Raw genomic sequence first — 138,466 nt, forward strand, 5'->3', positions numbered from 1 at the left:
GTCCAGGTAGGTCTGCCTTCCACACTTGTAGCCTCCAAACTTGCTGAGTAACAAAAGTGGCTGTGCTGATCATTTCCAGCACTGGACGACTGGACAGTGATGCAGAAGGGTGGTGTTTATCTGCAAGGCTCAGCCTCCCTGGATGACTTCCCTTTCCCTCTTATTTTGGGATGCTCACCTGGAAAACGTTGACAGAGGAAACCAACAGCTTTGCCTGGATCAGGGGAGCTTTGCAAATGACTTTTCCAGGGCTGTTGCTACAGCACAGTGAGCTCGCTACAGCCAAGATAGACAGTATTGCTTATCAAAGTTGGCCTTTTCTGAGCTTCTGCCCCGCAGAGGGGTAGGACTCCCTTTCCCACAATGGTGGGAGATGTTGAGGATGGTAGTCTTACACACCTAGAGGAGGCAAGCTTGGAGGTGTTTTTAGTCCCTCCCCTGGCCAAGGTGCTTTGGTTTAGATCCATCCCACACCCAGCGGGCCTGTGGACCTGGGAAAAGCCTGCGTTTGCTGCAGGCAAGTTTGGTGAGTTGGTGAAAAAGCTGGATTTTGATTGCACAACCAGACCTTCGACTGCTTGGACTCGGGGGGGGGGGAGCAGATGCCCCATCCCTTCCATCCACTCTATCTTGGGAATGGCTCCCCTTTTTTCCCAGAGATTCTGCCTTTCTTTGGGGCGGGGGAGGTTGTTCCACCTCGTTTGTCCTTTCGGCTTCCCAGAGCTTGGCGGCTCAGCTCTCACGCTGTCTCCCTAGGCATGCTAACAAAGCCCCTTTTCTCTTGGGGGCCGAGAAACGACTCCACGGCTGCCACTTGTGTGGCACTTATGCCGTGGGAACGCCGGGGTGGGGGGTGCTGGGGGGGACAAGCTGGAGCCAGCAGTATCCAGGTCAGGTTGCATAATCGCGCCTCTCCAGGCCCCCTGCACCCTCATCAAGGAAAGAAGCGTTGCCTCCCCACTCCTTCCTTGTCTTGCTAAACCCTCCAGCAGAGCAGACCTGGATGCTTCTCTCGGCATCAGGAGAAGAAAGCTGAAACGTCTCGGGCCGTTTTTCATTGGTCCCCAAATCTGTGGGTTAAGAACATCTGCACTTTGCACAGCATCTGGCTGATTTGAAGGAAGCAGAAGTACTGTAGTTTTTTGGGCCAGACGACATGGGCCCCCTCACGTCCCTATTTGCCTATTCAGAGATTGCCAAATAGGACGGAAACGTTTGGAGTCTGCTGACTTTTGCAAAGGGCCGATGGCTAAGCCCTGGAGAAGGACTTGTTGCTTTGAGCCTGGCTGAGCTTCCTGTTCTGAGTTCTTCCTCTGCTCTTCCTCTTTTTTTTTTTTTTTGCATTTTCAGACTGAGATTTTCAGGAGCCTTAAGGCAGGGTGGAAATTCCTGAGGAACAGTCATCTGTGATGAGTGTCATCTACCCCGAAATCCCCACTGGCTTTTCAACCTTTTAAATCAGTCCTTCCTCCTCTTCCATTAATGCGCCCATCGCCGCCGTACAAGAGTCGTACTTATTGGGCTGTTAAATATTAAATTGCCTGCCCTGTAGGTTAACGTGGTTTTCTACTTGGACTGCACGTTGCTAACCCATCCCATGCCTCATTTGCTTTGGATTGGCCAACTATAACGAGGCTTTCTGAACCTTGGATTGTGGCGACCCAAGGCCCCATGGCTTGTTCTACAAACCACAACCAAGGAAAGCAGCAGCTTAGCATAACACGTGAATGAGAAAGAGCCTCTTTCTGATCCGTCTAGCTTTCTGGGGAAGCTAACCAGCATCGAAAACCTTGCCAGTTTCACCAGGACTCCCCTCTAGCCTGAATTGCAACATGGTGCTGTTTCAGAACAAGCAACTAGTGTTTGGGAAGATGCGTGTGTGTTTGTGGGTCGAACGGAGAATTGGGTAAAATTAGCCAGACCTTCGTTGCTTGGCACACGAATAAGTTAGGCATTAAAGCAAGGTATGTGTTACATCGGTTACACAGAGCTGCAGAGGTTAGGAACGATCAAAACAACTACAGAGCTTGCAAGGGGGGGAAAGACATTTGCCAAGGTGCGCAGGACAAATGTTGGATGCATTTTGCACTCAGCGTGCGCAGCAAGGTTCCCGCCGGCCCCTCTCAGCCTTTCCTGTTCAAGCCTCTATTAAAATTATCTTCCCCTTTCAGTTGCTTTGCAACGGTTATTACAAGAAGTAAAACCCCAGCGTGTTCTTCCTTCCTGTGGTCGCAGCCCAAGTTGTAGGCAGAAGTCTCTGCTCCGCGCAGTTTTACAAGCCGCAATCAGCAAGCGGCTGAGGACAGGCTTCCCAAAATCTTTGGTCTAGTTGACAGAGGTTTCTCTTTCCCTCCTAAGAACGATTGCCGGTAATATATACATTTCAGGGCATTTCGGGACTCTAAAATGGTAGGTTGGGAACATTTGGGTCCCCCACCCCAACCCCCAGGGTTTCTTCTTTTTTTTTTTCCAGCCTGCCTGGGGACAATCTCCTGCTCTGTTTTGTGGGCACTGGCATTTGCATTTTAGAATTTTAATTCTGTGCCATTTAGAGAAGTCAAGAGGAGGATATAAAGACAGGCCCTAAAATCATGAGCTTCTAAGAGGAGTCCGCACGAAGATTTCCTTTTGAATTCGTACTTCCTGGGCCAAAATCCAAGTTGGTCCGTGGGGATCATTGGACAAACCTGGCCAATTCACCCTCACGTTCTTGTTCCTGAAATTCAGTGGTAAGAAGGGGAAACGAACGATGCAGAATAGGTATTGCTCATAACTTAATCTTCTCCGGGGTGGGAGGGGTAGAAAGTCACAGGATGTCCTTACCTGAAAGGATTTGACTAAAAGCAGGCTTGGCATTCTTATAACAGCTTTGTTTAGAATCCAGTCCCCTGTAAATACACATTGTGGGTAAAAAGATATTCTTTGGGGAAGTGAATGACTCCTATAAGCTTTGTGGTCCGGCGCACCATGTAGGAGGGGGTTGAAGCTTTTTCTCTGGCTCAAATGGCTGAGCATTGGCTTTGTGTTAAGGGAAATTAGGTATTCCTAAATTAATTAAGGCATTGTTTCTCAACCTTGGCAACTTGAAGATGGGTGGACTTCAACTCCCAGAATTCCCCAGCCAGCAAAGCTTTGCTGGCTGGGGAATTCTGGGAGTTGAAGTCCACCCATCTTCAAGTTGCCAAGGTTGAGAAACACTGAATTGAGGTGTCTGGACCAGCAAAGAGTCACATCCTTCTTGTAGTTTGCGCATCCATCTACTCTGCCTATCTGGTGAAGGTGCTAACCTTGATAGGCTGAGCTGCTCTGACCTCACAGAGAAGCTTGCCTGAGATTGGCTGAGGGAGCTGGATGTTTCTGTGGGCGGAGTTGCTCAGATCAAAGAAGCAAAGTGTGGTGGGCAGGTCTGGTGGGACCTGAAAGCACCATCAGACTGAAAAACTAGGGTAGAAATAAGGCCCAGGCTGAATTATTGTCATGGGTAGTGCACAAAAACCATACGGAGCTTCATGGCTATCATCTGGACACCCCTGTGGACACCCCTGATTGCTAGGACATTGCTATCTCCCCAGAGCAGCTGTCCTTTACACATATTGGACTTCATCTCCCGTATGCTCAGCCAGCACACCCAGTGGACCTGCTGGTTGAGAATTATGGGCACTGGAGTTCCAAGCCAAGGAGTTCTTTGTTCTTGTTGTTGTCAACTCCAGTTATTTGGCTCCAGCTGTTTCTAGGCTCTATCCTTCTGCTTTCTTCCAGCCCTGCAGTGCAGGCCCATCCGCCCCTGAACATTTGGATAACCCTTTGGGGGATGGGTTAACTTTCTGGCAACAGCTGATGCCCCTGGAAGAGTTGGAAAAAACGCTTTGTCTGTAAAAATGGGAATAATGTCAGAATTATGATCAAAGGGGGCTGGGTGGGGCGAATTACCCTGAACAGTTTGCACTGGGTGAGTCCCTCCGTCCTTATCCGCCACCCCATCTGCTTCCTGTGGTTGAAGATCTCTCATTTCAATCTCTCTTCTCTTCTCTATCTATCTAATCTGTTCTATAGGTGAGCAATTCTGAAGACCCTTCCCTTCCGTTTCCTCCCCTGTCTCAGAGGGGGGGAAGATGGTCTCCTCCCTCCTCCCAGAAGTGAGTTCTGACAGTTAATCCAGAGCGTAAAAATTTGGCGAGCCAGAGGGAACAACGGGGGGTGGGGGTGGGCAGAAGAGTGGCGGGAGGCTCACCTGCCAAATTCCTGATGCGGTGAAAACCTTGCCCTAACAGGACCGCACAAGAAAATGTTCCTCCTTTTGGCATTTGGAGCAGAAAGTGAGGAAATCCTTCCCTCGCGGTACCAGGAAGGCAGGTGGCCTGTGTTTTCGCAGCAAAGGCTTGGCTTTTCATGAAATGACCTGGTGTAGTCGGTTGCTGCCAAACTCCCCATTATGATGTTTTGGCTTCATCACCCTCATCAGGTTTTAAAAGATTCAAAAACATTTCTTTTGGACGGGCTTCTTCTACGAGTATCCAAGGGAAATGGGCACCGTGTTTTCTTTTTCCTTTAAAAAAAGCAAAAAAAGATCTACCTCACTTACATCCTTGGCAAGTCAGCTTTGCTCTCTGACGCGCCTCCTAACTGACCAGCCATCTTGATTTCCCATTGGTGCACATCAACAGCTATGCTGCCTCTCAGGGGAACAAGGACTAGCAGCCATTGAATCGGGCAGCCCTGGACAGCCCCATCCTGATCTTTAATCTACCCCATTTTCTTCCAAGCTGCTTTTTAAAAACCATCTGTTCAGTCCTGTCCGACAAGTCCTTGCAGTTTTCTTGGCAAGGTTTTTCAGAAGTGGTTGGCCATTGCCTCCTTCCAGGGGCTGAGAGAAAGTGGCTGGCTCAAGGTCACCCATCTGGCTTCATGCCTAAGGCAAGACTAGAACTCGCGGTCTCTGAGCTTAATCCTGACTTATGGAATAGCTCTCGTAGCAGAGTACATGCGTCATGCCAAGCTGAAGACAGAGTTCATACCACCCATTCCCTAAAAGCAAACCGCTTTATCACTCCTGGTGGTAATGGAGCTCATGATGAGTTATTCCATCCACCCAGGTCCGGCTACTCCAACTGACCACAGCAATCCTCCAATGTTAGACTTGGAATGTGTGAAACTCTTTCTGGGCGTAGGTCTTCTGCTCCCGAAGCTGCAGCCCCTCTTTGCAGGCTGGAACAGGCTTCAGAAGCATGAGGACTAGAAGCTTGAGCTCTGCGTGGCTAGACTGCAGTGAATGTTTTCTCAGTGCCGGAGCCTGTGCTGGCTCACACATAGGATGGGGTTGCAAGCACACACAAACACACACATAATCGTGTTCACGTGGCTCCATCGTAAGAGATCAGTCCCGTGTTCTTACTTCCAGGGCTTCGGAGTCCCTTCCTTGCTCCACCTTCAGTGCCCTCCCACATTCCAGGGCTGCTGCAGCTTCCAAATTTCTCCCCACCTTGGCTGGAATCCTTGCCCCGGAGCAGAAATGCTGGCTGGGTGCGTGCTGCAGTCCGTCCACGCCCCCATAAAACCCCGGTGGCGTCTGTGTATAGTACAAACACGGCTTGGCTTACTGTTTATACTCCAAACACGGGTGGGGGGGGCACTGTGCTCAGCCCGCGGCGCTGGGGACCCGCTTCGGTTGGCAGCGTGTCGGATCTGGTTCTGGCCACTTTGGTGTGGCTCCGGCTGCGGGGGGGAGCCGGAGTCCTCACCTCGTGTTCTGCCTTTGCAAAGGGTTTGCAGGAGCCCCCCCTCCCGGCTCCTGGTCAGCTCTGGGGCTTGCCAAGATGCATGACGGCCAGTTTCTGAGCAGCAGTCGAATTGGGGAGGTGCCGTGAGCCGGCCTCCTCTCCCGAGCCCTCAGGGATGAATTCCCACCTGCTCTTTCCACAGCCCCAGCGTGGACCGTTTGGCGAAGGGGTTGGGGGGGCTAGCCTCACATTGGGGAAACCCCGATTAGGCCCCCAACCCCTTGCAGCGGCATGATGGTGAGCAGCTGGGCTTTTCATCCCGTCCTTTTTCCTTAGGGGGGGGGAGTGGGATCCGAGCCTAACATTGGTGTTTCATTTCCTCTGCTTTCCCAAATCTGCGCGTGGGCTTCGTTTTGTGCAGCGCGGCCCCAGGAAGGGGGTTTTCTGGAGGGGGGGGAATTGCTTCAGGTGGAACACAGCTTGACCGCTCCTTCCTGTTCCAACAGTCACGCTGGCCTGATCCTGCACCCAATTGCACACCCAGCATTGGCAGTGCCTCTGCATTTGGGGGTAGAGCGAAGCGAGGCTGCGGGCTTTCCAAGTAGGGCCACCTTGACGCTGGCTTGACCCGCTATTCGCCCTCCCTTCCTGGCCCCTTTGAAATTTCTGGCAGGGTGTCCATCCTGCACAGCACATGGGCCATGTAGTCTTTCCATTCAAGCCACGTGGAACAAGTCCTGGAAAGTCACATGTATGTGGAGCATGACATGGTCAGGCTGTAGAAGCCCCAAACAGGCACAAGACTGGTGACCGACCTGGATTTCCATGCTTTTTCAAGCCTTGCAGGGGCCAAAATGTAATTTATCGCCCTCCCCTTGGGCGTCTGCGTCAGGCTTGTGTTGTACACAAGGGTTGGGTTCAAATTCAGTGTTTTAGTAAACAACCTCTCTTTGGAACAGCCCAGAAGAGGCTGGTTCTGTTTTGCTCTTCTTTGGCGGAAACACCTCTCCCACATCTGGCAGGAGAGGCAGCTGAAGGAGCCCAGAGGATCCTGCCCAGCCCATCTCCACCTGCCCAGGGGCAGCAAGGAGGCAGGGATTCCAAAGGGCAGGTGTTTCTTATCTGCTGAAGAAGATCTCTTTGGAGCTGTTTGTGATCTAAGCTTCTCGGCGGCCAGTTTTGAGCGTTTGCCTTGGAAGGGGGAAGATGCACCAGCAGAGCAGAGCATTCCTGCCGGCGTGCAGACATCAGAATTGTGTCTGTTTCTCTTTGGTCAAATCAGGAGGAGTCTGGTAGCATCTTCTCAGATTTTGTTCAAAAGCCCAAGCTTTTGTCAGCTGCAGCACTTCTGGGATGGGCCTTCCTGTTCTTCTAGGCTCAAAGTGTTTTGGGGGTTTGAGAGCAAGCATGCAAAAACAGGCACGTTTATGGCACATGCAGAGAGATCCTTGCCTGCCTTTGCTGTCTATTTACTTATTTGGCAGTGTGCCCTTAAAACAGGCTTGTTTGAAGCCAGATTTGATTTTGCTTGGCCAGCAACTTCAGTACCTCTGATACAAATTGTGAAAGTGGTCCTGTGGGTGCCAAAGCAGGTGCCCCAGCAATGGAAGTGATTAGCTTTTCAAATCACAGGCTGACTTAGTTGGGCACACCTCCCTTACAGGGGTGTTGGGATTATGAAAAAGAGATCGTCCTGCCTTCACATTTGCTGGCTGACGCTCCTTGGAAGAGAGAGAGACATGGAAGAAATTTAACGGCCACCTCTTGGTCTCACAGGCCAAATTGGCTATCCAAAGATGATTCTGGATTTTTTTTTTCTCACTCTTTTCGTTTTCTGGAAGGAATGCAAAGGACACAGAGGTGGTTAAGCCATAAGAGATGCGATACCATATTTCTCTCCTGTAGATAAATGTGAAACGGACCAACAGATATTTCTCCCTATTGTCTGTTTCTGCTGCATTTCTCCATTCTTCCAAAGAGCAAGTGAGAACAGTGGATTATTTCTTTTCTATAAACCCAGCAGCCCTGCAAGAATGATGAGGGTGACTAATTTAGCTGAGCAATTTAGTTGACTAATTTAGTGGAGGTTCAAAGCCAGGCCGTCTTGGGGTGAATAATCGAGACTAAAAAAAGCAACCCAAGTTAGCAAGCGGGAGAAAACAGGAACTTGCCAAACGTGGGGTCTGTGACACCAGTTTTCCACGGAGCCCAGCACTGTGCCATGCGAGTTCTAGGGAAGAAGTCCGGAGGGTTATGCCTTGCCAGCATTTATAGCAGTTCCTTAAAATAAGATTGCTGTTAGTGCAAAGGTCAGCAGGAGGAGATTTATTTTTTATTTATTTGTTTTGTTTGATGTGAGGGCGAACTCCCCTTCTTCGCCTTCGGTGCCACCTCCCTGAGATATTTCCGCAAAGACTCTGCCCAATGGGAGCTCCGAGGGCATCAGCGGGAAGGGTTAGGAGGCCTCTCTGCGTCCCCAGCTGCAGCCTGCCAGGACCCGACCCGTTATTCCTTGGTAGGGTGACCTAACCAGAAACTTGGAGAAAGCTTCTTTTTTTCATTTACCGCTTGTAGCTTGGCCCCTTTCTTTTGGCAGGAAGGGGAAATGACTCATGAGAGTACGAGAAATTGGGGCAGAGGGAGAAGAGCTCCTTTTAACTGACAAACGGGCACCAGCAGGGCCATGCCAGCTGAAGAACCTGCTCCTGGTCTGCTTTGGGGTCTCCCTGCACCCCCGCTCCTAAAACACCAACCTGGGGAGAGCCGCCTTGCCCTGCCTGGCCGTTTTCTGATGGGACTCTGCTATTGTTCTCCAGGACTCCATGCATCCTGTGTTTCTTTCAACTGTAGCCTTCAGAAACAATGAAGTTTCCTGTGTATCCCCCAGGCTGGGATCCTTGGACAATGCGGGCTCCAGAGCTGTCCTTTCCCCTCCCTTAGCTTTAAAAGCTCGCTTGGCAGAGACAAGGAAGCCTGGTGGCAATGTCCTTGTCTGGACGTAACTCTGTCTGGAGCGGGGCAAAGCTCAGTGGGAGACCACATGGCCCGCACGGGGAAGGTCTCCCTGCTTTAAAGGTGATGAGGAACAGCCTCTGCTTGGTGGGGCCTTGCTGGTCTTCCAAGCCTCTGGACCATCTTCAGAAGCTGGACGGTCTGTTGACCCAGGATTGACTCTGGCAGAGTATCTTTGCGCACATGCAGAGAACTTGGTGCTTTATTGCTGCCACCACCTTGCGTGTCCTCAAAAGAACTTTCTAGGAAGTTCCCTGATTTGAGCTACTTTATATTTTAGGGTAACATTCAGAGGTTTTCAGAATGCTTGATCTGAGTGGCCTAAGACTGCTGCATGACTTCGTCTCAGAGTAAGACCTGGAGCAGTGTTTCTCAACGTCGGCAACTTGAAGAGGGGTGGACTTCAGCTCCCAGAATTCCCCAGCCAGCAAGGCTGGCTGGGGAATTCTGGGAGCTGAAGTCCACCCCTCTTCAAGTTGCCGACGTTGAGAAACACTGCTTTAAGCCATAACGCAGTTTGTTTTTAGGGGTGCATGTGAGAATGCAGCCGCCGTGGCTTATCCACTGGGGTTACTATGTTGTGTGAGCCCTCCTTAAAGATCCACCTTTTGCAATGAAGCTAGCAGTCTGAGGCCAGTTTGTCTGTGGATGGTCTCATTCAGCAATTTTTATTTGCACAAGGAGAAACCTCCCGAAGAAAACTCCCGATCATACAGAGATCCCTGTCGGGAGCCGAGCCAAGCCTCTTACTGCCCACCTCTTCTGGATGTTTTGCAAAGTAAAGGATAAAAGAAAGACGGCCCAATGCTTAGCTGCTGGAAATAGTTGCACGCCTCTTAACTTCGCATGCGTACGACTGGGAAGGCTTAGCAGGATGTGGCAGTATCTGGATGGGACACCCCCCAGCAATTCCCCAGGGCCGTCAGCTAAACCGGGGTGGTGCAGAAACATTTTCCAAGGGCAGCATCTGCAGCGAAACTCCACTCCAAGATGCTCTTTTGCAAAATTTGTTGGGGACAGCTGTAAACCTGAAAGTGGCAGGGGGGGAGAGTTCAGCTGTCTTCTTCCCCTTTTATTTGCATGGTCTCCCCCGTGTGTGCATGCAGGAGCAGGGTATTGTAATTAAATTTCCAGGATGGGCTTTTGCAGAGCTCCAGGAAGACAGGGATGTAATGGAGGGGGGTGGAGGCAGGCAGGGGCAGCTGCATCTTGGAGCTGACCACAAGGGTTGTGAGCAGGCCAGGCCTTTCCTGCAGCAGGGAGGCGGGCGGGGAGGCCCGGCTTTCTGGATGCCTCTCGCGAAGCCAGGGTGCCTTCCAGTGGGAAGGGCTCAGCTGGGCTTCCGAGGAGAGGCGTTGGCTTGATCCTGGCATCTTCCGGATAAGCAGCCTGGGTATTAATAAAATGAAAATAACGGTCTCCCGTTGGGCTATTTTTAGCAGGCTGTGGATGAGCAAAGGGCTATTTTTGGGTGCATAGCTGCTAGCGACGGCAGGCCTGATCTAATCAAGTAAATATGGTGGGATTTCCCCCCCCCCTTTTCTTCTTTTTATGAAATCCCCGTTAACGGGTTTCCAGCAGAATCTGGCCTTTCTCTTTCTGCAGGCCTGCCGTGATTTCTGCAAAGTCCTACCCCTCCATTTATTTTCCTTTAGCCCCGTTGCTCAGAGAAACACTGAGGCTGATGGATGCTTGGCCAGAAAAAATTCAGAAGATGCTTTGACGGTTGAATACAGGTAGTCCTCACTTAATGACCGTTCATTTAGTTATGGTTCAGGAGTTACGGCGGTGCCGGAAAAAACGACTTACGACCAATCCTCACACTTACAGCCATTGCAGCGCCCCCATGGTCACGTGATCACAGATTGGGCGCTTGGCAACCGGTTTGCATTTATGACCGTGGCAGCAGGCTGTGGTCACGGGATCACCCAATTTTGACCTTCCCAGCTGGCTTCTGGCAAACAAAATCAATGGCGAGCCATGCGATTTACTTAAAGACCACGTGGTTCACTTAGCGCATGCAGTGATTTGCTTAACGACTGCTGCAAAAAAGGTAATAAAATCAGGTCGGATTTGCTTAATGGCCGCTTCACTTAGCAACTGAAATTGCGGTCCCAATTGTGGTCATTAAGCAAGGACTACCTGTAGGTCTACTGGATTAGCTGCAAAACTCCAGATGGCCACAAGGGGGCCCAAAGAGTTGTGTTGCCATCTGGAGTTTTATAGCCCAGGGCAAGTAGCCATCCTAACCATTCATGGCTTACCTGCCCAGCAAAAAGCAAAGACAGAACACAGCCCATGACGGGCTTCTGACTCCTCTGTCCCTCCCCAGCCTGGTCAGTTTGTGCAAGGTGTGCTGACTTGGCTCCGTGCTTCTTAAAATGTGCATAATACAATTTAATGGTTTATTTAAAGATGACGCTGTGTGATATTGCTGTATTCAGGATAATAAACTTTTGCGTGTTGGTTTTTTTTGCACATAATTATTTTTTAAACCTCCTCCTCCTCCTCCACATTAAAAATAATCGGGGAGGGGTCTTGGCGGGGGTTGACCTTTGAATGTGCAGGACCGAAGTCTGGCAGGGCATGGAGGGGCTCCTACGAAAGGCTGGGGCCTGGGATGGTGTGGGGAGGAGGAGGGAATCTGCCCCTTTGTCTTCCTAGTCCTGAGTCTCCCTGTTTCTTCTCTTCGTCCTTGTGATTGAACCAAGTTTTGGCTGTAGGCATCTCTTCCAAAACATCTCTACCCTCCCTCTGGTTAACCAATCCAGCTGTATGCTAATTGTGAGCACGTTTCAGCCCTCCCTCCTTGCATTAAGTTGGCTGCAAGACTTTTGTTCAGAAGCCCTTTGCTTCCTCGGAGGACACATTTTTTTAATGGAGTGGGGGTGGGGGGTGGGGGGTGGGGAGGAGAGAACAACATGGTCCAAGTTGGAGAGGGTGATAGCTTGCATTTCTTTCTTTCCTTCCTTCCTTCCTTCCTCCTCTTTCTCCTTCCTTCCTTCCTTCCTTCCTTCCTTTCCTTCCTTCCTCCTTTCTCCTTCCTTCCTTCCTTCCTTCCTTCCTTCCTTCCTTCCTCCTCTTTCTCCTTCCTTCCTTTCTCTTCTCCTTCTTCCTTCTTCTCCTCCTCCTTCCTTCCTTCCTTCCTTCTTCTCCTTCTCCTTCCTTCCTTCCTTCCTTCCTTCCTTCCTTCCTTCCTTCCTTCCTTCCTTCCTTCCTTCCTTCCTTCTCCTATCCCATCCCTGATTGCCTTTTATCTCTCCTTTGTTCTCCTCTTCCTCTTCTTTTCTCTCTCTCTCTTGGTTTTGCATGGCCATCCTCCCCTCTTTCCCATCCAGATCATGAACAATCACCACCCTCGCCAGCCCTGCCAGCCTCTCCCAGACAGGCAGCAGATGCCAGGAACTCCCTCTGTCAATAAGAAAGTGCAGCCAGGCAGGTGGTGGAGATGGGAGGGTGGGGCGGCCTTCGCCCGTTTTGGCTTGGGTTCAGGTGGCCGTTGGAGATGAACCACTTACAGGCAGGAGGGTTGCGTTGCTGCCATTATCGATCGGGGGAGGGGACAGGTGTGGCAGAGTCAGCAGCTCTGCACAATGAAGCTTGTGCCAGAGTTCAGATGCCACCTGAATTGTGGTGGCAACAGCAGCTTAGTAGAAAAGTGATCCCTGAAGGTGGAAGCGGGCAGACCCAAAATGGTTGGGGGCCCTAGGCCCACAGCAGGTGTGCAGGATCCCCCAATTAATGCAAACTTATTAATGCAATATTTCAAAGGCAACAGATGGACAGGTGAGCAAGGCACGGGGAAGGCGCCCACATATTCATTTCTCACCTCTCCGTCCCATGCTTTTGAAACGTTTAATCAGTAATCCGTTTGCAATGCAAACGAAGCGTTTGCTCCAGGCTGGCTTTGTTTTTTCTTTATTTTTTAAGAAAAGTTCTCATGTGGAGGTTTGCCTGGTAAAAAGGCTGGGGATGTCGAGATGCCCTGAAATGCAGCAAACCCAATCCTGTGAGCGGATGCTTATGATGCACAAAAGCAGTTTGCTTAACAACCAGGTGTTTACTGAAGAACTGAGGGCTGGGTTTGCGCCAGGCTCTGAACCGCAAATCATGATTTAAGCGATGGAATGTTTAACGAGCACATGGGTGCCTTTATGAAAATCATCATCAGGTGGCGAAATTTGCATGGGATTTGAATGTGCAATCTAGATTTCTAACCGTAGGGAACACGTTTGCTGAAACGATTTGGGGCGGGACATTCCCAAATACTGTTTTTATCGTTCCTTATTTTTGTTTTGTCTCTTCCTTTTTAGACCTATATCTTCACGGATGGTGAGGACCAAGAACTCAAGCAGAGGATTGGTGAGTTGATGGATTTCCTGTTAGGCAGGTGTTGAAATTGCTGTTTTTCCTGGAGGACCCTTATGGTGAGATTCCCAGAGAATGTGGTGATTAACTTCCCCGAGCGGGGAGAAGGTGGAAACTTACTCAGTTAGTGTTTAATGAGAGCCCCCTCCTCCTCCAAGGCTAGTTCAGATGCTCCTATTCTTCTGATGCTAATGCGCTCTATTCATGCCCTGAATTGATTCCTCTCCAGACATCCCACGGAGCAACAGGTGGCAAATGATGAGAAAAGACGGCTTGAATAGCAGGACAAGGACTTCTCCCCCTGTTAAAAGGGGGCTGGAAAGATCCAGTTTACTGTTGTACCTCCCACACTTCCCCTTCTGAGTTAACGCTTGCTGGGTTAAGGCTGGGGACAAAGGAACATCCATTTCATCAGCACGAATGAGGGGAAAATGCAGCTAATTTTTTCTTTGCTAACCTTTAAACATCTGTAGAAGGTGACACACAGCCCATTTGGGCTGTGGAGGAAACATTCAGGGAATTACTTCAAGGTTTAGCTACTATAAGGAGAGTTTTCATGTTGGCTACCCAGGTGAAAGCCATACTGTAGGCCTGGGGAATAGGGTGATGTGAGCAGTGTGATGTTAAAGGGTTCAAAATCCTTGGGCATGTATTGAGGTTGGATGTTTCTCCGCTGCTCTGGATGATCGTTCTGTCTTCAGCCTGGAGCTTTCAGACAGGATGGCATGTGCCTGAATATTGAACAAAGCCCAGTATCCCAATATGAGAAAGGGCTATAACTCGAAGGGATCTTGTAGGATCCTAATCCAAGGATGAGGGTCTTGGTCACAGGGCTGGATCACACCTCTGGCTGAGAACTTGAGCAGTAACTGAAGAGTTGCTGCTCAAGATGGACTAATAGATGTAGGATAATGGAGAAGGTCATAAGCCAAATGGGTCCATTGGGGGTAAAAATCCGTAGTTGGGCATCACCTTTATGAGGACCAACCACAGTGTCATCCAAGAGCATGCAAAACTTTTGAACAAGTATCCACTTTGCTGGGCCTAATAAAGGTCCTTCTCACGTTGTGGATTTTTGAGTTCGGATGTAGTAACTTCATCTTTTAATAAGACTGTTGCCGCCTTGTGACTGACTAGCTTGCCTTGCCTTCCTTCAGGAAACATCATCAACACCAACTGTTCGGCTGCTCACAGCCGTCAAGCCTTATCCTGCAAGATGGCGGTGGAATATGACAAGTTCATTGAATCTGGGCGAAAGTAAGAGCAGAGAAGTGGGGGGCTGGGGAGGGAAATGCAAAGCAGTGTTTGTAAAGCCGTAGGATCTAGATTCCCTTCTTCTCCTTCGCCCTCCCTCCTCGTTTTGTTGCAGGGAGGATGTAGGACCAAAAGCAGGTTTACTCCAGATGTTGTAGGCTAAAAGTTCCATAACTTCTGGCCACTGGCCATCCTGACTGGGTCTGCCCCACACATCTGGAGAGCAACATGTGGCTTCTTTAAATATTGGGGTGAATGCAACGATTTAGTGTGAGGCAAGGTCTGGCATTAACGAGGATTCCCTGATTAATCTGCAAATTGTCCCCCTGAGAGTGAAGGGTGACCTCAGTTTTTCCTACATTTAACTGGCTGGTTTTCCAGTGGCTTGAACGGAAAGCAGCACTCACCCATTGAAAACAGGCTGCTTCATAAACTTTAAACTTTATTGTGGTCATTGAGCAGAGATCCAGTATAATAAACAAAACTGAGGATCATTAAAATTATCAATGAAATCTCTGAAGTCCTGCAACTTTAGACTGATCTAAGCTTTAACTGATTGGCTCACAAAAGCTGTAGGAAGTCTGGCACTGGACTATCTCGTTCCCATTGCTTGTAGTGTTGTAGGGAAGCTGTTTTGCTCCAGAAACCCCTCTCTGATGCCAGGGTTTGCATGTCACACTAAACCATGTTTTATTGAATCATTAAACCATAAATGTCTGGATTTGCACAATTGCTAAAGAGTCAACACAACTTGCTAAGTTAAAAAAAGATGATGACTCAGCTGAGTCAGGACATACAACTGACAGTCACTGCTGGGTGAACACAAAGGCTTTCTTGTTTCGTGTGAACATGGTGATCCTGCACACTGGGGTTTGGTTAAAATCAATGGTGCTTGCATGCTAGAGGTCTTCAGTTGGTTTCCCAATGGGTCAAGGATCAGTTATCTAAGCATCCGGAATTCCCTTGTTCCTGACCTAATCCAGTCTTGTTTTCATTCGTGCATTAGGTGGTTTTGCCACGTGGACGATGATAATTACGTGAATGTACGGATGCTGGTCAAACTGCTCTCGAGCTATGCTCACACGCAGGATATCTACATTGGAAAACCCAGCCTGGACAGGCCTATTCAGGCCACCGAGAGAATCAGCGAGAACAAGATGGTAAGTCAGCAGGGAGAATGAGGCTACCTGAGGGACCGTCTCATCCCTATAACATCAGCCTGTCCCACCCGGTCATGCAGAGAGGGCATGTTGCGGACCCCGTCTACGAGAGAGTTCCACCTGGCGGGGCCCAGGAGGCGGGCCTTCTCTGCAGTGGCCCCCACCCTGTGGAACATTCTACCCGCCGAGGTGAGGCAGGCCCCTTCGCTCCCGACCTTCCGGAGGGGCTTGAAGACCTGGTTTTGCCGCCTCGCCTGGGGTGGGAAGGGCAGTAGCTCTTCCTGGGGGTGGCTGGTGATGTCGAGTTCTCCCGACGGAATGGAAACCTCCCACTTGGATTCTATATTTATATTTTTATTATTTTAGTATTGGTGATTTTATGATGTCAGGTTTTAAGGTGAATTTTATTGTAAACCACCCAGAGTCCCCTTTTAGTAGATGGAATTCTCTCCCCATATCCCGTCTATTTCTGAGATGTTGGCCAAAGCTTTGACCCAATGTATTCTTCTGTGTCAAAGAAGGACCTCTGATTCTTCATCTCTTGGTTCTTCTCGTCCCACAGCATCCGGTCCACTTCTGGTTTGCCACCGGTGGTGCTGGTTTCTGCATCAGTCGTGGTCTGGCACTGAAGATGACCCCCTGGGCCAGGTACGAGACCTTGCTTTGTAAGGAGTTTAGTTGTTGTGACGCGCGAACTGGGGGATAAAAGTAGGCCAGATTCACACGTGCCTGACACATCTTGATGCTGGTGATGGGTGGCAACGTGACTTTTTCTCCCTGCTCTTCCGGTGCTGTTAAATTCCCTCCAGCGCTCTGTGCTTGGAAAAGAACAGTACATGCATTTCAAAGGCAGAGACCACATCTAACTCCAGGAAAGCTTAGACTGGTGGGACAAAATTCAGTGCAAAGCACAGAAGACCTGCTTGCAGCCTTTTTCCTGGCTTTTGAGCTTTTTATCAGCTTAGCCACGTGTAACCTTTTCACATAAAGGCTAAAAAAAATGGGGTTTTAAAATCGGTCAAGTTGATTTGTGAGCTGCAGTCATGCAGTACAGATCAGCAAAGTATGCAGATCGAATCAATTCTTGTTTGTAATATAGAAGGATAGGCAAGTCACAGATTTTCGCTTCAATTGGTATCACAGATCAAACTCCACGGTGCCTACAGGCTACTTTTTAGCATCTTTGATGCAGTGGGCCATTTCTTAAAGTATAAAGCAAGATATTTACTGGGACATCAAACTCAAAGTTTTAGCTAGTTTCCCCCATAATTTCCAAATTGTCCTATGCGCTGGGCTTAGCATATTGGAGACCCAGTTGTGACTTTTTCAAACATGCTTAAGCAAATCATGGTTTAATAGGACACGTGAATCCATCATTTGAATGTCAGTCAAGGATACTGATCTAGAACACATTAATAAATTGTGTGTGTTTGCACACAATGTATATAAACTTTAGCGCTTTTAACGTTGGATTTTAATCATTTTTGGTGTTTTCAAATTGGTATCAGATGGAATAACAAGACCCTTGCCTGTTCTTTCTCCCCCCACCCCAACTCTTGCCCCCCCCTCTCTCCAGCGGTGGGCACTTCATGAGCACGGCAGAAAAGATTCGACTCCCTGATGATTGCACCATTGGGTACATCATAGAATCTGTCTTGGGGGTGAAATTGATCCGAAGTAATCTCTTCCACTCACATCTCGAGAACCTCCATCAAGTGCCCAAATCCGAGATCCACAATCAGGTAAAAATTTAAGCTGCAAGCTCCTGGGAGGAAGGCTGAAAAGGTGGCCAGGGACACACACATACACACACACCCCCGCCATTACATTCTGATCAATTGGTGTTTTGTGACGGAACAAGCCCATTTTGGCCAGCCACTTGGGGGAGTTTATTTATTTATTTGTATTTCGAATTTCATCTCACTCAACAAGCAACTCCTGGGCGGTTTAACAATAAAACTAGAATAAATAGTTGTTAAAATACAATAAAACAATATTCGTAAATAAAAAGTTGCCTTGAATGACAAGAAGGAGCATCTTTTTCCAAGTCAAACCTGCATCTTTTTCCCCTCTCCCAAGGTAACCTTGAGTTATGGGATGTTTGAAAACAAGAGGAATTCCATCCACATGAAAGGGGCCTTCTCGGTGGAGGAGGATCCTTCCAGGTGAGCACATCTGCTCGCCCTCTGGAGTGAGCTGAAATTTTATGCTGTCAGAAGGAAAGGAAAGGAAAGGAAAGGAAAGGAAAGGAAAGATGTTAGAATGCCAGAACTGCAAGCTAGCAATATTTCCACCGCTCACCTTTGCAGTCCTATATATATTTTGTCAGAGGTCCCTCTGAGTTCAGAGGATTTATTTCCAGTAATTGTGCAGCCTTAAACTGTTGGGAATCTGCATATTTTTGCACATGCATGTAACACAATAGCTCTGACGATTAAAAAAAAAATTGCTTAGATAGTGGTGGACTTTTCAGACCAGACCCCACTTTTGCAGAGGCAGTTTGCATGTAATATTTCTTCTAAGTCTCTTCCTTGTTAAATACTTACATTTTGAAGTTATTTACGAGGACCTCACAGGGCTGTTGTCAGTAGTGGGAGGAAGGAAATCATATATCTTTCTTTTGCGCTCCGTGGAGGCAAAGCTGGGCCCAACGGTCACCATAGAAACATGATATAAGCAGCACAGATTCTTGTGAGAATTGTATGGTCCTATAATATTTCTGGACTCAAATCCAGTTTCACACACATTATGAAGGCCTTTGCCAGAAGCAAAAGCAATCAATAAAATAAAAGCTGAGATGTGCAACATCATGGAACATTTAGCAGATAGCCCAGAAAACCCGATCAGTCAAGCTACTCTTTTGCACAGGATCCCAACTTTCACGGTGACCTTTCCCGCTAGGAATCCTTTAGTTCACAAACTGTACGCTGATAGTGATCTGGCTGTACCCATCTTGACGGTCATCCCAAATCCCCATTTTTATTTTCCAGGTTTCGCTCCATTCATTGCTTGCTCTACCCGGATACGCCCTGGTGTCCTTTGAACGTCGTTTACTAAAAGGCTAGACGTCCCCTTAACTTCGTCCCGAGTTCCCCGGTATCCGAAGAGCTCGTGGGACCCGTGTTGTCGTTATTGTGTGTGTGTGTGTGTCTTTTGTTTGCTGCAAAGCAATGAGTTCCTAATTACTGTGGTTAATTCACAGTGCGTGTGTGTTTCCACAGGCTGCTGTGTGGTCTGGTGTTCGCTGTCCACCCCGTGACTGTCTCTAAGCAGACAGGGTATAAATATTTTAAGCCCCCTAATGCTCCCTAATTTTTTTTTCCAGCCCTCCCCTCCTTTTGTGCTGTGAAAGGAACTTCTCTGTCCACTACCCGGGCGTGTCTGGATACAGCTCCTGCAGGATTCTTGCAGAAAAGCATTTCCTTTTCCCCAAACATTTTAAGGGCTGCATTCTTCCTTTCCACCCAATTCTTACAAGCAGTGTTACCGAGAAAAAGCCAAAAATGCTGAGGGGTGCAACCCAGCCGAATCTTAAGCACTTTTAAATCATAATAGCGTGGGAGATGCTAAGCTGGTACTGAATTGCGCCGATTGTAACCGGTTGCGTCAGAGAAATGGCTAACACAGTGTTTCTCAAATGTGGCTCCTTTAAGACAGTTGGACTTCAACTCCCAGAATTCCCCAGCCAGTCCAACTGTCTTAAAGGGGCCACATTTGAGAAACACTGGGCTAACGCTTAATGGTTTTGGCCAAGGCTGTCTGGGGGTAGCAAGATGGTGGGGTGCAGCATTGTGATCAAAGCAGTGCCACCATCTTGCAGATTTTGACCTCCCCCCCAAAAAAATCTGGTCTTTTTCCACTGGGGTCCTTTGGCTCTGGCGTACTCCAATTCCAATCATCTTTCTGGCTGGGCATTATTGGAGTGGAAATCTAACCTCACTAGAGGAACCCTGCTTGAAAGCAAGCTACTTGTGGCCATAAGCTGTCTTCCTTCCCATTTTACATTCCTATGTCCAACCCAGGCATTTTTTCCCCCCGTTCATCCCTTCCTGCTTTTTCGGGCTCCGGATAATTTTTTCAGATGAAGGTTTACATACTAAACAGACTTTTGTTTGTTTTCTGTGTATTTTTTTTAAACTTTTGTTGTTGTTTTTGGGATTGTTCCTCCCTCCCCATAATATGTATAGACTTCCCTCTGAGAGGTGGCTTTTGGTAAATACATTTAGAGCTGGTCTCTCAGACACTTGCTTTTTACAGTTGCACTGACGGGAGATACATTGAAGCGACCAAGTTTTCGGCTATCTGATTTTTTTTCACCCTGGTCTAGATGCCTTTCCTGAAGGTAAAGTAAACAGGCAGAGGACTACAAACTGCACGTAAGTCCAGAACTATGGAAGGGAGAGTTAAATTCAAATTTTGTTTGTTTATTCGTTCAGTCGCTTCTGACTCTTCGTGACTTCATGGACCAGCCCACGCCAGAGCTTCCTGTCGGTCGTCAACACCCCCAGCACCCCCAGGGACGAGTCCGTCACCTCTAGAATGTCATCCATCCACCTTGCCCTTGGTCGGCCCCTCTTCCTTTTGCCCTCCACTCTCCCTAGCATCAGCATCTTCTCCAGGGTGTCCTGTCTTCTCATTATGTGGCCAAAGTATTTCAGTTTTGCCTTTAATATCATTCCCTCCAGTGAGCAGTCTGGCTTTATTTCCTGGAGGATGGACTGGTTTGATCTCCTTGCAGTCCAAGGCACTCTCAGAATTTTCTCCAACACCACAGTTCAAAAGCATCCATCTTCCTTCGATCAGCCTTCCTTATGGTCCAGCTCTCGCAGCCATATGGTACTACAGGGAACACCATTGCTTTAACTATGCGGGCCTTTGTTGTCAGTGTGATGTCTCTGCTCTTAACTATTTGATCGAGATTTGTCATTGCTCTTCTCCCAAGGATTAAGCGTCTTCTGATTTCCTGACTGCAGTCAGCGTCTGCAGTAATCTTTGCACCTAGAAATACAAAGTCTTTGACTGCTTCTACATTTTCTCCCTCTATTTGCCAGTTATCAATCAAGCTGGTTGCCATAATCTTGTTTTTTTTGAGGTTTAGCTGCAAGCCAGCGTTTGCACTTTCTTCTTTCACCATCATCATAAGGCTCCTCAGTTCCTCTTCGCTTTCAGCCATCAAAGTGGTATCATCTGCATATCTGAGATTGTTAATGTTTCTTCCAGCGATTTTGACCCCAGCCTTGGATTCCTCAAGCCCAGCACGTCGCATGATGTGTTCTGCGTACAAGTTGAATAGGTAGGGTGAGAGTGTACAGCCCTGCCGTACTCCTTTCCCAATCTTAAACCAGTCTGTTGTTCCGTGGTCTGTTCTTACTGTTGCTACTTGGTCGTTATACAGATTCTTCAGGAGGCAGACAAGATGACTTGGTATCCCCATACCACTAAGAACTTGCCACAATTTGTTATGGTCCACACAGTCAAAGGCTTTAGAATAGTCAATAAAACAGAAATAGATGTTTTTCTGAAACTCCCTGGCCTTTTTCATTATCCATCAGATATTGGCAATTTGGTCCCTAGTTCCTCTGCCTTTTCTAAACCCAGCTTGTACATCTGGCAATTCTCGCTCCATGAATTGCTGAAGTCTACCTTGCAGGATCTTGAGCATTACCTTACTGGCATGTGAAATGAGTGCCATTGTTCGATAGTTTGAACATTCTTTAGTGTTTCCCTTTTTTGGTGTGGGGATATAAGTTGATTTTTTCCAGACTGATGGCCATTCTTGTGTTTTCCAAATTTGCTGGCATATAGCATGCATTACCTTGACAGCATCAGCTCGCAAGATTTTGAACAGTTCAGCTGGGATGCCATCGTCTCCTGCTGCCTTGTTATTAGCAATGCTTCTTAAGGCCCATTCAACCTCACTCTTCGGGATGTCTGGCTCTAGCTCACTGACCACACCGTCAAAGGTATCCCCGATATTGTTATCCTTCCTATACAGGTCTTCTGTATATTCTTGCCACCTTTTCTTGATCTCTTCTTCTTCTGTTAGGTCCTTGCCATCTTTGTTTTTGATCATACCCATTTTGGCCTGGAATTTACCTCCAATGTTTCTAATTTTCTGGAAGAGGTCTCTTGTCCTTCCTATTCTATTGTCTTTTTCCACTTCCGCGCATTGCTTGTTTAAAAATAATTCCTTATCTCTTCTGGCTAACCTCTGGAATTTTGCATTGAATTGGGCATATCTCCCCCTATCACTGTTGCCTTTTGCTTTCCTTCTTTCTTGGGCTACTTCTGGTGTCTCAGCAGACAGCCATTTTGCCTTCTTGGTTTTCTCTTTCTTTGGGATGTATTTTGTTGCCGCCTCCTGAACAATGTTGCGAACTTCTGTCCAGAGTTCTTCCGGGACCCTATCTACTAAGTCCAGTCCCTTAAATCTATTCTTCACCTCCACTGCATATTTAGGAATATTAGTGAGCTCATATCTAGCTGATCTGTGGGTCTTCCCTAATCTCTTTAGTCTGATCCTAAATTGTGCAATAAGAAGTTCGTGATCTGAACTACAGTCAGCTCCAGGCCTTGTTTTTACCGACTGTATAGATGTCCGCCACCTTTGGCTGCAAAGGATGTAGTCAGTCTGATTTCGGTGTTGTCCATCTGGTGAAGTCCATGTATAAAGCCGTCTCTTAGGTTGTTGGAAGAGAGTGTTTGTTATGCAGAGTGAGTTGTCTTGGCAAAATTCTATCAGCCTGTGTCCTGCTTCGTTTTGTTCTCCCAGGCCATGCTTACCTGTAATTCCTGGTGTCATTTGACTGCCCACCTTAGCATTCCAGTCTCCCGTGATGAAAATAACATCTCTTTTAGGCGTGCTGTCCAGTAGGTGCTGCAGATCCTCATAGAACTGCTCTACTTCAGCTTCTTCAGCATCTGTGGTTGGGGTGTATATTTGGATCACTGTGATGTTAGATGGCTTGCCCTGAATTCGAATTGAGATCATTCTGTCATTTTTTGGATTGTATCCAAGCACCGCTTTAGCCACTTTACTATTAATTATGAAGGCTACTCCATTTCTTCTGTGGTCCTCTTGCCCACAGTAGTAGATCTGGTGGTCATTTGATGTGAAGTGGCCCATTCCAGTCCATTTCAGTTCACTGACGCCCAAAATGTCTATCTTTAATCTGGACATCTCACCAATAACCACATCCAATTTGCCCTGGCTCATAGATCTTACATTCCAGGTTCCAATGGTGTGTTGATCCTTAGAACATCGGATTCGCCGTTCACCACCAGCACCGTCGGCTGCTAGCTGTCCTTTCGGCTTTGAGCTAGCTGCGTCATCACGGCTGGGGCTAGTTGAGCTCATCCTCTGTTCCTCCCCAGTAGCATTTTGAGCATCTTCCGACCTGGGGGTCTCATCTTCCGATGGTATACCGACATATCTCTGGTTGTGCTGATCCATTGAGTTTTCACGGCAAGAATACTGGGGTGGGTTGCCATTACCTTCCCCAGGGATCGCATTTAGTCTGACCTCTCTGTCATGACCTTCCCGTCTTGGGTGGCCCTTCACAGTTTAGCTCATGGCATCATTGAGGTGCTCAAGCTCCAGCACCACGACAAGGTAATGATCCTTTGCTGAAGTAAATTCAAATAATTAAATTCAAATAATTAAATTCAATTTTTTTTGTACTTTAATTTTTTTTTTTTATGATTGTTTGCTGCCCAGAGCCACTCACTGGTTTGAGATGGGCGTCTACACAAATTGAAAAAATAAATAAAAATCAATTGATCGATATGCAGTACCGAGTATAAGGGAAGAGGTGGTAGCAGATTGGCTGGCTACAGCTCCAGAAATCCTCAGTTCTAATCTTAATTTTTGCCAACACCCATTTAATGGGTGTTGGCAAGCTACTCCCTGCAATCATAGTTCTTTCACACTGCACAAGTTTCTGTAAGAATGACAACTGAAGCCTATGTGTATTAGAATTTTAGACCCTTTGAAAATGCAATTGTTTTGATTATGCTAAATATATATAATGGGCAGTCCCTCTGTGGAGTTCATCCCATGTTGAATGGGATTTGTTCCCAGCCAAGCACAAATTTGTGGCCCATCACACAGGGCCCCAACTAAACAAATATTTAAGTAAGTAATTTAAGTAATATTTAATTTTACTTACTGTAAGTAAGTCTTTAATTTTATGGACCAATTGGGAGGAACCAGTGTCCATTAAAGCCAAATGTTCATGAAACCCAATGTCATTGTTACATGATGTTAACAATATGTCATTTACACATGTACTTTACAAAAAAATGTAGGCACCTGGTCTGAACTGATTTACTGAACAGAAGACCAATCTATTGTTTGCTGAAGCCACACAAATTCAGCTATTGTCTGTTATATCCAAAGTCTGTTGAATCAGGGTCTGTAAAATTGAGATTTTATTGTAGCAACATCCAGACTCAACATCCTGTTGTTGGTGTGAATGAAAACATTGTTATTAATTTAAATGGACTAAGAGATGTTGGAAGTGATGAGGCATCCCTTGTATTTCTCTTAGAAGTTGGGCATGGTGTTGATTCACTGTCTCCCTTTGCTGCAACATCTCTGCCTGTGGGTCAGGCTGTTCGGCCGCAGCATCTTCTGCAGTGGTGATAGAAGGCTGTCATTTGAACCTGCACAACCACCAATTCACCAGTTCAGAAGAGCTGAATTTAACTCTTCTGCAAAACACCATACAGCCTTTTCTTCCTAGACCCCAAAGGCAGAGAATGAGAGCTGAAAGCTTCCGTTGCAAATGAAAACAAAAAAACAAACAAAAAAGGCCCATACTGGGTAGTGTTTGTAAATATTTTATTGCAACAGTGTTATTTACTGTGCCTTTTTGTTAAAAACTGAGTCCCATGTCATTCTGTCAACGGTGGGTTTAAAAGTGATTTTTTTTCCTGTGGATCAGCAAAAAAAAAAAAAAAACTACTTTTTTTCTGGTCTGTTGAAAGAACAAAAAATGGAAAAAGTTGTAGCTGTCACTTATCTGTAACTTATAAATCCCAGTATCTGGGATGTCACAGAGTTCTTTTGCTTTCTGTAAAGTTGTGTGTGTGTGTGTATATATATATATATATGTGACTCTCTCTATAAATATATATATATATAAAAGAGAAAAAATTGGAGGTGGGGGAAATAATAAAGATTAATGTTCTCAGGGAATTAAACCTGATCACTGCCATGGAGTGCCTGTGGCTGGTATCTTCTCTGTACTTTCAATAAAGGAATTCGTTGGCTAATAAATTACCTCTGACTCCGAGTTCTTTCTGTCCGCCTATTGGTTTCTCTGCATGCTGGAATATAGTCTCAAATCGTCTGTCCTCACCTCAGGAAACGTAACTAAGGAAAACAACCAGAAACTGTAGCATAATGTCTCCCATCCTGTCCTCCCTCTAGACTAGTTCTCCATTCCCCTTGCAGGACCAGTGGAGATACAGCATTTTGAATTCTCTCTCAGTTGTACAACTTGTGCCATGTCATCTGTAGAAGGATTGACACATCAAGAATGAACAAACTCCAGATACACCTTGGAATCATTTTTGTAGGTTGGGTTCAAACAGCACACTCTTAATACACTGCTTATTAAGTACAGGTAGTTCTTGACTTATGACCATTCCTTTAGTGACCATTCCAATTTACAACAGTGCTGAAAAAAGTGACTTGTAACCTGTCCTCGCACTTAACCATCACAGTGTCCCTGGGGTCACATGATCAAAATTCAGGTGCTTGACAACCGGCATGTATTTACAATAGTTGCAGCATCCTGGGGTCACATGATCACAAGCTGCAACCTTCCCAGCTGGCTTCCAACAAGCAAAGTCAATGGGGGAAGCCTGATTCACTTAACAACCGCAGCAAAAAAGAAAAAAAATTCTCTTCAAATGTGAGTGCAAAAAGCAGGAAGTATCCAATCTGCAACAACGCAAGGAAAAAAGTCATTTAGGCCTGAAGCTGCAATTTTATTTTGATTTGCCTTCCTCCTGAGCCAAATTCTTGGTGGCCTTCCTTCTTCTTGCCTGCCTCACAGGACAGATGGTTCCTTACAAACAGATTTCCAGACCAGTTTTTAAGGCTAAAGGAGAGACACAGAGTCACCCACAGCTCAATAGCAAATTACAGGCTGCAAGCAGAATGTGCCGTGTTTGAAATTTGACATAATATGTTGGGTGTTCACGGGCGCTGAGTCCAAAGGAAGAGTTTTTCCATTTGTTTCATTTGTGGAAGTGTGCCATCCTGCTCCAAAATTCAAGGGTTTGAGGGTGTTCATTGAAACCCTCTGCGGGATGGGACTGCCAACCATCTTGCTACCACACATGCAGAGTGTTGGGAAGGGTTGGGCCCGTTTAAGAAGATCATCAAGCCTCCATTACAAGATGCAGTGATGTCACTGCACAAATGAGATGATGTAATTTGCATCCATTGCAAGATGGCACTGATGCAACTTGCACGATGCGCCTCATTCCTACACTGTCACAATGCACATAATGTCACCTGCTGTACCTTCCTCCCTTGCAGATCATGGAGCTTATGTCCGTTTATTAAGGGAAGGGCTGTGCCTGGTTAAACACTGACCCAGGTGCAGCTTAGGATCTAAATTATCCATCTCCACACCATCTGTGACCTCAGAGGCTCTAAATCAGTGTTTCTCAATCTTGGCAACTTGAAGATGTGTGGACTTCAACTCCCAGAATTCCCCAGCCAGCACAGGAGTTGAAGTCCACACATCTTCAAGTTGCCAAGTTTGAGAAAAACTGCTCTAAATCGTAAGAGTTACTCCTGCTGTCCTATCTAAAGCAGAAGGTACAGAACCCTGAGATCCAGGAAGAGTTCTTTGAGGACTTGGTGCTGATCCTTTGTTGGCTTCCATCTGATTTTTAGGGGAAACTATTCTAATTTTTCCATGGAGAACACAGACAGATGCTGCCACCCTGTGGAAGCAACATGGCACCAGCGTTTGGAACCAGCTGGGAAATACTGCAGGCTTGAGCAGAAATTCAGAATTGGCATCCAAAGCATCCAACTGACTGTGTCAGCTTATCTCCTCTGCCATCAGCGTCTCCTCTTCTGCAAAACCATCTTCCATGGGGCCTACATTAGCACGAAGGGCCAAAAAGCTATTTGGGGTGGTGGCGACGGTGGAAAAGGGACTCCTCTGCTTTAAGGAACACCATTGCTGGAGCCTGGGACCATCAGAAAGCCTTGATCAATGATTATGATTTTGTGCCATGGAGTTGTTTTTGACTCCTAGCGCCCACACAGATAAATATATGGCATCAATACTGATGCCATATAGAATTCCCAGCGGAACCATTGTAAAAACCCAACCCAGACCTGAGGTTATCTTTGTTAACTTTAGGCTAACCAAGGTTACAGCAAAGTCACACTTCCCCAGCATATCCTGAGCACTTTTACTGAGTAGGAAATCTCAACAAGTTGCGTCCTTTAAAGCAGGGTTTCTCAGCCAGGGTTCTGCAAGAGGTCCCCAGGGGTTCCCTGGGAGATCACGATTTAAAAAATTATTTCGAATTCAGGCAACTTCACATCAAAGAGGTACGTTTCATTCTTTATTTTCAGTTTAACTGTTAACGCATATAGACAGGCCTACCCATGAAACAAATCTAATAATTTTGTAACATCCAGCCCGTCTTTGAGCCTGAATGTACAGGGGTCCCCCGAGGCCTGAAAAATATTTGACTTTTATTATAGCGGATAGAAATATATAGAATAGTGGTGGGAATAATTAAATTAATGTTGTTTTATGGGGGAGGGAAGTTGATTTAGAAATTTATATGTTCTTTATATATGGGGAAGGAGCAATTGCATTAGTGATTTGTGTATGTGTTAATGGAAGGATTTATAGAAATAACGTGATCTTGGTTTGATATAGAGTAAGGGATAGATTATGGAAATTGCTGTATATTCTTCCTGTTGAAAGTCGGAAGTCATCTTGCTACGTAATCTTCAAAAAATTCTTTTTTCTTGTGTTTCTCACTTTTTTAGTTTTCTTTTTGTAGTTTTTATCTTTGCTTAAAACTCAAAAAAAAAATTTTTTTAAAGAAAGAAAAATACGTCAAGGGTTCCTCCAGGGTCAAAAGGTTGAGAAAGGCTCCTTTAAAGACTAACGGATTTCAGCTTTGTCAGTCAGTCTGCCCCAGAGAATGTCTGTAATTCTGTTCCAGATGGTGGCCCAGGTTGGAGTTATATGACTTGGTACATAAACCATTAAGAGATCCTTCTCTCCCCACCCCCTACCCCCATCCCAACAATCTGCACATCTATCAAAGCCCAACACATCCAACATATGTTTAATTCACTTCTTAATAAAGCATAAGCTGAGTTAAGCTTGCTGGCTTACTGAATAGCAACTGATTCTTTTGTGAACGGGAAGGTAGATGACTTGGGCGAGAGGGCCACCTCTGTTTTAAGGAGCTTGGAGTACAAAAACTGGCAAAAAAGAGTAAAAAGAGAAGCAACACACATGTCCTTATGGCCAGGCACTCAGCTGTCCTCCCAGGGGATGCTGGTTGTTGAAACCCAGCATCTCAAGAATGCAAATTAGGCAACTGCAAGTCCTTGAAAATTGAACCTCAGCCAGCCAATGCATTTCTACCTCTTCCAGCTTCTTCTTAACAGGTAAAACACACCATGCAAATTTAAATGTAAGACAAAGCCACAAAAAGTGAACAGTGAAATATATACATATAAACCATTCGTTAGCCAGTGGAGTGCCTTTTCAAAGTTGTTTATTTTAAAACATTAAACCCAAGCTGAATAGAAACCACAGGAATTACATTTAGAATCGTTTCGGTTTAATATCCGCAGAACAAAAAGAACACAAACCAGTAAAAAATAGCTACAGTACAATGTAATAAATCAACCAAAGTAAAAGAAAAGATTTAATAATAATAATAATAATCAGGCTCACCCCTCAGTTTAAACCCCACTGAAATTTCAAAACGTTTGGGGTTTAAGTGGAGAACTTTGAAAGAAGCTAGTCATGTCTAAAGGCTTTAAAAAATTATATATATATATATTTAATATACATATATTATATATGTATACATAAAAGTAGAATGCTATATAACCATTGTGGTTTAAAGCAAAACCAGATTGAAAAAGCTAGTAGAGTTTTACTGATAGAATTCTCTGCACGTCTCAAAAAAGGGGAGATCCACAGAATTAAATTCACAAACATTTCCCAGGTTTACTCTAATGAACTAGGATAGGATGACAGAATTGCTGGTCGCCAATGGACCACAGCACCAAGCTCAGCCAGCTCAACCCCGCCAACGGAGACCTCAATGCAAAGATTGGTTGGAGAAGGTTCTCAGCAATGACTTCAATGTTCCTGGAAATCAGAGCCTTGAGAAAGGAAAGCAGGCTTCCCCACATTTGGCCCCCCCAGCTCTGTGGGATTGCAACCCCCAGAATCCCCACCCAACCTCCCCAAAAGGCAGAGCTGATTCAGGATGACGAAAGTCCAACAAAACTAGAAGATGGCCAACTGGGGAGGCCTGAGAAACAGATCTGGGTGTCAGAGGGTGGAGTGAAGAAAGGAGGAAAACCTACATTGCATAGAGAGAAAAGTGTAGTTGTTGAACACCCAAAGCACCAAGAACTAGCCTGACACTAGTCCAGCAGCTGCTGGTGGCTGTTGTCGTTGTGTTGTGAAAAGTGAAGAAAATATTCAGCACTGCTTACAGCTGTCCAAGTTACAGCTGAGCTAAAACAGGTTCTAAGATTGGTCTCTGAGAGTGTTTGTATCTATGTCTGTTTGGTCCAAGATGTGCAGTGTTTTTCCTCTTAGAAACTTCTGAGATGGGGAGATTGTTTACAGGGGACATCTGAGGACTAACAAGGATGGAATGATCTTCCACCACCACATGCATATATCTGGGAGCAGAGGGAGGGTCCCATCAATTTCCCAGCTCCTCTCCTCACGGCACAGGGAGCCACCTCTCCCAAAGAGAACTCCTTAGCTACAAGCAGGAGCATCTGTCTGAGACTGGGCCAAAACACTGGTCCTCTTAACTCAGTACTCTAACAATGGCTGGCAAGTGGTTAGAGTTGTCTGCTCCATTTAGAAATGGCGAGGACTGGGCCTCTTGCCTGCAATGCACATGCCCTTCCACTGAGCTATTGGCCACTTATGAACCAGAGGACCTGGTCAACAACCTGCCTTCTCATAGGGAGGAGCTGGTTCCAGCTATCAGTGCTCCAAGCATTTCAACCCTAGCCATGCATCACAATGACATGCCCACCACACCTAGGATCCAGAGATCTGCTCCAGGACTCTCTAAACTCTTTCAGGCCCGAGAACACAACGTTGCTGGTCACGTGTGGTCTGAAGAGCCACTCTCTAAGAAACTTGCCTAAAAAATGAGCACAGGCCTAGATGTTTTTTTAAAAAAATCCTTGCCTACCTACTTAGCCAACAATTACAGGATGAAGAACAGACACCGAAGGCGGAAGGCTCAATTTTTGCTGAAGAAAAGGCTTTTTTAACCCAATGTGCTCCAACTCAAGCCAGAACATTCTAGGACTCTCAAAGACAAAGGCTTGCAAGGTGCAGGAAGCTGGAATCCAAGTTCCTCTATTGTCACTCATCATAGCAGCCTCAACTGGATCTCCTTGCCTGACGTTCCAAAGCTGCCACCCACCATTCATCTGGAGGAGGGTGCCAGATTGATGGGAGAGGCAGCTGACAGAGCACCTTCTCTTAAACAAGGGCTCAGAAAGGGTGAGGTGGGGACAACGCTGCACGACTCCACCCTGGTTTCATCTCTATGGCTTTTAAAAGACTTTTTTTGGCACACACTGAATGGCAGCATCGCGTAAACAGATACGATCCAGCAATGCATGAATCCTTCACCGCAGGACACATCTGACATCGCCTGATGCACCAAGCCCTGGGTCTCAATCTTTCAAAGAAGAAATGCGCACGGCAGGCCAAGCAAGTGTCGAAGCAGAAGTGCCCAAAGGCCACGTTCTTTCTGCCTCCGTGGCCTCCATCAACGGCCAAAACCGTACTGTGGACCCACGCCACCACTCAATCCTCTCTTGGCCTTGCTTGCTACCAGACGCTGATCACGCCCACGATCTTCTGCCCTTCCTCTGTTCAAGCTGCACTGTGTGACAACACAGAGATCACAAGCAAGTCTTGCACTTCCCAAATGCACTGAGCACCGTAAGGGAAACACCAACTGTTATTCACAACTACCTGCCTAGCAGATCTAAGAAAGCACCAACACAGGTTTGGGGGAAAGAAGGGTCATGAGTCCTTGGTGGGTCAGAGATTGGCCAACACAACAGGTGTACACGGCAAGTGTGCTGGGTCTGAGCAGCAACTGAATTTAATGCACACATGCCCAGGTTTCTCCGATGCTCCAGAAATTTGCCCTCAGTGAGATTGTTCCAAAATAGGCCAGGTTCAAGCTGCTCATTCATGTCCCTTCCAGATAAACTGGCCATACCTGAGGTATTTAATTAAAAGATGCCCATCAGATTTGCTAAAAAAAAAACTGAAGACAGTTGAGAAGGATCTAAATCAGTGTATCTCAACCTTGGCCGCTTTAAGATGTGTGGACTTCAACTCCCAGAATTCCCCAGCCAGCCAGGCTGGCTGGGGAATTCTGGGAATTGAACTCCACACATCTTCAAGTTGCTAAGGCTGAAAAATGCTGCTCTAAATCCTCAAGTTTGGATACACGGATGATTACCAAGTTTTCACCTTAAACCTTTCCTTTTCTTAAGAAGCAAAAGAAAATCCAAAATGAACTGAGCTAATATTACAGACAGGATACAAAACACTACACTTTTGACAGCACACACAAAAATAAAGTCACAGCTAAGTCTTGATTCGATTTTTTTTTCTCTTTTTAACAATTACAACGCAGTCTTCAACACTGGACGCAAGGAGTCCATCATGCTATATACATTTCACATTGTGGAGATGCTTGGTGTGCTTGAGAAGGGTCTGTGGTCCACGTGTCCTTTTCGTCTGTTTTTAAGAAAGCGCCGTGACGTCGTCATGGGAAACACCAACTCCACTGCAAATGGCTACCATCCCTTGGGAGGGAAGGAGGAGGAGTTTCAGCGGCTCCCGTTTCCCATTCCAACGTCTTGCCCCCTCCTCCACATTCTTGCCAAGTGGCTAGCCACTCACTCCTCTCGAATTTCAGAACTGTCCTCCCAGGCCAAAAGCCGCGGCTATGGCTCTGCTGTGACCGCCAAGAGGCCGAGGAACTCAGCCAGGCCATCCTGAGCGCTCAACACTTTACTTGAAAAAGCAGAGACAAAGTAAAAGGACAGGAAAACACAACCCTCTGCAGGGTTCGCCTGCCATACCAAAGAGGCTGGTGCAGAAGCCCTGTTGAAGACACCGAGCCAGCAAAAAGTCCACACACCGCCAGCCAATAATTGGGGGATCAATCTTGGGACGAGCTGGCTTGGGGGAGAGGGCAGGGGTGGGAAGCCCTTAGCAGTCAAACAGTTGCCACAGATGCTTGGCACGAGGGAGAAGATGAGAAAGCGGCCCCTGCTTCTCCTTGAGGGCATACAAGTGGCCACGCACACACACATTTTCTGACACAGAACCATTTAGGCATGCCCAAGATCTGCACGTGCTATTGGCATCCCCAGCAATCCATATATACACACTTGTGTAACAGGCACACACCCAGTTGACTCTTGCCCCCATTAATGGAAGCGCACCAAAGTTCGGTGTTACAAAGGAGGTAATTCTGTGACTCTGTTAGCTGAAAGGTCAGGCCAAGTTCACAGCCCCTGGAGACAATTCACACACCAAACTCTGATCTGACAGCTTGGTCTTCTCCACAAGGTTGTCTTCTGCCCATGGGAAAACACTGAGGACATCTTCCGTTAGGACTCCTTGAGGGTACACCAAGCTGAAGCTTCTTCACAGTCAACGTAGTGGCTACTTCTCAGGAGGAAGTCAATTTCTGTAGTGGTCATTAACGACCTACATTGCTGGTCCCTTCCTTCCGATCGTCACACCCAAGTTTTCTTCTGCCTGGAAAAGACAAGAGGAGGAAGGCTCGTCTTCCCGGCTTTTGCAAAGCAAACTACCAAGAACCTTCTTCTGAAGATCTGGGGTCATCTGTACATGATTCAGGCAGCTGAATTTTCCTTTTAAGGGCATGCTTCAAAAGGTGGACTACGAAGGAGCGTATTTTGAATGTGTAGCTTTTGTATCAATACCTGCACAGTTGGGAACAGGTAAGGTCCCTCTCCTAGCACTACTGGGTGCTGAGATTCCTGGGATCTAGAGGTATATTGCAAAGCTGATTAGGCTACCTGCACACACATAAACCATGGTTTATTGACCCTGATGCTCAAGAAATACCTAACAGCGGTTTTGTATCTTCCCATTCTGTTGCAAACTGCATCTAAGGATTTCAGAGCCTTCTAATATCCTAGATATTTGAAGCAAGCAAGCAACTGGGTTGGGGGGTGGGGGGCACCTCCCCAGAGCCTCTCAATCCCACCGCCCCCAGAAAAAGGAACTAATTTTAAAGGAGAAAGCAGGCAAAGCTCCCGCTCCAACATGCAAAACTTCAGAAGGAAATCTTTGTGCTTTAGAGTGAGAATGCCCAAGAGATAGACAGGAATAGGATGTAGCTATTCAACATCCTAATGGTTCTCAAAAAGCAGGGACGCTGGTAGGAAGCTACAGCAATTTTTTCTCCCCAGCCTGCTGCTGGCTTTTGCTGTGTATCAACAAGTTAAGAAGCAACTGGGGCACCGGTGGTTTGCTGAAAGTAAGGCAAGAGGCGAGCAGGAGACACCTTCCACTCCTGTACCCCGAAACTGTCTTGATGTAACGATATTTCGTCTTTGCTTTCTGACTCAAGGATAGAATCGTCCCTTCTGCATCCAACATCAATACTTCCAGGGACTCGTCTGTCCTAACTCTCAAAAGCAGCTGGAATGAAAAGCATTGAGAAGCCTAACGTATGAGGACACCTTGTGAAGAAGCTCAGTTCTGCTGACAGTTCCTTTGCCTGCTGAATTCCTTCCCCAAAACTAGACATCTCCCAGCCCTCCCCGCAATGCTCCTTAAATCTTTTCCTGGAATATTTTGGCACCAAAAGGGTGGTATTTCCAGTTTTATGACTTCATCTCAGTCTCAGAAGATGTCTGCTGAGAGCAATTAGGAAATACAGAAACAAGTAGGAAGGCAGGTACGGCACAACCAGTGTGTGTTCATATCAGGGTGTGGGTGTGTATGCATGCAAGCACATGCATCCAACCACACACAAGCTGGTGCAGGAAGCCCCTACTTCTCTCCTGGACTGTAAGTCCAGATAGTAAAAGGGAGAAGTAAACCTGTAGTAGAGGTATCCAAGAACTGCAAAGGGTTAAATTAGCAGACCACACAGAAGGAACCAAGGACCTGCCAAGATCCCAAGTTGGAGATCCTCTACTGCTGGCAGAAGAAAAGAGGATGACTCTAGAGCATCTCAGAGAGGAGAGATCTGCAGGCAAGGCTGGGACACATTTGAGCTTCGTGGTGGTGTGCGCATTAAAGATGGCTCTTGTCATTTCAGCGGGCCACAGCTACCGCACTGCTACACCATGATCCAGTTTTAATTCATCTGACTCATCAGACCCTTTTTGATGGATTAGAGAGAAGCCTTGGGGAGGAGATGACCAACTTTGCAATTTCCGGCCATCGAAAGCCGATCCGCACACAGCAGAGGGACACATAGGAATACTGGGTCTTCAGCGTGTGCGCATGAGCACGTGGATTTCTTTCCCTCTCCGTGGAGAGGGAGGTGCAAGGAAACGGGGCCTTGATCTGCAACAGGCTTCTACTGAGGTTTTTTCAAGTGGACATTCCGGGCCAGGTCAAGCTGGGAAAGAAGCAGCAGGAAATGCAACTGAGCTGGATCCTGGACTGGGGGAGAAAAGCAGGATGGATCTGCGAAGACAACACAGGCTGGCAACACTGGCCCGTTTGATCCATTTCTCACTTCCGTTAGTTTTCAGTGCACGCTGTCCGAATCCGGCCGAGGCTGGTTGGTGGCGAGGTATTTGGCTCTCATGCTGGATGTGTACTGGAGAAAAGATCAAGACAAGAGAAGAGAACAAGAGAAGAGGACCGTCAATTCATACAAGCGGTGAGAACTACATAAGATGCAGCAGTCGCCTGATGGACCTCCCAGAGCTTGGATTTGCACCTACTTACAAATCAGTGAGCCAAGACTCAACCGACGATCCCACACACAAGGATACACGGTTTTGCAGATGTGGTAAAGAGCCCCAAAGGAGGATTTTGTGGACAGAGCTAACGCTCCGCACCTTCCTCTTCCTGTATTTCTAGGGGGGGCTTCTGAAAATGGCTAAACTTCTATAGCAAGGAATTTTGACTCTCTCGCAACTGGCTCGAGGAAGTTTGGTCAACGGTTTCTCGTACAGAGAAACAGAACCTTGCCATGGCAGATGTAGCCAACTGACACACTGGAAGTTAGGGGTTCATCCAGGGTCTTCTTCGCAATCAGGCAAGGGAAGAGATCAATTCATTAAAACAGATATGCCAAGCAAAACTAGCAAGGATTTAGGCTACGGTATGTGTCGTCAAACAGCGGGCTTTCCGAAAAGAGACCCACTGACGGTGTTTATCCAATCTCGATTGCATCCACACTGGCGTACAAAGGCCACGTTGACTCCAGATACTGTTCGAATACATCTGGTGCAAAGGACAAGCAAGCAGCTGGGGTGGGTGGAAAAGGAGCATCCCTCTTTCTGAAAATCGAATGCACTATGCGCAGGGCCTCATCCATGTATTTTCAGCCATTTGTAAGGATGCTCGGAAGAAGGTATCATGAAAACAAGCCAAAGTAATAATTATTTAATAGAGTGAACACAGGGGAAAAAAGAGCTTGGGTTTATTATACTATTTTCTAGAGCTTTTTTCCTCTGATTTTAATGTTCTATCAGATTGCTAATAGTTATAGGACCAGGTTGTTGTTTTTTTCCTGATAGCTAATCTGATATAATCAAGTAGTATTTCCATTGCATGACCCAGACTAATGACAGAGCAAGGTTTTTATCGTGCTGAAAGCATTTCCGGTCAGCTTTCAATATATTCTGTGCACACAGCAACTGCGCTAATCAAATTTATTGATTTCTCAATAAGCAGACCTGCCTTTCCAACTTACTTAGAGGATTGTGAATACTTCTCGGCTGTTCTCCTATTTCCATTATTGCCACTGAAGTTGGTTAAAACAAAAGAAACCCAGGGAAACATAACATCCGGGAGACACAAAGCGTAGCTTTCAGTTCCACTGAGAACAGAACAAAGCCTTAAAATGTGGTTCCTTTTAGTATGTTGGCAACTGTGCAAAACTTTTCGATTTGCTTAGCAACTAAAGGCAAAACCTGACTGTTTTAATTCTCCTTTCACACACAAGTGATCCAGGCTGCTTGGACGTTTAAATCGTATGTTTGATGCTTATACACGTTTGGGCTGCAGGAACATCTATTAGGTGCCACCTGCACTAAAAAAATTATTTTGGGTGGTTTAGACAACAAATTGCATTATAGGAATTTCTCTGGCCTTCCCATCTACAGCTGCAAAATTTTGTTTGCATATTCCAAATAGGAGAGCCAGTTTGGATTAGTGGTTAAAAGCACTAGGCTAGAAATCAGAGGACCATGAGTTCTAATCCTGCCTTGGGCACAAAGCCAGGTGGGTGACTTTGGGCCAATCCCTCTCTCAGCCCCAGGAAGAAGAAAGCAAGGGCCAACCACTTCCATAAATCTTGGCAAGAAAACTGCAGGGACTAATCATCGCCAGGGGTCAAGACTGACTCGAAGGAACAAAAAAAAAAAAAAAATTCTAAGTAAGTTTACATACAGGTAGTCCTCGACTTACAACCACAATTGGGGCCGGAAATTCCATTGCTAAGCAAGGCAGTCATTAAGTGAGTCACACCCAATTTTACCTTTTTTGCCATGGTTGTTAAGTGAACCCAGCTTCCCCCATTGACTTTGCTTCTCGGAAGCCGTCTCGGAAGGTTGCAAATGGCAATCGCGTGACCCTGGGATGCTGCAACCGTTGTAAATACATGCCGGTTGCCAAGTGCCTGAATTTTGATCATGTGACTGTAGGGACACTGTGACGGTTGTAAGCATGAGGAGCAGCTGCAAGCCACTTTTTTCAGTTCCGCCGTAACTTTGAACGGTTGCTAAACAAATGGTCGTAAGTCGAGGACTACCTGTCAACTGGAACTCCAATGAGGACACCAACTAAAGTCTCACTTTTTTGTCTTCTCCCTGCAGGTGGCAAAAAAGCTCTTCTCGAAGGTGGTTTCAAAACCCCGTGGGAACGAGCTACGTTTTTTATAGCTGCATCTTTTTCTATTCCTTCTCACAACCGTTTCTGATCTTGTCTATCGGTATAACACATCGTGGTTTCGCCCCCTTCAGTGGCCCTTGTGATCACAGGAGCTCTCTGGTGCTTCTCAGAAAAAGGTGACATCTGCTTTGGCCCTTCTCATGGCAGACTTCCTCGTAGGAGGAAAGACGTGTTAAGTCTCCGGCAGCCGGAAAGCAGAAGGAATCTGGTAGCACCTTTACGGACTAGTAACATTTTATTCAAAGGCATCAGCTTTTGTGAGAGAAAGCTGACGCCTCTGAATAAAACGTGTTAAGCTGAAATGGTGTTACCAGACTTAGCTGATTTTAGGCAGCACTGCGCAATCCGCTTCTTTCTTTTTCCATTTTCGTCCCCAGCTGCAGAAAGACTGTGAAAACCACCGGTTGTATATTACGCTGCATGGCTGTTTCTGATTTCTGGTTTGGCCCTTAATAATAAAGCAAAGGACCTATCCAAAAGCACAACCACCTGCCACAGTGAGCACCGTGATGCGAACTCTACAGGCAGTCCTCGCTTAACAACCATTTGTTTAGTGATGGTTCAGACTTACGACGGTGCTGAAAATACTGACTTTTGGCCGGTCCTCACGCTTATGACCGTCGCAGCATCCCCGCAATCACGATTTGGGCACTTGGCAACAGCTTCACATTTATGACTGTCGCAGCATCCCATGGTCACGTGATCGCCATTTTCAACCTTCCCGGCTGGCTTCTGGTAAGCAAAATCAATGGAGAACCATGTATTTTGCTTAAGGACTATGTAGTTCGCTTAATGCCCGCTGTGATTTGCTAAATGACCACCACAAAAAGGTCATAAAATTGGGTCAGTTTTGCTTAATGACCGCTTCACTTAGCAACCAAAATTCCGGTCCCGGTTGTGGTTGTTCAGCGAGGACTACCTGCCCCTTTCATAAATGCACCATGAATTTGCGTGCTTGAAAGCAAGGGGCAGAACATCCCAATGGTTTCATCACTCTGACGACATCTCTGGATTCCACAGACACCTCTCAGCATGCTCTTAAGCTTTCATTTTATGCCGTTTAGCATTAAGGGTAACCTTGCATCACCACCCTCAGGAGCCATATCTTGTACGCCCTCCCCCTGAAATCCACACTGGCACCCTGGGTTTCTCAGCACCCAATGTAACTTATCTTTGAGTCCCCGCTTGGTTGGCCCTCTCGTTCGATCAAGGACCCTACAAGCAAGATTCAGAACATCGGCTTACGCTTCAGACCCTGGCAAGAAATGTGTATGCTGGACTCTACCCTGTCAAGTTCTCTTCCAGAAAAAAAAATACATTGTCTGAAATACAAAGTTTGTCATACGGAACATTAAGGAAGAAACAAGAATGCAGTGAACAAACAGCCATGGGAATCTGGAATTCCTGCCCCAAGATTTGGCGGACCAGGCAATGCAGAGACAGAGACGGTCACAGGAGTAAAAGGAGGCAATGACATTTGGAAGAGCACAGGCAAGCATGCACCCAGTGACATACAGAGGTCCCTCCTCATGCGCTTGACAACGTGCATCCCAAGCAGGCATGTTTCTTTTGACAGCCCACTCTAAAGGCTCTCAAGCACACATCAAAGCAAAGCGAGCCACACGAGGAGGATGCCAGGATGGAGACCAGACAAAAGGCACCAGAGGTAAGGTAGGTGTATCTGTTCCTAGGGGGTCTTGTTTCCTGAATATTTCACAAAAGATAGTACACATAGTCCTCGACTTACGAGCATTCGTTTAGTGGCCGTTCGAAGTTATGACGGCACTGAAAAAAGTGGCTTGCGACCGGTCTTCACGCTTACGACGGTCAGTGTCCCTGTGGTCACGTGATCAAAATTCAGGTGCTTGGCAACCGGCGTATATTTATGACGGTTGCAATGTCCCAGGGTCATGTGATCCCCGTTTGTGACCTTCCCAGCTGGCTTCCAACAAGCAAAGTCAATGGGGGAAGCCAGATGCATTAACAACCGCAGCGATTTGCTTAACCACCACAGCAAAAAGGTCGTAAAATTGGGTGTGACTCACTTAAAACCGCCTTGCTTAGCCACAGATGTTCTGGTCCCAATTGTGGTCATAAGTCAAGGACTACCTGTATAAGAGTTCCCTGGATGTTCATCAGGTCATAGATATTTTGCACTAGTCTGGGTTAACCATGTTTTAGCAGAATGTAGCAAGCTAGCCTTAGCTTGTTGAAGATCAGTGTTTCTGGCAGGGTTCTGGGAGGGCCAGATGCTTCTCGCTGCAGGATCCTGAACTCATCTGGATTAGGTGGTATGTCTTAAAGACTATGTCTCCCTCTCGGGGAAATTTCCTGGGATGTGTGTGTATCAAGGGGACATTACTAGCCTTACATCAAAGTTGCTACATCTGAAGCTGGTTCATCCACAGGCAAATCAGGTCAAAAGAAAAGCCGTTTCAAAGCTATGAAACTCTGCTTGCAAATGCTGGGTGGTGATTTCAAAACACAGCTGGCCAAATCTCAAGTACTCTGGGTTTAAGATGCATTAGGAGGAGGCTCAGTTAGCACTTTTATGGCACCGCCTTGGGCGTCACAGAGTACCGTATCGTTTGCAATCATTGGTTTTCATCTTTGTACACTGCCCAGAGTCTCTGTTGTGACATGGGTGGCCGTATACACTATTTCAATAATCTTTTCCCTTTTTAAGACATAATGCACTGCAGAAACTGTGACGCAAATGGAAAGAGATCTGGGGAGAGACAAATAGGCATTTCGCAAAAGAGGTCTGCTATGTTTTGGTGAGCTAAACCTCCACGTGGGAATTCAGCTGGGGAGACCCACGACCCATGGGGTTTCAGATACTGGATACTTGGCAGTCTCCAACTTGAGGCTTTCGAGAGAGAGAGAGAGGGCTGGGTCCCTTTTGACTGCAAAGCTCCCGTCCCTCGTCAAGAGGGGGGGCTCCGATTCACAGCGGCCACAAGGACTGCAGGGAGCTTTGCCACGGAAAGACGGGGAGGTCACTCCATTCCTGAGCACCAGGGCGCCACGCCTGGGCAGGAGAAGGATGGGGTGGGGAAGTGCAGGGAGAGGAAACGTGGAGCCTTGGGCAGGTGGCCTGAGGAAGTCGGTGCAGGATGGCAGGGTCGGGTGGGTGAGTGGGCGTTCAGCGAGAAGGACCTTATTTCAGTACCTGTTTCGTTTTTGCGGGCGCTGCTACCAGTATGTCCGAGCGCTGTCCGAGGGCTTAAACTGCCAGCTCGTACGGCTGCTACTGTCCATGGCAGCCAAATACAACTGTGGTGATGCAGGGAGAGAGAGAGAAAAAGAGAAAGTGCAGCCTCAACGTGCATGAAAAACACAGTGCAAGAATGTGACCGGTTGTGGTGGGTATGTCAATGAGGGGGAAGGCCTACGATCCTTGGCCGAACAGATCTTGGAGCCAGGAAGGGGAGGAAACAAAAGAAGGGATGACTTGGGGGACAAAAAGAATAGACAAACGATGAAGGAGACAACTCCTGCCCTAGAGGAGATTTTGACTTGGTTTCCACAAGGCGAGCCAAAAAGGAAGGAATCCTGAGGTGTGCTATTCTATCCTGCTTTTGTCCGGCATCCTTTTGCGGGTGGCTTTCATGGCTTGCAGTCAGCAAGCCCTAACTTGGATTTGAGTCCAATTCTTATCTGGGTTTAATTCAGCCTTAGCCAAACCTGATCTCATCGGAGAAGCTGGTGGTACGTGGTTTGGCCAAGTCGCTCACGGGCACTTTGGACAAGGCTCCTTTCAACAACGCAAACGGCTGGACGCTAAGGAAGAAGACGCCAGTCCCGTTTACATGGTGCCCACCTCTTTCTCCTCTTCTGGAATAGACACCACTTCCGTGTGCTCTAGAAAACCAGTTCTGTTTTTACCAGCAGAGTGTGTCCTCTTCCCCTCAACCTCCAAAGTGTGGACCACTCTAACTCCTAGGATAAAACTCAGATCTCCTGGAGGTACACGCTCTATCATGGTGGCAACGCCTGTCTCCCTATATGTTTAGGTAGCACACCAAAGGTATTCTATACATCCCAGGTCCTCCACTAAGACACGGCACTCCCATTCTATCGACATGAAGTTCCTTTCTCTTTGGAAGTTCGCATCTCTCTTTCCAAATCAGGAACGCAACGCTGCTAGAAACGTCTTGAGGACCACAACGGCTTCTTTCTAATCTTCAGAGAATTAGGATTTTTTTTTTTTTGCCAAAGGAGAACAGTAGTCAAAACTCTACCACTAAATTCTGCCCACAAGGAACGATGACAGTTTAGTATGTTGTATTCTAAGTGTCAAAACACTTGTAGTGACACATGCCACTGCCACCATAAGCACAGTCAGAAGGATAAACGTTTCCCAAAAAAGCGTTTGCTCCAGAAACCTAGCAGCTTGAATCTCTCTGAAATCCAAGTGGTCAAGAGTAACTACATGTACTTCTAACTACGGTGAGAACTGCCATTCTAAGCATGTTTTAACAAGACTAAGTCTCTTCTGCAAGACCACTGCAAACATGCCTTCCCAAAATAAGAAAGAAAGAAAGAAAGAAAGAAAGAAAGAAAGAAAGAAAGAAAGAAAGAAAGAAAGAAAGAAAGAGATTGAGTTTTGTTCTTTTAATACGCTGAAGATGTAAAACCTAACTGATCACTGTGAAGACCAGAGTATTCCACGTTGGCAGAGACTGTTGTATTGAAAACCAGCAGCATGCAGAGTTGATAAATCAAGAAATAAAATGCAACGGGTGAAATTAAAGTAGAAATAAAACCAAGTTTGTTTGTAACAGCTTCTTGCCCAAAGAGAATATTCCATAAAATATGTGATTATTTTTTTTCCTGGAAATCAGGTTCTCCCCACAAAGAGGGAAATCATGAATATTAAAACCCAAGATGGAATCAAATGGAACACTTTTCTATGCTTCTTTCAAGGCAGATTTTGGCGTCACCATAATTCCACGTACCCCGTGGCTGGATGTTACCTGCGGCTTACAGGATGTGAGACCTCTGCAGAATTCTGCTCGTGGTCCACAGCTCCGTGGAGGCCCCATTGTCACCATAATGTATGATTTCTTGGCACATTTTGTAGGCAAATTAATGTGACTGTGCCTGCCTATAAGGCAGGTTCCGTGCTTGGCGATGGGAGGCTGATGGGCCTGCCTCTTTCATTTATCTGGGAAGCAGATCCTTGTAGGGCAAGAAGACCCAGCAGCTGTTTGTAAAGATCTCCAGAGCAGATTGTGGTTTTACTCTTCAAAGAGGGACTTACAGAAGGAGGTGGAGATTCCCGGCCGATCAGAGGGGTGTTCTCACAGCGAGGATTCTGGAAATTTGCATTCTGGCTCCTGGGGGCAAAAGAGTCATATTGAGAACTTGGAAAGATGATACAGGTAGTCCTCACTTAATGACCACAATTGGGACCAGAATTTTGGTTGCTAAGCAAAGCAGTCATTAAGCAAATCCAACCTGACTTTATGACCTTTTTTGTGGCAGCCGTTAAGTAAATCACAGTGGTCATTAAGTGAACCACATGGTTGTTAAGCAAATCATGCAGTTTCCCATTGCTTTTGCTTGCTGGAAGCTGGCTGGGAAGGTCAAAAATGGCGACCACATGACTGCAGGATGCTGCAATGGCCATGGGCGGTAACAGACATTTATTTAATTAATTAATTAATTAATTAATTAATAATGAATGAATGAATGAATGAATGAATGCAAAGCAAAGCAAAGCAAAGCAAAGCAAAGCAAAGCAAAGCAAAGCAAAGCAAAGCAAAGCAAAGCAAAGCAAAGCAAAGCAAAGCAAAGCAAAGCAAAGCAAAGCAAAGCAAAGCAAAGCAAAGCAAAGCAATTGCCAAGAGCCCAAAGTGTGATCATGTGACTGCGGGGACACTGCAGTGGCCATAAGTGCAAGGACCAGTCGCAAGTCGGGTTTTTCAGCACCGTTTTAAGTCCAAACCGTCACTAAATAAATGGTCATTAAGTGAGCACTACTGTATTATTCAAGACATCAAGAGTGGTTGGAAATGCGTGATCTCTCCATCTCCGAAAAGGCAGTAATTTCTATTTACCAAAGGCTGCAGCAATGTGTGTTACTGTGGCAGAGATTTGGTGATATTTTACAGTAATATTTTGCGCTGTTCATATTATATCAGTGTATTCATTAATAAACCAGTGACTGTTGGTAAGTAGAAAATATAAGTTAAATTTTTCTCTCTGCTTTCTTAGTTCGTATTTTTAGTTTGTTTGGGATTGCCTCTCTTCTAATTTTTTTAAGTTTGGAGATTGCTTTGTGAATTGTGTATGCATAAAATAAGTAAATACTAATATTTTTTAAAAAAAATTCTGGCTTCTGCGGGGGGGAATGCCCATCTGGGTCATCCGATTCGGTCCACTGGTCTGCACGTTTCATGGTGGCCCACCCTGGTGGCCGCAGCTTTCCAGCCAAGATGTCGGCGTTGGAGGCTGGGCCCCCGGGCCGCGCACCCCAAGGGCCACCACTCACATGTACTCTGTGACGGGAGCATTGCTGACGGTGTGCGCAGCTGCTGGGATGCTGGTCTCGCTGCCATAGCTGCTCCCACAGCTGTAAAGACTGGGCATGTGCACTCGGTACAAGTTGTCGTGCGTTTGCCGGTTCCCGGGGGCAGTGGATTCTTCCTCTCCGTCGTCTTCGGAGCTCCTGCAAAAGGGGAGAGGGAGGGAAATCAACAGGTGGTGTTGTTTTTTCCTTTTCTTCAGGCAGCTTCCAAGAAAACGCAGCAAGCATGTGGCGTTGCTAATCTCTGCATCCTCCCCCACACGTGCCTCTGAAGCATCACTAGCTCCCGCCACCCCCGCCCTCCCCGAGTAACGGCGAACTCCCACCAACACCGTCTGGACTTGGACTCAGCCCACCATATTCCCCGGCGCCTGGCACCAGACACAGAATCACTGCAGGTTGCGAGAAGAACCCTGCTAAGGACGCAGCATGGATCTAGGAGGCCAGCAAGGTAGAGAGACAGTGGGAAGAAATGGGCCGCCTCCTCCTCCTCCTTTGTGGAAACAGTGGGAGGAAATTGGCCTTCTCCTTCTCCTTCTCCTCCTCTTTTCCTTCTTCTCCTTTGTCGAAACAGTGGGAAGAAATTGGCGTTCTTCTTCTCCTCCTCCTCTTTTCCTTCTTCTCCTTTGTGGAAACAGTGGGAGGAAATTGGCCTTCTCCTTCTCCTTCTCCTCCTCTTTTCCTTCTTCTCCTTTGTGGAAACAGTGGGAAGAAATTGGCCTTCTCCTTCTCCTTCTTCTCCTCCTCCTCCTCCTCCTTTCCGTCTTCTCCTTTGTTGAAACAGTGGGAAGAAATTGGCGTTCTTCTTCTCCTTCTCCTTCCTCTTCCTCCTCCGCTTCTTCTTGACAATTGCCACACTGCATGAATACCAGCATTTCGGCGACAACTGGCCCTTCTCATGAGCCTGGGTGAGGAGCTGTATCTTTGCAGGATCGCCTGGGGGTGTTTCACAAGGGTTCTACTAGGTCTTTCCTCAAAATAAAGGCCTGGGCCATTGCCACGGCATTCAAACTCTGATCGAAGGAGGACACGGGCATAGCAGACCTGGACTCCAGGCCACTGGCTCGTTTGCAACGAACGCCACAAGGTGGCAGTGGGCTTTTGCTGTAGAATACCCATTGTGAGTCGGCTGTGGCGCATCCACCACAAGGCTCAGAAAGCAGACTCTACGTTTGGCAGCTGCAGGCAGTGGGGGCGTCCTCAGGGGTCGGTCACAAGCGTCAAGAGGGCAGCTGTGACTGTACGAATGAAGGCCCGGCCCTTTTTAAACACACATGGACTCCCCCCTGACCTGGAGAAGACTTTTTTTTTTTTTTTTAAAAAGCTGTCTTCTGTATGAATGACAATGGAAGCAACTGGGTCATCCCTGTGAGTCACTCCTCCTTAACCGTTGCTATTTCTATTGTAATGTGTTTTTTGCAGCCTGCACAGGTCAGGAAAGAGATCCCCTAAATATATAATCAATACGATCTGCTGGAATGGTTCAATACAGTGTTCCTCAACCTTGGCAACTTGAAGAAGGGTGGACTTCAACTCCCAGAATTCCCCAGCCAGCTATGCTGGGAATTGAAGTCCACCCTTCTTCAAGTTGCCAAGGTTGAGGAACACTGGTTTAGTAGATAGACTAAATCTACAAAACCAGAATCCACGAGTCTTTCGTAACAACGGACAGTGCCAGTCCCTCCCCCCCGCTTTCTTTGCACACCTACCTCTTTTGCTGCCAAGTGTGTGGGACACTACACACTATAGAACTGAACATCAGGGCCGTGACGAAGGAGAAGAGAACCAGATAGATAAGTCCTTCCACACCATCGTAGCAGAAGCCAGTCAGAGCTTGGATATAATCCTGAAGGGAGACAAATACGTTATTTCGAGCCGCAAAAGGATCTTTGAGCCAACTGGGTTTCTAAACGGCACGACTGCCTCCTTGAAAACACACACAAAGCTGTGCGTGGTTCTGTAGGCACTCCTGGTCTCTTTTAGGTCCTTCTCAGTCTTATCCATATATAAAGATAAAGCAACCCAGACACGTATTGAGAGCAGCCGTTGCATAGTAACTAGGAGGTTAAATTGCATCTCTGCCACAGCCCGATCCCGTCCTTGGCTTTACTCACAGGCACTATCTAGATAACATCAGATCTTCAAGAACCGTTGTCAGAACAGAACATGCCCAAGGCATCCTGAACACAAGCGTAATTTCTTTCAAGGCTTGAACTACGTGTGGTTGGAAAAACAAGGGAGCCAGGAACGTGGTCCTCCTCGCTACTCATTTCGGAACAGCCTCCAGTTCTGCCCAGCGTCGTTCTCCGACCCCTGTCCGCCGAGGACGAGAAAGGACGTAGCTTGCTAACGTGGGCTTTTTACGCTAGCGAGAGGCCACCAAACTCAGTTTACTAGATCGTACGGACCACAGGACGGGTTTAAGTTCCTGTGCTGAAGGATGAAATTCAAAACAGGGCAAATGGTCTGGTGTCCTTGCGTTAGGTACATGCTATCCTACCATGGTTCAAGCCTTGGGTTTTGTTTTGTTTTCCCAAAAACAGAACAGCAAATGGTCTCCATTGACCGTCCCCAATCAACACACTCTTCTGCTCACAACACCCATTTCCTGACCTCTTCCAAACACAGCTGTAGAGCCAACAGTGTTTACAGCTGCATTTCTCAACCTTGGCAGCTTTCAGATGGGTGGAGCCCAACTCCCAGAATTCCCCAGCCAGCATGCTGGCTGGGGAATTCTGGGAGTTGGGCTCCACCCATCTGAAAGCTGCCAAGGTTGAGAAACACGACCTAGAAGCTGCTTACATTTGCATCCTTCCAACAGACTCACCAAATGCAGACTTCGGCAGTCTACCAAGGCAGTCAAATGCTGCAGATTGACTTCTGTGGCATTCAGCACTTCTTGGATTCGATTCAGGTGCTCCTGTTAGCCAAGAGGACAGAAAGAGGTTCAGCCTAACTGTTGGCTTTTTCTTGGCGAGGCCATGGAAAGAAATGAAGTATGAAACACCACCATTCCAAAGAATGGATCCAAAGTTACCTTAGAGGTGGGGTATTCCTTGACAGCCAACTTCATGAGCTCCAGAACGTCATCCTGCATTTCTACCAGAGCTTTGTGGCTCCCCGACAGCTTCTGTTCAACACAGATATATAGTTTCAGTCTTTCAAGTCGAGTCAAGCTAGTCTGCGTGCAGTTGCTGAATTTTAATTGCTGTTATCCTAAATTCTTGCTGTTATCCTAGATTCCTAAATTCAGCTGCAATATATTATTGGCTGTCCAAGAGCGCCAGTGTAATGGTATGTGGGAATGCCTTGGGAGACTGAGCAAAGAGATGCTGCCTAGGGAACTGTCAGATAAGAGGGAGCATAGCCCACAGCTGCACAGTGGGTAGAGCAAGAGGCTCAGGAGGGACCCTCCCTAAGTTATCAGGCTGTAAAGGTGACGGTGGGAGAATTGTACTTCCAGACTTGTAAGATTCTGTTGATGTAGCCTTACAATAAAGTCGAAATAGCTTATCTGGCTGTGTTTCCAGTCTAGTCTACCTGGTAAGGCCGACATCAATCTTGCAAGTCTGAAAGTACAATTCTCCCACCGTCATCTTTACAGCCCGATAACATAGAGAGGGTCCCTCTTGAGCCTCTTGCTCTTCTCCCTGTGCAGCTGTGGGCTATGCTCCCTCTTATCTGACAGTTCCCTAGGCAGCATCTCTTCACTAGGTCTTCCAACGTCATTACCACACACCATTACAGCCAGTGAGGTTTGCTAGTTAAAAGCATCAGGCTCAAAATGGAGGAAAGAGGACACGGGCTCAAATTCCCTCTGGGCAACAAAACGTGAACCAGCCACTCTAATCTGCCTCGTGGGATTGAGATGATCAGCCAACAAGCAAAACATCACTCCCTGAATGGTCTCATCAATCATTACAAATTGTTTCTACTCCTCCTGTTCCCTGCCACTCAGGTCTTTCACTGGGTGAAAGAAGAGCATGGGGAGGATGTGGAAGACGTTTTATAGTATCCTGCATTTGAAGACAGCTGTGCTACTACCGCAGAAGCTTCATTTTAATTAACAGTCCTCCTTGCTTCCCCTTTATCTCATAATACTAGCGTGGCATTTGCTTTGACAGCCAACCCTTCTGTTACCCGTCTTTTTTCGTTCCAGCTGGCAAGGCTCTCCTTTCTATCAGACAAAAAATCCTCTGGCATTTGGGAGAACGCAAACCATGCCCTCTACTGCTAAGACTTCCAGTTATGTCAAAGTACGGCTTAGGGGAAGCGTGTAAGTGGAAGGCACTCACCTGCTGAAATGGATTGGGGTACCCAGCACCACAGACAAGGTAATAGTTCAAAGTACCTGTCAGAAGGGTCAACGAAGAGGAAGAACCAATCAAGGCTTTGTATGTGACACTGGTTACATGATGTTACTCTTGTAAAACTAAATGGGTTTTGTTCTGGACAACCTGCAATGTATGACTTTCGAACAGTGTTTTTCAAACTTGGCCACATTAAGATGGGTGGACTTCAACTCCCAGAATTCCCCAGCCAGCCATGCTGGCTGGGGAATTCTGGGAGTTGCAGTCCACCCATCTTAAAGTGGCCAAGTTTGAAAAACACTAACATTCGGGCAGGAGAGAAGAATCACTTGCTAAACACATGTGGATACTTACTTCCAAAAGTAAATATTCTCCAAATTACAAAGCAGTAGTATGGCGACCACAGCCCATTTCTCCCCTCTGGGCCCCCTCACAGCCGAGACAGCAGGTTAAAAATACCCTGCTCCATTTTCAAACCAAACCATTGACCAGAAATGTTTTCACAGAAACATGGCATTGGAAAAGACCACAAGGATCTAGTCCAATGTGCTAGAAAGCCAATGAAACCATCCAGAAGCAGCAGCTGTTCAGCCTCTTCTTAGAGAGAACCCACAACTTCTGTAGGTAGACTGCTCCATCGTTGGACAGATTTTACCATCAAGAAGCATTGCCTTATATTTAAATGAAAGGTCAGTATTGGCATTGCTTGAGACTGTGCTTATCCTTAATTTCCTTTTCAAGAAGTTTCAGAGGGACAAAGCACCTTTGCCTTTAATATTTTCAACGTTATCTTCCTGTGGCATCTTATTATTCCTCTTAGGTTTTAGCTTGCCCTTCTGCCTTCAATTCTTATGATGCCATCGGTCCAGTGGATCTCTGTTCATTCCTGATACAAAACACTACACCACCTCCTCTCCTTCGTTGCCTCCTTTGCTGGAACAAGGGGTATCCTTCAAGCCCAATACTCTAATGCTAGGATTCATCCTGCTGTGTTTCTTTAATCTCCATTAAAACATACTTGGCTTTGTGACTCATAGCATCCTGCTCATTGTTATCTATTCTTTGTGCATTAGTGTAGAGACATTTCAGATAATGGGAAAGACTTCCTGAGGTCAGTTGTGTTCGTCTCCCTTTTCCTTTATCCATGGATTTCCTTTGTTTCTTTGTTAAACTAGTAATTTCTCCTACATTACTCTTTCCTGCTGCATTAGTCCATTACCTGCCAATTCACTACTCATCAACGGTCATACAACTGTCAGCCTTAACGGGTCGACCAGACAGGAAACACAACCAGATGAGCTAATTTTACTTTTATGTAAGGTTACATTAACAGAATCTTGAAAGTCTGAAAGTACTTCTCTCCCCTGTCCCCTTTACAGCCCAAGAAACTAGTGATGGTCTCTTCTGAGCTTCTTGCCCCACCCGCTATCCAGCTGAGGGCTAGGCTGCCTTTTATCTGACTGTTCCCTTGACTGCGTCTCATTGCCCTGTCTCCCAAGGTCATTCCCACATACCATTACAATGACTCCCAGCCCTTGATGCCCGTTTAAAGTACTCCTGACTAAGTTAGCCAGCCAACATGCAAAGATGTTGCACTTCCCTTCCTTAGTGAAATGAATCCCATCTCCCCCAACAGCTCCTGGTTCTTCCTGAAGTTTCTACCATTGTTGAAAAACCCAAACTTCTGTTGCTTGTACCCAGGTGGCTGCAAGGAGTTCACCTGCAAAATTCTCCTTTCTCTTGCAGGACTTTTGCCATTAAAGAGAAGTGAAGTGTTGATGAAACCACCAACTGGGACCCAGGGTCCTTCACCCTCCTCCCCAAAGCCACGAAGCCACTTTTCAGCTAAGGGGCACCAAGATAACAGCGAAAGGATTGTCAATTATTTCAGGGATATCCCATGAAAAGAATATTTTAGCTACATATGAGAAGTACCATCTGCAACTCCCTGAACTCTTGCAGAAAAGGCAGGCTATCAGTCTATCAACCACACAAACAAATGCATCCTGCTGATAATGACACCGTGGGCTTTCTCCAAATTAGAGCACGAACACATAGTTCATTTGTGGACTTTGTGGGAAGTGCAGCTATGCTGGTTTGCAGCCTTCAGAATATTAATCCACTTGTAAATGAAAAGTGGAAGAATTTAATTAGGGACATGACAGGCTTGCCAATCCATTCTTAAATTCCAGGAGTGCCAAGCAATAGAAAATAGAAGTGGAATTTTTTTTTAACGTCCAAAGGTAACTAAAACCAGAAAAACAGACAATTGCTAGAAATCAATATTTATACAAGGTTACAACTGCATTTTAAAGATGAAAGGAAACCATGTTTCACTGCCTTATTGGTCCAATCGATTTAGCCACCTGACATGGAACAAGAGGGGGACCACATACTTTTAAACAGAAATTCTAATTCTCCCCTACGTTGTTTTTAAAAAGATTTCCCAGAACGGCAAAAAGCCACAATCAGTCTGCCTAACTAATGCGTCCCATTTTTGCGCCCACTGTCATTATTTCACATCCCCCTTGATCTGATAACGATAAACCGCAGGTGCGACGTGGGGCCACGGCCCATTTGAATTGTATTTCCACCAACTGCGCCTTCCTCCTTCTTATTACTGAGACCTTGCAGGATTCTAAGGAAGAGAGGCTTCACAATGAAAACCTGGCAAGGCTGCACTTTCTTGGGCATTGAGCCTCTTGCACACAGACAGACACACTCAGATAAAAACAGAAGCATGTGAGAAGGAAGTCACTTTCTCCTTTTTTTGGAGGAGACGGATACAGTTGAACAACGGTCACCCGGGACTCAGCAGGCGCAGAGCCTTCCCTAAGCCACGTTTCCCAGAAGGTCCTTAAGGAAGCATAAGGAACTCAAACACACTCAAGCATAAATGAACTGAAACAACCTGAGCATTGTTTTCAATGCATCGTCTCTTCTGCTGGGCTGTGAGAAAAAAACAAAACACACCGGCTTAAAAGACTGCCAAAATTCATGGTAAGCACTGGATCCCCCCTTTTTCTCTTTGTTGGTTTTTGAAAGCCTCTCATTCACGCGACTCCTTGGAAATAGGCCACCAAAGCTGGCTGAAGCTCAAAAGGCCCCTATAAGATACCTACTGCCCCTTTTTTGGCAGCTTTTCCTCTGATTCTGCTAGAGCAGCGTTTCTCAACCTTGGGAACTTGAAGAGGTGTGGATTTCAACTCCCAGAATTCTCCAGCCAGCCTGGAGTTGAAGTCCACACATCTTCAAGTTCCCAAGGTTGAGAAACACTTGCTGGAGGAACTGAAATAACTATTTTAGTTCTCCCTTCCCAAATTCTAAAACTCGGAACCTGACAAACAAGAAGTAGAATTAAATAGTGCATACGTTTGCACAGAATCTACAAATACATTTAGTTTTTGTGCAAAAGACTCAGTTTGATTTGGTGGTTTGGACATTTCATAGCCGTTGTGTATTTCTGGATAATTTACCTTCCCAACCTTCCCTTTCCTAACCTTCCAATGATCTGGAGTGCAGAAAACAAATGAAAATGGAACAAGGGTACAGATCTATCCGTACTCCCTGCAATCCTCGGTCTTTTGAGAAACTACCTTTCTGACCTAGTAATGCTTTCCTCTTTCACCAAATTCTCCATTTCTTGACTTGGTACAAAAGCCATGCTCCCACTTCTGCCAGGATATCTCAAAATCCAAAAGCCACCCACTTCTTAGGACTTGGTATCAGCGACAACCCTTACCCGCATTGAGCACTGCGTAGGCCTCCACCGTTCTGGACACATAGGCATCGGGGTTAATGCAGAAGTCACTGGAACCCTAAAACAGCAAGAAAAGCCAGAGGTCATTCATGGAGGTAACAGCCATGCACACTGCAAAGCAGCGGATCTGTCTGGAGATCATCATGGAGAAAAGCAAACACATTTGAGAAAGAAGGAATCAGAACGCACTTGTTGGTCTGGAGAGTCCTGAAGAAAACACAAGCCACAAGATTGTAGGCAGTCTTCTTTCGGACACATTGAAAAATCTGTAGGCCACCTCCATCTCTGAACTGCCAAATCCAAAGCCTGCCCTACCTACAGAAAGTCAGTCTGTGTGACCGAATTTGGCTAGTTTCTCTAACCGTATTTCTAGAACTGGGGTTAGAATGTTCTTTTTTTAATTCTGTTTTCCCCAGATCCCCAGGTCTCTCCAAACATTTGGAGTGGGGAGGAATCATTTTATCAACTAATTTGATAGGTAATGTGAAAACTCAGCAACTCCTTGAACTGCAGGAAAATAAACACAGGGCTACGTCTACAAAAATACTTGCCAACATGCATGCAGTCAATCACTGCGCTAAGCCATTGTTGGCTTAATGGGCCTTTAACAAGGAAGACACAATTGGCTGGCTTTACCCAACATACTAAGCCATGAACAGATCGTGGCTCGGAGTAGTAAGCGACCCAGATCGATGTCTCTTTTGTACGGTTATGTAAAGAAAACTACAACTGTCAGGCTGAATGAGAATCTTTTGCACACAGACACTGCTTATGCATGCCTGTGAGCTAATTCTTGGGCTCAGCATCTACCAATACAACAGGTGCCAGGGAAGGGAGCTTTTCTTTTTGCCCGGTGAAATTAAGGGCAAATACTTACCACAGCCACGGCCAGCTCAAGGCCCAGGGACCCCCAGCTCACAATAAGGGCAAGCACCCCGAGGAGACACACTCTGCAGGAGGAAAAGAAGCAGATTCAATGGGCAGACACGTTGGCTCCAGTTCTGATGCCTTAATCTGCCCTGAAGATTGTCATTCAGAGTTCAGAGCAACCAGGAAGAGAGAAAGTTACCAATCAATTTACGGTGGCGTATCTGGCCGCTGAAAGACAAGGCCGCGGGAAGCAACTCCCTGCATTCTTAAGACAACATTCCTATCAGCACCATATAAATAATTCTTTGCAAGGAAACTGGAACCAAGTTCTTTGGCAGAAGGTGTGGGAATCTCGTCCCCCACTCCTCCAAGGAATAGATTTCTTTGCCTTCAGGTTTCATGCATTCTGAACCCATGAAGCTCCTTCCTTTGGACAGCCAGAACCTCTGACATCAACTGCCCACAGTTTTGGCCAAAGACATGAGGACGGAATCAGCATCAGCACCTCTGAACCAAATGTTTGTATTCAGATCCGCTGAGTTATACAGCAATGCTGAACGGCCAACCTAGCGAAAGAGCTTTGCAAATCCTCAAATGTCAGGCCACATTTTGCGGTTTCTTGAGGAATAACCAAAGTCAACAGAGGCACTTGCACAGAAGATTTCCTCTTGTCAAAGCAAAGCCTTTTAATTAAGATGACAATTTGCATTGCTTTCCATATTAAGAAAGCCTCATACACGTTTTTTTCCTGAATATTAGTAATCAAACTTGTAGAGCTGAGAATTTCTTCTGATTTATTTTGCTTTTTGGAGCAGGAAGGACGATATCCAGGGGTCTACACTTTACCTAAAACACATGTCAAAGCAACGACTTGCTTCCATTTAGCACTTCTACTCTTCTGCTGCCTAAATTCATTTAGCAATTTTACCAGTTGGGGCCATAGAATGCAATTCTTTACGGTAAACAATTTACACCCAGAAATGCCCGATTTATACACCTGCAATTATTAAAAGCTCCTTTCTAAATCAGAGCCCAAGTTCAACTCTGCCTCCTAGACTTATAAAGCCAGAAACTGACACAACTTGGATGATCTTGGAAGAGAACAATGTATTCTTCAAATGATCAGTATCCAGTGAATTTTGACATTAAGACTACAATCTTGGCCATATTAAACAAGTCTATTATCTTAGTCTACAACCCATCCATCAACAGGAACTTTGCAACCATCACTCCTCTGTCAGGGCACCTTGGAGAGAATCATATTCTTTTCAGGGAAGCATCAAACAATCTGCCTGCTTTTCTCAAATAACTTCACAAATGAAGACTATCCAGAGCAACAGAAGAATAATTGCTTAATGATCTCCAGGTTCTTTTTCCCCGACATCAACTTACCCAATAAGAATAGCCTTTGAGTTTCTAATTAGTCCAAATAGCACCAGCAGACATATCAGGACATGGAACATGAGCAGGCCCAGGTATCCCAACCACCTAAGGTGAAACCAACATATAGATGGTTAAGACGTGAAATTGTGTGTATAAAAGTTATAGGCAAGGCTTGGAGAAGTGATATGACCCTTGATTCCAGGAGTCATTATAAGGAGCTTTGGGTTTTGAGAAGTAAATGGCGTTAAACTGGTGCATAGACTTGATCGCTTCTGAGCCACATGCTTTGGCATCCTTTTTAAGGCAATTCAGGTCTAAATTATTATTCCTGACCAATGTCCCCAAACATTTCCACCTAAAGGGAAAAGAAACCAAAGCATCTTAAGTCTGGCCAGTAGGTTACTCAAGAAGCCATACTTCAGTTCATAGGTCACACATTCAGTGGCATCCTCAGCAAACCACAGTTAGGCCAAAGTGACTCCATGAGTGCAGATGACATGCATCATCTGCACGGACCACCACCCACTCCTTAAGATCAAATAAAATCGTGCCCAGGGTTACTTTCTGCTCACCTGTACCAGTCATACAGATCGATACGAACGGCCAACTCTTCTAAAGAAACCTGGTGGTTCTTCCAGAAAGGAATCTCTGTAGTTTGCTTTACCAGGTCATCCAAGAGTCTCTGGAGCTTTTGAACCACCCGCAGATAATCTGTCTGCTTACTGAATATTACTTCAAGGTCCCCTAAATTGGGCTCTGCGGTTTTGTTTAGAGCAATGGCGGTGTCGTAGACCTGGCGGTAGAGATACAGCTATGTTCGGTTAGCAGTCTTTGAAGGACGCAATGACAACAAGCAAGTTGAAGGTCAGCTTCAAGAGAGGAAAGCTCCAAGACAACAACATTCAGTGTTTTTACCCAGGAGTTGAAGTCCACAAATAGTGTTGTTCGAATTGTGTTGATTCCTCTGCCTAAGCTCATATAGAGTGCTAAGCTATGGTTATGGTATGGCTGCTTGACTTATGCTTGACTTCGTTAGTTTAACGAAGAGAATACATCTCAACCACCTAAGGTACAGCCAACATCTCACACCATCAGGCACTGTTCAAACACAACAACAGACGGTTTGCTCCTCATGCTGAGCCAAACGCACAATGGTTGGAAGGAATGCGAGAACCCGACTCCACTCTTGGATGTGCTCGGCTTTGCAGTCACAAACATACAGACAGACAGACGTTCCCAGGCCCTCGCTTCTGACAGCAGAATGAGAGCACTGCCTTCTATCCTAGAATATTATCTACCAGCCCAACGGTTGCCACTGCCTGTCAAGGAGCAGCAGAACCTATTAAGCAAGCAAGCCCAGTTTCAGACTGCCTTTCTTATGGTGAGGACAATTTGCTTGCTCAACAGCCAAGGGAGCTTTGCTGAAAAAAGACAGGACCCCATACCCTCTCATCTTCCCTCTGCTAACAGCTGTTGAGAATTAGGTGAAGGACAAGACCACAACAGAAAGGCAGAAACGTAAGTGAATGAGATCTCGAGGACAGCAGTTCACCACTGGACCTATCCCACATCCTCGGGGACAGCCACTCACCCGGTCTTGGACACCAGCCACTGTGCGATTGGCATGCCTTAGGGAATATGTTAACCGATGAATGCCATCACTGGTCTCCCCATTTCCATAGAAGCCCACAGCTATGCCAGCACTGGAGAGAGACAAAAGACAACCGGTAGCTGATCTCCATCTATACCAGTAGTTGCTGCTTTGAAAAATGAGTGCTTTCTCCTCAGGTGAAGTTCTCCGTAAGAGCCCAACAGCCTGCTCTGGGCTAGAATCAAGACTGTAGATCAGTGTTTTTCAACCTTGGCCACTTTAAGATGAGTGGACTTCAACTCCCAGAATTCCCGAGCCAGCATGCAGGCTGAGGAATTCTGGGAGTTGAAGTCCACACATCTTAAAGTGGCCAAGGTTGAAAAACACTGCTGTCGATGAATCATTTTAATCACCCCTGCTGCAAAAAAATGTGAGAATATTGAGGAGGAAGAGTCACAAATACTGCTTTTCCGTAGCCTTCTTGAGCTTTGAGCACTATACAACCTGTGTAGCTGATACTACTAATATGGGAAGTTCATGGCCCAGCCACATGAGAACTAATGCAAGGTGGCACTTTGAAGCTTCCTGTCACCAAAGAGTTGACAATTCCAGCTGCTGCTGAAGAACCCCAACACAAGGTACAGGATTCTGGGACACACAGTTAAAACAAAAATGTTAGAATAGGGACATCAGATTTACCATTTTAACCAGACAATACCTATACAGTCTCCTAAGTAGAAACTTAATTTAGTAACAGGCATAGGTGTATCTGTAGGATCCATGGGAAAGCTTGTAATGATGAAGACAGAAAGATCTCTGATGGAACACCATCCCTTCTCTAGAGAGATGTTCGGACTCATTTGATGGAGGAATTCACAATATTTCTGTCCCCTCAAAACACCCTCCTGGTGAGGAACGAAGTCCCCAGTCCTTGATGGGCAGGAGAACATCCAAGCATTCTCCCAAATAAGATTATTGATCCTTTTAGCTAATGGGACTCTGATCAGCAGGCATGACGCCCATCCTTGGTACACTGCCAAGGAAGAAAAGAAAAGAAAATCCCTGGCAACAGAGCATTAAATATACTCTTCTCAGCCTACTCCACTCCTGGAAGAGATAAAGGCTTCCTCTTCTTCTTGCGATCATACTGAAAGGGCTGTGACAATATGGTTCTGATGACTAATTCCCTATATACCCGCAAGCTATAAATATCAGCCAAAGAGATGTTCTAGGCTATATTAAGCCTCCAACTAGCAAAGTGGGGCTTGGGTACCAACGGGTGGGCGTGGTGGGGGGACAGGAACGGCAGGGCAGGGAGCTGAGGATCAGGGAAGCCCCTTCGTTACCAAACATCGCTCCAGCAACGAGGGGTCTTTAATTAAAAGGATTTCACAAGCTGAGCCCTTTAAACACAAGCCTACACCTTAAAGTTACTCTTGGGGCATGAGCTAATTTTCCCATTTAATTACCACCCGATTCTTCAACACCAGGAGAAAGCGCTAGTTTGGGGAGAGACGTAAAACCCATCCTTCGACATCCATTTGCGGAGTGAATTTGCTAGCGCGCCAAAGATACGGATGGAAGCATACAGCTCAATCAGCACCACTCCCCAGTCTTGTGGTGCCTAGTTCCTGTCCCCTTGTTCCTCTGTTCTTAAGTTCCACTGTCTCCTACTATTTCTGGAGAGCTGAAAAAGAGTGCATATTTCAAAATCTATGAAGAGCACGCTGACCCATTGCAAATGACAAATGTTTCCTCCGCTCTTGATTAACCCAACTAATTCAAACTCAGCATGGCTGTAACAAAGTCCATAGAACATGATTGGTGTTTGCAAGGACCAACACAGCACAGAATAGGGTTGTGTGCTGCTTTGGATTCAAATGCAAAGGAAAGCCTTGTGAACCTGAGAAAAGACGCAGCTGCTTTAAAGAACTGCGGGAAGCTGTTACGTTAATGTTCCTGCACATTTTGAAGCCCACTTTTGGAACTGAATTTGAAGCGTTGCACAACTCTGGTATGAATCTAACCAGTGATAACCAGTGGAGATAATTAAGACTTCCTTGGCTGCACCCCAAATATCCAGAGGGCAGAGTCTGAGAAATCCCAGAATCCATTTCATAAATGGAACAAGCTCCCACCCTGAAATTCCTAAAATCCAATGCAAAATTCCTAGGATTCAGCAAAGTAAAGGGGGGAAAAGCTTCACAATGTAGTAAGAATGGCCATATCAGTCCATGGGGGTGGAGGAGCCAAACTGAAACTCCAGTTAGAGAACCCAGGATTCTTCTCTGGAAAATGGGTGGCAGGCACAGGAAGCACATGGCAGCTGGCAGCTTCAATCTCAGAGGGAGGATTTTTTCCAGATTTGTTTGCTAGAGAAATAAAAAAATCTAGCACTTCTAGAAAGTACCATCAAGAAAGGAAGAGCAAAGTTCACATGAATGTTGCTTAGCACGTCTCCATGTAGATGGAACAATTGGTCCCATGTCTCTGAAGCACCTTCCCCCATTGGCAGTGTTCATATTCTCAAAAGTAGACTATTATTCCCAAGATATTCTGGGTAATTACACTGTCTTCCAATGCTGCAGAACTTAATCAAGTGGACTAAAGTTGGGGACTTTTCCTAGATCAGAGTGAAGTTCAAAATCCAAGGTACCCCCTCAAAGATGAAGCTTTGGGCCCTCAAGGATCTAGCAAACACCTTTTTGCACAGTAGCAAAAGCGTCTTCTCAGCAGGAAAAAGGATTTGTTGGTGTGATACAACAAACATATATGACTTAACCACTGGGAGAAACAGACATGAACATCAAGACAGAAGCTGACAAAGGCAGTCTACAAGGAAGTGAAAGAGGATATTACTAAGATAGTGAAAGCAGCTTTAAAAGATACTTAAACCCTAAATATAACCGAAGTCATAAGACATGTTGAGGAACCTTTGAAAACTCATCTTTATACTTTGAGAACCCAATGTTCTGCTGAACTTAAAATATTGACTTGCTGACACCATGAAGACGACACTGATGGGAAACTGTTCCATTTCAGGGTGGCCAATACCCTTTTGCATAACCTTGTAAGTCCATGTCTTATATTTTAATCAACACCACTGTGTTTTCCTTTTTCCCCCACTTCTAGATTTCTGTAAATTTTTTGTGCCCATCTATTGTCAAGTAAACATTCAGTGTGTCCAGCCCATTTACATTCCTACTGAAATGCTATTTTTATGACATTTATTTATTTACTTACTTAATTTGTCCCTGCCCATTTCCTCCCATTGGGGGATTCTGGACATCTTAGAAGTTAGTTCCTACAATCACACCCACCCACTCAGATGACCGTCCATAAGATGGAAAGATGGGAAGACCTTGGTCCCAACATAGAGAAAGATGAAATGAAATGGAGGAATCTGTTGAAGCCGTAGCTTTGGATATCAAGGCTATCTGGATGAACACAATGACAAAGTGAAAGTGATTTAAATGGCTATGTGACCACATCTCATATTGAAAAATATTTACAAGCCAATTACAAAGGCAGCTAAAATCACACCTTTGCAAGTAAGGGATAACAGTGAAAATATTTCCTGTTTATAGAAAAAAAGAATAGACTGGAAAATAATCTGTATCAACAGATTCATCAAGACTTCTTTGACCAACTTGGTGAGTCAGAGTCTGAAGGAAACCAGGTGTTTATTTACACTTATTAAAGGGAGTCATATCAGACCAGCTGGTATTTGGAAAGTCAGAACTGGCAAATGGATGGGTCATGTGAGCAACCCCCTCTCATTGTAGAAAACACAACTTCATCCTAGTTAAGGTTTAAGCCAGTCATTCTTCAGCTGGGGTAAGACTCACCTGCACACTAGTGTTGCAATGATGACACACCATGCCGTACAGCAACAATCTGCGTTCAGTTGTTCTTCGCTCTTCCGATGGTGACAACACAGCCAGAAGGAGTAGAAAAGGAGGAACAGGAGATCCAGGGCGAGGCACATCAAAGAGACCGCTCCCAACAGCAGCAGGGCCTAAAGTGGTCACCACAAATCGAGTTAAGCAACTGGAGTTTACACAAGGCAATCTGGGTAATAATTGACAGCAATTCTGAACAATGAATGACTAGGGAAGATACCGCTGATAAGGTAGGAAATCCGTGACTACATATAATCTCACTAAAACAGCCGACAATGTTCAATCTCCTTCCTTTTGTGCTCAGGGACAGGTTACTTTGGGCAACATGTGCATTCCTATTCAGGGGCATCCATGGGAAGGAGGTCAAAAAAATCAAGATGAGGTCCTCAACCGTGAAATCAAAACCTTTCTCTTTTCATGCACACAGCACCTGTCAAAAGGGGGCACTGTTTCTACTGCACGCTTCTGGCTACCATCTTGACTTTTTTGACCCCCCTTCCCCACAGAGGCCCCTGTCCCTGTTTAGATGGTAGGTGGGTAAGTATTTTGTAGACCCACAAAGCAAGCAGCAAAATCAGACCTGACAGCAAAATTCAAATATTAACTCCTCAGTTCTAACACTTTGACAAGAATAATACATCTCTCAAAATTGCTAGCCTGAGGGCAGGAATATACCTTTTTTTAATCTAAAATGTTTAGGCTGGGTTATTATTGGATTATGGTTGTTCTACACAGAGAAACAGAGAGAAAGAGGGAGAGTCTGGATTTTTTTCATGCAAATAACTATCACTCATGAGAACTAGAAAGAGAGAGGCCAACGAATAGGCAGCCTCGTCTTCTGCGATGCAGGAGATGGGGCTCTATGAATTTTCAGAGTCAACTGGGTAGGAACAGAACTCAGCTCACACCACAGTTTTGTTTTAAATGTTGGCTTGAAAGGAAATCACAACCTAGTTTGGGGCCAAGTACTGTTCACTTGAGAAGGAATGGCATGTTATTGTGTAAGTAAGGAAAGAAATTCCTAGGAGTTTATGGCCTGGCATTACATCTACATTATCCTCTGGGAGGAACAAAGGCCCATCTTATCATTCCATCCAAGCAGGTCCGTGATCTCCACCTTAGATTGCAGGGAAGAAGGGAGATGGGGACAGGGCCCATTGCTTTGGGGGTGCAATTTTGAAGCCTGTCCTTTATAAAACATCTCCAAACTTCAACCCTGCTTAAACCTCTGGAAAGCAACTCTCGTGATTGTGCATATTTGGGTGTGACTGTGGGAAAACAGTATCCTTCAGCTCACATTCAGATCTTTTCCAGAAACACACAATAGAAGCAATGTTGTTTTTTTACACAACGACATCCTCTTTTGTCTTCTCCTCTTGCATTCCAGACAAAAATAACTTCCCAGTCAATGAACTGGCTTTCAATAACCATCTGGAGCTGAGAGGAGAAGCACAGCCCACCAGCAAGCGACGCCCAACTTTTCTTCTTTGTTCAGTTGTTCCAGCAGGCAACTGAAATATTACAGTGATTGAAGAGGAAGTACACTGACGAGCACTTTTTTCTCTGTCTATGACATCATCTCCTCTTGCTACTTTGACCGCATTTCCTGAACAACAAAGGAAGTCACAGAGAACACATTAAAAGGGCCAAAGGACTGCAAACCGAGAGTTCATCAGACCACCTTGATCTTCCGAAATCAACGTTTTTTACAACACAGAAGTGGATGGAAATGATCATGCATGGACCACCACTGAAAGCATCTGGTTGCCAAGTGATTGCTTCTGATCAAGGGACAACAGTCCCCTTCCTAACCATGCCATCCCGCTGCCCCACTGTGTCTAAACAAGAAGCTTAAATCACCAACTGTACTGAAGAATGGAGCTAGGAAGCCACCAAGAAGTTGATACATGGGAAATAGGTCTTTGCTGAAGCAGGCTGTTGCCCTAAAAGATGCTGCCACTGAGGATAATCTTACTTGTGATCCCAGCCTAGACGGTATAGGGCAAGTGGATCCCAGCCTAGACGGTACAGGGCAAGTGGATCCCAGCCTAGACGGTATAGGGCAAGTGGATCCCAGCCTAGACGGTACAGGGCAAGTGGATCCCAGCCTAGACGGTACAGGGCAAGTGAAACCTAAAGCCATCCCACCTTCCACCATCCCTTTCATGGTCCCCAAAGACCTTCTCAGAGTGATCCACTGGCCTTCAACTAGATTTGCTAACTAGCCAGCTTTGGACCAGTCTCTCTCACAGCATTGCAAGGAGCAAATCCACTGCCCAAATTATCTGCACAGAAGATAGAGTAAAAATATATTAACAGCTTTCCCCTAAAGAGAGAGAGGAAGAAAGAGAGTTTCCCATTATTGGGTGGGTTGGTTGGTTGGTATTGCGGTTGGTAACTCAACCGCAACCTTGCTCAAAAACTAATATATACTGTAAAGGTTCGTTGTTTCGCTTCTGATTCCCCCATCCCAAAATCAGAATTATTCCCTTCCCGGCATCTTTCAGGGAAGAGGTGAAATGGATGCCATTTGGCCAGAATTTTGGAGCCCAGGTACAGTCTGCTGCTGCATAGTGAGCCCAGTAACTGTTTAATTTTATATCGGTTTTGTGTTGATGGATAGTTTTTATGTTAATGTTAAAGAATTCATGTTATTTTGTTAGTTTTCAAATTATTTTTGTTTGATTTCATGTTTTCATGCTATTATTATTATTACTGTGAGTCATCTGGAATCCATAATTGGAGTGACATACAAATCCTGTAAATAAGTAAGCAAATAAATATAGAAGCACCTTTTCAAGCAAGAACCTACTCAAAAAATTATCATATGTTTCTGCAGGAATGATCCTCTCTTCTATTACCTCCGTAACGGGCTGATAGCCCCTCCACAGAACAATAATTTAGAAAAATATCTGCCACACTACGAATGACATTTGTACTGACATATCCCCAAAGACGAAACCATGATTAAATGAAGCTGAGCTCCAATCTGGCAGGTTGTCAAGTTAACATGCTTGCTGAAAAGATGGATTTTCTTGCAGTGGTTTTTTTTGCAAAACTAACAAAATGCTTCTTTGGGCCATTTTGCATTTCCTGCCCTACGAGCTAGGCTGGGCCCAGCAATGCAAACCAAGTTATATTTTTAAGAGATACTCCATATAACTCAGCTGCATTCTTTCCATAACATGAGAACAGTTTGGGTTTATGGAAAAATAGATTGTTATAATTTTTTGTCTCTTGATGAGGCTTGTACTCTATGGAGCCAAAGGCAACTGGGATGGATGGACAGGCAGGTCCTGGCCAATCAACCAGACATCGTGGTGGTAGTCAAGGACCAGAAGACAGGGGTGGTGATAGATGTTGTGGTGCCAAGTGACAGCAACATCAGGAAGAAGGAGTATGAGAAGCTGGAGAAGTACCAGGGCCTGAAGGAGGAACTAGAGGAGATGTGGAAAGTGAAGGCCACAGTGGTCCCAGTGGTGGTAGGGGCCCTTGGGGCTGTGACCCCAAGTTGAGAGAGGGGCTCCTACAGATCCCAAGAGCAACATCACAGCTCCCTGTCCAGAAGAGTGCAGTGCCAGGAACAGCTGAGGTCCTGTGCAGAACCCTCAAACTCCCAGGCCTCTGGTAGAGGATTCAAGGTTGAGGAAGACACATACCACCCATAGGGGTCTGAAGGGATTGAATTTTTTTAATATATTCCCTTGCTAACACTCTGCAGGGGACCCTCCATTCCTCCATACCAAGAATCAGTGGCTCCAAAATTGAACTAGGAACTTTCTCCAGGACCTCAGCAAGTTGGACCATTGGGGAAATCATGAAAGGAACCATGGGATGTCATACAAAACTATATAGCAGCTGAAGGGTCAGGGACCCTCAGAGATCACAAACAACTTAGAAGAAGGTCACCTTTAAAAAAAATTGATTAGGTTTGTGTAAGCAAAGTGGGAGGACTATCAAAGGTCATGCTGGGCCTTGTTCCTCATTTTGCTTGCTCCCAGTGAGGCTGCAGTACTAAGAATGCCTGTGATGCATAGACTAAAATGTGGTTATTACAAGGAAATGGGATGTTTCCTTCTTGCCTAACCCTGGCAACCTAAAATCGTGAGCTTTATTCATGGGCTTTATTCATTCAATTGCTGGCTGGGGTATTCTGGGAGTCGAATCCCATACCTCTTCAAACGGCTAAGGCTGAGAAACACTGTTTTAGAGGCTTTCATTTAGGATTGGATGCCAGTTCCAAACTTTTTTTATAGCCCAAAGGATGATGTTTAAACCCGTCCATTGTAGCTTGGAAATCACTATTAACGATACAGTATTTTGCGTTACTGCAGGGCTACTTCAATAAACCACAGATAATCCGCTGCCTAGCGTTATGCACAAACCCAACCCTATCTAGTTTCAAGCACTGGTTAAGGAGGTGAGTGAGTCAGCTTTAACTATGGTTAACAGCTAGGCCACCATATCTCTTAATAGCATATATGGCTGAACAGGGAAGGTTAGAAGAAGGTTTAATAGATCCATATGGAACAAAAGTAATGAACAGGCTTCCCGTCTCCAAGCTCCATAGCGAACGAAGGGACCCCCACGGTTTTCACAGCAGGAGATCCTGTCTCTTAAAGGCTTGAAGGTATTTTATAAACACAGAGAGGTGAGCTAATCTACTGGAATATAACTGAAAGGAGAGGCTTGAGTATTTTCAACTTAAAGCATGGAGAAGAATTGAAAAAGAAGAGAGAAGCAGCCAAAACCAACTCAAAGAGTGCTCCACAGAATAACTGGACATTTTGACCTCCTTAACACCTCATTTACAACAGAGCCCCCTCTTTTTTCTTTTGAGGCCCAGTTCTCTCCCTGAGCTTGGCTCTGGATCCAGGCAGGCTGGGGTGTCCTTTCTTTGAGTTGGCGGAGAGAAGTAAGGGTTGTATGGATGATGGTATGGCCTTGGTGACATGGAAAAGAGATTCTGCAGGATTGCAACCAAGTAGTGGTATTTCCACCCAACCCAATTTACAGCATCCAAACTTGATGAACTATGACTTGATGTAATAGTATGTGGGAAAGACCTTGGGAGACAGGGTGAAAAGGTGCTGCCTAGAGAAAGGTTGGATAAGAGGCGGCATAGCCTGCAGCTGGATAGCGGGCAGAGCAAGAGGCGTCAATCTTGCAAGTCTGAAGGTACAATTCTCCCCCCATCTTCTTTACAGCCTGAGAAACTAGGGAGGGTCTCTTCTCCCCCGAGACCCCCAGGCCTGAAAACATAGCCAGGTCTTGAGGGACCTCCAGAACATTAACCAACCAACAAACAAACTTTCCCTCAAGACAAGAATGTTTAATTGTAGTGCTAGCCGCCAAGACAACACAGCTTTCAGCACATCAAGAACAATGCTGCGTCCTTATTGTCAGGAGGAAGAAAACCTTTCTTCTTTAATAAGGAGGAAGTGATGAACTGGGCTGTTCTCACCGCTCAGTCACACATCTCCTGAAAGACTCTAAATTGCAGACAAGGGAGTTGAAGCCCACATATCTTGAAATTGCTAAGGTTGAGAAACTCTGCTCTAACCCACGGTGGTCACCTTCGGCCGTACAGATTTTGGCAGCTCAGATCTGGTAGCCCCATTACAAACAAAGATAAACGAACACTTTTCTAAGGAACAGCCATGTGGTTCATTGCCATAACTTAATGGATGAAAACCGAAAGTTAAGCACGGCCACGGGCTTCATAGACACGCCTCTAGAGATACGGATGCTGCTCTCCTTGTGACAAACAAGGCAACGAGGTTGGTGTGCAGTTAAGACATGACTGAATTAATATAAAACCTGAAATGGCAAGGATACAGAGGTTCCAACCCCAACTATGAAACAGTTTAAGCCGTCGGGTCAAATGGTTACAGACGAGAGCAACGACAAATAAAGACTTTACTTAACACACTTAACAAATGCTACGAAAAACGATCCAACACGGCACCTTAAAGAAAAAGGACTGAGTTGTGTACATATGCAAGAAAGGACTTTGTTATCTAAACTCTGGTATGACACTTGGGTTTTTCCTGCAACGAACTCTTAAATCATACAATATTCCTGCAAGAAATCTCAATATTCACTCAATTCTATACGTTAGGAAAAGCCGAGATCCCACCCTGGAGGGATTCTCAATATTTTACCCAGCCCAGGAAGCAAAAATGAACACGCTCTTTAATTTATGGCAACACCAATCACAATTCCTTGCCCTAGCGTGGAAACGATTCCCCTTTGATCTCCACCGTGAACGGTGCCATATATGGGAACTGGTCAGATAGTTGAACGTGAATTGCTCTCAAGCATGACATGGTTGAATACAGAACGCTGCAGTAAGAGGAGAACAGGAGACAGAGAACGAAGAGTGAAGATACTCGCTAATTAATGGGATTGATTTTTGTGTGACTGAGCTAGCTTACGGAATCTGACACCGAAGATAAATTCTGCTGGGTATTCTATTATTAATAAACTGCAAACAGAGGGGCACGTTTCCTGTGGTCAGATTCTGCTCTCGGGGGGCTCGGAAGACATCCCACAGTGGTCGATAAAGAGCTTCTCTTGCAAGGCACAGACGTACCTGACTCCAAGAAGTATTTTTAGAAACGTAACTCATGCTTCTCAAAATACTGCTTACTGGCACCACTAGAATAATTCACAAGTTGGTGCGGGTACAAAGAAATCTGTTCAGAGAGCGCTATTCTTTCTGTAATCGCATGCCAGCATCTCCTGAACGAAGTGCCTTCAGTCCCATCTCCAAAACCAAATACGAGGCTGAACTCCATCTCGGGTTCCGTTCTGGTTATTGCACAAAGATGGGTCTATTTGCTGAGGAGGCTTCGCCCCATTGGCTCCTAGGTCTTCATGGTGATTACCTGCCAGGTGTCTACCTAAGTTTAATTGGTTTTAATGGTCCTTTTTGTTTCTTTAGTGGACCATGAGTGGACAGGTTCATGATACAGTCAATTCAAGTGTGTGTGTAAGATTTGCATACTAGATAGGCATTATGATGGTGGTTGTTCTCCAACTTCACACTGTGGTTGTCTTTCCACATCACGCTAAGCTAGAATTCTTTTTAACCTATAACCTACTGACAAAGCCATAACTGAGGGTACTTGCACACAGCATACTTTGCCAAGAACCACTACCTATATTATTACTCACTGTACTGTGGGAACTGGGATGGTAATTGATGGCTCAAAATTGACCCTATTGGCAAATTACATACTTTTGAGACATACAGGTTTGCCATTAAGGTGAAAAAGGCTAGGTTGAGAACACGCAAAAACGTTCATAAGTAAATGTTGACTCACCACCCATCACATCCCAAGAAACTGAGGGCAGATAGTATCGCGCATGCATGAAAGACAGACTTCCCAAAGTTTGCAGGCTGCTCTAAACATCAAGTGTTGGAGTAAAAAGTGAGAAATTGAACTTACTTTCCCTCTACTTTCTTTCCACCAATGGCTGGGCAGGACATATTCTCTACCTTCTACCCCACGCCTTCCAAACTGGGTTTTTGAGGTCGAAGCACAACATACTGCAGGCCTATTCCCTAAACATTAGCTTTTCTGATGAAATGATTTTTCAGGCCTGAAGTATACTCTACGCCAGCCCATGCAGAAAAAACAATGCCAAGGGAAACCTTTGAAATTACATATTATTATCTCTGATCATATGCAGCTGTAATTTCAGAGGATATTATCTCGATCTGGCCCTTCTCACTGTAGCAAACAGCCTTCCTTTCTGCAAACCGCCTGTGGAATTCACTGCCAGGACTTAAAAAGCAAAAACAGAGGTTTTCCCAGCTTCAAAGAGCATTCTGCAGTTTTTATACAATTGCACTTTAGCTACTTTTTTAAATGAGGCAGATTCTGGCTATAACACCCATGATGTGTCATCTCATTTTGTAACCGTCGTTAGCAGAACATTTAAATTGCATCCTAGGAGAATATTCCATACCACTCAAGCTTCCTAGTCTGCAAAATGCATTGAAGTGTTGCTTGGCTCTCATAAAGATCCATCTGTACGTTCCATGAGATGCCATTGCTAAGGTAATCCAATAATTGGCTTGCTTGCAAAGGGCTTTAAAGAAGCAATATCTACATGACTTTTTTTTTTAAAGAAAAGGAACTTCCATGTCCCCTTCCCTCACACAATTTAGATCTTGCTCTTCAAGTAAAAAGTGCACGGCCTTTTTAAAGATTTCATAGTCCCCTAAGAAACTCGGAGGAATGCTGTTTCAGATACAGGGTGGAAAGCCCCTGTGGGTTTTCATATTATTTCGTATTATCATAGATTACATCTATGTTTGATTGAAAAGCTTCCCTGTTGCTTTTTCAAACACTGCCCATCAAAACCAGAACGGAAGATGGCAGCTAATGCCGAATTTCTGGCAGGTCTTCTCCTGAAGCATCAACAAGGAACCTGCTTTCTCCATAGGCAGAAGAGGAATGTTGAACCAAAAAAGGAAAGCCACATTGAGACCACAAGAGGTGCAAGAAATCTGCAAAGCGGCAACATTTCTGCATTCCTCTTTTTGCTAGCGGACTGTCAGATTTTTCTATCTTTCATTGTTTAATTTTTCTGAAACTAGAATTCCTCTGGCCGATCAATGTGTTTTCTTAAGCACCAAGAAGTTTGCATACTCCATATCTCTTCCAAGACTAGGGGAACTAGTTTGTTTTGAAGGACCCTGAGCAGATATTCCTGCAGAAGAACAACATCTCGCTGGATCAGCCCAAGGTCCGTGTTTAAGGAGCTCAGCATTCTTTGCAGTAATTTTAGCAGGCAGAAGATACTTGGCCAGAAACCAACCACCGTCTGAATGATGGATCATGGTCACCTCTGGCCCACATCCTTTTTTAAAAGATTCCTCCACAATGTTAGCCCCATTCCACATTTTAAATAGGAAAAAAAAATCATGGTAAAGTGTCATTACTAAATCCATTTTAAAAAAAAGAGGGGAGGGAGAAGAGAAACAGGTACAAAAATTCAAATATGGTATAGAACAGAAATCCATCGGAGAGGGGAAAAAACTGTGTTTGAGTGTGGAAACTATTAAGATGCTTGCTTTCATATTCCACACAAATCCATTTACTAAGGCCCCAAAAAGGCAACTTGTTCCATTCCGAATCAGCTAACTGAGACAGTCCACATTTCTCATTTTTTCCCCCATTCACCATGAATTCAACTGCGACAGCAAAATCTGGTGAATAGCTTTTTATTCACTGTGTGTCCTTCCAGGAACGCACGCAGTACAGTTGCTCACAACGCTTGCTCCTGTTTTGTCGATCTACAACTTCACATACCACAGAGATCAGGAATTCTCCGCCAAAGACACAAGGGTACTTCACAAAGTCATTTCCATTGTTCTGGATGGTTCCAACATTTGTAAGAACTGCAGTATTTCTGCTTCCCAACTTGGCTGCCACCTTCTGACAACCCATCTCTGAAAGGGAGGCAGAAATTATTTTGAAATTCCCTGATTTTGATTGGGGTGTTCAAACTTCCTGTCCCACCACGCCTAATGCTTCATTTCTTTATATAGGGATAGGGGTGGGTGGAATGCAAAATATGATTTGTGTCAAGTTTTCATTTAATATATAAGAACTCTTCCTTTGGCACCATAAAAATGGGGGAAGGCCAAAACATTGTTCCCGAATATATTATGCCCACACAAATGGAAATGACTTTTCTCTACAACTCTTCCCCATGAGATGCAGAAGATTCATGGAGTCTTCTAGTTGGCTATTTCTTTTTTTAGTGTATTTTTCACTCAGGTGGTGTGCCGACGACTTTATTATCAAGAGATTCGTCAGAGTTCAAGGCACTGAACAATATTTACTTTTTTTCTCAGATGATTAGGCAGCTTAAAAATAAACTTGGAAACCTTCAAGAGGACAGATGCCAACATCCAAGACACCATCTGCACCGCAGATGGGCACCTCTGTCCTGCCAGATGTGGATCAACTGCAAGCCCGAATAGTCAATGGTGAGCATTACATTCAGCCACATTGGGAAGGCCAAGGTCCCCTTTCTTGATTTACACAACAGGCTTGAATCCAAGGGATCTTATTTAACAGGCTTGCAGCAAGCAAAATTACAGGCCAAAAGCAATGTGATAATTCAGCTGAAGTCAAAAATATTTTTGTGGAGCAATAACTTTAGATAGAAACACTCTACGGGTGTCTAATAACAACTAATCTTGGCTAGGTGGAAAGATAATTTGGAACAAAAGCATCCATCCTCCACAGAGTCAAAGCTCTGATCCACAGTGGTACCCCAAGGAGAGATCTTTGCCAGCCACATTATCCAAGCTTTAACTGCAGACCAGAATTAAACCCTAGGAAATTTTCATGCAAAATGTAAGTTCTCTCACAGCTATTTTTCCACGCGTTTATGATTTTGCATTTTTGAATTCTCTCTACTGTCTTCTTAAGATTAGCAGGCAGCTACAACTAATGAGACATAAATTTTCAGAAATCAGAGGAGGGCCCCAGCAGAACAAGTTGCGGATATCAAAAAATGCATTGTGGAGCTCCTAGAAGGAAGGAGGTTAGGAAGAGGAAAAAACTAATAGAAAACAAAGGCACCCTTGTCCACCGAACATTTTTTGCATGCTAAAGCTTCCGTTTTCCAAAACAGTTTTTCCTTAAGTAGTTTGGCTTGAAATTTGTATTGTTCAATTACTTACGAAGAAAAGCTACTTACATGACTCCAGATCTCTTGTTCTGAGTCATACAAGAAGTCATCCCATAAAACAATTCCAACAAAATGTGATCCCTACTGGAATTACAACCCAGTACCCTCACCATGTTCTCTTCCCCCCCAAACAGCTTACTACATCTACCACTAAAATCTCAACAGAACAGACCAAAACCAGAAAGTCCAAACAAGGGTTGGTTGATTATGTGCTATCAAGTCATTTTCGACTCCTAGTATCCACATAGGTAAGATTTTCTCCGTGACGATCTATCCCTAACCTGTTCTTTCAAGTCTCCCAACAGTGCACCCATGGTCACTGTAACTGAGTCCATCCCCCTTGCTGCTGGTTGTCCTCTTCTTCTCTTTCCTTCCAACTTTCCCAGCATTAAAGCCTTCTCCAGGGAGCTGGGTCTTCTATAATGTGTCTGAAGGAGGATAACTTCAGCTGGTCATTTGTGCCTTGAGTGAGAGCTCTGGATTGATTTGTTTGATGAGCCATTGGTTTTCTTGGCTGTCCACGGTCTTCCCAGAAGTCTTCTCCAGCACCAAAGTTCAAAGGCATCAATACTTTCCCTATCTTGCTTCTTTGAAGTCCAACTTTCACTTCTATAGAGTGTCACAGGGAAAACCACGGCTTGCATGATTCTGATCTTTCCCAACAAGGGTAGAAAGTGGTTATTTACACCCTGGTAAAATGCTTTCAACTGTATGCCTTTTGCAGACACAGCACTCAGTCCAGGTTCTAAGGAAGTTTTTGGAGTGACCCAAAGTGAGTGTAGAGACATAGCCCTGTTTAAGTTCCAACATTAAGCTCATTCTTAATTTATATCCTTTTCAGCATTTCATATTTGTTTAACTCCACCTGGTTAATATCATCTCAGCCTTACAAAACTGAGACTTCAACACATCAGCCGATTTCAGCCGAGCCGATGTTGGCATTATCACAAAACCCTTCTCTATTTCTTTGGGTTACTGACTGCCTCAAGGGTATTGAATTTCTTCTCCTGCTGCAATTCTCATTTTGCGATTCATCTTGCATTGGCGTTCACTGCTTGTAACATTTATGCCTCAAAGTCTGAAAAAAAATGCTTTAATCAAGTAGATGCAACATGTATCTTCCATAATCGAATTAATTCCACCTGTAACAAGGAGAAGGCACTTTGCATCTCTCTGGTCACCTATGACTAAGAAGAAGAAAAACAACCAATCTTTGAATACAGGCACTCTGCCTTAAGCCAGGGGAGCCTGTCTCCTAGGAATTAAGTGACATCATGCTACATTACATCATCGGCCTCATACATTTCAACAGCACTTGCTGAATGACCCTGTGAGCCTTGCACCAAACCATGGAATTTTACACAGATCTTTGATTAAAGATTGCCTCTCTCTCTCTCTCTGTTTCTTTTACTGCTCCTCTGAATGAAGGCTTCAGGAAAAAAAAAAAGGAAAATTACGTTCCATCCCATTGCACTCCAGCGACTCGTACGGGCTCTGCTTGTCGGCAGAAGACAGCTGGATCGAACTTGGTAGGGAAACGTCTTTGCAATGCAAAGGCCTTCTGACACAGAAGAAACCAGGCTGGAATACAGAGCAGCTGGATGAATGCCGGTAAAGGCTTACTCACATTTGAGAGCAAACGGCTCCCCGGCCTTGCTTTGCGATGCATCAAGCCTACTCCAGTCTGGGTCTCCCCACCGAGGCCAGAATTGGAATCCGATCTGCATTTGGTGCAGCTTGAATTTCATACATTCCATGGAGTTTCTCAGCCCTGCTAAAAACTTTTTTAAGAGGGGAGGGGATGAGGGAAGTAAAGGAAGAAGTGGGGGGGGGTGGAAATCACAAGAATCTCAACCCAAGCTCATTCTCCTGCTGCACAGAAGCATGATTAAACTCCGTGAGAAGGCCAAAAAAAATTGGGATCAAATGTGTGTTAATATTCAAAAGATTCTTAAAGCGGACTTACAGAAGAAACCAGAACTGTGTCTCTTGGGATTGATGGACAAACAGCCTGAGAAACAGCAAGGGACTTTGCTTCTGTATATGGCAACAGCAGCAAGACTTTTATATGCACAAAGATGGAAAGATCCACAAATCCCCACAGTGGAAGAATGGATGGTTAAATTAATGGAATGGGCCCAAATGGCCAAGTTAACAGCGTTGATGAGAGAAAATACCGTGTCTGGATTTGTCTCTACTTGGCAACCACTTTTGGATTATTTGCTTGTGTCTGAAAAAAATGAAGTCTTGATTTTGGGTCTTGATGATTAAATGGTTTGATTTTATAGAAATAATGCTACTGAGGTTTAATTAATGGTAAGAGATTATATCTGTATAATATGCATTTATATCTGTATTGGAAAAGGTCGGAAGTCACTGTCTTTTTCTGTTTTCTACCTAATTTTGCACCTTTATACTTTTTCTTTTTTCTTTAGTTCTGTATTCTTTCTCATCTGTACTCTAAATTTTGTATTTTAACTATACTTTGAAAATCAGTAAAGTTCTTTAAAAAAAAAAAAAGCACAATTAAACTCCAACTTGCCTTTCTCGGCATTCTCTTATTCTCACACAAAACCCACCCGGGGCAGATAATTCAAATTCTAGCTTATGCATCCAAAGACCCTTCAAACTCAACGGAGGACACAAATCCTGAATGTCCAAAGGCCAGGCACAGAAGAGTAATTTAATAAAAACTGCATTCTACCTAGAGAAGACGTGTGGTTTGCAAGAGAATGACAATATCCAGATTGAATACAGATTAGGTCACTGCCCTTCCAGGCAGCAAGTCATAATAGGAAATCCAAGACATATGTATCAGGGGAAAAAATTCCTTTGCATTCCAGGGGAGGCTGGCACAGAATTGAACTTTAGGTAAAAAAGATATCACAACAAGACGTAAAGTCTCAAAAGCTGTACATGAACCAGCTCAGTGTTTCTCAACCTTGACCACTTTCAGATATACGGACTTCAACTCCCAGGATTCCCAGAAGTTTTCTCCAAAGCACAACAACTTGAATGTATGAACACCCGGATAAAAGACGTAATTTTCCAGAAATTTCTTTAATTCCATTCCACCCGAGAGTGCGCAAAACTAGCAGATGTTATCAGTACTAATAATAATGGGATCTGATTTTTGGAAAGCTATTTTTAATTTTTTTTAATGTGCATTTTCCCCTGGTTAAATGGAGAAAAACAGTAAAACCAGATGCCTGGAAAACTCGACTTCCTGGTGAGATATTGCCTTCCTGTCCACATTATGCAGGCCAAAAACAATTCCATATCACCAGAGAACACATGCCTTTGTTCCTCTTTCTTGAAGTATGCATTTGTTCGCCTATATCACATAGGGAACCAAAACAGACAAACGGGATGTAATCTTATCCTCTCCGTGCCTGCCTAAATTGCTATAAAAATAAAGACCAGAAGCTATTCAAAAGAATAACCCTGATTATTACTAGCAACAATAGACTCCAGCATGTAATTACAAGTCCGTTTGAATTTCAGAAGGCTCACAGCTCTTTTGGCCCCTTTCCTTTGGCTAGATGACACAATAATTGTTATTATTTGTTCTAAAAATATCTCAGATACCCAAGGCTGAATCCAAAGAGCTACTCAGACTCACAAATGGGTCCAGTGGAGATGGTCCTTGCCCATTTTACAGCTGATCCTTCTCCTGTTCCCTGGGCGACAGGAAGGATCTGGAGCTGCAGATCAAGAAAAACAGGTCTGAAGGCTGCTTGTATCACAGATTTCATGGGTCTGATAGGCTAGCCTGCAAACAAATACCTTTGATCACTCCAACACAGCGTTCCTCAATCTTGGCAACTTGAAGATGTGTGGACTTCAACTCTCAGAATTCCCCAACTAGCCATGCTGGCTGGAGAATTCTGGGAACTGAAGTCCACACATCTTCAAGCTGCCAAGGTTGAGGAACGCTGCTTTAACACAAGACCATGCCTTTATTGCCTTCAACCAACTCTTGATAACATTTTAGTGAGAAACAAGAGACATAGATGGCAACTTCTACCAAATTACACAAAAAGGGCTGGTAGGAACTGTTCCTTCCAATACAATCCATCTAAAAAAGAGATGTGAAAAGGAGATACACCCATACCCACACATTGTTTTGCAGGTAGAAGTGCACACAACACAAAGTTCACAGGAATCTGACAAATGTACATAGCACCAGCTGTTTGTCAACCTAGAGATATGGAGACACTCCCAAGCAAAGTTCAAGCGAGCAAATAAAGTCTTGTAAAAACTTCTGCACGCCCTTCACGGCTGCAAGGTCGTCAGAGCATTAATTGGACTGAGAACTGAAGTCCCACCCATCCAGGAGTTAACAGTTGTGGGAAGGCTGCCCTACAGGGAGGACCTGGACTAGAAAAGTCCTGCCTGTAGAACTGTAGAACAGTGTTTCTCAACCTTGGGAACTTGAAGATGTGTGGACTTCAACTCCCAGAATTCTCCAGCCAGCCTGGCTGGAGAATTCCGGGAGTTGAAGTCCACACATCTTCAAGTTCCCAAGGTTGAGAAACACTGCTGTAGAAGATCTGGCACCAACTCTTGGTGAAGTCTCACTGCCCCCTTTACAAAATGATACATTACTTTTCTTTTCAAATCCATTCAATCGTGTGCGACTCTCGGAGACTGCCCGGACAAGTCCCTGCAGTTTTCTTGGCCAGGTTTTTCAGAAGTGGCTGGCCATTGCCTCCTTCCTAGGGCCGAGAGAAAGGGGCTGGCCCAAGGTTGCCCAGATGGCTTCGTGGCCAAGGTGGGACTAGAACTCAGGGTCTGCCGGTTTCTAGCCTGGTTCCTTAACCACGACACCAAACTGGCTCTCACTACCTAATTAGGTTGGAGTTAACTGCCCATGTGGACGACTGCACCTTCCTTCTGCACCCTTTTGCTTATGTCCCCCCCGTGAGGGGGAGATGGGCGGTGAATAAATTCATAAAATAAATAAATAAAAGTCTCCATAGTTGCATAGACGTAAACCCTATGGAGCCACCATAAATTACGTACGCTCTAAAAACATGGTGTTACTTCTGTAAACTCTGCTTCTCCTGTCAGACAATGGGTCTCAAAAGATGACCTCACAGGGAAGCCCGAGTAACCTGCCCTCTCCACATTCAAAACCTGAAATACTGCTTTCAAAGAAAAAACAGATTGAGTAGTAGGTTCCACACATCAAGGTTAATTTTGTGAGCAACCGTGATAAATGCTAGCCGGCAGGTAGCAGCCAATGGAATCGCTAATGCTTTTGTGTCTGTTATCTTAATTATCGTTTAGCATGAATTCTTTTACAGCTGAGCTTCATCTTAAATATTCCCCCTGCTCTCTTCTCCTTAACTAGAGTCCTGCGATTCACCATAGTTTTGTGCCAAGACCGAAGCTCTCGCAACAGCATGTGAACCAAGTACGCGCCACTGAGTAAGTAACCAAATTCCCAACTAGGAGCACAGGCAGTCTACTAAGAAACTGACCAGCCTTCCAACCAGGGTGTATGGCAAATGTAGCCAAGGTGCTATGGAAAAATCAGGGCTAAGCAATGTAAGAAAACACATACAGGTGGTCCTCACTTAACAACCATTCATTTAGTGATGGTTCAGACTTACAACGGTGCTGGGAAAACTGACTTATGACCAGTCCTCACACTTACGACTGTCACAGTGTCCCTGCGGTCACATGATCATGATTTGGGCATTTGGCAACCAGTTTGTATTTATGACCATCACAGCGTCCTGTGGTCATGGGATCACCATTTTCAAACTTCCCAGCCGGTTTCTGGCAAGCAAAATTAATGGGAACCCATGTGATTCACTTAATGACTACGTGGCTTGCTTGACACCCATGGTGATTCACTTAATAACCGCCACAAAAAAGGTTGTAAAACTGGGTTGGATTCGCTTAATGACCGCTTTGCTCAGCAACTGAAATTCCGGTCCCAATTGTGGTCGTGAAGTGAGGACTACCTGTATAGACAATACTCCATGGTCATTTCCCATCTGCCAGAATAGATAGAAAATTGGGGCACCTCACCCTTAATTTGTTTGCCCGCTGGGTGTAGAGTTTGCTAGAGAATAATGCATGCTTGTTTCCTAATTACCTCACTCTGAATGGCACACTCACATTTAGGGTAATGGACGGGTCTCGTGAGGGTGCTTCAGCACACAGAAAGGCTCACCAGCTTGTTTTTCTTTCCCTCTGGCCCTCTCTCCTCGCGTCTTGGATTCTCTGTGGTGCACCCCAGACACTTGTGACGGATGCACCCGCCAAATCAAGTACGAGCGGGAATGAATCGCCCGAGCGTGTAACGCTAAAGCAGAAATGGTGCAAGAGGAATTCCAGGTTAGGCATTCCACCATGCTCTGTCCATATTTCCAACAAATGGGCAACTATTCTTATCTGCTACCACCACATTCATGCTGTTGACAGAGGCAGATTGATAGCTGTCCCCCTGGAAATTGGGGGACGGGGAGACACAGGAATGTTGAATTCTCTTGAGGCACAGGGAGGGTGGAAGAGTTGAGAGAAAGAGGTGTTTCTTCAGAATTTTTTTTTAAGGCATTCCATCGCGTCCAATTCTGGGAGACTGCCTGGACAAGTCCCTGCAGTTTTCTTGGCCAGGTTTTTCAGAAGTGGCTTGCCATTGCCCCCTTCCCAGGGCTGAGAGAGAGTGGCTGGCCCAAGGCCACCCAGCTGGCTTTGTGCCCAAGGTGGGACTAGAACTCAGGGTCTCCCGGTTTCTAGCCTGGTGCCTTCACCACGACACCAAACTGGATCTCGTTTCTTCAGAATATTGGGTTGCAAAATGCAAGTCGCTCAGGCCAAAAGCAATTTCAACACAGTTTGAGGATAAGCTTCAGCTACAGCAAGATAGAGGTCTTCTTCTAGTTTAAAACATGTAAGGTTTTTTACAACTTCTACAGTTTTTTTTAAGCGTCCAAGTTCATAACAGCTTTCCCTTAGTAATAGGTCTCTGCTGAAGCAGTCATATGGAAAATCCAACCCTGCCTATCCAGAGGCAGTTTAAGTCATTTTTCATGGGGGAAACCAAGGTCTTGTAAATATTTTGCACATCTCCAGCTACCCCCAGTGGTGCTCAGGAACTGTCAAGGGTGCTGAAAATATTACTCAAATCCTTTGAACCAAACGGCAATTCCCAGGATTAACTGGAGCCACAGACCGGTGACAAATAGATCTGGAAGTAAGCCAAACTTATAGGCTAGCCCAGTGTTTCTCAACCGTGGCAGCTTGAAGTTGTGTGGACTTCAGCTCCCAGAATTCCCCAGCCAGCAACTTTAGAACGACAAATGAATTCAGTGGACAAGAACCCTGGTGAAGATTCCAGAAGCAGGGATAGACAAACCATGCCAAAAAAAAAAAAAATCCAGTTCAGCCCCTGGTTATCTCCCAACTTAAGGGGGAAAGCCATAGCTTTGCGGCATTTTTGTGCAGAAGTTTCCAAGCCCAGAACTAGTAAAAGAAACTTAAGAGAGCAGGAAAGACTTCAGAACAAAGCAAAGCATGCTGGGTTTCTGCAAAACAATGTCCTGATTTATTCGTTTAATTTCTACCCCATCTTTCTCCCAAATAGTCCTAACAACATGCCCAACTCTTGGGTTTTAAGGGTAGCCAAAAGTGTTTTGTGATTTTTTTTCCAGTACAGACAGAACTCTAACCCTAACCATTTTCACTGCTCTACCTTACAACCCAGCATAGGTTACCTACAATAGAGTTACCAAAACCAGACCCTGAAGCAAAATCTCGAACTTAGTTCTCCTATAAGTTAAAAACCCTCCATAGCTACCTTATTAAGCTGGTTAGGACATTTAGAGAAGATGCTGTTCACATCACCAGATAACTGGTTGGATCAAGATTCAGAGAAGTTCCACAGAACATGACTCAGAATGGAAGTAACTTGGTTTCCACCGGCCTTCTCTAAACACAGCTAAGCGTGAAGGCGGCCCATCGTTCACAGGAAGCGGCACTTTACAGAGGTTCAACGTTACAGAGGTGGTACACACTTTTTCATCTCCATGTACGAGAGGTGTAACACCTACCACAGCACAGGGAGATGAATAATGGTGATACGTTGGTCACTTCTTGACAGACCAAAACAAAATCCATGAACATGTGCGGTGTCTTTCTTCTCACTCCCATTATGCCATGTCAGTTTAAGAAAGGATAGATCCATGCGTCTCCTTGATCTTACCCATGTGGAAAACTTTGTTCTGAACTAGGCCCATTCAAAAGCCGCATTAGATTTAACTACATGCTGAACAGAATTTGACAAGTGGAGATAGGTTGTCCTCCCTCCAAGCCTGAGCTTGAAGCATCTTCTCTAATCTCAAGGAACAAAGGGCTGCTGACGTGAAAAAGAGGCCGCCTGTTGACAGGACTGCAAGCCCCGGATGCAAGGCTCCAATTAGCTCTATAGATCTAATCTATAGATCTAATCTAACCACATCTAGGGGGTACCATGTGGAAGATAAAAAGAACATAAAAGAGCTCCTGCCAGGAAGCCTGCTTTTGCCACTGCTGGAAAAAAACTTGCTTCTAACAGCAGCTACTAAGATATTCCATTAGCAACAGCTACAACAGTGCTGTTTATTGTCGCTTTTCACTTCCTGGACTGGAACTATTAACAATCAAACTGGTTTCGTTTACTTCCTTGGTTATGCTCTCTTCAGATCAAGCTTGAGTCACATGTGGGCTCCAGTCATCTTTCTCATTCCTGTAGATACCCATCTACATCTAGCTATGCTTCCCTCTCGATCTCAAATGCTGCTGCATCTAACAGGGTTGGCATTCCTGGCCCAGCATTTTCTTTGGGAAGAAACAAAGCAGCTGGAAGAGGATTGGTACCTTGTCAGAAACATCAGAGTCCTTCTCTCCTTATTGTTAGGTTGGAGTTTATGAAAAGTGTTGTTTTGCATCTCGTGATGCTCTGAAAGGAGACAAGCTTGACACAACTGTTTCTATACCACTCTAAACCTTATGGAGCACTCTTCAGGGGACAACTGAGGAGGCGGCCAGGCCTGAGTTACACAGCTGATCTACGTGGGCCAGAAGGTCAACCAGGATCTACTGCTACATCTCCTGGTGCTTCCAACTCAATCAAGAGTCTAGCTTCTAGGAGTTTAGAAGCAACGGTACCTCAAAGTTTAAATTAGATAAGAAAGCTGGGGGGGGGGAGTCTGAAGGACTTTGAAATTCTCCACGTGGAAGCATTGGAGATGTACAGTAACTTTGGTGAAAAACAGAGGTTTTCTGGAAAAACAGAAAGAACTCAGCACAGTTCCATGTTTCAGTCGTCCATTATCTTAGGAAAGTGGAAGTTGTAAGAGAAAAAAGGAAGCGAGCATGAAAGTTGCAAGAGAGATTCATTATTTATTAAAGAAACGTATATGGCAGCCCAACTCACTCAGAGTTGACTCCAGGCGGCTTACAGAAATAAAACCCCAAATACAAAAATCCATGGACACGTGTCCTTCTTCTCACTCCCGTTATGTCATGTCAGTTTAAGGAAGGATAAATCCATCTTTGTTCTGAACTAGGCCCATTCAGATTTAACTACATGTTGAATGGAATTTGACAACTGAGGACAGACTGTCCCCAGGATGGGGCATTGAGACTGAAAGAGCAGGACCCAAGGCGTAACGTTGCGTACAGCTGAGCTCAGGATATAAATCACAAGGCATGTTTCTATTGGAGAGGATAGCAAGGGAGGTTCAAGAACAAGTCCTGAAGGTATTCTACACCTGATACCACATCTTCTGGCAACACGAAGACTAACTTTTTCCAAATATTCAACCACCGGCCTGAAACAGCCCTGCCTGGAGCTCCTGAACAAGAAGCGGAACATAAATATAACTAGAAGGGAAGGGAAGGGGAGAGTTTTATGAAGAGCAGATAAAGGAATCGAAGACCTCTGTGCTGACATGCGCAGCCCCCAAACAACGGAGAAGATGACTTCACATCGTACAGCAAGGCCACATGAGGTACCTTAGGAAGGAAGGCTAGGCGCCCAGTACCTCCCTCCTCCACCCCCAGGCAAACTAGGGCAGCATCACCCGCCCAGGGAAGAGGGGGCAGTCGTCTAGATCTTCTGGGGAGACTGAAATTCCAGCTCAGTGGCAGTTCTCTCACACAGGCTGAGAATGCAGTTTCAGGATTCCCACCACACGCCAGGAGGATTTTTATTTTGCAGCAGCAGAATGGGTGCTATAAAAAAACCACACACACATGGTGTGCATAGTTTTCAAGGAACAGAGAGCATGTGTTGTTCTCCCCGACAACTACTCTACATACTGGTGACAATCCTGCAAGGCCTGGGGATGATTTAAAGACGATGGAATTCAATGCTGTTTCTCTCCCCTCCATCAACTGGAGTAAAACGGGCAATGTGAAAAGAGCTGTATTTTATGATAAAGAGGAGCTACACCTTATTATCACTTTAAAGGTAAAGGTTTCCCTTGACGTTACGTCCAGTCGTGTCCGACTCTAGGGGGCGGTGCTCATCCCTGTTTCAAAACTGAAGAGCCGGCGTTTGTCCGTAGACACTTCCTCTGTGGTCATGTGGCCGGCATGACTACACGGAACGCCGTTACCTGCCCGCCAAAGCGGTACCTATTAATCGACTCACACTGGCATGTTTTCGAACTGCTAGGTTGGCAGGAGCTGGGACTAGCCATGGAAGCTCACCCCGTCATGCGGATTCGAACCGCCGACCTTCCAATCGGCAAGCTCAGCAGTTTAACCCGCAGCACCACCGCGGCCCTATCACTTTATCACTTTAGGCATTCCAAAAAACATTAAATGTTGCCTTTAAAAATGCTTGGGGAATTTCATGACTGTGCTATGCTACCCAAGTCAAAATGTGTTGATTTACCAAGAGGGGGGAAAAAAGGCATATTCACCGTTAATGCAACTGGGTATTTTTTTTCATGCCTTTGAGTCAATCTTGACACCTGAAGACTACCTGGATGAGTCCCTGCAGTTTTCCTGGCAAGGTTTGCAGAGGTGGTTGGCCTTTTCATCCTCCTTCCCAGGGCTGAGCGAGAGGGACTGGCCCAAGGTCACCCAGATGGCTTCATGCCTAAGGCAGGACTAGAACTCATGGTTTCCCTGGTCTCGGTCCTGTTCCTGATCCAGCACCCTCACCACTAGATCAGACCGACTCTGACATTGCCTTTGAATAACGCTTGACTCCTGATGATCTACATGGACCAGTCCCTGCAGTTTTCCTGGCAAGATTTCAGAATTGGTTGGCCCTTACATCCTCCTTCCCAGGGCTGAGCCAGAGGGACTGGCCCAAGGTCACCCAGCTGGCTTTGTGCCTAAGGCGGGACTAGAACTCACTCCTAGTCTCCTCGCTCCTAGTCCAAAACCTCAACCACTACACCAAACTGGATCTTGCCAGAGCCCACTTTCATATTATAAAACCCTCTATCACTGCATTAAAGAGTTCCAGGGCTTTCAAAAGGCTGCACAAAGTTAAACAGCCCTCAGTGAAGAGCTAGCAACTCAACACAGTTAAGCCCATATGTACTTTAACCTCTTCAACATGTGTTCACAAAGATGGGTTAATAGAAGAGAAAGCGGTTGTTATTATTAACTCTCCTATTCAGAGTGGTTTGCTGGATGCGCCTGCATTCTCAGTGGCCTTTCTCTAAAGCGGTTTTCTATTGTCTAGTTCTCAGTGTGTGGAACAAACAGGACACAGAATTGGAACAAACAGATCTGAATCCAAAATAGCAAAATGCACACAATTACCCCAAGGAGGGTTTACCCCAAGGGTTGCAACACAAGCAACTTTGGGGAGGGGGGGTAAAATATCACAATACTTAATGGGTTTCACGGGCTTTTAATGCAACGGGAATGGCCAAAACGCCAGTCTTTGTACAGTAGGACAGCTGATTCTGTCGACTAAGAGGCATCAGATATTGGCGATCTGTTCAGGGTCTTGTGGCAATATCTGGATGCTTCTGGTTATCTTTGGCAGCACAAAATATATCCCTTAGAGCAGGGTTTCTCAACCAGAGTTCCGCGAGAGGTCATTAGGGGTTCCCTGGGAGATCACAATTTATTTAAAACATTATTTCGAATTCCGGCAAGTTCCCATTAGAGGGGTAAGTTTCATTCTTTATTTTCAGTTTAAGAACACTGTTAATGCACGTATACAGGCCTACCCATGAAACAAATAAAATAATTTTGTAGCTTCTGGCCTGTATTTGAGCCTGAATGGGCAGGGGTTCCCCAAGGCCTGAAAAATATTTCAAGGGTTCCTCCAGGGTCAAAAGGTTGTGAAAGGCTGCTTTCCTTACTCTTTGGGGTGCTCATGATGTGTTCATGAAGTTCAGTATTTCTACTTTTTTAATTTTATACAGATGTAAGGCTCTGACATTGTTTCATTTGAGATACACATGGACACACATACATATATTGAAAAGTAAGTGGTGCATTCATTTCTTCTCCAACTCTAATCCCAGTGAAATCATGGGCTTTATTCATGGACAGGTCACAAAAACTTGTTTACTACTTTAGAGGATAAAGCATTGCAAAGTTTTCCTTTCATATCCCATTAAATGTAGCAAAGTTGCAAAGATTTGTCACTATCTCGGAATACAACACAGACAGGTGGTCCTCGTTTAGCGACCACATGTACATCACAATTTTTTTCTTCGCTCTCCTATTTTTTGCTACTGTCAATCACAATTGCTGTATCATTACTGGGTACAAGACAGATAAACAGAGAGAGAGGATGGAAATCAGAGTTTACATTTGCAGTCAGAGAAGAAAATAAGTGACTTGGGTTTCAGGATGAACACAATGTTGTAATTTATTCAGCACTTTACATTGGTACCAGTTTTAACCTTCACGATTTACAGATGCTTTACAAGTCCTCCAAAGGCTCTCCAGATATATTTACAAAAGCTGTGAAAACCTTAATTAGAGAGAAAACCTAGAAAGGGAAGTTTGGGAACATCAGCAGCAGCTTTAAGCCTATCCTAGGAATTTATCCGTTCAAGAAGCCAGCACTTGGCTAAATAAGAGGCTGCAGCACAGAAGTTGTGCCGTTAGAAGGTAAACGGAATATTATTTTATTCACAAAACCGAATATTAATACTCTGAAAAGAAAGGAAAACCACACACCTCAGGCAGGAAAACAGAATTGCCTGTTTTCAGATCCACCCAGTAAACCAATCCACTTTAGGCCTACGTTTTTCTTGGTGCAAATAAGTTGAAAAGGCAGAAATTTCCAAATTCTGTGACTGCTGTACGCTAGCCAAGAAAGCCATTCCCTCAAGAGGCACAATATGGTATTGGCCATGGAAAAGTTTGTGGCCAACCAAGGCAGCTGTTGGGCCAATGCCCCTCAAAAAACGACAGAAGGCCAACGTTGCCTCAAGACAGCCCAATCACGTTTCTAGCCAAATCGAGAAAGAAGTTCACTTGTGGGAAGAATGGACATTCAACAAATAGTAACGCACTCACCAGACTCTGCATCCCACACTCACAATTCAGGGTCTGGGCAAGAGCAAGACCCATCTTTTTCACAGGAAGCAAAAGCTGGGGAAAGTTTTACTTAAAGGGAAGGCTGAAAGAGACCCCAAGGAGGCTTTTCTCAATGGTTGACTCAATCTTGTAGCATAACACAACACTGAGCGGTGGAATAAGAATGAAAAGGTCTTCCCCAAGGCCTCAACGGTTGCTCCTCTGCCTCTACACCTGAGTAAGCAAACCTGAAAGGGAAAAGAGATATTGAGATGCTTCTAAAATCTTGCATTCCCCTCTCCCAAAGGTGGGAGGCAGAGGAGTCCCCGCCTTGAAGAAACTCTCTGTAGCTTCTGGTGGAGATGGCCAGAGTCACCTCAAATTTCCAGGAGGAACATCTCAACGGAAAGAGAAGGAGGTCATGGAAGGGAGGCTGAAGAAGCCCCATTACGGTATCTCGGGCCACCTATAGTTTGGGGCATTTCCAGTCTGCGTGGAAGAGACGATCACCATCAAGGGGCCCCTTCAGGACAGCCTTCAAGCACAACCGCTCAGTGATGGGAAGGGAGGGGACTCTAATCAATAGAATAAAAAGATTACTCAAGAATTAACGGGCAGCAGGGGAAGAGGCAAAACATGAACAGGGGGAGGGAAGCGCAAAGGCAGCTCCCAATTATCCCGCATTTAAACCTCAAACTCTGCATTTTTATGCGTGGGAGGATGAATCATCCCAGCCATTTTTAGGCGACACACATGGCCACACACACACACACCCCAATTCAGGGAGGCTCGCTTTGCAACTCATCTTCCCGGTTGCCTCTCCCCCCTTTGAGATCCAGCTTGTTTGGGGGGTCACCCAGACTTCAAACCTGCCCCCTCACCAGCATCTCCATTTTGGAAACAGCCTCCCAGGGGCAGGGGTGGGGAGGCAAGGGGCGGCAGGTGCCGGATGATGTTCCACCCTGTTTGCCTGCTGGCCTCAGGCGGCAAGTCCATACTGATGTCATTTGCACCATGACACCATCACCATCATCACCGCACGTGTCATTCTGGCAGGACTGCCGCTTGCTTGCTTGCTTGCTTGCTGCAGACCGTGCTGTTTGTGCAGCCAAAGATTGCAATGGATTTGAGAGCGGGGAAGGGAGGACGTCAGAAAGGAGAGAAAGACCCGGAGGAGGATGCACCAGAAGGGAATATACACACACGCACCTATCTGCAGAACAACAACAGAGCCTCAGTTTCCCCAACCAACCAAGGCAGCCCTGGGAAGCCCTCCCCATCTCTGCAGCCCATGAAGCCCAAATGTGTTCCCCTTTCGGACTTTGGTGCCTTGGAAATGCTCCCAGAAAGAAGGGGCTTCTTGGAAAGCAGGATAAAGAGGGGAGTGACCTGCAGGGAGGGGGGGGTGACCCAATGCCAGGGAGTGAAGGTGCAATTAGGCATCCTCCAAACGCAACCCGCCCCCCCCAGACTCGAGGGGTGGCAGATGAACTAACAGACCGGCAACAAACCAATGCAACAAGGCGCTTCCCATCTGCTACTATCTTTAGAAGGGGGGCTCGGATTTAGAACCCCCTCCGGTGTCCCCCCTCCCTGTGTGAAGACTAGCAAGGCACCGAGGTTGCTGCGAACTGGAGAGGCCGTGGGGAGGGGGCATCCTGGGCAGAGCTGAAGGAGAAACCCGGGATCAGGAAATGCATTCAGCCAGGGGGAAATTTCCTGCGGGAGCGGGCGGGGGGAGAAAAGGATGCAAAGTTGCCCTCTGGCCGAGCTGCTCCGAAACCCCCCGAGAAAGGCAGCGTTTGGAGGGTCAGCGGGGGTGGGGGGGGGCGCAGGGGAAAAAGTTTGGGGGAGGGGGGAATCGGGAAACCCACAGAACGCAGTCCAGCCGCCCCCCACAGTCCCCCCAAACGGCCGGACTACGGGTCCCATCGCCCCCAGCCCGAGGCCGGGGAGGGGGGGCGCAGAGGGTGGCCCGACTGGTGGACCCGGAGGGGAAAGAGGCCGGCTGGGGAGGATGGGGCCGGCCACCCAGCCCTTGGAGGGGGCGGGGGGCGACCCCCGCGGGCTGACCTGCTGGTACTCGGCGTCCTCGGGCCGGAACTCGTCGGGCGCGGCCTCCCAGCGCAGGCTGAAGTGCGGCAGGCGGTGCAGCAGGCTGACCCACCAGGGCGGCGAGTAGCTCACGCCCGCCGCCGCCGCCGCCATCCCGAGGGCCGGAGGGCGCCCGCCGACCGACCGGCCGGCCGCCGCAGCCGGAGCGCCGCTTCACGCCGAGCAGCCGCCCGCCGCCGCCGCGGCCATGCGCCCGGCTCCCGCGCTCAGGCCGCCCCGGCCCCGCGGCCGCTCCGTGGCGCCCCGCATGGCCCGCCGCGCGCGCCCGCTCGCCCCTCCGCCGCCCGGCCGGCCGGCGCTCTTTGTTCGCCCGGAGCCTCGCCGCCCCGCCCGCCGACGCCCCGCCCCGCGCCTGGCCCCGCCCGCCGCCGCCGCCGCCGCCGCCGCCGCCCGGGTGGCGCGGGCGCGGGCGCGGGGCAGGGGAGGGGGCCGGCGGAGGAGCCCCGCGCGCGGCTGCCCGCCCGCCCCCCCCCCCCCCCCGGAGAGCCGCTGCCCCCGACGGGCCGGCGCCCGGCTCCCCTGCCCGCGGCAGCCGGGAGGGTCTGGCGACGGGCCGCCGCGGCCGGCCGGCCGGGAGAGCAGGCGGGGCGCGCTCTGGGGCGCCTCTCCCCCCGCCGGCGCCCCCGAGGCCGCCCCCGCCCGGGGCCGCGAACGCCCGCCGGGAAGGGGCCCTGGCAGGAGGCTGGACGGGATGATCTCGTGAGATCCTCCTCCTCCCCCTCCCCGACTTGATGCGCCCCCCGACGCCCCCGGAGGCCGCCGGCCTGGCCCTGCGGGGCCCCTGGCTGCGTGCGGGGGCCGCGCGGGCCGGGGTTCCCCGGCGAGGGCAGGAGGCGGGCGCCCGCGGCCCCGCGGCTAAGGGCGCCTTTCGAAAGGCGGGCCCCTGGCCGGGCGGTGTTTCTCTCCCCCCCGGGCTGGGGCAACTCGCCCTCCCGCCCGCGCGGCCGTCAAAAAGGGTTCGCCTTCGTGGCGAACAGCCCTTTTACGCCCCTTATCCGGAAGGCTTCGACGGGACGGGACGGGACGGTCCTGCCCTTTCGGCAGAGCGACCGGCATCAAGCCCCGCCACCTCCCGAGCCCCGTTTCTCCCTAAGGGAGAAGCTTGGCGGTGGCAAAAGCCCGGACGGCTTCCAACTCTTAACTCAGGGCAACCTGGCAAGACAATCCGCTGGCCTTGAGACCAGCGGTTCTCAAATCTGGCCGCTTTAAGACGTGCGGACTTCAACTCCCAGAAAGCCTCGCTCCGACGGCTTATTTTCAGGGAGGCTTTTCCTTTTGCAAAACGATGGCGAATGAGTAACTGAAGCCAAAGCGTGCGGACGAAGGAGCCTTCCAGACTACTTGCGGGGAGGCAGGACAGCCTTACAGAGAGGGGAATGGAGTGAGAAGATCACAGGATCATAGAGTTGGAGGGGACCCGAGAGGTCATCAAGCCCACCCCACTGCACACTGAAGGACTCACTTCACCCTCCCCCATAGACGACCATCCAGCCAAGATGGGTGGAGAGAATTGCTCCTTCCAGGTCAAATTCCAGAACATGTGGACATCTGATGAAGCTGTCAACGACCAGCAAAACTGATTACTGGTTTCAGCCAATTTAAAGGCTGTTAGTTGCTCTCCGAGGCCGTCAGCTCACTCCATTTAATGGTAGGGTCGGGCTTGTGTGTACGTTACTCTCTAATTTTGTCATTTGCGGTGATTTTCTAAAACTTGGCTTCCTTCTGCTCTGGTTCTAGGGCCCTAGTTCTGTTTTGCTGCTCCACTCTGTGCAAAAGATGCTCTCCCCTTTTATAAAAGCCCGTTCCAAGGCTGAAGCTGAAAGCATATTTGCACTTTGGGAGGAGAGACATCAGTTCCCTGGCTGGAATTAAATCCTAGTCACATGCTTATCATGGACCCGCCGAATATATATGTAGCATAAGATGGGGTCTGGGCCAGCCCCATATTGGAATCATTTAGAGCCAATCCCGGCTGGAGGAAACTATGCTCCGTTTCAGAACGCAAGGCAAATGCATCCTCTGAAGGCTAGAAAGAAGTTTGTTCTGATTAGCTTCAGGATGGTGTGAAGAAACGGAACATGGTAACAAGTAGCCATTGTTTAAAGAATACCCTGGATTTATTGCTGGGCCTCGTGCAAAGATCAGCGTGTGCCTGAGGAGGGAATGGGGAAGATTTGTGGAAATGGTTTGCATTAGGGAAGAATGCGCCAGATGAAAAATAAATCTCGTGATGTCCTCTAAGAATCCGCAAGGGCTCCAAGGGAGGCTCCTGTTTTAATTAGGAAGCCTGTCCTGTGGATTATGCGCTCTTTGCTCAACACGGAGCACGCCTCTCCGTCATCAGCTGTTTAAGACCCTTCGCTTAATTATCGCTGATGTAGTTGGGAAAGGAAAAGAGGATTGTGTTAGCCTCATTTAGAACGTGGGCCACCCTCAAGTCTTCTCCATCCCCAAACGGTTAAAGTGCTAATGCAATTCAGGCTGTCTCTGAAAAGCAGCCAGGCCAGCCCCCAGCTCCCGTCCCAACACGGGCCTCAAACATTTTAAGCTGTCCCAAATGAGTACCGTTCGCCCCCCACACCTTCTCACGCACAAAGCTCTCCTGGAGTTCGTTTCTTATCTCAGCGTGTTACAGCCACTTAGGGGGTCTTTTCGATGCTTGTGAATTCAGGCAAAGATGCTTTTCCTAACGTATGAGTACGCAAGATGCTCAAGCAGAGTGTTTCTCAAGCTTGGCCACTTGAAGAGGGGTGGACTTCAACTCCCAGAATTGGAGGGGAGGACTTCAATTCTGGGAGTTGACGTCCACCCCTCTTCAAGTGGCCAAGCTTGAGAAACACTGTACTCAAGGCTTGAATGCAGGCTTTTCTAGGTGGGATAAAAGGCCATCAGTTTGCCTGCTTAGGGCAAACAGAAATGGCTCCTAAAGGAAAGTGATTTTTTTTTCCTCTCCAGCAAACGGGCAAAAATTAAGAGAGGCAGCGGTGGGAGGCTGACCATTTTACGGACTAGCGCGTCTTGTAAGCCCGTGTCCATTCCCTTTCCCTGAGCGGCAAAAAGAAGATGCCCCGATCTGGGTGCCACCAGACTCCCTGAGGCCCCATTTCTTCTGCCTCCGCGGCGGATTGGCCTGGCACCCCCAGATGCTTTCAGCTCTGAAGCTCCGGCTTCAGCTCAGCATCTCCTCCCCTTCCTTCTGCGTCTCACGTGCAGCGGCCTCAATTACATCATCACAAGCGAAGGCGGGGATGGGGAGGGAAAAAAAAGAAAGCCACCCACCAGCTTCAAAAGATCCCGACATGATTTGGCAGCTAGCCGCAGCTAAGCCGGGCCTTGTTACCTGCGCTCCCGTTAAAAAAACCTCAGCCGCAGGAACGACTGGAAGAGGTGCGCCAAGGGGAGCTCCCTCCAGAGAGGACTACAACTCCCATCAGAATGCGTCGGGATCACCACGATGGCCCAACCCATATGGAGCGCACCTGGCTGGAGAAGACTGACTTGAGAAAAGGGGCGACGGATTTCTCCAAAAGAACAGGTGTTGTGGCATCTTAAAAAGACGGGCAAAGGTAATTGTAGAACAGCTTTCGAGACTGCCCCTTCTCTGAAGTGCAGGGGACAATTGTATTTCTTCTGCCATAATGATCTGCCCAACTCTGTAAGGCTTGGCTAAAAGAGTGTGTTTTTGCTCGGCACCCTGGATCAAATCCAGGTATGATAACTTAGCGCCATGATCGTGGGAGGATTTTGGTTTGCAGTCCAACTTGGCACTTCGCTGTGATTTCCTGGGCATCAGAACCCTTTCTTCTAAGTCACAGGAAATTCTGAAACTGGAGGAGGATGATGGGGGAAGAAACCAAAAATCAACCCTTCCTCTTGATTGTAAAAAGCATTCAAACTCACTTGCCACCACTTGAAAGGGTTAGCTGTTATCCTCTTGTGAGCCGTCCATGAAATAACTCCGTAATTTAAAAAGAGTGGCCAAGGTCAAAACCTTAGTGGACTGAAACGGTCCAAAGTGGCAAGGGAATTATTAAAATATTTAACATACTGCCCTTTCACTCTGGGGCAGGGTTCCTCAACCAGGGTTCTGTGGCACCCTTGAGTTCCGCGAGAGGTCCCTAGGGGTTCCCTGGGAGATCAGGATTTATTTTAAAAGTATTTCAAATTCAGGCAACTTCACATCAAAGAGGTATGTTTCATTCTTTATTTTTAGTTTAAGAACACTGTTCATGCATGTATACAGGCCTACCCATGAAACAAATATAATCATTTTTTAACTTCTGGCCTATCTTTGAGTCTGAATGGGCAGGGGTTCCCCAAGGCCTGAAAAATATTTCAAGGGTTCCTCCAGGGTCAAAGGTTGAGAAAGGCTGGACTGGGGGATGCTCAGGGCAACCAGGAAAAGATGGAAACAATCCCAAACCATAAAAAAAAAAGCAGTATCTAAACCTTCCGAATGCTATTTGAAAAGAGAGCATGCCGTTGGAAAACACAACATAGCACCGAGATCCAACAGTAAAATAAATAAAGAAATAAAAAGAAATAAAGAAATAAATTCAATTGTGTCCGATTCTCAGAGACTGTCTGGACAAGCCCCTGCGGTTTTCTTGGCCAGGTTTTTCAGAAGTGGTTGGCCATTGCCTCCTTCCTGGGGCTGAGGGAGAACGACCGGCCCAAGGCCACCCAGCTGGCTTCGTGCCCAAGGCGGGACTGGAACTCACAGCCTCCCAGTTTCTAGTCTGATGCCTTAACTATTACCCCAAACTGGCTCTCTAAAACGTATATTATCCTGCACCAAAAGCCAGCAAAAAGGCCACAATTTTCTAATTTTCAGCCATCTTCTGTCTGATGCTTCCAAAGAGCTGCTCCCGATCGTTCTATGAGGCTTGCGAACAGTGGTGGGCCAGACCACCCAACGGTGCTGGCACTGAAGGAAAGGGTGCAGAACAGGTCCCAGGCAAACTCCTCCGGAGTGGCCGTGGATTAACCAAGATGCCACCGTTCAGAAGGCTTTTCCCTTGTTCCCACACCCCACACCTAATCTGGCAAGAAAGACTAAACGTCTGGGTCACAGGGACCAGCTTCCCTTCCTTGTTGGTTGCAAGTGGCCAGCCTAAAACCGGCATAAAATGCAGTTACATTTATCCCACTGGATGAAGGAACAGATTCAAATTTTGTTTTAGGCCGGTCAGGGTTTACCCGGCCTAAAACAAAAGGCCGATGTTAAAGCGCTCCATCTATATCCCTGCTCTCTACAGGGAAGCTTGCCTCTTCCGAATAATAAATGATTGGGCCCTGCAGCTAGCGTCTACCCGGACATGAAGGCGAAGGGCTCCTAATCTCCAAGATCAATTTGATCCTATTTAGGAAATCTGCCTCATAAGAAAGCAGATGGTGAGCAATCCCTTAACAATTACGGCTCTCTTGCCTGGGCCACTGTCTGTAATTTTTGAGGCGCCACTTTGCCTAATACCCTTCTCCACCCCACCTTCTGTTCCTTTGTTGGAGAAAGCAACGTGGGAAATGCTGAGGGGGGGCAAAAAAGACGTTCTGCCGATGAAGCAGCCAACCTGTTCAGTTTTCAGCAAGGGGGTGGGGAGAGGAATTTGCCAACTGAAAACATATTTATGGGAAAAGGGGAGAAGGAAGAAATGCTCCGTTTTAAATGTGCGTCTTGCTAACTTCAGAAGACCATGGCTGGACAAAAGCATCATCACAAGCATGCTAGGGTGGTGGCCCAACAGATGCCTTCAAAAAGCCCCTAGACAGAGCCCGGGGGCCCAAGGTCTCCGCAGTCACCTTTGTAACTTTTCAGGACGATGGTGGTCATGGTGATTCGCAATCCTGGGAGCCGTAATCCCCATACACCTGCAGGGCGTCAGGGTGAAGAGAGCGGATCTGCCCTTTCCAGACCAGCATGTTCACACATATCCATTCCATGGATTCGGGTCTTCAGTTGTTAGAAGTAATTCTGTAAAAGCAGCTTGTGAGATGGAAACTTTCAACAGCTTGGACACCGATGCCTGTTTTTAATTAGAACCTCGGTTATATCGTTTACATCACTATAAACTGTCCCTAGGAAGGAAGGGAGGCAGGCAGGCAGGCAAACAATCCAGTTTTCCCCATTGGTGACAAATGCCAGAAGGTCAATCTGTGACCTTAACTGAGTTTAGGGATTTGACAACAGGAAGTCAGCGAGAGGTCAACAGACCAGATGTCTTCGGCGCTGTTTTCGGCACGCTCTTCCGTTTTGCTGAAAACGCAGAGGGGCCGTGAACCTTGAGCTGTATAGTCTCACACAAAACCGCCTCTTGCTTCCTCTACCAATACAGGGTCCTTTTCTCTCATTACCCCCCATTGAACAAGGCGACTTGCAGAGCTGACGCCAGCTAGGTTCCATCTCACCGCTTTCTTTCCTCAAGAGCAGAGACATCACTGCATTCTCCACCGCCTGTTCTTTCCCACATCAACCTCTTCCAACCTCTTCCTCAAACTCATGTCTACAGGATTGTAGCTTGCTCAAACTTCTTTCTGAGATGGGCCATACCTTCGCATCCAGGATCCAGAATGTACACTTCCACATGGCAGGTCTTGTCCACAAAGGGTCAAAGGGCAAGTCATTCCTTACTAGGAATGACTTACTGTCCTGACTTAGAGCGAAGTACCACGCTGAGACAGTGAGTTGGTCTCTAGTGTTTATTGAAGGCTCTAGCAGTAAGAAATGCTGCCAAACTGAAAGAGCGTGGGAAACCCACACAGATAAACCCAAAACTCAAGGCGGGTCTGCTCTGAGTTTCTTTGAAGGACAGCTCAAAGTCCCTAAACTACACGTGCCTTTTCCCCCCTGGATAGGGGCCCCCTCCTGCTCACCATCCGCACTCATGACACTTACAAATATTCAGATTTTTGGAAACTTACAGTGAATCAATGCCCTTTGATTCTCACGTGGGGCTAGGAAGGAAATCCAACTTTGCCCTTTCTTGAAACGAGACTGCTAATCGCAGCCCCTCAATTTTCTCATCTTTGTCTTCAGGGATTCACAGGCTGTCTTCACGGAAGTCGCTCAACCGGGTCAGTAAAAGACCTTGCATTTTGCAAAAGAACTTGGTTAGTCCTGAGTGTGCTTTTTGCGGCTTCACGTGCAGTGCGCCCCAATCCATTGGTTTATGTTTCGAAAAATGGCCTAACATCAGTCAAGAGCTTCAACAAGTTGTCTGAAAGCATCCCTGAGCCACAAGTGCAGATTTCACAAATGTGTGAAATTACTGGGTGTCCCACAGCCAGCCCCCACCACAGGCAATGTTGTTCTCTGCGAAACAAGCGGTGTGACACGTTACTGTCACCCCTGACCCCAGAAACCAAACCAGCCCTCTGTACCAAGAAACACGCCCGTTTCCTGGATGACCGGTTTACATGTATTTTCCTTCTCGAGAATCCCAGTAGATTAACAAGCACCCAATCAAGAGCGATTCACCGGAAACGCAACGCGCTCTTCCCTGCCTCCTGCTCGTAAGGGCCTTGTTACTAAGCTCGCTGTTACTGCTCGCTGCTGTGAGAAAGAGGATCTCGTGCCATCAGATTACTCATCCTGGTAGCTTCCCCAGGGACTAGAGTCTGGGAAACGTTTCGCTCCTGTCTTGGCCTGAATGAAGTCCGAGATTTCCCGGGCCCTGGTAGAGACGCTTCCTGGCAGCTAATTACAGCTCTCCCACCCTTCCTCCAAATTAGCAAGACACCAGCTGGGCCGCTGAAGTTAGCAGCTGAGCCGTGGACGGGGTGGTCCAGAAAACAGGCTCGTTCGGAAAACACACCGTGGTCCCCTGCTGTTGTGAGGATCACCGTGTGAGTAGAACAGCAGCTGGAATTAATCTGCCCTTCTCGGCAAACGGTGAAACAGCGTCTCCTCCTCGGCCTCTGCTCTGGACCGTTCCCGACACCTGCCTCTGGAAACACTCCGCCAAACATTTCCACGGATGGAATTAAGCGGATGATATTAAAGGCCAAACTGAAATACTCTGGCCACATCATGAGAAGACAGGACACCCTGGAGAAGATGCTGATGCTAGGGAGAGTGGAGGGCAAAAGGAAGAGGGGCCGACCAAGGGCAAGGTGGATGGATGACATTCTAGAGGTGACGGACTCGTCCCTGGGGGAGCTGAGGGTGTTGACAACCGACAGGAAGCTCTGGCGTGGGCCGGTCCATGAAGTCACGAAGAGTCGGAAGCGACTAAATTAATAAACAACAACCTCCACTTCCCAGTGGAACCCGCCTCCTTGGCTGCAGGTCCTAGCACGAAAGATGGTGAGCGCCAGACAAAGAACAGGCACCGTCCTGGCCTTGACAAGCATTCAGGGTCAGGAGGGAAACCAGCATCATTGGGCTGAGTGGGGGGAGAGAGAGAGAGGGACAGGCTGTCTGGAAGCCAGACAGGCAACCTGCTGCAGAGAAGAGAGCTTCATGCCCGGGGAAGGCTCAGATGACCACCCCGGCCAGTCACAGCCCACAGCAGTGATCACAAGAGCCAAAGGGTCTCGTTCTTCAGCAGGGAAACCAGTTCCTCCTTTCTCTTTCGTAAAAGCTAGACAGCAAACACAGGACGGCCCGACAGGCAAGTGCCAAACCCCGTCTGCTTTGATTGCCTCCTTTGGAACACTTCCGTGAACCGAACAGCCACCAGACACCCTTTACTGAAGGAACCCAAAGGCCGACCAAGCTGACGTGAACCTCTTGGGCTAAGGAGTGAAAAGCCCTCAGCTAAGGGATCAAACTGGGACTCCTTGTGAGCAAGGCCTTCTTAGCGAGTAGGAACTCTGCAAGGCCTTCTCTGGGGGCCTGCAGGTAAATCTCGGGTGGGCCTACAAACGATGATACCACCTCTATTCTGCACTGGTGTGACACTTCCGGGAACTGCCCCAATTTACTGGTTTGCCACTTAGAAAGTGCTGGCCCTGGTCCCACCATGCCAACTTTTCGGGGGATCAGTCCCTACCCTCCTGGCACCTGTTCCTGGATGGTGGAAGGCAGTCACAAGGTGTTCCTCAGTCCTCAGCTATGGATGTTGCTTGACTGAGAGTCAGTATAAACATAAACAGAGAGGGGATCAGAGGTGGCAAGACGCTGTTCCGCAAGGTCAGGAAAGAAGCTGGGCAGCAGCGCTGACACGTTAACCCGACAGGATGGTGCTTCAAGTCACAAGTCATGGAAGGATTCATACCCATTATGGAGAAAAGGTAATGTGGATCCCCTGCGTTCTGAGTGATAGCTTTGGAACGATGCATAATAACATCAGTGATGGGGCCCTGCGTACAGAAGAGGCCAGTTCTACCCTGAATCAGACAACAGTTAACTGGGTTCACATATTGTGCTAAGCCAGAATGGAGCTTCTCCAGTTTTGGCCCAGTGTGTTCTCACGAAAGCATCTTTTGTGGCAGTGTTTCCCAGCGTTGGCAACTTCCAGGGGCGTGGGTAGACGTCACCTCTCAGAATTCTCATCGATGGCCCTGTCGGCTGTGGACTTTGGGATCTGCAGTCCACACGTCTAGAAATTGCCAAGGTTGGGAAACACTAGTTAGTCCTCGGTTAACGACCACTCGTTCAGCGACCATTCAAACTTACAATGGCGTTGAACAAGCAGTGGTTACGACCGGTCCTCAGCGTTCCGGCCCTCTCAGCGTCGTCACGTGATCGCGATCTGGGCGCTTGGCAACTGGCTCGGGTTTACGATGGTGGCAGCATCCCACAGTCACGGGGTCGCCATTTGTGACCTTCCCTGATTAAAAAAAAAAAAAAATACACGGAAAAGTCTAATCACCAGACACGACCGAACATCTTTATCTTTGGCCTACAGAAAACCATCCTCACCTTGCTGGACATATCCTACCAATTTGGCCTCTGACTGCTTTTGCTTCAAAAGGCGTGTGAATCTTAAAAGGCGTGCCTGTGCTTTCCAGCCAACACCAGGTAGATGCCGCCGACTCTTTTCAGCACACAGCTCAACCCCAGAATGGGGGCGGAAGCAGCAGGCCCCTTTACAAAATACCACATCCAACCTCCTCTAAGCAGGACCACGCTGGGGGGAACGGTGAAAGCTGACGTCTGAAGAACTGCAGGGAGTGCACAGAGCTGCCCAGGGCAGCCTAACGTGACACAGACGAAGAAAGGAGAACGCATCTCCGTGGCTGGCTTTGGTGATCTCGCTTCTGGTTACGTTACAGTGCTGGGGAATTGATTTGCCAGGGACGGTTGCCTGCATGACCCTCTTCGAAACCGCCAAGCAGACGCAGCTCCCTTACGTTCTCCCTTCTCCCTTTTTTTTTCTTTTGTTTTGCCAAACCAAAATGTCTTTGGATCTCAAGCCAGGAGCAGCCAAGAGGATGTCCCATACAACAGCTGGAATCAGAAGACGGGGCTTTCTTCACGGGAAGGAAGACGCCGTGATGACCTCATCCGAGTCGTCCGACTCAGCCTCGTCACCAGCAAGCACTGAGGGGGAGGCTTGCCGCTGATTGGGGGAGGCGGTGGCTATGAAGGAACCAAGAAGGAGCAGAGCTGATAAAAAGGAACAGACACAAGCCCTTTGGGGAAGAACAGCCATTGCTAGGCCAGCAGATTCCCGGAGCAGCTTGGAGAGATGAAGAATTAGGATGGCCATGCCCGTTTCCGTTTCTACGTTAGCAACAACAACCCGAGCATTAGACCATCATCTCTGGCCTCTCTATACTGGTTTCTCATTCTCAGATGGAGAACGTTATATGTGGTAACTGATGAAACCAACTGCAGCCATCTCTAACTAGCCTACTAGGTTAATTCACAGGGCAATTTCCTGTCTAAATAAAACTCCTTCCCTACCAGTTGAGCATCTTCAGAGATGGATCTCAACTTATTTCCTATGGGAATCCATTTCCCCAACCCAGAAGCAAGATTAGAAGATCCCACCCATTGGGGTTCAGGTGTTCAGGGGAAAAGGCGGACCTCTCTGAAATCTGCCAGGATCTACTAGGTTTCCTAATTTTCACCGTCACCCACCCATTAGTCTGTTCCGCCTCCTCCTTCCCTTCCAAATGCCTCTATCGTCAAGATAGAAGTGAGCGTCAGCATCAAGACCTGCAACCATTTCTGGTTCTGAATTGCCCTCCCAGCCAAGCAAGCAAGGTACAGGGGCTGACTCTCTACTGCAGTGTTTCTCAACGTTGGCGACTTTAAGATGGGTGGACTTCAACTCCCACAATTCCCCAGCGAGCAAGGGGGTTGGAGTTGGAGTTCTGGGAGTTGAAGTCCACCCATCTTAAAGTCGCCAATGTTGAGAAACACTGCCCTACTGTATCCAGATTTCAGATGAGATCAGTTTGGTCCCCAAGATCGAAGGGATGAAGTAAGCCATTGTGAAATCAAGCAAATGCCTACAAACCCAGGGTGGAAGTCAGCAAAATTACCAGAATCTGAAGTGAAGACCAGAGGTGAATATTTGAAGATCGACCAGCCAGGCTTCTCTCCCCTGGAAGCAGCTAGGTTGACTTTCTCCCACCCAGGGCTGGAGAGGAGAGGCCTGCAAAAGATACAGGGTAGCGGGTGAGAGTCCTAAAACCCCAGATACCGAAGCTGTGAGTCAAAGAGACCCAACCCTAATGGAGATCCACAGTAAGAATCCTCCCCAGCCTGCAGCTGAGGGTCAAGCAGGCCCTTTATGACGTGCATCACTCAGCTTAATCTCTGCACGTGAAACTTATCATGGGACGGAAGGCCCCGAGGAGGGGAGGGGGCAATCCATTACTGCAATAATACTGCATTATTGCTGGCTGGGGAATTCTGGGAGTTGAAGTCCACACCTCTTAAGAGTTGCTAAGGTTGAGAAACACGGCATTCCTGGTTTGGGGGCAGGAGGAGAGCAGTCCATTTGCTGCCCTAGAGAAATGCATCAAAACTGAAATCCTTCAACCTGTATTAAGGCGGAGATGCTCCTGCTGGGAAAAGGCGAGTCTTAAGAACATCCACCAACAACCTGAGGCCTTAAGGCCTGGCTCTGGATGCCAGCGTAGCAGCCTCTGAATTCAGCCACTTGCTCCTTGCCTCCAGCCCCTTCTGCCGAGCCGTGCCTGCTGCTCTGTGTGTAGCCGCGGCAGCTGGTGAGCAATCTCATGGGGGTGGTGGTGGGGGTTGGCTGAAATGCCTTGGATTCCACCTCTTTGTAGATAGGGGATGAAGACCAACTGCCTCTGGATGGTGATGAGATTTCTGATTGTTCAAGCAGGCCCTCGGCGCTCTCTTTTCTTCCTTTTACTCACTAAACTAAGCCTCGAGGACAGCCTTGACTCAGTGGCAGGACCACCCAGGCTATGAAGGGCAACACCGGAGCCACGTTAAAATCATCTATTCCCAACTTACTGTTCCTCAAGTTGTGCACGTGTGATGTGAGCCCTGAATGCAGACTGGATGAGTCTCACGGCTGCCTCCTCCTCCTCCTCCTCCTCCTCCTCCTCCTCCTCCTCCTCCTCGCAACCAATGACTCTAAGCAAAGGGCACAGCTCAGAAGATGAATCTGGGGTCTAGGAGTGGAACCAGCAGGAATCAGGACGTGATTAAACTTTGGGGGCTAGGATGCTTCTCTGCTCAGTTCTAAACACACCTCATTCTTCAGCAGAGACTCAATTCATGCACAAGGAATCCAGCCCAGGGTTTGAGTTTTGAAAAAGTCATTATATAATCCAAAAACGCAGCGACTCGGGAACTAGGTCTACAGGTAGTCCTCGGTTAACAACAGTAATTGCGGCCAGAATTTCCATTGCTAAGCAATGCAGTCGTAAAGTGCAATGTCATATGACCGCACCACTTAGCAACAGCAGTCCGAGCAGTCCCGTTACCGTTGTTAAGTGAGGACCGCACAGGTCGTTAAATGAGGACCTCACGTGACTGCAGCTTCCTGCCGGCTTCCCATTGACTTTGCTTGTGGGCAGCCGGTAGGGAAGGTCACAAATCGCAATCACGTGACCGATGCTGCGATGGTCAGAAATCCGGGCTGGTTGCCAAGCACCCGGATTGTATCATGTGATCAGGGGGCACTGCAATGGCCGAAACTTTGAGGACCAGTCATAAGTACCATTCATTCAGCACTGTCACCAAGTTCGAACAGTCGCTGAACGAGTGGTCTTTAACCAAGGACCACCTGTACATATACAGAAACCAAGTAAAAAACCTCTCATGCTTGCTATCTAAACCTCTCTCTGGGGCAAGATGGCCCATTTCTACCTGGCCCTTTTTCTGTAACTGTTGATTTGTTATCACACTGTTTGTCACTATGTGTGACAGCCTGCTTACACACTGGTTTTGACTCACCTGCTCCCTCTGGAATGGCTGCGAGAGGCCACTTTGTCTGTGGACCAAGACTGTCATCCCACATCCCACATGCCTGGCTCTTACAATGCCCAAACAGGGCAACTGTCAGGCAGTCTCCTGCTAAACTGTAAGAGTAGGTCACTTACTCACAAACTTATTTTTCCCGAGCATTCTCGTTATAGGTTGGGAAATGAAGGGAATAAAAGACTGAACCGGGAAGAAAAAAGGTCACCAACAGGCACAGAAATGAAGAGGAAAAGGGGGAAAAAACAGAGGAAGGAGAAAGAGAAAGGGGTGAATAGAGGTAAACCAGCAGCTGAAGGAGGAACAGGTGCTGCAGAGGAAGGAACAGGAAAGGAAAACCAGGAAGGTGGGGGAAGAGGGGTCAAAATATGGACGGAGCAGAAAGAGGAAGGAATCGGTGCCCAAATAACAAAGAAGGAACTAGAATGGCACTGGATTAATAAGGAGCAAAGAGGGGACAGAAATGGACAGGCAGGCCAAGCACTGGCTCAGCGGCAAGACTGTGGAGCCTCGCTGCAGAACTAAGGGGCCTCCTGCCATTAACGAACTGGGGTGGGGGGCGAGCGGGGTCGGAAGTCTCCCAGCCAAGGGCCTGACAATAACATCTTCTGCCGTCATCGATCCCCTTCAGCGCTACATTTCCCACCGGCCCTGCCTCAATTGCTATGGGGCCATCCATCACTCGCCCCCCGTCACCCACCCAGAGAAGATCGAAGTTTCTCCGCTCCCTTTCGCACGCCGTAAATGTAAAACTCAGTCCTTGGCTGCAGGAAGGTCTGCAGAGGGAAAAAGTCCAAGCAGCTATTAAAATCCACAGCCAGACAGCACACAAACCTTATGGGGTTGTTCGACAGAAGCCAGATTTGTCAATACTAGACAACACAGCTCACCACGCAAATTAAATGGTTGGTGGAGTTGTTGTTGTTGTTGTTTTTTACCTGATCTGGAGGTTGTGTCACATCGACTCTAGCCTGCCTACGGCTGGTTTCTTGGTTTTCTTCCAGTTCTCTCAACCTCCCTCTCAGCTGCTGGATTTCTTCCCTGTAGAAGGACAAGACCAGTCATTTGCACAGCCGGCCCTGCCGTACAGGAAGAAATCCCGGCGTCTGGACTCTGAAGAGCTGCGTGCGACTCAACGGGCACCTCCTGAGCTGTGTCGGGACGTCAGAATGGGATCTGGCCTGCGCAGAATCCCAGGGCAGAGAGCGAGATCCTGAGCGCCACAAGGCGTTTTGATCCGGCAATGGGACGCCCAACACAGTCGATGTTCAGAAAGCGGGCTGAATTCATTCATACGACTGTGGGATTTATTGAACTACGTGGCTTGGGACACTTCACGTAGGTTCTCACGTCATGGCAGACTGTGGTTTATGCAGACTGCCTGCCTTCCTGCTTTGGGTTAAGCCCAAATCAAGCACGAGCGCTTGATCGATGTGTGGACCCACCCAGGGTTTCTTCAGCCCCGTGGGGAAATACCCTGGCTGGGTAAAATCACAAACATGATGTGCAAACCACAGTTTATAGGAAGTCCTTGCTTAACTACCACAATTGGGACTGGAATTTTGGTTGCTAAGTGAAGCAGTCATTACGTAAATGTGACCCAATTTTATGACCTTTTCTGCGATGGTTGAATCACTGCAGTTGTTAAGCAAACCGTGTGGTTGTTAAGCGAATCACACAGTTCCCCATTGATTTTGCTTGCCAGAAGCCGGCCAGGAAGGTCAAAAATGGCGATCACATGACCACGGGATGCTGTGATGGTCATAAATGCGAACCAGTTGCCAAGCACCCAAATCGTGATTATGTGACTGAGTGAACCGTTGCTACGATCGTTAAGTGTGAGGACTGATCATAAGTCCGTTTTTTCAGCACTGTCATAAATCCTAACCGTCACCATATGAAAGGGTGTTAAGCAAGGGCTACCTGTACATCTTCACGTGGGATTAACTCCACCTTTTTCCCCCACTCCAAAGAGATGCAGAACCCCAAACCTCTAGAGCACAGTAACTAGGGGAGGTCAGACTTCCCCAATAATTCAGGTTATCTGCTGGTGGGCCTTTTTTTTTTCTTTTTTCTTTAACCATTTCAAGGCCTGGCTCCCATTTCTTCTGAAATGAGTCCTTTGCGCAACCCTTGCCAGGCCTCAACTGGGGCTCTTAGCAGGCTGAAGGAACTGTTCTTCAGAAACAGTCACTAACTTAGTGACCACCTGGTCATGCAGAGAGGGCGTGCTGCGGACCCCGCCGGTAAGGGAATTCCACCTGGTGGGGTCCAGGAGGTGGGCCTTCTCTGCAGTGGCACCCGCCCTCTGGAACATGCTACCCCCGGAGGTGAGGCAGGCCCCTTTGCCCCCGGCCTTCCGGAAGAACCTGAAAACCTGGTTCTGCCGCCTCGCCTGGGGTGGGAGGGGCACCAGTTCATCTTGGGGGTGGCTATTATAGATCTCTCCCCAACAAACAAGATCCGCACAGCCTGGATTTTATATTTTATATCTATTTTATCTTTTTACTGATCTATTTATATTGTAATTTATATGTTTTAATTGTGATTTTATTGTAAACCGCCCAGAGTCTCCTTTTCGGGAGAGATGGGCAGTGATATAAATTTGAAAAATAAATAAATAAAGTGGGAGGGGGAGGAATAACAACCCACCCTGCTCCAGACAGCACTGAGTTTGGATATCTGGAGTGAAAGGAGAGCTCTGGGACATACTTGCTGCATGCAGAGCAGCTTTTCCAGGCTGTGGATTTATTTCATTTTTAACCGGCAGAAGGAGAAAGGCGGGGGGCAGCTGGATGGTTTCTCCCCCAAATCTGTGATAAATGGAAGTTGGGCTGTGCTGGCTGACCCTGAGGAACTTAACTCTTTAACTGCCAGCTGATTCTGAAGGGCCAGCCGTTGGTCTCTCAGCCCCTCCAAGATTTTGCAGAGAGGCTCCCGCGCTTCTGGGAGATAGGATTCCTTAGCAACTGAGCGATCCACTTCTTCAGGAGCCGTGGGAGGGAAAGGCGGTACCGTGCTGGCCTCTGAAGGCCGCAACCCGTCACCCCTTTTCTGGAAGAGAAAAAAGAAGCGAAACGCCAATCACCTGAAGCATTTTTCCCACACGTCGCCCCGTTCTGCACGTATCTATTCAGCTAGGACTGCAAGGAAGAAAAGCAGCATGCTCTGAGGGGAGCAAGTTCAGCTGCAAGAAGATCTAAGCAGCCTTCCACAATCTGCAGCCTTTCGGATCTTTGCCTCCCACCCCTTGGGGATGCTGGGGACCGCAGTCCGAAGCAGGGTTCCTCGGCCCTGGGAACTCCAAGCTGTGCGGACTTCAATTCCCAGAATTCCCCAGCCCGCTTTGGAAATTCCCCAGCCAGCTTTCTCCCCAAAGCGGGCTGGGGAATTCTGGGAATTGAAGTCCGCACAGCTTGGAGTTCCCAGGGCCGGGGAACCCTGGTCCAAAGCAGCGGAGGGGACAGACAGCAAAAACAAATCTAGCAGCAGCCATTAGTGGCTGGGACCCTCAGGTTTGACCCCTTTCTGGAATTGGGCACAAGCTGGTCGTGGAAGTGGCATGACCTTTCTCCTTTCAGGGGTCCCAAAGGCCCATCCTGACCACCAGCTTCCAACCCGGGTCCCTAATTCACAGACAACCCACAATCCGCAAAAGATGGCAACGCGAGCTAATGCTGGGCCCCAAAACTATGTCCGTTGGCAGATAACGCTGTATTTAAGAAAGCGAGCCTTCATGCTGCGTTTTCATCCGGGGCTCCTGCAAGTGGCCCAGGGAACAGGGTTAGCAGCCAGCTACTCAGAAGGAACTCTCCAGCCGCCCCCTCCCTCACTTACTTTTCCCCCCTCTGAAATCTGCTGGACCGGCTCCTGTCTCCTGCGGTCAGTGTAATCTGAGGAAAAGGAATAAAGCTGTCGAGACGGGGGAGGCACACAGCATTGAGCAAAGAACCCCAAAACGTAGCCGTCGGAGGGACGCTGGTTGTAGAAGCTGGAAGCGCAGGCTCCCTTGCAACATTTTCACACCCGCTCGAGCTGCCTCCGATGGGCAGGAGGACGAGAGCAGGGAGGAGGAACGAGGGAGGGATCGGGGGTAGGTCTGTAACCGTGATGCGGCCCCGGCAAATTTCATTAAGACCGTCTTGGACTTCACGCTCGATACTTCATATTTTATATTTTACACTTTAAATTTTTATATTTATCCACATTTACGATTATAATGAATTTCTAGTCTTTTATTCATTGTGAACCGCCCAGAGTCGTCATTGCACGAGATGGGCAGTGGAGAAATCTAGTAAACCAACAAATAAATATTCGCACGGTCCCTTATTAGCGATCGGAAGAGCGAGGCCCGGCAGTGCCTCCTCTCGAGGAAAGAGGTTTTGCACCATGTTTCCTGAATGACCAAGCAGCAGCGGGCAGGACTCGCTTCCTCTGGTGAATCCCCGAGGCTGTCTGCTCGCTGCAGAGATTCCCAGCTCAAGCAATTCAGCTTTGCCTTTTGAGTGCCCGTCCACTCTACGTTAGACCCTCCTGTGAAGTCGGTTAAACATGCTGGCTGGGGAATTCTGGGAGTTGAAGTCCACCCACCTTAAAGGGGCCAAGGTTGAGAAACGCTGCCTTAGAGAATTGACAGAGCAGAGTGGGGAGGCTTACGTTTGGCTCGGCTGGAAGCGAGGAGGCTGCTCAGGGTGTGGTCCAGATCCGCCTTCAGCTTTCCGTTCTGATCCTGCAGCTCCTTCATCCTTTTGGACAACTGGAAGACAGCAGTGCTGAGCACCTTCTGCCGCCAGCTCTCTGAGGATCTGTGCACGAAAAAGGGGAACACGGCTGCCGTGGCTACAAATGCGACGCCAAATGCGGCAAACGCCAACTGCAATTTCTTGATCCCCCCCTTTACCCCGAGTTTGACTGTTTCCCCTGACAATATTGTCATTTATAAGCTTTCCGTGGACTTAGTGAAGGCGTTGCTTTAATTCGGACCTCCCTCCCTCCCCTGAAATCGAAATGGCAGCTTTCACCTGAAATCACAATTCTTCCCTGGTTTTGCTCTGCCTCCGTTTTCCTCCTGCATTAAATTTTAGACCGTAAGCCCCTTGGGGCCGGGCCTGCACTTAGTACAGCTCACCAGGGGGCACCGTGTAACAATAATATACCTCTCAATCTTCTTATTCCCCTTCAAAAAGAGGAGAATTGGTAGAATGCCACCAAAACATTAAAAAAAAACCCAAACCTGATAAATGCATTATTGATATTTGAGAAGTACCACCTCACGCTTTGCTGTGACTGCTTTGCGAAAGAGTATTTAGAATCGGGATTCAAAACACGCTTGGCCACGGAGCCTGCAGCCACGTGTCGAGCTAAGCGGCGACGCGCCTTGCTTGTTTCTGCTTTAGGCGGTGCACGAACGAAGCCAGTGCAGTTCGGCACAAAACGCGGACCCAGGTCAGGAGCTGCAACTTTCACACGCCCAGTCTAGACCTTCCCGCCCTTGTACGTTTCACTGTCTTTCAGGTGTGTTAGTGACATGCACAGAACAAAATCAAGTTAAGTCTTATTCTACGTTTCCACAAAACTACCTTGAGCTCCACAATCCGCCAACGGTCCTTTGACTGCACGGACCCTTTTCTATCTTCTTCTTCCTGAGCTGCCATCAATTTCTTTCTCCTCTGAATCTTTCATCTGATCTTATAGAAACTGGGCAACTCTTAGTATTCGTTTGTTTTTTTTTAATTTCTTAAGGATCCGGAAGCCCATGAGAAAACATCTCTGTTTGCACTTCCCAAATGCATACGTTAACAAAGCGCAGCTATTAACCAACCTCTGGGGTTTAGGAAGAAAAGAAGTGTTTTTTAAAAAAAATTGCCAAAACCATCTCAAAATATAACCCTTCCCATCGTCTGATACCTCCCTCGTCCTTTTAACTGTGGATGCTGGCAAGCAACCTTGAAACCTTCTGCACAAAAACGAATCACTCCACCGTGAGGTCATGGCCTTTCCTAGAAGAACACCAGAGTTATCCTCAGTGACCAAAAGAGGAGGAATATAACCACTACTTATTTTCTATCAGAAGGGTAAATAATATAGCATCCCTGAAGCTGTATCATTTATTCGGTTTTTTCTGTCAAACAGTGAGCAAAGGAGTTAGCCAGGAATGCAGCTCCATCCCAGCCTCCGCTCAGGAAAATGCTGATGGCCTGCAGAGTTTGTGTGTTACAGGCAGGGTCTGAGCACAGAGCATTCAAGCTAGGGAAGGGCCAAGGACAGAAGGACTGGGAGGAGTTGCCCAAAGCTTGTAACTTGCAACTCATTAGATTGGGGCAAAAAAAAAAGGGGGGGGCCCAAAATGTATCATCTGCATCTGGATGAGCCCAGGAAAAACAATCAGAGAGTCTAATGGGGGAAAAAGGGCCGACAGTGTTACGTTTATCCCACTGCAGGTTTACCAAATTTCACACTGTCTCTTTTTCAACATGCTCAGGGTGGAAACACATGCTCCCCTCCCCGGCTAAATTAACTAATCAAGGAATATTCTCACTTTGATTAGCACTGATTAAAACTGCAACTTGACTCTACAAGAGCTTTTTTTTTTAATGACAAAAGTGAAATGAATCTGTTTATTTATCATGATTTAATTATCCAAGCGTGAGGAGGAGGGATGATTGTGCAAGCCTTAGGAAAAAAAACCACACTCTGAATTCTGGCAGTTCTGCCTACTGCTGTCTCGCTTCTGATCCTGGGTTATGTATCTTTTATAACCATGAGGACTAGGAACAAATACGCCTTTTCAATCAAAGAACAACAGGCAGTATCCAAACAGAGCCTTGGCCATTGAATCCTATTCTTAGAAGAAAGTCAAATGATTTATTTAACATTAGTACCAACTGTCTAGACCAGTGTTTCTCAACCTCGGTGGCTTTAAGATGTGTGGAGTTCAACTCCCAGAATTCCCCAGCCAGCAAGGCTGGCTGGGGAATTCTGGGAGTTAGAAGTCCACACATCTTAAAGCCACCGAGGTTGAAAAAAACTGGCCTAGATGAACAGAAAAATGTTAAGAGTCCATGGGAGTTGGGTGGCCAATAAATTGAAATAAAGAAATAGGTAATAATTTCATATAGGACTGCACAATTACTTTGCTAAATTAAAAGCTGTGTCAGGGGTTTCTTTTAGTGCTGTTGAATACCTCCAGTGGTTCATACCTCCAGTCATAGATTGCACTCATGAATTTCCCTGCTTTGTCCCTCCCTGATCACAGGGCAGCAGAAAGGAAGTACTTGTGCTTATGAAGGCTTAACTTCAACGGACACAAAGTTCGATAGGCTTTGATAGGATCAGAGGGTGCCCACTTCAGCAAGACTTTAAAAGTGAACCCTGCTGTCTGTGGTTTTGCAAACGGGTGCAAAGACTGGCCCCCTCGTGATCGTAAGTTCAGTTTTTTCCATCATGGTTCAGGTTTGAATGAGGCACTGGAAACTTTAGGAAGCCGTAACTTTGTCCTGCTCAGAACGCAGAATCTATCTACGTGGTCGCCAAGAGTCGACACCGTCTTGACGGCACGCAATCAAATCAATTGGCCAGAACAGCTTCCATTCTATGCAGAGATGGGGGGGGGGCAAAAAAAATGAATTTAGTATTTCTTAGGCAGAATGAAAACTTACAGAATAACAGAGGTGGGAGAGAGACAGCCACAAAATGGCCCTGTAGACTCACGGGTTGAGATACAATCTTTAGCCATCTGGATTTTACTGTGTTTTATATTTTTATTGTTTGTTTATATTCGTATTTATTGTATTCATAATGGCACTGAATTTTAAAAAAACTTTGTTTTCGTTGTAAACTGCCCAGAGTCCCTCCTTGGGGGGGAGATGGGCAGTGATAAAATTTGATAAATAAGTAAATAAAATAAAATAAATGTAGCTGATTTAAAAAATATATCCTCTTCCTGATCAGCAATTAGTGAAGAATAGAAATCAGACACCAAAAAGTTAAGCACACGCAGAAAGCCCCAAAGAAATAAACGTACTTTCGTTGTACGGCTTTTGATTTTGTCAGCAGATTCTGGAGCCGCCGGATCTGTAAAGGGGAGAGGACATTAACCTGGAATTCCCATCGTAAGTCATCGTGGTCGTAAGTTGAAACACCATGTGACTGGACCCGATTTTCCGACCATTTCCCCAATGGATGCTTTTTGCTGGAAATCGGCAAAAAGGGTTGCAAATCGCAATCGCGTGATCACAGGACGCTGCAACTGGTCACAAATGCAAGCGCCCGAATTGCAATCATGTGACCGTGGGGGTGATACGAAGGTCGTAAGTGTGAGTACAGGTTGTAAAGCGCTTTTCCCAACACCACGGTAACTTTGAACCGTTAAACAAATGGTCATAAGCTGAGGACTACCTGTATACTGCATGATCCAGAAAACGTAACTAGGGTTCCTAGCAGTTGTGCAAAAAAATTTTAGAGCTCAATAGAGGGGGGTGCCTTTCTGGGAATGAGCTCTGCCTTGTAGAAACTGGTGGGTCGCGGTTAGGGTCACTCACGCTGGTACCTCCGAGGGCGAAGGAAGTATCAGCTTGGGCTTCTCTGTGATCAACCAGGTCTGGAATAAACCAATCTCTGCATGGCGGAGTTGCATGAAACAAGCCAGGGTTACTGATAACCACGGTTTTCTAGGGGAGGCCATGGACGGCTAGCACAGGCAGTCCCCCGCAGCCCACAGAGCGCCAGCAAGCAACGTTTGTCGAATGCTTTTGGGGACGTCTCTTGATTTCAAATCATTTTTCGTACCTCCTCGTAGCAGGTGTGCAGGGCAACGGTCATTTCTTCCACTTCGTTCTTCTTTATATCCGTCTGGAGTTGGCTGTTGGGAAATGGACCACAAAAGGAGCAGGATTAGCACAGCCCAAAGGGACAGAAGTTAAACCTGAAGATTTCTTAACCAACTATACGGGATGGATCACTATCGGTATTAATAGAGACTACTAGATCCCGCTTTGAGTTCCTTATGGGTGGATGGCTGGGCGTGAGCCTAAATAAATAAATAAATGAACAGAAAGCACCTGCTATTTTCCTATTTGGCCCTCCCAGCCTGTGCTAAGTTTTCATGAGCACAGGGGAACCCTATGGCCAGGAACCCCAACTGCTATTATCTGCAGCAGCTTGAAGAACCAAACTGGACCACTTGGTTGGAGAAGGAACCCAGCCTTCTAGGAGCTGTGATGCTTCCAATTCTTTCCAATCTGTTAGAAACAGAACGATCATCAACTGGATGCCTCTGGATCAGAGCAAATTCTGCTTGCTCTAGAACCGGGTTGCCTTGGCCAGACAGTCGGCTTTCTGGACATGTTTGCAAGCTTCTTTCCATCTCTCTCTCTCTCTCTCTCTTTCTTGCCTAACACAACACAGCCCTTGCAAAGTTTGGGATTCTCTTTCTTTCTCAGAATTTTAGCAGAAGTTTTTTTTCCCCATGGATCTCACCACTGGCTATGACACAGTGGCTTGATGTGGTGTGCTAAGGCCTTTGCAGCGATGGTGTCCATTTTGAGACACAAGCCTGGAATCTCTATTTGGTTCCCTCCCTCTCTGCTTTTGGATATCAGGTTTAAGAGGCTGTTACTTCATACTGCTGCCTGTCAAATCATGGTTTTACCCTTTGGGACCTTTTTTTCCATGTTGCTGAGCAGCATGCAATTATGGTGTATGTGCAAATGACCAATGCATTGTTGGCAAACTTGGTCTTCTGCAAGAATGAAGAGGCAAGGGAAAACATTTACAAGTTCACCATACTTGATAGTGCTCTCTTTCTCCTTGCACTGCTGTTCTAGACTCAGAATCTTCTGCTTCAAAGCGTGTATCACCTATCCCAAGAGAAAAAAAAAGGTTGCTTGTTGTACTGCACGGATGCACTTAGGTTTCACACCCGTTTCCTCCAACCGTGTGGCCTGCAACAGGCTCACGCAAGGTGAAGCCAACTTAGTGCAAGTCAGATAAATAAGAACGAGGGGAGACAGGAAATTGTCTGGAAATAAAGCAGTACTGCTCTAAGATTGTGCTAGAACTGAGGAAGGAGGAGCCGTCTTTACAGCTACAAACCGTCAGCAGATGGGAGAGATCGTTACAAACTAATGGATTCTTAGCCCATCATTTAAACAGCCTGGGAAAAAGAGCCCCCTCCCATGAACTTACTAATAAGGGAGGGGTGGAGAGTCGTGTATCAGTTTTCAAGATCCCGTATTCTAACCCTTAATCCTCGGCATTAAAACTCATTAAAGTCTGCATGGATCTGGCTTCCTTGATCACATTTGAGAGGCTTGACAGCAGCGTCCTCTTCCTGCATCTCTTATTGAATGGATGCCCCCTGCCCCAAACTTGACCATGACAAACCTGAAACTTTCAGTGCCCCCTTCCCATTCAGCTTTTTTTAAAAATCTTGGCTTTTTAAAAAGTCGGGTCTCTCTGCCTCTCTCTCTCTCTCTTGCTGTCCAGACTCTTAGCGAGACCAGTCATTTCCAACCAGCTTGGCCAACACGGTCATTCTAAAAACTGTCTACGTTCCTGCTCCTGGAAAGCTATAAAGCCCGAATGGGGGTGGGGTGGGGTGGGGTGGGGGGGTGTGCATTTACCTGACTGCTCTCGTTTTTCTGCTCCATCTGTGCCCACCTGGATTCAGAACCCTGCAAGGAGAAAAGGCGCAACATTCAGCATTCCTGCTGAGTGAACCGGAGGCCTTGCGAAAACCGCAGGAGGCGCCCAGGTGGTCTGCCCCTGACAGAGGAGCGTGGCTCCGTTCTGCAGTTGGCCAAATCCAAGCTAGCGCTGCCAGACTCAGCCGCAAAAATGTACAAAGCCAAGAGCCACGGGCTTCCCTGCCCAGTCAGAAGTCGGAAGAGCTGTGGCGGCTTCCTGCAGCTCCGCTCCCCTCCGCTTACCCTGATGGGATCCAAGAGGTGCTCAATTTGTTTGTCCTTCCGGTTATTCTCCTCCTCTAGCCGCCGAAGCTTGGTTTTCATCCGGTCTGCTTCGGATTTCTGGGCCTGGATTGTCTACCACAAAAGGGAAAAAAAATATTGGGGCTGTACGGTGTACTTCTTGGAGACCTTGATCTATAAACATCCCTGGATTCCTTTATTTGGATTGATCAGGGTATTGATGGCAGGGGATTTTTTTTTTTTAAAGCAAAATGTATCTACCCACCCCCGAGACGTAAAAAATTAACCATGATAAACTAGCGGAGGGGATGAGTGAAGCCTAAAGGACCGAGGGTTTTGTCTTTGCCAATTCTTCCTCTGCATGCTTTGTTTCTTCCCCAAAGTCACAACCCTCTCTTTCCCACACCTGCTTCACACACCACGCTTAATCAGGTAGCAAAAAAGGGAAAAAGAGATGGAATGAGGAGAAAAGAGAATTCAGAATCCTTGAGCAAAGTGAATGGTCATAGGAAAACAGGATAGGAGGAGATTCATCTTACACGGTGCCAGCCTTCCCAGGCAGACCAGACCAGAAACACAGCCAGATGAGCTAATTCTACTTTATTGTAAGGCTGCATTAACAGAAACTTGCGAGTCTGAAAGTGCAAATCTCTCTCCGTCTCCTTTACAACTCGAGAAACTGGGGAGGGTCCCTTCTGAGCCTCTTTCTCTGCCCATTATGCAGCTGTGGGCTCTGCCCTCTCTTATTTAACTGTCCCTTTGGCAGCATCTCTTTGGCCCATCTCCCAAGGTCTTTCCCACATACCAGTACAAGAATCGTGCAAGTCTGAAAGTACATCTGTCCCCCGTCTCCTTTACTGCCTAAGAAACTAGGGAGGGTCCCTTCTGAGCCTCTTTTTCCGCCCATTACGCAGCTGTGGGCTATGCCCTCTCTTATCTGATTGTTCCCTTGGCAGTCTCTTCCCCCCGTCTCCCAAGGTCTTTCTCACATACCATTACACACGGCGACATCAAGTAGAGAAACCTACTTCCTTTTCCTTCCTAGGAATCCTGCCCACATCTTTAGGTCCTCAGCAGACCTCTCCCCTTTGCTTGTAAACATTTCTCAGAGGGCAAGAAGACAACACTTTAAAGTGAGAAAGAGTACAAACTAAAATTCTCCTAAAAGCACATTCTGTTCATTCAACAGAAAGGCAGGATATATAAATGCTTGTTCTTACCTTCTTCAGTTCTATTATTTCATCATACATATCTTCTTTTTCTTTGTAATCTGGAGTTCCAGGAATATACCCTAGAAAAGAAGCCCCCACCCCAGAGTGGCGCTGATAATGTGATTTTAAGACCATGTAATTCCACCTACCTACCTACCTACCTACCTATCAATCATATTTCTTCACCGCCCATCTCATGTTGCGACGACTATTACAAAGCTTTCGCGCACAGACACACCACTTTCTCTTAAGCCTCTAGGAATCTGCTACAGCAGAAACGTTCTGGAATGGGTGTTGGGGCGAACTGAGGTTGAGAAAGAGAAGTGGACCAACACACAGAAGTCTGAATGCAACTCAGTTAGACCCAGATTCAAGGCTTGTGATCTACACTTATGGATGCAGGTGAAGGAAGGTTTTTCCTCCCCTGGTAAGAAGTTCAGAATTTCTTCTGAAAGGAACGTGGCCCCACGCAGGAACTAAGGACGATCAGAGCAATGTGTAGGATTTTGATAACAAGGCATAAATTTGCTTCGACTGGGAAGGCATAAATACTCAATGCCTGTCATCCCTGCTATAGTCATCATCTTAAAAAGAGTTCCATGGCATTATGCCCATTTTGCAGGTAGGGTGCTGAAGGCAGACTGAAAGATGGGGTCACTTAGCAAATAGGTATAAAGAATAACTGGTTCCCTTATTTATTTATGAAATTTACACTGCCTACAACAGTGTTTCTCAACCTCAGTGACTTTAAGCTGTGTGGACTTCAACTCCCAGAATTCCCCAGCCAGCTATTCTGGGAGTTGTAGTCCACCCACCTTAAAGTGGCCAAGGTTGAGAAACATTGGCCTAGAATCTACTCAATCCAAATGGACTCCTGGCAGTTTACAAGTGCCTGGTTCATTTCCTATTTACTGTGCGATCGTTTTCTGTGAGTGTGATAAAAAAAAACACCTTAAATGCTTCACAAAAGCAGGTTTTTAAAAACCTTCATTCCCGAGTCTTAACTTTCAAAAGCACGTACCTCATCTTCTTGTGCTAGAATTCCCTTTCTCCAAACTCACCACGGCTGGCCGAGCGAGCATGTTTCGGCTTCCTCATGCCCAAGGCTTCCTTGAGATATTCAGGTGTGCTGCCAGGAAGAGGAGACGAGGTGGGACTGATGTCAATCTCAGACTTGGACTGGCTCATCCAGGTACCTAGTGAAGAGAGGAACGAAGCACCAGGAAAGACGGAGACCACCCCGATCCGGCAAGCCTTTGCGCAAATTCAGCTACTGACTACGCCAGTGTTTCTCAACCGTGTCAACTTTAAGGCGGGTGGCCTTCGACTCCCAGAATTCCCCAGCCAGCATTGGACTACACATTAACTGCACATTTTAAACTGGATTCTCATCACAGTTCTACTGCCCTCGGGAAAACTCTGGTAAAGGAAGAGCTGATTTCATACTTTGCTTCAGAGATCCACGCCAATGCTGCCTTGAGGCTTTCGCCAAGGGAATCTCAAAGCGTCTACTCTCCGTGCCTTTAAAAGACCTCAGAAACCCGACCCTTTTGGAATGGAGGCATGGGTTAGAGGTATATGGAGACCCTGCAAGGAGAGAAAAAAAAATCAGCATTAAAAGTTTTTAAAAAGCAAGCAAGATGCTGGCATTTCATATTGTTACAAGATGAACGGGCTCTTTAGGATCTCCGAAAAAAGCAACGGAAAATTCATAATCACGTGCAGGCCTATACAGAAAGCTCCTTAGTAACGGTGTGGGCATTTCTTAATCCGGCAGCGCAAAAGTGACAAGTTTTCAAAGAACTGGGTAAAAGCTTCAAGCTTTTGGAAGAAGGCATTGTACTTCCCCCGGCAGCGAGCTCCACCTCTCAATCCCTTTCCGCAAAAACTGAGCTTATACCATGAAAACATGTGGAGATTTTTACTAAGATTAGGTTGCCTCAAAGGAAAGGACGTCACGTCAACAAATGTGATGTGATGCTTACTTGGAGATTTTGCAGGCCTGCGAGATAGTATCTCCTTCAGTCTCTGCACACACACAAAAAAAAGAAGTTTGCATTGAAATTTGCTACCAGGCAATTTTTTTCTGGTGAATTCCCCGTTGGTATTCAGTCTTCTGAGCAGAATTCTATTGCAATAGAATTACAATCCCATCACAGGCTTACTGGAATCCCATGGCGACAAGAGCACCCAGTGCACTGAGGTCACGTTGATTCCATAATGTTTAAAAAGTCTGAAATACACTCAGAGGAGTTTAGAATCTGAAAGCAAACAGCCATATTAATTGATTTCAAAATTTTCTTTGTCTAGCTTGAGTATCATAGATAGGCTCCTAACAGGGTGTTTTTTTTTTGCCTCATTACCATTACCATTAATGGTTTCCATAGAATAAACTGAAATTATAGGACCAGGGAACATGCAAAAAACTAATTCACACATCACGTTAAACAAATAAGTTGAATCGTTTAGATTTGGCTTAGCATGAAACGCAGACCATATTATTGTGGTTTGATCAACAAATCGTTATGTAGTGTGACATCTGAATCCATCCAGTATCAGTTTATAGAACACCAGAGAATTTTAAAATATCTGGCCCAACTTACTGTTTCTCTATCATAGGTCAAAGCAGAAAAATTATCTTCTGCCTGTAAAATAAATATACAGTTATTACAAAATGTGATTTTGAAGGGTGGTATCTAAATATCTTTGCCTATGAGGTTGCCATGCACTGAGCTGGAGCAGTCGTCCAGCAGTACTGCCAACTCTGACTGGCAACTGCTTCCTAAGGCTTTCTTACCCTCATCCCAGATCCTTTCGCCTGAGATGCTTGGAATACCACCAATCTAAATTGCTCCAGGAAACTCGGAACAGTATAACTGTCCATCCATAATTGGCCATCTGTGCTGATGGATGGCCAGCTCAAGAGGCAGGTGACAGAATGCAGATTATGGCCTGGAACCATCAGCTGTAAAGCATCTAATGTATTTTCAGCTTTAAGAGCTGTGAGACCATTAAATTTTAGCATGTTTAACCTGTGTTTCAGAAAACTCTGAACCTTACAGACGTTCACCCTGAGAAAGACTGGTAATGAAGGGCACACTCCTGGGACAGACAAAACATTCTCCTGCAAGAGAGAATGGTTTAAAAAATTCATTTCCTTTTAAATGGCAGTATGTGGATACTTGCAGATTAGTCATTCTCAAAGGGCCTAGCTGTTCACTTCCACCACTGCCTCCAATGCCCTTTTAAGTCTTATCCTTAGATCTGGCTCTTGTCCTGTGTGAAAAGCAAAAAAAAAAAAAGGGGGGGCCCTGCTTTTTGAACCCTGAGTAGCAGGTAAGCAAGTGAGATAAAGAACAGGCAACCGCATTGGCACAGCACAGTTTTTAATTTCCTTCAGTCATATTCCACAAAGCACATTAGCAGATTATTTTTGCTATCTGACACTTGATCTTAAGTCTCCATCTCTCTTCCCAGCTTGCTCTGCTGTATTAATAATCGGCCTGTGAAACCGGCAAAGCTGCAAGGGAGGGAAATGCATGAACCCCTGCAGAGAAGTGTGGAGCATACCCAGGAATTCCTATTAGCACAGGACTGTGCCCAGGGCCTTTTCTTCTATTGCTGGGGAAAAGTTCAAGCAAGGGGCACCCCAAAATGAAAGGAGGGCATGACTTGCAGCAAAAGAAGCACAGTTCGATCTAGTGGTTAAGGCACCAGGCTAGAAACCAGGAGACCCTGAGTTCTAGTCCCGCCTTGGGCACGAAGCCAGCTGGGGGAGCTTGGGCCAGCCACTGTCTCTCAGCCCTAGGAAGGAGGCAATGGCAAACCACTTCTGAAAAACCTGGCCAAAGAAAACTGCAGGGACTGGTCCAAGCAGTCAGCAGTCAGCAGTAGTCAACAATGACTCAAAGGCTAATAATGATGAGCATGATCGTATCTCTGTAATCCTGTACCTATAAAAATGCTGCGACCTCCTATTTCTCCCAGCACAGAACTAAGGTTGCAAACTTGAAGCGGCGGCACGATCAAGCCTCAAGGGCTTCCCCAGTGCCAATTTCTAAAGAAAAAGTTTAAAAACGGTGATGCCGTCAATTAAGAAGATGCTTCACGTGTGTCTGGGGTTTTTTAGGGCCAAATGGGCTTTGGAGCATTTCTTTGTTTTCCAGATTTGGGGTCTGGCTGAAAGACCAGCCTCTGGAGGCTATAGTCCTGCGTGTTCTCAGTGGGGAGCCATCCCCGCAGAGCAGCGTTTCTCGACCTTGGCGACTTTGAGACGGGTGGACTTCAACTCCCAGAATTCTCCAGCCAGCCTGAAGCCAACCTTTTTCTAAGCGCCCCCCCACATCACAAGACAAGGCACCAGGCGCCGCCCCGACCAGCAGACCAAAGAGTGCAGTGGAATATGGGCTTCCCGATACGAAGCCTCACAAGCAGCAGCGGAGGAGGCGGCGGTTCTGCACGGGATTTCCACCCCGCCTTCCGGAGCCCGAGGCGCCGGGAGAGGCCGGTGCTGTGGGGGCAGCCCCGGAGTTCAGGGTCCGGGTCTGCTCTGTAACGTGGGAATAGGCGAGTATCAGCGCAGTCTCCCCGCCCGCCGGTTCGGAGGCGGGAGAAACGCTCCCGTAAGCCCCAGCGGCCTTCACGCCTTTCCCGGAGAAGCTCCCCGCTTCCTGCCCCCGCCCCCCGCGGCTGGCTGGGGATGATGGGAGCTGCAGTCCCCCGGGAGGCCAGCGGGTGGCCGGGGCGCCTCTTCCCCCCTCGGTCCCCGCGCCGGCCCTCACCGACTCCCGCTCCGCGGCGGCCTCGCTGGGGACCTGCGACATGCCGGCAAGGCGCCCGGGGACCACAGGCCCAGCCACGCCGTCACTATCGCCCCGCTTCCGAACGGCCGGCCGGGCACTATGGCAACCGCCCCGGCAACCGGGAGCGGAAGACCCGGATGGACGCCCGAGCTGCCGCGCCTGCGCAGAAGCGGCTCTGGCGGGCTGCCTCTGCCTCGCCTGAGAGGGCCGCAGCCTCTCGGCGCAACCTGGCGCCCCATGGAAGCCGCGGGCCCACTTTCCCCATAACCCCCGGACGCGTCCGCCGGGGGCGATGGGGATCGCAGCCCAATCTCTCCCAGAGGCGCCCGGCAGGGGGAAGCCAAGTCCTGGCGTCGTCGGGGAAGAGGCGAGCGTCCCTTGCCCTTCTGCGCATGCCCGGACCAGCTGGGCAGGGACGCGCCTGCGCAGAGAAGACGGTCCCTGTAGCGTGCAGGCGCGGCGGTGCAGCGGGCGGTCGAGCTCTCTCGCTCGCTTGCACCCGCGCCCGCCGGAGGAGGCTCTCTCCGTCTGCCTCCCCTCGGTCCTGGGGGAGTGGGGGGCGCCCCGCAGGGACCCCGGGTTGGGCGCTGGCTCGACCCCCCCAGCAGCTCCGCTTGCGTTGGGGCGCGCCGGGCCAGGGCAGCCCCTCTGCCCCTTCCTGGGCGAGGAAGACGGGAGAGGGGGCATTCAGATGATCTTAGCAGACGCGTGTGTGCAACGAAAGGGGGTGTGTGAACCTAGCCTGCGGTGAGAACTTTAGTTTCCGCGTAGCAGAAAGCGCCCCCGGGCAGCTGAGGAGTGCCCCTGCAAATTGTGCCCTCCTGGGTATCAGCTCTGTTCCTGGGGCTCCGCGAGGCTCCGCGCCTGTCTCCCCATGGATGCGAAATGCTCCCAGCTCTTGCCTTCCGTGTGCGCCGTCCTGGCCGACCCCGGGCACCCCGTGGTGGACGACACTTGCCTGGAGAAACTGCTGGACTGGTTTAAGGCTCTGGCGAGCCCCGGTGAGTAGGCGCTTAGCTCTGCATTGGGGAAGGGGGGGCTCTGCAAGAACACCCAGCCTCGAGTGCCAGCGACGAGGATCGCGAAGCCCAGACCCTCGGACATGAGAGTGGAAGGGCGCAACAATGTCTGCAGCGTTGTTATAACATTTGGTACTGTATGACAGATGGGGGATAGGGGCGGGAAGTGGCTAAAGGGACACAGTGCTATGATCACTTGAAAATTGTAAACCTTCACGTTCAAAGACGTGGTCCATAAGGTCTTGAGCCTACATTTCCAAACGTTCTCCCCCCACCCCACCTCCGTTCCAGGACCTAGTCTGCTGGTGTTAGAAGAAAACCCATGTCTGGTCGAGTTGATCCTTGCAGTGCTCAAACAAGGGGAACCGAATCCCTTGCTTCTTTCTTTCGTCCTGCGGCTCACGGGGATCCTTGCGGCTTCTGAAAGCAGTTTCCAGCATCTGCAGGTGTGTCAGAGGTGGAGGTCAACAACCTAGAGGAGGCAATTTAGGCTTCCTCCGATACAGGGTCTCTCAACCATGGCCACTTGAAGCCGTGCGGACTTCAGCTCCCAGAATTCCCCAGCCAGCCATGCTGGCTGGGGAATTCTGGGAGTTGAAGTCCGCACGGCTTCAAGTGGCCAAGGTTGAGGAACACTGCTCTGATAGGTTTGCATTTGATTCTGTTGTGGCGTGTGTTGCTAGTAGATGCTTCTTCAAGACAGCTTGTGGCTATTTCGGGGTTCTCTACACAGGGAAATGGATGTGAGGTGCAGATTCAGCCGGACAAGAACCTCACCTCTCACATAACATGTGCAGATATACGCTATTTACATTTATTATAACTCTAAAGAGAGGCTGTGCCTTTGCCGGCAGTACGCGGTGGATGTCAACAGGATTGGAACCTAAATGAGCCAGTGGTAGAGCATGTGCTTTCCTCCTTGTATTTGGGGATGTAAATAAAAAATAATTTAAAGGAAACTCCTAAGAGGACACCTCACTCTCTCTATTGACAGTTGAACTCCTTCTGGTAGCTTTATGGATCTGGTTTCAGGGATTTTGGTGCAATGAAGAAAATCTTCTTTTAGAGCAATGGTGATGAAACTCTACTTGATAAGGAAATAATGGACGGTTTCTCAGCCTTTGATGAATCTCACTGCACAGGTTCCCAGGCTCTACTTACTGCCCGGTACCCGAGAAGACCTAGGACCCCAACCCCACTCATCTGAACCCCTGGATTGCTGCTGCCCTCAAGGAAGGAAGAGGGGCCAACCATCCGACTTGGGTGCAGAGCGATGCCCTGTGATCTTTCCTCATCAGCCAGCCCAGTCAGAGGCAGGCGTGCTTACTAAGCCAGGAGATAAATATCACACGGTTCTGCCCTTTCACCTGCATTATTTTTTTTTAAAAGCCCCAGATTTAGTTTTACCTGGGGAAAAAAAGTTGAATGTTCTAACAGCAGAGCTGGATTCCAAATGGACGTTGTCGAGATGTCACAGCCTTTGTCTCCATAATTCTGTGGCCGTGAGCCAGCCTTCAGAGCAGTGAGAGGCTGATCCAGAAACGCAACCCTTTTTTACTTTCTTTCTCTCGAGTCAGCAACAGGAGGTTGTGTTTGGTGCCTTTGGAGAAGCGGGGCCCCTGGGCAGCGCCCTGTGGGAAGACATGACCATTCGGAGTGGCTGGGTGCAGGGAGCCTACATCATGCTGCAGCATTACAGTGCTTTCCAGTTCCTGTGCAACTCAGGCAAGTGTGGACCTTTCCTCCTGCAAGATTGGGGTTGTCCGGCAGGCTCTCCTATGCCGGGTGTCTCCTGGATCAGCTCCTTATTCCCACACCCAGTGCCAGGGATGTGCACCCCTTTCTGGTCCTGCGAGTGCCTTGCTGGAGGCCGCACACTGAAAAGGGTTGGGGCCAGGAGCGAAACTGGATGTAATTCAATTCCAATTTAATTTAGAGGGCATTACGTTAATTAAAGCTAGATAATGATATGATTACTCCCCATTCAGTTCAGAGGAATTGGCTGGCGACATACCAAAGATTTAGGGGGAGGCATCCCTTGGGGGGGGGGCTTAATGCCTGTACCTCTGCCCTGCTGTAGTTAAACTAAAGCCTGTTTAGCAGGACTAATCATGTTATCTTCCTTTCTCCATCCTGAATTATGTCTGGCACCTGAATATAAGTAATAGGAGCCATGAAAATGGAATTTCAAGCTTCAGTTAAAAAAAAAACCCCGTTGTCCTTTGTTAGAAAGTGCCATCTCTGAAATATTATCTTTTGTCCCATACGACGGGGGTGAAGTAAAATCAAAGGATGTCTTATTTATTTTTTTATATTTCGAAATTTCGTCACCACCCATCTCGCTCAAAGAGTGACTCTTTGTTAAAAGAGAGTGTGCCATTTAACCAGAGTCCTCATCATTCAAACGTTGTTTTCACTGCTAAAGCAAAGCATATCCCCAAGGGAGTTTTCCTAGAAGTAGCCGTTTTCTCCCAAAATGGTCAGCAACCTTTATTGTTGTCAACAGGAGCTCTAGATGTGATTTTTGCTCTTCAAGGAGACCCCAGCCTCTTCATTGCGGCAGGAGCCAGCCGGCTTCTTGCCCGCATGCTCATTTTCTCCGTAGAGTCTGAACCGTCTCGTCTTCTTAGCTCAAAGGACTGCGACTGGCCAGCTTGTGCTCGAATGATGGTTGCCCGGGTTGAGGAGGCTCTCAGATCTGTCTCTCCCTCCCGGGTCGAGCGTTCCCTGAAGCTGTTGATGATGTTATTTGAACACAGCCAGGATGCCTGGACTGAAATATTGTGGTCACGCATAGCAGAAGCCGTTGGAGCTCTCCTGACAGAGGAGCCAGTCCAAGCGGGACCTTTGCTGGTGGATTTATTTCTTAGCATGGCAAGGTGTGTGACTGTTCTGTTCATAAGTTATTCTTTGACAGCCCTGAATTCATCCAGGTGGTGGGACAGTGCTGAGTTCCTCCATAGTTCTTGTCCATCATTGATGATCCTGCACTGCTGGGTCCTGTTTTTCAACTACTGACACTCAATAGCAGGAAAGGGTACCAAAAAATGGGGCCCTGGATGTGATCAGACATTTGGGGGACAAAGATGAAGTGGGTGCCTTAAGTCTTGCAGATGTTTAAAGGCCCATTTTGCCCTTTAAATTCTTCAACTCCCCTCCCCAAACGGGTCCTGCCTCACCCAGCCTGGCCCAGCCTTGGAGCCCACAGAAGTTGTGTTTCCCTGTTCTAGGGAACAGAGGCCAAATGCAAACAATACAGGATGTGGGAGGTTTGGCTGGAAGGTGAAAGTTGGTCCAGCAGCCTTAACAGCTGAAATGAGCCATTATATCACAAAACTCACTGCTGATTGTAGCCGTTGTCCTGCAAAGAAAATGACGGAGATTCAGAGGATAAGGTGGTGGCTTGAAACAACTCACCAAGGTGCCCTCAAATGGTTTTGCCTCTTCCCTGATTCAGAGTGAGGGTATCATGCCCAAAGTCTGTCTCTCTTCCTCACTCGTTCTGAATGCAGATGAAAGAGGCATTGGGACCTGCAGGGAGGAACTTCAGAAGGTTGCCTGGATCCAAGCCATTTCAGGCCCCAAAAGTTTGAGATAGGTCCTCTGAAGTATGTTGAGGAATAAATTGGGAATCCTTAGAGGCCCTCTGCCGTAGGTCTATCCCCGTTTGCTTCCTCTAGTTAGCTACTGCTACCTGTAGAAGTGCTGGGAGCCTTGGGAAGAGTTCCAGAAGGCATGAGTCTATGCTGTGGCTTTAGGAGAGGAATGAGGTGGTGTCTTGGTTGATAGGCTGCATGACTTGAAGCTGGGTCACCCCAGGAGAGTACTCCTGCGGAGGGATGCAGCTCTTCACCGTGTTATTCACCCTTCCACAGGTCTCCTGCATTCAGCTCTCATGAATGTAGTCTCTGGAAGCTGGTGGCACTTGCTCTGAAGAACATCAGTCTGGCTCAGGTCGGCCCCCTGGCACATGGGCTTTTGAAGCTTGAGGCATGGTAGGAACTGATATTCTAAAAAAGGAGGTCATGGTCTAATGCCTTGTTTCTCAACCTCGACAACGAAGAGATGTGGACTTCAACACCCAGAATTCTGGGAGTGGAAGTCCACACAGCTTAAAGTTGCCACGGTTGAGAAACACTGCTCCAGAGGTTCGTATTCATATTAAATGATGAATGAGCCTCAACCGTAGGCTTGCTGAGCAGGTAAGCATTTTGCTTGACTTTAAAAAGTGCAGATTCAAATTCCCCTTTTCTTCGACGCCACACTTAAGCCCTTGTTTTCATGCTTGATAAAAGTCTGTGGCTGCAGTCTGAAGAGTATATACTGGAGGAAAAGGCATAGCGGTGGGGTTTGCAAATCAAAAGGGAATGCGATAAGGTGAGCCCAGACAGTTGTGGCTAATTCAAAAAAACGTGGCCTAGTGTGATGTGTGAACTTGAGCCATAAAAATCAGTGACCCCTTTGTGCTCCTGGCTCTTCCACCTCTCCCGTTTTTCTCCACTGCGAAGTTTTAACGTCCTTTTGACAGTTCTAAAGACAGTAGAATTTGTAGATAGCGGCAAGTGAAGCCAAACTAATGTACCAATCGCATAATTTGAAGACGCATCATGGTGCATGTGTGCGTCCATGCATGCTTGTTCCCGTGTGTTTTTATGTTAGGAATTTTGATTAATTTATGAAACACACTTTTAACCTGCGTAAAACCAATGGAAAGCTCTAATCTTGAGCACGCAAAACAAGCTGATTCCCTTCCTCTTCTTCCAAAGCCCACAGGCAGTTAAAGCGCAGAGCCTGACTGTTTTGCTCCGGCCAATGGGCTGCATCTTGAGGGCCACTTCTCCTCATGTAGAATTCCCAGGTGAGTTGCTGAGTTGCAACACAGTCTCCTCCATACCCATATCCATTAAACGGAATGGTGGGTTGGGGAAAGAGGTCCTCAGACTATCTGGGCACTGAGTTAGAGTAGCAATAATACTGTGTTGGAATGTCCCAGGTGGGTTCTTCGCCTGATTGCATGTGTGGGGATCCTCCTTTTTCCAGCTGTGTCAGAGAAGCATTTTGTCTTAAAAATGTCATTTCATCCCATGCTTCAGGGTTGCTGGATGAGGCCTTTTCTGATGCTTCCTCTGTAGAGTCTCTTCTCTCCACCAGGTCTTTGTGTGCCAGTCTCCTGTGTCAGACTATGGCTCATCTTGAGGAGATCCAGGAATTGGTAAGAAAAGGGTGGCCTTCTTTAACCTGGGGTAGTGATGTGGTGTGTGCCTTCAGCCTTGGATGGGCGGAGGGGGGGAGCGGAGCCAGTTCAGATTTCCTCAAGAGACTCCCTCATCCTTTTCCAGGTTTGAAGCCTGGAAATTTCTAAGCAGAGGACTTTCTGGAGGGTTCTGACTCAGTTTTTGGCCCAGTTGTTGTATCTACTCATTCTTATCTCAGGATACAAACTGTAAACATCTGTAAGCTGTGGACCAGTGTTCCTTTAGCCACTATAGCTTAATATTGCCCTACTTTCATGAGGCATCTTAACAGATTTAATCGTTAGCTTCTTTTTGATGTACGTTCTCAAGATGTTGAAGTTTACCCTCAACTATCCAGTGAAATCCCTTCAGGTCCTTGAAAAGAGCTCCCGTGCCCTGTCTCCCACACGTTCAGCCATGTCTTTTCAAGGCTAAATAGACCAGTCGTGATACTTACTTTCTTCTTCCTGCTGTTCCTCTTTGCCCTTCTCTGAACCCATTCCCATTTCTCTGAGAACCTCTTAAAACTGGACACAAGATGGTCTCTGCCCCGTGCAGAATGTATCAACGTTATTTCCTGTGAGTTGAAAACTGTGCTTGTCTTAATGCAACCTAAAACTGCACGGGCCTTTTTAATGGCCCCATCACACTGTTCCGAATGATTGCAGGACGTGCCTCTACAGAACTACAGCTCTCATTAACCTAGCCTAGAACACGTGTCTGTTGTTCCCCCAGACGTGCTTGGCAGTGGAATTTCCCCACAAGCCTTTGTTATGCTCCGTGGTGGCCACACTACAGCTTTGCACCGGCTTGGCTGTGCCACCCTCCTCCTCTGGATCTACAGTAGGGAACACCTTGATCGGCTGCTTTCGAGTTCAGAGGGCAGCCCTTGGCCTCCTTGGAGCACTCTCGCGATGGGCTGGTAAGTAGGCCTCTGTCTCTGTCTAGGTGCATATATAAGCTTCAGAATTATTGCAACTGTGCAAGAAATTCTGTTGGTACTGCTGCTCAGTTGCCTTCAGGATTCTTCGCCATTAAATATCAGGAGTAGAAACTCACAAATCAGTCCGAGAAAGCGTTTTCCTTTGGCTTCATTAGCATATTTTTACTCCAGGTACCGCTAATATCATTTGGCTCATTATAACAAGAGTTCTTACATTTATTTAAAGGGACATGGCTATAAAATAATTCAGCGGCTCTGGTTACTCAGATGGCTTCCCTGCTTCTAAGAAAACGTCATGTTCTGTAGTTCAATAAATAATGCTGTTCCAACACCAGAGCAGTGTGCAGAATGTGTGCTTTTTAAAATCCTACTATGACATTCAATAAAGCAGCAACAATGTAGCTATATACTACTAAAACTTTTGTGTCTGTTTGATACTTTGTAACCTTTAGCTGGCCAAAACGCTGCATCATAGGGCAACAATTTTTGAACCAAGGTACCTCAAATGGGCTACTTTACAGAGTGCGTCCAAAATCCGGAACCCATGACTCCCATGGAATAGAAATTTGGCAAATTTTGTAGAACATTTTATGGCACAAAAATTACCATAAAACATTTTATGACATAATATAAAATGTCATAAAGCATTTCCTGTGGTCAGCTCCTGATGTTTGACTGCGCTATACGGTTCAACACGGGCTACTTTCAAGGCAGATCCATCTCTCCCTGAATTTTTAAATTCTCCAGTACATTAGAAGCTCTGCCATTGTTGAAGGTATTGAGGAATCTGGTAAGGAAATGTCTCTGAAATGATGACCCAACGGGTCACGGGTTGTCTAATTATTAATAGGAAAAAAAGGCAGAAGACATCCAAGGCTCTCTTCCCCAGCAAAAGCAACTTCAAATAAGGCTGTTTTAAGTTTCTGGGCAAACTGAACATCACGGTGTATTATTGTCAGGCCCACATTAGAGGAGTGGAATGGGTGAAGAATGTATGTTACATATTGCAGTAATTATGGTATTCTTATTTTATTGCTTGAGCCAATGCAATGAAATTTCATTTTAACGTACACTTTGGTGTATAGCGATATGACAATTAAAAGTTTATCTTACGTATCTTACCTTACATTAGTTCACCGAAGTGCTAAGCTTTCCTTCCTTCAGAGCAACCATTGCCACTGTAAGCTCTGAGAAGCTGCATTTGGGATGAAATCCAAGCTGAACCGGAAATGAAAAGGGGCACGTGCAGTGGGTTGTGAGATTAAAATGTCTGTTCTCTATGTTTAGCTTCAGTTTGCGGTAAAGAAACGCTACAAGTCTTTGACATTCTTCTGGCATCCTTGCGGAGTCCGGATAGTAGTCCAGTGGTAAGTGCAGAACGCAGAAAACTAACTGCCAGGGCTTTATCTTGTCGTCTACAAGAAAGCACCTTGTTTACTGAGGATTGTGGCTTAGGGATGGGTCTTCTTTCATTCTGGAGAGAAAAGGAGAGGTGGGGAGCTGGGCTGTTCGGTCATCTCTGCTGAGAGACCAGCAGCTACTGGGCTTCCTCTCGTGGTGGCTCAAACCATAACTCTGAAGGCTTGATTCCAGTTCCGCCTTGGCTGCAGGAGGTGGCCTCCATGTGCTGATAGGGAAACGTCTTCTCCTTAGCAACATCCACCTTCTGATCACAAAAGGAGCGTGGCGTGGTGAAGGGAATTTAGGATTTAGGCTTTTCAGCAGGCACTGGGTCAGAAGGTTCTATGAGCCCATGTTAATTGCTTCAGTGTATGCCCAGTCTTGAGCACGCTATGTTAATATCTGGGTTTCTTCCTTGTGGTTCATCATTTTTTGTTAGCTGCCCTGAATCACATGGCAAGCAGGCAGCCCTACCTATGGCAATAGTAAATTAAATATCCTTCTACTCCTTTCCAGATTCTGAAGAAAGCCCTTCAAGGAACGCTAAAGTGGCTTCTGAGTGCCTTGGAACCATCCGTCTCCCTTGCCGATGTCCCACATCACAGACAGTTTCTCAGAGGTGTAAATACCATGACTTGACGAGAAATACATGAGCTTGAGCTAAGTTGTAAGAAAGGAATCCATGAGCCCAGCCTTCCTCAACCTTGCAGAGGTTTGGGATGACAGGAGTCATAGACCCAGCACATCTGGATAGTGCTAGGTTAGAGAAGGCTGGGCTCTGCATCTGATACATGCCAACTGCCGTGCGTGTGCGTGCATGTGCGCGCCCAGCTCCAGATATTTATATTTTTTTGAGCTAGAAGGCTTGGATTTTAAGCGAGCATCATTTCATCAGTTTGACCTGCATTTAGTAGGGGGGTTGGAAAGGATGGCCAAGTTCTCCTGTCTGCTAAATCAGTGTTTCTCAACCGTGGCAGCTTTAAGATGGGTGGACTTCAACTCCGAGAATTCCCCAGCCAGCAAGGTTGAGAAACACTGCGCTGAATCCTACAATTTTGCCTCCTCTCTCTTTCTTTGCAGATACGGTGCAGGTGTTACAGAAACACATGTGTAGTCCAAGCTGGGAAGTCCGTGACTCTTCCCTGGAGTTTCTCAGCCTGGCAATGAAGCATTTGAGAGGTAGGGTTGCACAAACACAGCATGGAGGAGAAGCATTTCAGCAGCTGTAATGAGTTACACAAAACATCCGTACCGGACTCCAGCGGAATGGTGGTCTTTCCTCCAGAGGGGTCTTTGAACTTCCAGAAACCTTGAGTGGATTTTCTTGGTTTCTCCCCATTGTGGGGCTGGAGGTCCCTCTGGGTGCCTTGCATGTTCTCCTGGCCAGTGAAGAGCTAAGGCAAGGATGGGCAGTCTTCTGAAGCAGGCCCGGCTTTTTTTGTTTTTTCTGCAATTTGGGTCAGGGACTTGGGGCTTTTGACCTCCAAGGAGTGGGAAAGTACGCCAGCCATTTTCAGCCGTTGTGATTCACCAAGCTGCAGCCTTGGGCGCTGCACGCACGTCGTCCCACCCCCCGGTGCCAAGTGTGTCTATTGGTAATGCCATTTCCCTACACAGGGCAAGATTGGTTTTGGCAAGAGCTGCTCTCTTCAGAGGTGCCCAAGCTCCTAGAAGGCCTTCTGGATGATGCTGACAGCTACGTACGTGCCAGCGCTGTGAAGACCTTGGGGTGCTTCTCCCTTGTTGCCTGCACCGTTGGCTCAGAAATACCTGTTTCCAAAAGCAATGGGAGTACTAAAGAGGTACAGCATGTGTGTGCAGACTGGGGTGCTAACCCCCTTCCTCCCTGATGGGACACTCTCCACAATAATCTCTCTCTGGAGCTGCCCGTAAAAGAATCGTTTGAAAACACTGAGTATGGCTGTCCAAGCAAATGGCTCTTGCCGTAGATCAGAGGAATTAGCCTTGACTGGTTCTGGATTCAGATATAAGCTCTGAATTGACTGGGAGAATGGTACCTTATGGCAGTGTCTCTCAACCGTGGCCACTTTAAGAGGTTGAGAGACACTACCTTATGGGATATTACGCCGTATCTATCTGCTGATAGGCACTGAAGTTGGCATCGGAGAGCCCGCCCAAGCGATGGCTCCACAGCTGTGCTGGGCTTCTCCTTGCTCATGAAGATAAACAATTGGAGGAGAGGAGAGGCGAGGCATCCGTGCATCTGGTGAGGCCTCCCACAACATGTTGCTTCTGTTTAGGTTGCTTGCCTTCCAGTCTCTTTTGGGAGGTCCTACATCCTCCCTCCCTGTGGTTTTCTGCAAAGTCCCTTCCTACATGCAACAGCCACCGTTCCAGCACGGTAGCGAGCAGGTCCGGTTTTCATTGGCCTTGGGATTTGGGTGTGGTGGAAGGGGAGAGGCGAGTACTCCTTTTCAGATTTGTCCCTAGAGATTTTGTTGTGGTTGTTCTTGCACAAACTGTGAGAGTTCCCCACCTCCAAGCCTGCTAATACTGTACATCCGTCATCCTCGGATGGAGCTGTCTTTTAATTGCTTCAGCATCTATACCTGAACTCTGAATTTACACTTAGTTTCTAGTGAGTGGTTTAAGAACCACGCTCCTTAAGAATAAGTGTTCTGGCCACAAGAAATCTCAGAAATATCTATGCTGGATTAAATAGAAGAAAATGTGTAGAATCCCAGCTTCCACTTGAGATTCTGCGTGTTGGCTTGCTCCCAAGGTCTGCGTTGCTGCTCGCTTGCTGGGAATCTTGTCTTTGGACTCCGAAGGCTTTCCTCGCAGGGCTGTCATCAGCGTCTTCGTCGACTGGCTGAAGGAAGGACACCCCGAGGTCTCGGCTGCCCCTGAGGAGTTTGTTTCCCAAGTCCTTCAAGCTGTGGATGGAGACTTGGACTGGGAAGTAAAAATCGGTGCTCTGGAACTGGTGGGCATTTTTGTCGCCCAGACATTTGCCCAGTCTGGGCTCAGGGAGGGCTCCGCTTCTGCCGGCCCCTTTTGTGCCAGGCCGCCTGTCCCTCTGCCTGACCTGCTGCAGACATTCCGCCAAATGAAAATGTTTGCGTTCCTCTTCAGAGCCCTTCAGGACTGCGACAGGCCAGTGGCACTCAAAGCCTGCGAGGTCCTTCTGGCTCTGAAATCAAACCTTTGCAAAGACAAGCGCCCGGAGCAGCAGAAATCGTCACCGATGAGAGAGGCTGCCTGGCTCAAGGAGGTGCCAGCTGGGGCCCCATCTTCTCTTTTGAGCCTTCCTGTTGGGGAGGCTGCTGAAGGGGCTTCCCAAGATCCAGAAAGGCTGCATCTGCTGCTAGAATCGATGGACCTGGAGGGTTTGCAAACAGCTCTGGATGTCAGCAGCGACCACTTGCAGCAGAGTCCCCAGTCCCTCTTGCAGGATATCCTGTCTGCTGCTGGGAACACCGAGGAGAACAAAGTGGACTGCTATTGAGAAGGCGGGCCGGAGCCTGCCAGCCAGCTTGGGAAAGTGGCGCCTTTCAGAACTGAATTGCTGCAAGCAAGCGCCCTCCCCAGATACCTGCAGAAAGCGGGCCTGCTGGAGCGGATTGATCCTAAAATCCGCCTGCAGCAAACTGTTGGGAAGAGCAAACTCTCGCAGAGCTAACCGACTCTTTACACCGAAAGGCAAAACCCACGCAAGCTCATGGTGGATGCGTAACGACTGAGGATCAGCCTAGGAGAATCCCCCAAATGAATCCGTGTCATACAGAGCCGTCCTGTAAAGTCGAGAATTGCTCTGATGAAGAGAATATGACAAACAGATGAAATCTGAGGAGGTGGATCCTGCTAGAGTCTCGTGGTACTCGCTGTTTTCTCTTTGAGCGAGCAGCCTGATACTGAGGCAGACCCAAATAGCGCTTGACTGGATTTTGTTCTTGGGCAACGAGCTACAGACTGTGGTGTAGGGGAAAACCAGGCTTGCTGCTCGCGTGCATGTCTCGTATTAAATACTAGAAGCATTTTCCATGGTCAGTGGTCACCATGACTGGCTCCATCTTCAGCCTTAAAGGTCATAATCTTGATGCAGTGGAGTCTGGCTTTATTGCTCACCTCCTTCCTGCAGCAGAACAATCTGACAAGCTGGCCAGGTTCCACTGTGGCAAGGTTCATGAATCAGTGCACCGTGTCAGCTCTGCTGGCCATGGCTTACCCTTACTTGCTCTAGATCTTCCCTAAAGCTAGCGTAGGAATTTAAAAACAGAATCACCAGAACATCCTTTTTTGCTTTTCTAAATAAAGGAAAAAACCTTGGAGTGGAGAGGAGTAGATTTATGTGTCAGCCCCGCTGCTGGTCCTGAAAAGACAAGAAAACCCTGGATTGAATTTATGCCCAGGATGCTCCTTACTCTGCAGATCTTTGCCTGCTTCTCAAACTGCTGTTTTAGACTTGGCTGCAAATGGGTGGATCTTAGGACTCCAGGGAAAACCAAAGGAATTCTAGCAACCTAGGATCTGCCTGTGTAGGTTGATGGGTTTGTGTGAATTGCCCTGCAGGGGGAGCATCTCTGGGCCTGGATAGTTGCTTTATGCCAAGTTGAAACCATTAGTTTATTTTACTTTGGAATTAGAAAGGAGGCCATGATCTAATGCAGTGTTTCCCAACTGTGGCAAATTAAGAGGTGTGGACTTCAACTCCCAGAATTCCCCAGCCAACTTAGAGTCCACACCTTGTAAAGTTGCTAAGGTTGAGAGACACTGATTGAGTGGAAGATCTCCTGGTGGTTTGCAGCAGAACATCAGGAGTTTTGACCAAGAAGAGCCACGATAAAGTGAGACTCCCTGATTTTAAGTCATATATTGAAGGCAGTTTGACATAACCCAAGTATTGATTGGAGAGCAGAGATACAAAAAGCTGTCTTCCGTTCTGGAGGTTAAAGACACATTTCTGAACCCAGTATTGCCTTCTGCACTAAGCTTCAGCTGCTGGATTTCTAGATTTTAGGTTTAAAACAATCCCCCTAAAGGGCTACACTCAAGTATCTTTCCAGCCCCATCTGGAAACAGGCTGAATTGGGAGGCTCCCGCATCAAAGCAGGTGGTCATATAACGTCAGGAGTCCTTCCCTGAAATACATAGAGCAGTGTTTCTCGACCTTGGCAACTTTCAGAGGTGTGGACTTCAACTCCCAGAATTCCCCAGCCAGCCTTGCTGGCTGAGGAATTCTGGGAGTTGAAGTCCACACCTCTGAAAGTTGCCAAGGTCGAGAAACACTGAGGTAGAGTGAAGGAAAGAAGGCTGGAGGGCAGGAGGGGGAACAAAGCCTCTATTTTTAAAAAAAGCATTTCCTCAAGCTACCACTGAGAAAAGATCCCCAACTATCTTCATCAACTGACTTCATTTCATGCCCTTTATAGTGCTTTTCGTAAGACTACAGCAGAGGGAGGGACGGGGAAAACCTCAGCTCAGCGGTGGGGTATCCCCAGCAGCCCAATTCTGCTCCATTTGATGGGAGGGGGAGGTCAGCTGAATTCTCTCTAAGCAGGATCTGGCTCTTAATTATCATTGTAAATCACAGTAAGGATATATATAATCACAGTAAGAAATCCTTGGGCAGAAAATGGAGTGTTTGTTCGAGCTGCCGAGCTTCTCAAGCAACCTATACCAGGAGGTATGTATGAACATCCAGAGAGCTGAACCCTGCCATGGCAGGCCGCTTAATAAAGAGCAAAAGCAAAACAAGACATGCAAGTGACTGGAAGCAATTTCAGGTCTTAAATCGCGGCGAGCAAAAGGGAAGGATAACAGGGTGCTTTTAAAATGCATTTTCTTCCACGGATCACGCTTATTTCCCACGGAAGAGCTGCGGACGATAATGATTATAAATCATTCCAGAGCATGCTTATGCCCTGGAATGATTACAGATAAATTTTCCCCTTCCTCGGGGTGGTGAGCGTCGTTTCCTCGCCCTGTTTTATCGCAGCAGTCCTGTGAGAGCAGAGGAGAGAAAGTGCTTGGCTGCCTTATCCGATTACGCAAGTAGGGCCAACGTTCTTAGATTTCTGTTGGCACAGTCAGAATCGGAGGAAATGGGGCATTTTGGACATCAGACATCAGCAAAACCAGAAATCCTGCAGTACACCTTTCAATTCTCAGTGTATCATTCGGTAACCTGAATGAATGTGCTGTTCATAGCCTCTGTCGTGGGTTAGTGGGGAGAGGAAAAGGCTTGAATGAAGTCCCAGATTTAAGTGGGTGAGGACTCAAGACAGAACTTAATGGAAAAGGAAAAAAATAACCCCTTAACGCTGAAGCCAGCCAATGCTGCTAATCCACAGAATTGCATTTGCTCCAAGAAGCACTTATGACATACAGGAGACGAGAAACCTGATTTATTTATTACAGGATTTTTATGCCATTTCAATCAAACACATCTAAGCAGCTTGCAAAACCTCTGTTACATCATACCTACAAAACAAGAATCACGCATAGATCAAAAATAAATTCATCCATGACGGCAGCGATGAAAGTAATGCTAGTCCTCAATAAGCTGCTTGGATGAATTACAACATCGATCCCATTTCTGGGACTAACTGATGCCACGGGAAGGGGGCCCCAGCACTTCCAAGTCCCCTCCAGCAATCCACCTCTGGATCGAGGCCTGCCAGGTGTGTCAGACTATGGAACCCATAACTCTCGTCCATGAAGGGAGTTGCAGTCTGGCATGCTTAAAGGGTGCCAACACGGAGTTCTGTCCTGAAGTGGCTTGTGGGATGTCCAGTGGAAGGAAAAGGACTCCCTGCCCCCCCCCCCCCAAATTGTAGAGAGAAGCACTTGCATTACTTTTGATAATTGTTAGTGCGTTTTCTCCCAAACATTAAGACAACCACAAAAGCAATCCTCCTTAGCAATCCAAAATGTCGTTTTAGCGTACTAGCGCTACGCCTGCTCGGAGCACCCGGGAAACCAGCTTTCTGCAGTCCAATTCTCACTCACAAAGCAGAAGGAGCCATTTCTTCATGGGGGGGTGGGGGGTGGGGGGCACTACTGAAGACATACAACCCTAATTACTTGAACGCTGGATCGTCCTCGGCTTTGCCTCTCCTCCTAGCACGCTGCTGGGGCTCCACGCTTCAGATTTTAATGAGAATCTGAAGAGAAGAAGGCCCCAGACGGGGTTACAGATCCCCGGGCAATCCCAGAAAGTGAATACCCCGCATCTGCAAGAGGAGCAGTCGAAGGCATAGGCGGCCTACTGTTGACATCATTTAGTGCTCTGTAAAGCAAACAAGCGAAAGGAGAGCGAGCTTTGCATGCTGCAGTGATTCTCGCTGCCTTGAAAAGCAGGCAAAGTCTTCCCTTAGCTGGGAAGATTTGAACAGGCAGGCTGCTCAGCTAGCCACTGGCATGTGAGAAGCGTCTGAATATATGGCATTTCCTCCTCCCCTCCCACAGGTGAACCTCCCCAGCTGAAAGAAGGAAGCATCCCAAACCTCATGGAATCGGAGTATTCAGCAAAGCCCTAAACCCACCAGCAATGAGTATGTGATCAGCAGAAATAGATTTAAAGCGGTCCTCTGCTCCTCTTGCTAACAGCAAAGGCTGGGGGTGCTGGAATCTTAACCCCCGCACCTTTTGCAGCACAAAATGCCTGCTGCTGAAGTGTGTGGCCACCCCAGTGTTTTTTGTGGATGCAAAATCTCCAGACCGTTTATCTTGCCTCTCACTTTTTCATTCAACTGTGATGCAGCATCTGCAAGGCCAGCATTGACACCCTTTGCCGCCAAGACCAAATGAAGTGTACTGCTGCCTCGGAGAATCTCGAAGTATAAAAGTTGTGGGTAATAGTGTGTGGATAATACTTCACGAGACTCCAAAGGAGTTGCACGTTGGATCTGAAGCCAAAGAGGTGTGGGCACACTGCCTGCCCCTCCTTATTAATGCTTATCTTTTCCGGGAATTGCGTGGTTGCTGTGTGAGTCCAGGAAAAGAGCAAGCTTGTCCTCTGCTAGGTTTGGACTTCAAGGGCAGCACATTCCTACTTTGCACCTGTCTGTGTTCAGACAAAAGCCATGACCCTGCGGTACGGTTCCGATCTTCCTCTGGAATTGCGGATGAGTAGAAGGCATTTTTGAGGACAAGTTCTGGTTAAAATCCAAGGAAGTTCTCCCATGCTGGGATGAGCTCTCAGGGAAGGCTAATGCAGGACCAGCACATTCCTGGAGCCCCTCAAGGTGCCCTGCCGGGATTGTGACAATCCGGTGCCATCCCATCACCAGTGATTGTGCCATTCACTTCTTCTGTTAAGGACCCATTTGAAGTGTATACTAGCTTGGCAACCGCAACCTCACTGGCTGGGTTTCTCACTCAGTGCTAAGTCATGACACGGATGGCTTGCTTCGGCTTCCCCACAATGTGAGAAGCTAGCTATTGCACTTAGCGAACTGTGGCTTGATAAGCGGACCTGTTCTTGTGGATTGTTCCACAAGCTGCAGTTAAAAAAAAGAGAGGCGTCATTGGGGATCGGACCTGGGAATGGGGAAGCAACGAATCCAGCCCGAAGAAGAAAATGGAGGCCTAGAGAGAAATACCAAAAAAATCAGGCCAATTTCAAGCCAGGCATCCGGGGCCGTCTGCGCCTCTCTCTCTCAGAGCCACTGAACCCAGACCAGTTTCAAGGATTGCCCCCTCCTTAAATCAGAACAAGGGAGAGCCCATCTGCACAGGTTCCAGCCCGGGGCCCTTTGGCTTCCAAGGGGCAGCCTCTGAGAGAGGGAGTCTTGCTCAATCATTTCCTTGAGGAGAGGGGGGGGGGCTTGGGCTGGGGGGCTGCAAACACACACAGGCCTTTCTCTGGGAGAGAGACATCATTCACAGGGAAGAAGGGGAGGGAGGAGAACTCATTGCTAGGAACTGCAGGACTCGCCAAGGGTCAACGCGGAGACAGACACTGCCAATTCCGGGCAGTGATGTCAACAGATGTAAGGTGTTCCCTGCCCAGCATCTGGCTAGGTAGGTGTCTTTGGGAGGCTCAAAAGCAGAGCATGACCCCCCCCCCCAAAAAACATCTTGCCCAGGAAGATGGAGCGAGCAACTTTTAAGAATCCAGGCTCCCTCCGGGGGGCACCCCAATTTTCACGGGGAGAGGATTGGGACGGGGCTAAGTATGCTTTTAAAAAGAAACAAACAGCGCCCCCCCCTCCCCAACAAGGGCCAAGCAACACGGATCCTGCAAGAGGCTTCTCCGGTGTTAGGAAAACAGAAGGTGGTTTCAAGCGGGGGCGGAAGACGGGGCTCCGCGGGAGCGGGGAGAGCGCAGCCTTGGCGAACGGCCCCCGCCCGTCGGGTGCGGCCCCCGGGGAAGCCCGGGCTCCAAGCCCCGTTCCTCAAGCAAAACCGTGTTTACCGCCAGCCGCCTTTCCCGGTCTGGAAACCGGCCAGAGAAGGGAACACCCAGAGACCCGCCTCCCGCGCCCCCACCAAGCCGGCGGCGGCGGGGAGTCCTCGCGACTTGTTTTCCTCCGCTCGGAACTTCGCCCCGGCTTCCCCTCGCCCACTCCCCCGTCCGCGCGGCGCCCCCCCAGCAGGTCGCCTCCCTCCCTCCCCCCTCCGCAACGTCACGGCCTCGGAAGCGTCCACCCTCCGGTGCCCCCCCCACGCCCGCCTAGCCAGCCTTCGCTCGCCCGCCCGCCGAGCTCTGCGGAAAGGCGAGCCAGCGGCGTCACGCAGCCCAGCCGCCGTCCGAGCGGTAAGTCCCGCCGCCGGCCGCCCCCCCAGCTGCCCGCCCCGTCGCCGGAGGGGGTGGGGGTCCAGCAGAGCCGGCCGCGGTCGCTGCAAAGGTGGGAGATCCTTCTGCGCGAGGGGGGGGGGCGGGCCGGCGGTGGGGGGAGAAGGGGACGGAGGGGGCCCGGACGCGATCCGCAGGGGCCGGGGATCGCTGAGGGACTTTCGCGCCCCCCCCCACCCCGCAGATGCGGGTCGAGCCACGGCGGAAAGCCGACGCGCAAGTCGCGCGCCCCGAAAGGAGTTTGCGGGCGCCGGGGAGCGACGCTCTCCCCTTCCCTGGCCTTCCGATGGGGGGAGAGAGCCAGGCTCCCCGAGTTGCCTGGCCCGGCGCCTGGGGGGCCCCCGATCTACGCCCCCGGAGAGGATAACGCGCCGGCAGGGCGTGGGATTTGCGCGCGGCGGCGGCGGCGGGAGACTCGCATCTCTCCGCCGTCGGCGCGCCGGGAGCCGCTGGAGCAAGGAGGCGAAATCGCTCGTCTCCGCGAGCTGCCGGTCCCCGGGAGGGAGGGAGGGGGGCTTCAGAGCTGGGGTATGGGCCAAAGGGGGGGGTCTCCCCCCCCGGAAGCCTTGCTCCCCTTCTCCGAAGTGAAGGAGGGAGGGTGCAGGCATGGCTGTCTTCCCCAAACGGGCACCCTTCCCCCTCTAATTGATGCGACGTGAAGGAGCAGCCCGCTATCTCAGCATCTTTCCATCCGCGCTCGGCTGAGCAGGTCACCGCGGCCTCCGATTCAGCTGCTGCCCTAAGCCTGGTGGGCTGGGGTCACGGCTGGCCGCCTGCCTCAAAACCAAACTTTATGACCCCCTAGGCAATGGTGGGCAAACTTCACCTCCTGTAATGAGAAGCCAGACCTCCCCCCCTTGATGCCCACCCTGGGCCAGGAGGTTCCTAATAAAAGCCAGGATGCTGGGAACAACTCCACAAGATTTAGCTCCTTCTTAACCAATCTGGAACTGAAAACAAAGCCCCGGGTGGGGTTCTGAGGCTCTCTCAGCACTGTTTCAATTCAGAGCATAACCCTCTGTGGGTAGGAAATGGGTTTCCCTGTTGTTGGTGTGGAGCAGGAGCACAAAACCCATCTTTCTGCAGCTGCCTTTGTGCGTTCATCTTCAAATTTTCCACCCTTGAAGGGTCAGGAGAAATTGGGTTGGTTTTGTTCTGGGCCAAGTGTCTTGCTTACCTTCCTGGCCAAGGAAGGAGCTGCCAACATTCACCCAATGGACCTCTTCACTGCCAGTGACTTGCAAGGAGCGGGGCCATCTCTGTAGTTGCCATCAGGTGCATCGGAGTGAGGCTGAACATGCAGCTCTCCTACAGGATGTTGATCTCTTCCCAGCCTTGCAGGGGGCTCCCTCCCACACTTCTGGGTGTGATGAATGTTACCAAGAGTCATCAGGATGGGACGAGACCTGGGCTAGAACTCTGACTCTGCCCTGGAAATTCCTGAATGATCCGGTGTAGGTAGACTTCCTCTCTTCTTACTGCTACATCAATTCTCTAAAGGCAGGCCAGAGGAAATGTGGACTGAAGTAAATAAATTGGAGTAGGACTGAATCTGAGAATCATTTTCAACGCATCTTTTTGGGGAGGCAGGAAATAGAGGAACGAGGATGAAAAACCTCCTCTGTCTGTACAAAAGTGAAGCATTAAAACAGAAGCCATTTGTTCCTGTTCTTCCCATGCAAGGCCAACTTCCTTTTACTCCTGTTCTGCAAAAGGCAGAGAAATTCAGGAACAATTCAGGACCCAGGTTTTGCCCCTTCCAAGGCTTCAGGGAAGCTTAAGCCATGAATGCTGGAATGTAAGATTTTATTTACTCTGTTACATAAAACTTGTACCTCCTGACAGGGCATTCAAGTACCCAGGTCAAAACCCGAGGAGCCTGGCCTGATGTAGCCTATTCAGTCTCACCGTGCTTTGACAGAGTTTAGTTAACCTTGGTTTATTGACCATACTCCAGGTGGCTGGGTTCACAGAATACACCAAGTCAAGACAAAATAAGGTACATTATGGTATGGCATCATATGTGACTCCAGTCTTATTTTCTGTTAACTTCTGCATGAATCAAACGTTAACAGAAAAAAAAAAAAAGCAAAAACAGAAACAGTCGCTGTCAGCACAGCCCTGAATTCTACCTCTTTTTCAGGAAAGAGGCTTTACGTGAAGCCAATATTTCACTGAAACCAAGTTTTAGCTCCTGGTCAAGAGTGGGCTGATAGTGCAGCACTTAAAGTACTCCGTGGCCAATCAATTTCACACAATCGTACGTGACTCCTTCAAATGCAAGAACGTAGGAAAATTCCCTATTCCCTTGCCAGTTTCTCCCTGTGGGGCTCCTTCATCTTCAAGATCCAGCTTGTAAAAACATAGATCAGTTTTTCCTAAAGCGAAGCAATAGGATTATCTGCTGTTTTAGGCATTAGTGTGCTGGGTGGGGAATTCTGGGAATTGAAGTCCACACATTTGAAGTTGCTGGGGCCGAGAAACTCTGTTCTAGGCTAACAGCATTTATTTTCTCCTGATTAACTCTACAGGGATTAATTTGAGCTACCATCTATGTTGGTAGATTCAGCTCACGTATGAAAAGGTGATGCTGAAAACAGAAGCATTATCATGATTAAATTTTATTGCTTTAAAATGATTGGGCAAATAATAAATAAAGTAATCTGGGCCAGAATGTCATCCGTCAGTCCAAAGGACAGCTGGTTTGAATAGAGCTGATACAAATACTGCTGGGTCTCTACTGGGAGTTAAGTGTGGTTTACAGGGAACTTTATGCAGTCAGAAACAAACAAACAAACACACATACATACATACACATATACATAGACTCGTGTGGCGCAGAGCGGTAGGCGGCAGCATTGCAACCGAAACTCCCCCCACGACCCGAGTTCGATCCCAGCGGAAGCCGGATTCTCTCTCGGGTGGCTGGCTCAGGTCGACTCGGCCTTCCGAGGTCGGTAAAAGGAGCACCTGGCTTGCTGGGGAAGGGGACGACTGGGGAAGGCAATGGCACACCACCCCGCTCTACAGTCTGCCAAGAAAACGTCGCAAAAGTGGCGTCCCCCCAAAGGGTCAGACATGACTCGGTGCTGGCACAGGGGACCTTCCACCTTTCATACATACATAGATTTTCAGCACCATTATAGCACTCCCACCCAGGGACCTTGGACAAAATATTGTTCACAGTACAGAAATGCAGCCTCTTTTTATTGGTTACTAGCAACCCAAATGGGACCACATAAAAACAAGAAAGCCTCATTAACTGCTGCAAGTCACCAAGAATCACTGACAGAATTCATTAAAAAGCCTTTTCACCCCCAGCGTGTTTAAGCATTACCGTCTCTGCCAAAAAACGGAACACAGGGCTTCAATTTGCCACCCTACCTGAAGCCCAGTGCTGCTGAGGTTGGTCTTGTGTTTTACTGTATTGCAGACATTTTCAGTTCTCTCTTCAATATATGTTTTATCTGGGGAGGAAAACACTTTCTGAGTGGCACAGAACTGTACTTTCAAACAGAATAATTCAGGGACACTTGTCACACACTGGGAGTTGCTAAAGAGTAGCTAAGTCACAAAAGGAATTATTTATGAACCGACAGCTGCAAGTTCCATGATGTGTAATTTGGAGATATCTGGCAGGATAGCAGTATCTTATCTGGGGAGGGAAGTCCAGTTGGACATCCTGGAGCAGGACAAGATGAAGAACAAGGAGGTGGAGGATCAATATTTCCAGGGCGGAGGAAATTCAAATTACTAATTTTTAGTAGCCTCTATAATTCCTGGAACTTTCCATTGTGTGGGTGGAAAGTTGTGGGCGGGCTAAACATGAAATGTGGCATGGACTTGCTCACCAATATTCACGACGTTTTATATTTTCTTTGCCCCACTGGAAAAAAACGTTCAAAGTGGAATTCAGCTCAGTTCCACACTGTGACGGTATATGTTCAATTTTATTTTAGCTATTGTTACATCTACCAGAACTACAGGAATCCAAGGAATCTTGAAAACAGAATATAAAACAGTCATTGGCCCTTGCTTAGCTGTTCCTTCTATAACCAATGGTTACGTGTTTAGGTGTGAGTCTGAACACCTGAAAATACAGTCAGTATTTGCAACTATTTGCCCAACTATTTGTATTGTCACTTCAACAAGGAGCTGAAATTTACAGTAATCTAAACAGTGTCCTTTTTAGC

At 47.4% G+C, this 138,466-nt stretch overlaps 4 protein-coding genes across 4 annotated transcripts in view; 2 read left to right on the forward strand and 2 right to left on the reverse strand.

Moving 5' to 3' along the window:
* LFNG (LFNG O-fucosylpeptide 3-beta-N-acetylglucosaminyltransferase) overlaps nt 1–19,160 on the forward strand; it is a 23,294-nt gene extending 4,134 nt beyond the window's left edge. The window contains exons 2-8 of the mRNA XM_063315202.1: nt 13,043–13,091; nt 14,255–14,354; nt 15,358–15,511; nt 16,074–16,159; nt 17,088–17,253; nt 17,591–17,676; nt 18,502–19,160. Of these exons, the coding sequence (XP_063171272.1) occupies nt 13,043–13,091; nt 14,255–14,354; nt 15,358–15,511; nt 16,074–16,159; nt 17,088–17,253; nt 17,591–17,676; nt 18,502–18,568 (708 nt within the window). The 3' untranslated portion in view covers nt 18,569–19,160. The remainder of the gene's footprint in view (nt 1–13,042; nt 13,092–14,254; nt 14,355–15,357; nt 15,512–16,073; nt 16,160–17,087; nt 17,254–17,590; nt 17,677–18,501) is intronic.
* Nucleotides 19,161–28,274: 9,114 nt separating this feature from the next.
* Nucleotides 28,275–86,674, reverse strand: TTYH3 (tweety family member 3). Its single transcript, XM_063315067.1, has 15 exons — nt 86,547–86,674; nt 85,577–85,769; nt 59,228–59,397; nt 55,380–55,491; nt 54,361–54,581; nt 53,798–53,893; nt 52,413–52,485; nt 51,518–51,593; nt 47,761–47,816; nt 46,503–46,595; nt 46,293–46,385; nt 45,175–45,311; nt 43,430–43,606; nt 42,197–42,272; nt 28,275–34,627 (listed from the first exon to the last, which is right to left on the reverse strand). The coding sequence occupies exons 1-15, from the start codon at nt 86,672–86,674 to the stop codon at nt 34,556–34,558; spliced, it is 1,773 nt and encodes a 590-aa protein (XP_063171137.1). The 3' UTR covers nt 28,275–34,555.
* Nucleotides 86,675–97,917: 11,243 nt separating this feature from the next.
* Nucleotides 97,918–116,600, reverse strand: IQCE (IQ motif containing E). Its single transcript, XM_063315068.1, has 17 exons — nt 115,893–116,600; nt 115,540–115,800; nt 113,097–113,139; nt 112,558–112,698; nt 112,173–112,307; nt 111,121–111,191; nt 109,901–110,014; nt 109,595–109,645; nt 108,759–108,829; nt 107,760–107,832; nt 107,513–107,571; nt 106,996–107,163; nt 103,629–103,777; nt 102,810–102,865; nt 101,836–102,026; nt 99,911–100,013; nt 97,918–98,161 (listed from the first exon to the last, which is right to left on the reverse strand). Exons 1-17 carry the CDS (start codon nt 116,598–116,600, stop codon nt 97,997–97,999), a joined length of 2,559 nt encoding a protein of 852 aa, XP_063171138.1. The 3' UTR covers nt 97,918–97,996.
* Nucleotides 116,601–116,787: 187 nt separating this feature from the next.
* Nucleotides 116,788–128,491, forward strand: BRAT1 (BRCA1 associated ATM activator 1). The gene is made up of 13 exons (XM_063314693.1): nt 116,788–116,914; nt 117,224–117,378; nt 118,510–118,657; nt 119,439–119,811; nt 120,808–120,927; nt 121,699–121,790; nt 122,026–122,144; nt 122,902–123,088; nt 124,397–124,476; nt 125,027–125,129; nt 125,591–125,689; nt 126,128–126,312; nt 127,254–128,491. Exons 1-13 carry the CDS (start codon nt 116,788–116,790, stop codon nt 127,977–127,979), a joined length of 2,514 nt encoding a protein of 837 aa, XP_063170763.1. The 3' UTR covers nt 127,980–128,491.
* The last annotated feature ends 9,975 nt before the right edge of the window (nt 128,492–138,466 follow it).

This window comes from Candoia aspera, chromosome 14 (genome assembly GCF_035149785.1).
Source record: "Candoia aspera isolate rCanAsp1 chromosome 14, rCanAsp1.hap2, whole genome shotgun sequence".
NCBI lineage: Eukaryota > Metazoa > Chordata > Lepidosauria > Squamata > Boidae > Candoia > Candoia aspera.

What these genes read in the sequence shown, in the direction of transcription:
- TTYH3 (XM_063315067.1), bottom strand. Translation starts at nt 86,674, where the DNA reads ATGCCGGTCGCTCTGCCGAAAGGGCAGGACCGTCCCGTCCCGTCCCGT. An exon ending in TTGAGCTGGCCGTGGCTGTG is followed by an intron (nt 51,594 to 52,412) that starts GTAAGTATTTGC and finishes TTGCTGTTTTAG; the next exon opens with GGTTCCAGTGACTTCTGCAT. An exon ending in CACACTTGGCAGCAAAAGAG is followed by an intron (nt 43,607 to 45,174) that starts GTAGGTGTGCAA and finishes CCCCTTTTGCAG; the next exon opens with GAGCTCCGAAGACGACGGAG.
- IQCE (XM_063315068.1), bottom strand. Translation starts at nt 116,600, where the DNA reads ATGCCCCCTCTCCCGTCTTCCTCGCCCAGGAAGGGGCAGAGGGGCTGC. An exon ending in TGCACACCTGCTACGAGGAG is followed by an intron (nt 107,572 to 107,759) that starts GTACGAAAAATG and finishes GGTTTATTCCAG; the next exon opens with ACCTGGTTGATCACAGAGAA. An exon ending in CGCTTCCAGCCGAGCCAAAC is followed by an intron (nt 102,866 to 103,628) that starts GTAAGCCTCCCC and finishes CCTTTTCCTCAG; the next exon opens with ATTACACTGACCGCAGGAGA.
- BRAT1 (XM_063314693.1), top strand. Translation starts at nt 116,788, where the DNA reads ATGGATGCGAAATGCTCCCAGCTCTTGCCTTCCGTGTGCGCCGTCCTG. An exon ending in TTGAGGAGATCCAGGAATTG is followed by an intron (nt 122,145 to 122,901) that starts GTAAGAAAAGGG and finishes TTGTTCCCCCAG; the next exon opens with ACGTGCTTGGCAGTGGAATT. An exon ending in AGCACTCTCGCGATGGGCTG is followed by an intron (nt 123,089 to 124,396) that starts GTAAGTAGGCCT and finishes CTCTATGTTTAG; the next exon opens with CTTCAGTTTGCGGTAAAGAA.